General features: G+C 39.9%; 2 protein-coding genes across 2 annotated transcripts; both read left to right on the plus strand.

The window, feature by feature from the left end:
* Window positions 1-19,708: 19,708 nt before the first annotated feature.
* On the plus strand, window positions 19,709-20,359 carry LOC133636375 (uncharacterized). The gene has a single exon (XM_062030368.1). It carries the CDS (start codon window positions 19,709-19,711, stop codon window positions 20,357-20,359), a length of 651 nt encoding a protein of 216 aa, XP_061886352.1.
* A 26,120-nt stretch (window positions 20,360-46,479) lies between these two features.
* On the plus strand, window positions 46,480-76,778 carry LOC133635821 (G-protein coupled receptor family C group 6 member A-like). The gene is made up of 6 exons (XM_062029151.1): window positions 46,480-46,714; window positions 58,460-58,739; window positions 59,966-60,760; window positions 66,394-66,609; window positions 73,858-73,981; window positions 75,125-76,778. The coding sequence occupies exons 1-6, from the start codon at window positions 46,527-46,529 to the stop codon at window positions 76,243-76,245; spliced, it is 2,724 nt and encodes a 907-aa protein (XP_061885135.1). The 5' UTR covers window positions 46,480-46,526; the 3' UTR covers window positions 76,246-76,778.
* The last annotated feature ends 52,045 nt before the right edge of the window (window positions 76,779-128,823 follow it).

Below are 128,823 nucleotides of genomic sequence, written 5' to 3' on the forward strand. Positions count from 1 at the left end.
GACCAAAAGCATCGATAACTTGTTTATAGAAGTCTTCCTTATCTTTCTTCAGTTTTAAAAGTCTCTCTGTCTCGATGGAGATATTCCTTTGATTATTACCTCCTGCTTCGATTGAGAGTCCAGTTTACAAAACTGTTTTATTTTAGATATGTAATCCTCCATGTTAAAAGTGCAAGCGAGAGGAAAAAATAAACGATCGCTGCTCACTGTTGCTGCTTGTTGTCACTTCTTCCGCAGCCGAGTAGTCGCAAGAAGGATCACTTGCGCCCTCTACCCCCAGGAGGCGGGAGTCATTTAATGACTCATATTTGACACACGCAGGTACGGTATATTAATAAAACGTAGCTGCTTACTGTTCTTTTTAGCATATTCAATAGCTTGGACCTTAAATCCTACTGAATAGCTCTTTATCTTCTTCCCTTTATGCGATTTTAAATTATTGAAATCAGCCTCCTTCATTTTGAAAATTATGACAGGTGAAGTGTCACTCGTGACGTGACGAGTTTGACCCGGCGGAAATTCTAGGCATATGATAATTATTTTGCGAAACGAGTTTGACCCGGCGGAAATTCTAGACATGCGCTAATAAAAATAATATTTTGCGAAACGAATTTGACCCGGCGTTAATCCTGAGCCGGCAGTAATGCTAAGCATGCGCTAATTATTTTGCGAAACGAGTTTGACCCGGCTGTAATTCTAGGCATGCGCATACTATATACCCGGCGGCAATTCAAGGAAATACGGTAACTCTGGCATTCTTTCATTAGGGATCCCTCATCCAGAAGTCTGGTCTCAATGAAGGCGGTGATGTCAATTCCATAACGTCTGAGCTCAGCTGCAACAAGCGCAGTTCTTCTTTGCGGCCTGTCAGGGTTGATGTCCAGAAGGGTTCTGATGTTCCATGTAGCCAATTTCAGGGGAACCTGTTAATTTTTTGTTTTTCGACCGCAGTAGTGGTATGTCCCGGTAGGTGCAGTATCCTAACCAGGGTGTGAAGAGTGGGCAATGTTTAGGCCACCATTACAAACCCTGTAAATCCTAGGCTCTAACAGGTAAATAGGCCAAATAATTAGAGGGACGTCGGAGTCCAATGTCCGTGAGTATTAAAATTTAAAATAAAAACTGAATTGAGATAAAAACTGAAGAGGCCAAAATACTGAAGGGTGTCGGAGTCCCACAATATCCGTGATCCATAAACAAACATACTGGAGGGTGTCGGAGTCCCAAAATAAATATTGAAATATCCGTGAACCAATATCCTGAGGACGACGGCGTCCAACGCAGACCTAAAATGGTCTATTCAGAAAAAAAAACTGAATTTTTGTCCGTAAAAAACAATAACCTGGAGGGTGTCGGAGCGCTACATGAATGAAACATGAAATTTCCGAATATCATAACACTAAAAGGTTTGAACGTGAGAGTGTGTGGGAGTAATCGCCATTCGGCTATCACTCCATATTAAAGTTGTGAGAAGTAAATAGTGGTTTATTGTGGAAGCATGTAGGCAAGACACCTCCACTGGGGAACTATCTCCAGTAGAAGCGACGTGTACCACAATAATAAATTAAACCACTATCTTACAACAAAGAAAAAAGTAATCCTTATAAGTTCGGCTCTGTAGGGGACGACGGATTACTCCAAATTTATAAAATGGGAAAAGGGACAAGTAAACCAAAGGTTAGTCTAAAAGACGAGTTAAAATGTAAAGACTGGAAAGCAGTAGAACCATACAATGAAAGTGTATTGGAGCAACCAACAGTAAGGTCAAAAAGAGACCCAAAAAACGCAGACCTGATATGGTCTATTAGAATCTATTGTAACCAAAATAGGAGACATCCAAATCTCCAAAGACCACACGAAAAGACAAAGAAATTGATCAGAGGGATAATAAGGACATACTAAATTATGAGGACTTAAGTAAACAAACAGCGAGTAAATCAGAGATAATAATATAAATAAAGGGTAAAGAAATCAAATTTTTGTGTGACACTGTAGCATGTAAAGTTAAAGAAGTTAAAGTGCCAATGATTGTCACACACACACTAGGTGTGGCGAAATTATTCTCTGCATTTGACCCATCACCCATGATCACACCCTGGAAGGTGAGGGGAGCATGTAGAGTATAAACTGACTGTGCTAGGTTTAGTGATAGTATCAGATTATGAAGGAGGAATGAAAAGTAGAAAAATAGATGGTAAAATTGAGATTGAGTGTGGAGAGAAACAGAGAGAGAGAGAAAAATAAAATAGGAAAAAAATCTCAAAGTGCTAAAGTGAGAGAAAAGTAAAAATAAATGAAGAAATGGGGGAAAAAAAGTCAACAATAAGAAATAATGCTAAATGGAATAAACTAATGCTTACGACAGAGATAATGGGGGGTATTGAAATAAGAGATGAAGAAAATGTAGATTGAAGATATGCATGTATGTTTGGATGTATAAAGAGCGCTTTTATATATACAAATATATATGTGTACAATTAAATAATGGAACAAATAAAAACCTAGATTAATAACTAAAATAATAGTTGAGATATATAGTATGATAAAATGATAAAGTGGTTTACATGTTTATTAGCTGAGGAAAGAAGAGAGAAAAAAGAAGAGAAATCTCTTCAAGTGTTGCTGACCTTTGCCCTTAGGAGTGAACTCACGCACCCACACACCACCTTGTGTGGTGTGTGTGTGTGTGTGTGTGTGTGTGTGTGTGTGTGTGTGTGTGTGTGTGTGTGTGTGTGTGTGTGTGTGTGTGTGTGTGTGTGGCGCATAGGGGGAGGTGTGAAAATGAATTTATTACATATAAGGTTAAAGTAGGTTTAACTTTGAAGTGTAGTATAACATTCTTCGGTTGGATTATGTTTCAGACATTTGTAGTACACCATACATCTGAGTGTTGAGCTAAGCTAAGATAAAGACATAACATAGAATAAATAAGGAGGTACGCAATCAGGAAAACTATCAGCTAGCGATAGACAACTGTTTGCTTTGAGTATTGGTGAATAATAATTGCAAATAAAAAATGTAAACAATGGGAAAAATGTAAATTCAGAGTGTAAAAGTATAGATTAAGTGGCGTATAGACAGTTAAGTGAGTTTAAAACGTTACTTAAAAAATACATAAAGTAATACGTATAAAAGTTGAATTAGAAAAAGAGAAGTAAAGGATCTAGGACGTTCTCTAAACAGAGATGGACGCACTATTGTGGAAAATAGAAAAACAAAGTACGACAAGTACAAAAACCACAAACAAAGAAGCAATTTAGGTAATTTTTAGGATTAACGAATTATTGTAGAAGTTGAATACCAAATTATGATGAAATAGTAGCTCCTTTAAGTAAATTAATGAACAAATGTAATCATCTGTAGAGTGGAATTCAGAAGCTAAAGCAGCATTCTGTGAAAAAAAAATAGAACAGAATGTGCGATTGTAACAGTAACGAAAGTTTTGAAAGCTATCAAATGACCATCAAATTGCTGAATGCAAGCGGCAGAACTAGAAGCATTAATAGAAGCATGTAAAGTAATGAAAGATCAAAAGGTCACAATATATATAAATATAGCCAAAATATAGGAATTACAAAGTTTAATTTGTATAAAAAAGAGAGAGAAAAAGAAAGATTAGAAGCAGTACATCTACCAGCTAAAATAGCAGTATAATGCATCTTGGATGATAAACAGTTTGAAAAATGCATGTAAAAAGAAAAATAGACTTTATAAGGAGTTTATCAAATCAAGAACAGAGAATCCTGAAAACGTTATAAGAACTACAAAAACAATTTGACCAATATATTTAGACAAGCAAAAAGGGAATATTACAAACGAATGTTGCATAAAAATAAAAATAACATAAAGGCTACATGGAATATTTTGAATAAAGCAATAGGGAATAGGACAAGGCGAACAGAATTACCAAGATATTTAAAGATAATATGTTAATTGAAAACAAAGATGAAATTGTCAATGAATTAAATCAATTATTTGTAAATGTAGGACCTAACTTAGCAAACAAAATACCAAGAGCTAATGATCAATCAGGGGATGTCTGGAAAAGGGAAAATAGGGTTATGCAGTCAATGTTTCTTAGTGAGATGACTTGAAAATCTTAGCCGATAATATTGAAGAGGAAATGGTTAAACTAAAATTGTGGTTTGATGTAAATAAATTATCTTTAAACTTGGAAAAGACTAAATTTATAGTATTCAGTAATAAAAGAAAGATAGAAGTTAGTTTATCCATAAACAATGTGAAAGTATGGAATTCTCTAAAGAAAGACTTAAAAAGCTGCAAGAATATTTTTGAATTTAGGGAGAGTTGCACAGAGAGACAACTGTAATTATATCAAACTGATTTTTGATTTTGATTGGACGTGTCATTTTGAAAATGCTTAAACAAAAATTATAAGTATTTTGGAGTTAGGGTGTTGGTGGAGGTAACAGTGATAAAGTCAGCTAAAATAATTTGTGTTAAAAAAGGGTCAGATAAATATAAGAATAGTATTCTTCCATCTATTCCTTTCTGAACATGGAAATGTATAAAAAACAAAAAAACAATGAAAGTGTTAATTGTACATGGCTTGTTTATATGCATTTTCATGAAAGGAATAAAAATAAATGATGAGGATGATGATTGTTGCGTTTGACCAGATGTTCCTCCAAGTGGGATGTAAAACGCTGGTCAGTCCCAAGTTCCTTAATGACATATCAACTGAACTCAAAAGGTACCACCAAGCACAGAATAGGTATTTTGTAATTTTATTGTCAAATATTTGAGAATAGAGACCAGCCTCGAGCAACACATACAAATGCGCAGCCCATGTTGATCTGGCCTTCCACAGGCAAAAAGCAACTCTTTTCACACAAAGAAAGCCCCCATTCCCCCCCCCCCCCCCTCAACACTGATAAGAAGAGAGACTTGGGGGTTGTGTTCACATTCCTGATGGTTTACGACCCTGTCTAACCAGGCAATCTGAAGACAAAGAGAAACTGGTATACAGAGTAAAATTAAGGAAAAAAATATGAGCTGATTCAAACATGATTATGAATAAAGAAATAGCTCTTAAACATATGCATTATCCACAATCCCCCTTCAGATCTTATCCAAAAGATCTTTCCTACGAGAACAACACCTCTAAAGCACGCCCTACATTAAAGTAGGTGCTGTCTTGGTTTTCGAGCAAGCTATCGATAAACAATCAAACCATAGTTACATGGGAGAGAGAAGGAGGGAGTCAACGTCAATGTCGTCATTGTCAGGGAAGGAAACTAACGGTCCCTGAAAGTCACCACTATGCTTGACCCCCTTCAGTGACATAGCAAGCCCAGAACCAGGGTGGGGTTGACCTTTGACAGCTCTAACAATGATGCGGGTGCATAGAGACCTAGCACAAGGGGCAATAAAGCATCCGCATGAGGTTATGACGGCCAAGAAAACTCCAATGGAGACCAGGGCCGACTTAATTAGGTCAGACCACCTGCCAAAGGTGTTATGAAGCCAATCTTTAAAGGGGTCAGAGACACCGGAAACTTCAGTAAGTTCTTAGGCTCTGAGGCCTTCTAAGGCGCTCTGGACCGAGCCAACGGGGGCAGCATTGTTAGGAATGAAGGTACAGCATTGGTCACCAAACATTGCACACACACCTTCTTCCTTGGCTAGGATGCGGTCAAGGGCTATGCGGTTCTGGATGGCCATGAGGGAGGTCGGGGCAAGTTGTTCAGCAAGTCCCTCAACGGCGTCACGAGTCAGGTTGGTCAGTCTCAACAGATTATAAAAAACATAGTTAATGCGTTCTACATTTTTAGTAGCAGTCACAGGGAAAATAGCACCAATGATAGGAAGGTTCTCGAAACCTGCACAGGATTCACACCACAATTTGTGCTGTGAGGGGATCCCTCTTGGTTGTCCAATTGCATCAAAGTAAACACCATCAGGGTTTCTCATCAGATCAAAGGAGCCCTTTACACTCCTTCGAGATAAAACATGGCGGCGTCGGCGAGAAGTTAGAGAGGCCGCTGAGACAGGAGTTACAAGGGGAGTTAATTTGGTACCCACTAGGGTGAGTGGGGTCACCAGTCTAACCATAGCACAAAGCCCTACGGATAACGTTGGGATTCTAATGTACAATCTGTGCTCCCCACAATACCAGAATAAGTCAGCTCGTGCCCAAGGGCCTATCCTAGAGCCATCTATCAGTGTGGTGCATCAGGAAGGGTTAATGTCACCCAATTTGTTGGGGGACGAAGAGGGTCCTTTGAATTGAAAACACGTGTAATTCAGCTTTTGGGCCACAAATGGAAGAAGTCGGGTGGAATTGTCAACAGGAGGGTACACACTAGCCAACAAATCGCACCCCGGTGGCGTGGGTTCAGAGAACAAGGAAATAAGACAGTTTGAGCCATTTATGTCAGTCAACTTAAAAGGGGCGGGGTAAGTGTGGGGAAAGGACGTCCAGCGGAACAAGCAACACAGTCACCCAGGTTTTGGCATCCACCTGAGCCACAGGTTTACCTGTACCCGCTCCTAAGGTCAAAGTTACCAGGCCTTCAGGGGTGATGTCATTAGCACGCACAGATGTGAGAGCCTTTGAAACACCACCAAGGTGGGGTGGTACTTTAGGTGCTACAGAGGGTGTAGAGGTAGTTAACGCCCTCTCAAGGACATTAATTTTAATAATTCCTTTAGAGTCTGTATCAGTCAGGTCAACCCCCAAAACAACATAAAAGGGACGATGGGCACCACTTACCATAGTATGTTGTCTGCATCCGACACCGATGGTTCAGGGTTGAGTCGTCACAAATATAGAGGTTATTACCACGGTAATAGCTATTGTGTCCCCCGTAATTAATCACACTGCATAGGTCAAAAAATAAGTCTTGCTATCCTCTTTGACCCAGTCTATTTAAAGTCCGCTGTTTGTTCTTAGACACTTGTCAGTCACTGTCGTCAGGAAGGAAGAACTGAGACACAAAGACAGTAGAACACGCCCAAGCACCAGTCCGTCAGGGATCACTACCGGGTGTGACATCCTGCTTTTCGTCTATCAAAATCAGAGTAATTCAGGTAACGAAACGGGGATAAACATCAAACTTTTCACTTAATATAACGACACAGATAGTTATGCTGAAAACAAGCAAGAGAAATTGGATAACTTCGAGTATAAAGGCTGGTCTCAAATAAGGATATACAATATAGAAGTTAAAAAGAGTAATATAGGTAGAAAATCTCTCTCTCAGCGTCGTCTTCTGGGCTGTAGGATTATGTGTGTGTAATTAAAGCCTCGCTCTTCTATGACACTAAAAATGAGTCGTTTTCTGCTCCCGTTCTTCTTCAGCTGCCTCAGGCTCAAAAGGCGCTGCTGGGGGTCGAGTGGGGCAGATGTAGTGGCGATGTCAGCAATGACATCCGCTGGTAATCTGTCAGGTTCTTCAGCACGAGTGTAGAGGGAGAGGTGGTACCAGGTGTCCCCTTTTCCAGCTAGTCGAAGGGCGTGAGACGTCCGTTCCACGACCTTGAAGGGACCAGTCCACCTGGGCTCCGTCCACTTGCGTTTGATGACCTAGATCTTGACCCTCCTAGCGGCCGGAAGGGAATCTGGAGTGGCGGGCTGTCATCCTCGTATCTGTACAGAAGAACTGGCACACAAATTCTGCATTTTTTGTGTAAAATACCATTTTGGTTTTACGCTGAGTCCTCCTTCCATGGCGGCTGCTGGTCCTGTGAATGGCTGACCTGTATGCAGCTCATAGGATGAAAAACTCAAAGGGCGGTAAAACAGTTTTATTCACGGACCTTCGAATGATCATTAACGCTAATTGCAACATGTCAATCCAATTAAATTTGGTCTGTGCACAGATTTTAGCCAATTAGTTTTTAATATTCTGGTCCATCCTTTCAACCTTGCCTTGGGACTCAGGATGGTACCCCAAACCTGTGTTCTAGTCCGAAAGCCTTTTCGACCAAGGCTAAGTGAGGTTTTTTTTAATTTTTTTTTTATGGTTGCCGTTGTCTGACCTAATCTTTTTGGGGAAACCATGTCGGGGTACTAGGTCATTCACAAGTCATTTAATTACTGATGTTGCATCCTCTTTTGAGGCTGTTGTTGCTTCCGGCCAACCACTGTGATTGTCAACACAAGTCAGTACGTACCTTTTCCCTTGTACCGTATTGATCATATCAGTGAAATCAAAGACTATACATGATTCACCCTGACCTCCTCCATATTCTAAATTTGATTTACTAAAGTACTATCGATGTGTAAAATCGTTATTTTCAAATTAAAATTAGTTATAACTTCTTACCCACGGGAAAAACGTTAAAACTATGGAATGTGTCAGAGTCGGATTATTGTCGATTTTGTTCCAAGGAGTCTGTATCCACCCTCACTCACCCCCTTCTGTTTCTGAAAAAGGACTGTGTTAGTCATACTATCACTTTCAGAAACATCTAAGAAAAAGGTCAGCTAATAGTCAAGTAGCGGAGGACAAGTCATGTTTGAGGTCAATGATAGTCTCTTTAGCCTCTGTGGTCCACTTGGGGGTGGTGTTAGGGTAGGGGACCCCTTAGCAATATCACAAATAACTCAAACTCCACTAAATATGCTTATATTTTATATTGTCACAAATACTAGAAAAATACTACCCGTATGGCGGATGCTTTATCAATAGTATTTTGAAATTTTACCACACCTGGTGGCCCCAATAATTGATTAAGTCAAGCTCATGTTGTAGAAAGTCGAATGATGCGGACACGTTTGTTACTGAATACTTTCTATCAGACTTCTGCCATGGCAACTTTGTGTATGTAATGAGCAACTATAATTATTTGATATGCTTAACTGTGTAATGTGTCGTTTTAGCTCAGCTGTTGTGTAGCTGCTAGCTCCTCGTAGCCTACAGGTGTCTAAAGTGCAGCCCATAGTTATGTGTTTAACACAACTATGTGCTAAACCTAAACAATTGAAAATGTGGTATTTGGGTGTCGGTGTAATGTTTGGCAGCTACGCCGTGTCTTATCATTGCACCTAAGTTCTTTGGTTTTGTAGGCGAGACAGAGAGCAAGTGAACAATGTGGGACACAATTGTGTCCATCTTATACCATGCTAGTTGTTTCAAAGATAGGTCAACATGAGCAACCACACCTCGAGCTCCAACATATATAAATATACAAAGGAGTCAAAGGTCTCCTGGTTCGAGTGTCTAACTGGTGATCATAACATATGGCGAGTCGGGTGGCAGTACACACGGAAGCATCTCAGCCAGTCAGGGTTTTCACTGTTAGAGCAGTTGGATGTCAGCCATTCCTGTTGTTTCAGGCTGTGGTAGGAGCCTTGGTAGTGGTGTCGCAGCTTGGTGGTTGAGCCGTCAGGTAACACCAGGAATGTTCCTTCCGTGCGATTTGAATGTCAGGGTACAGTCTGTAAAGGAGGTCCAGCAATCTGAACCGGAAGTGGTTTGGTGACAGGTAACCTTGTGACCCCATCGAAGCCTTCGACCTTTAAAGAGGAAGCACACAGTTTCTTTGGTACCTCTGCATTCAGAATCGAATGGGTGGCGCCAGTGTCAATCACGAACTGATAACATTGTCGTTGACACTCATGTCCAGCAGGGGGCCAGTCTGTATCTCCTGCTGGGGCTCCTGCAGTGGGCGTCCTTTGCCACGCTTTTGTGTTCGTTTGTTGGCACTACGGAACCTTTCCTGTTCGAAAATGTTCGGACAGTCACGACTCCAGTGACCAGGCTGGTCACAGCCGAAACAGTTTCCACCCCGGACTGGCTTTGAAGCATCGTGTTGTCCACCACCCGAGTCCAACCGTCTGGTCGCACGTCTGTTGAGGATTCTTTCCTCCACCTGTTGGAACTCAGAAGCAAGGTCACCCAGTGCTGAATATCCCTAGCTGATTTTTTACTAATTAGTTCTTTTGACCTTTTATCTTCAGCGATCTGTAAATTAAGGAGTTGCTTCCTTGCTGCTCTGTCATTAGCCTTATCATCCTCATCTTGAGGAAAGAGACTGCGCATAGCAGTAGCTATGTTTGTAACGTATGGTGTTATCGGTGAGGTCGAAGATTCAGCCATTAATCCTGCTTGTTGTTCTGTATTTTTGCCATCTTGTGTGGAAACACAACGATACAAAATGCCTCTAAAGTGTCCTACTGAGAGAGTGTACCCTGCTGTTAGTTTGTCTAACGTGTTAAGCCAAAGACTCCCACCTTCAGACGCAGGTGGGAGTTTGTCAACAATGGCCTGCATGTCTGCATCGGCAAGAGACTTATATTAAAGTAGGCCCCTATAATTGTCATGTGTCAAAAATTTCTGGTGTGCACCGCCCTCTGCTGGAGGAAAATGGTCAGACTTGCAAAATAAGGGGTTAATACTTTCTCTTTTAACGTTGATGTTCCAGGTAATTTAATGTTCAGTGAATGTATAGGATAGGCCGATGTCGTTGTGGCTTGTACAGCCCTTTGAGACACTTGTGATTTAGGGCTATATAGATAAACATTGATTGATTGATTGATTGATGGTTGATTATATGACCAAAATGAACTTATTTCATTTATTCATTCATTTTTTATCGCACTCATAGTTTTCCATTCCATTTTGCATTTAATTATTCCTATGGATTTCTTCCCATTTCACTCAAACAACTAAACAAACAAATAAACAAACTTGCAGCTAACCACAATCAACAGCATACCATTTACGAATACCTTCATTTGTCACTTTCTCATCTTTCTTTCACTTTCGTTTTCTTTTACAAACAACATCCTGTATCCATCTCTTCCTTGCACTTCACACAATGTTTCTATTTTCTGTTCTCCTAGAAACCATTCACATAACATAAGGTTATAAACATCCTTTTCCCATATTTTCTCAAACCATCCTCTTCACCCTCAATCTTCCTTCACCTGCTCTCTTTTTCTCTCTCTCTCCTTCTCACTGGAGTAGGAGGCGGTGGCCTAGTCAAAGTCTGGGCGGGTCGTTTGAATTGTCTTGCGCATGCGCGGCAGGCAAAACACCAATCAGTCTAGTCTGTCCTATTTGTCTCATTAATCATCGGTTCTTTTGCTGCATTTCGTTTTTCCACGTAATCCCCGTTTACTTTTATCATACGCCAAACTCTTAAATTCTCGAGCACCAACCCTGTTCCATTTTCACCAGCGCGCGCACACACATGCACGTGTAAGCACTCACGCACACACAAGCAAGTGCCTACAGCCCTACGCACACACACCCACGCACACGTAAGCACTCTCTCTGCGTTTCACTTTACCATAAAACTTCCAGTTACTTTTTTATTTTATTTTTTATTTTACCAGACGTTTGAGTTCACAACTTTTCGAGTATTGTAAACTCCCTCTTAACCCTTTCAAGGAACGTTCTCTTTTCTTTTCTTTTTTTTTCTTTTTTTTTCTTTTTAAACTTTACCTGCTAATTCCATTGTCGACAACAGTGCATTCAATTGATTATTAAACAGTAATGATTCATCACATTTTCCCCAGCCGTCATCACATTCTTTTCTGTCACACTCCTTGGCCATTGTGTCTATTTTTCCTTAATTTTAGCGCACACTAAAGTGTCGCCGGGACCTCACAACCGGGGAATCTTTATTGTATTTATTACAAATGGCCTCCAGCCGTGGAATTTATCATATGGTACAGAAGGGCCTCCTCCCGTACGATTCTTAATTTTAACGCACACGTTAATGCCGTAGGGAACTCGCAACCAGGGAGTATTTATTGTATTTTACAAATGGCCTCCAACCCATCCTTAATTTGTGTGCACATAAAAATGTCAACAGGGATCTCACAACCGGGGAGTATTTACTGTACCATATGATGGGCATCCAACCCGTTACTCTTTTAGGCGGCGACCAACTACCCAGGGTGAGCCACACCCAACTATTAGTTCACTCGTCAATGAAACCGCCCGTCACGGTAATCGAGACACAATGACGTGAGTTGACCACCTATTTACAATTTTAATGCAATGGCAGGCTCGGCAAAAATGCAATCAATCTATCAAAATCACCATTCTGTGTCTGGGGTACAAAGCAGTGTTTAACTTACAGACTTCTGGGCAGACTCCTAATGCAGATTTTATCTAAAAAGAAAGGTTCTGCTTACCTTGAATTATGTTTTGGCCATGTGAGTCTGTCCAGAAGATTGCAAGAGAAGGTCCAATTGTCAGCGTGTCATCTCGGACGAAGCCCCCAAATTGTTGCGTTTGACCAGATGTTCCTCCAAGTGGGATGTAAAACGCTGGTCAGTCCCAAGTTCCTTAATGACATATCAACTGAACTCAAAAGGTACCACCAAGCACAGAATAGGTATTTTGTAATTTTATTGTCAAATATTTGAGAATAGAGACCAGCCTCGAACAACACATACAAATGCGCAGCCCATGTTGATCTGGCCTTCCACAGGCAAAAAGCAACTCTTTTCACACAAAGAAAGCCCCCATTTCCCCCCCCTCAACACTGATAAGAAGAGAGACTTGGGGGTTGTGTTCACATTCCTGATGGTTTACGACCCTGTCTAACCAGGCAATCTGAAGACAAAGAGAAACTGGTATACAGAGTAAAATTAAGGAAAAAAATATGAGCTGATTCAAACATGATTATGAATAAAGAAATAGCTCTTAAACATATGCATTATCCACATGATGAACAAAGAAGACATCTATGTATGTCCAGACAATAAACCAATCTTACAAAGAAAAATCGGTATAAGTGAGCAGCAATATTGAGCCAAGGTTGAACTCATGGCTCAACAGGAGGGATATGAATATCGTCATACAGAAGTACTATAGAAGTACTATACTTCCTATAGTTTAATTCGTATAAAAAAAATTTTTTTAAAAATAAATACGAAAATTAAATTTCGTATACAACATCTAGGCATGGATTTTAATTAAACTAAATAAGAGTGAAGGAGAACATTATTGTCTGGTCATAGTAGATGCATTTTCAAAGTGGGTAGTAATATTTCCTAAAGGAAAAGCAGATGCGCTAACAGTAGCAAAAGCATTATGCAAAGATATAATAGCAAGATATGATATAACTAAATCTATACAGTGACAATGGACCTTATTTTGTAAATCAATTGATCAAGAATATAGAATCATTATTCCACATTGACCTAAAATATTACTGTGCTTATCATCCACAAAGCGCAGTACTAGTGGAAAGGACAAACGGGAAAAATTAAAAACAGATTAAAGAAATGTATAGAAGAAACAAAACGTCCATGAACAATATATAGATTTAGTAAAAATGTACAGTACATGAACATTACAAGTACAACAAGACTCAGACCATTTGAAATAATATTTGAAAGACCTTATCAGCTACCAACATTTTGAAAAATCAATGAAAAGGAAACATGGGCATTCTCCAAGGGGGGAGAGATTGTAAATAACTTAAAAGATAGTGGAAAGACCAAGCTGAGTCCACTTAGCACATGGTAAAAAGGTCATATAATGGGAAAAAAGTATTTGGGATTCTATTTGTGTTATCAAAGGGACATGTTAACTAGCACACTACAAATTCCACTGTCATAGTGTAAACATACCATTTGATGGTGTGTCAAAGTTTGATAATAATTGGTTCCTGTTTTGGTAATTAATTTGTTCCTTATGGCGGAGCAAGTGGAAAAGGCTACAAAATTGAGTATTGAGTATTGAGCAAAAACAAAATTTACCTTATAGCTAAAGAGACAAAGCAGAAACCGATATTTGATAAATATGTGAAAAAAGCTAATTATACCTGCATTAACATGCAAGGCTCTGTACAACAGTTAGGAAACGTATCATCAGATAACTGCATACACATAGTAAATGTATCAATATTTGTACAAGATATGTTAACATGCCTGAACAGTTTGATATCTGAACATTGGAAAATAACTAGACATGATGTAAACTGGCAAAGTGTTGTAGATCCAACTTATGTTAATGGGTGTCCAAAGAAGTATCTCTGACGACTATAAATTGGTAAATCAAGTTGCAGCTGGATTTGAATCATACGTCTACTGGTGGTGTACGATTAACAAGAATGTTGACAGAATAAACTACGTCCACTACAACGTACAGAGATTGGACAATTACACAGGCCAAGACTTGAAACCGTCGCTAATCAACTCGCCACCGCCGCCCTCCTTATGGCTTTTCAAAACCGTATGACGCAAAAAAGGGGGCGTGTGCGCAATATTTGGTGAACAGTGTTGCATGTTCGTACCAAACTGCACTGATGCAGAAAGTAGCCTGACCAAAGCACTGGAAGGCCTGCACACCCTTAACGGTAAACTGAAAGAGCATTCAGGCATAGATACATCTATGTGGGAGGGGTGGTTGGACGTGTTTGGCAAATACAAGTCTTTGGTATCTGGTAACTATGGCCGTGTTCAGCAATACTGACGTGTGGATTTTGTTGTATTCCCTGTCTGTTCTCTGTTTAACCGTCTGATTACCACAGCGATTAGCCCAGCAGATGATAAAGCTGTTCAGATGTACTTCCTGGTGGACGACAAGGAAGATGAATCTGAAGACGAGGATACCTACCAGGATGGTGTTCCTGATTTATTTCCAGAAATGTCATAATTATGAGGGAAACATTGATGTTCAATTCTGAGTGTAAACATAACTTTGTCGTAGGAAAATTAAGCATTAACTGAAAATTGCAAGAAGAAGTTATTAGGGATAAGGAGATTATGGGAAAGTCTTTTGCGATAAACAGGAGGGAATTGTTGGAATAATTGTTTGTAGGTTATCACAAAAATACTTTGTACTCCTGATATGAAGATAAAAGGCTGTCTTTTAAAACCCACCAAGAGTAAGGCTCATAAAACTCCACTGTGTAAGGGAGAAGCAAGATGGTGTTCCTGTGTTTCTCTCATGTATGTTAATCGACAGAAGGAGGTTGTTCTGGCAGGAGGACTTCAAAGTGGACAGATGACAGGATCTGCTCAACTTCCAGAGGAACTCCTTTGAAGTGTTTTACGAACTCTCTCTGAACTATTTGGTAACCGAGGGCAACGCTATTTACGACCCGCTGCCCTTTTGAAGTAGCTGTGGTCAGGAGACGGGAGGTGTTATTCATTGTCCTCGGAAACCTGCACAGCTGGAGCCAGGACGAGCCAGGGCCGAGACATTCTCTTCTTTGTCTTAAATGTGACCAAAGACAGTGACTGTTTTACATACTTCCTATACCTGCTGTGACATTCGTTGGTGCGTGAACATTGAATATCTAAAATAAAAGAGGTGACGAAAAGCTTTTTCGTCAGAGCATGGGTGACACTGTACAGCAGGGGTCACCAACGCGGTGCCCGCGGGCACCAGGTCGCCCGTAAGGACCATATGAGTCGCCCGCGGGCCTGTTCTAAAAAAAAATAAAAATAAAAAAAATTAAAAATTTAAATTTTTTTTTTTTTTTTTTTTTTTTTTAAATTAAATCTACATAGAAAAAACACAATATACACTTTCAATCAGTATATCAACCCAAACAACCTCCCCCATGCACACTCATCCACACCCACTCACACAAAAGGGGTTATTTCTTTCTGCTACTAATATTCCGGTTCCCACAACATAGACAACACATCTGCAAGGGACACAGTCCCTGAAGCACACATGATTGTATAGGCTGCTGGTCCACTAACATTTTCATTAATTACTATTTTTTATGTAATTATTTTTATTTTTATTTTATTTATTTTTTTTATAATGTATGTTATAAAATGTATGTAATTATTTTTATATTGTTTTACTTTCTTTTTTATCCAAGAAAATGTTTTTTATTTATTTATCTTATTTTATTTTATTTTTTTAAAAAAGGGCCTTATCTTCAACAGACCAGGATGTCAATGAAATTAGATTTGTTTAAAGGGTTTTTTAAACAAGGCCCAGTCCAGATAATGTCCAAGTCGGACTCAGCAACACACACCTTCATTCATGTACACAGAAAAAAATTAGGGAACACAACAGATTGCATATAATTTATAAACAAAATTACATTTTCAAAATAAGCATTTATGTACAGTCCAGATTATGTCCAGGTCACTCAAATTAGGGAACACAACAACAGATATCATATAATCTATAAACATAATTATACTTTCAAAATAAGCCTTTGAGGACTTCTCATCTTTTTTTTAATGTTTTTTGGCATCATTATCGTTTTCAACCATGTAACTTTCTAAAGTTAGAAAATACTGAATAAATGTTTTAAAGAAAGTAATACTAAGTGAATATCTGTTTTTGGCCTTAAAAATAAACATTTTACCGAGTACTATAATTAAATTGACTAAATCATGATTGTCAATGAACTCTCCTAAAATAACAGAAACCACATTAAGCTTCATAAACAAACCAATCCTTAAACACATTTTTTCAACTTCCACCCAAAACAAAGACACAATATGACAATACCAAAACAAATGCAGGGTGGATTGAGGCTCCTGACAACAAAATCGGCAATCATCTGACTCTGTCATATTCCATAATTAAGGGGATCACTTGTAAAAAAGGATACAATTTCTTTTGATACAGTACATGTTTTTGTCCAACAGGACATTTGTGTACCACTCAATGTTTAAATACATCTTTGGAACAATTGATGCTTTTAAAGGCCTACTGAAACCCACTACTACCGACCACGCAGTCTGATAGTTTATATATCAATGATGAAATCTTAACATTATAACACATGCCAATACGGCCGGGTTAACTTATAAAGTGTCATTTTAAATTTGCCGCTAAACTTCCGGTTCGAAACGCCTCTGAGGATGACGTATGCGTGTGACGTAGCCCGACGAACACGGGTATGCCTTCCACATTGAAGCCGATACGAAAAAGCTCTGTTTTCATTTCATAATTCCACAGTATTCTGGACATCTGTGTTCGTGAATCTGTTTCAATCATGTTCATTGCATTATGGAGAAGGAAGCCGAGCAAGCAAAGAAGAAAGTTGTCGGTGCGAAATGGACGTATTTTTCGAACGTAGTCAGCCACAACAGTACACAGCCGGCGCTTCTTTGTTTACATTCCCGAAAGATGCAGTCAAGATGGAAGAACTCGGATAACAGAGACTCTAACCAGGAGGACTTTTGATTTGGATACACAGACGCCTGTAGAGAACTGGGACAACACAGACTCTTACCAGGATTACTTTGATTTGGATGACAAAGACGCAGACGTGCTACTGTGAGTATGCAGCTTTGGCTTTTTTTTGCGTATGTACGTAACTTTTTTTAAATATATAAGCTTTATGAACCTTGGGTTAGGTGAACGGTCTTTTGGGCTGAGTGATTGTGTGTGTTGATCATGTGTTTGAATTGTATTGGCGTGTTCTATGGAGCTAGGAGCTAGCAGAGGAGCTAGGAGCTAGCATAACACGTACCGTACCGTACGTGCGCGTCACGTACGTAACTTTTTTAAAATATATAAGCTTTATGAACCTTGGGTTAGGTGAACGGTCTTTTGGGCTGAGTGATTGTGTGTGTTGATCGGGTGTTTGAATTGTATTGGCGTGTTCTATGGAGCTAGGAGCTAGCAGAGGAGCTAGGAGCTAGCATAACAAACACGCAGGTGTTATTATGCAGGATTAATTTGTGGCATATTAAATATAAGCCTGGTTGTGTTGTGGCTAATAGAGTATATATATGTCTTGTGTTTATTTACTGTTGTAGTCATTCCCAGCTGAATATCAGGTACCGTGAGTATGCAGCCTTGGCTGCTAAACATTCGATAACTTGACCGTATGTGCGCGTCACGTACGTAACTTTTAAAAAATATATAAGCTTTATGAACCTTGGGTTAGGTAAACGGTCTTTTGGGCTGAGTGATTGTGTGTGTTGATCAGGTGTTTGAATTGTATTGGCGTGTTCTATGGAGCTAGGAGCTAGCAGAGGAGCTAGGAGCTAGCATAACAAACACGCAGGTGTTTTTATGCAGGATTAATTTGTGGCATATTAAATATAAGCCTGGTTGTGTTGTGGCTAATAGAGTATATATATGTCTTGTGTTTATTTACTGTTGTAGTCATTCCCAGCTGAATATCAGGTCACCCCCGGCTCTCACAGCATCTTCCCTATCTGAATAGCTTCAACTCCCCACTAGTCCTTCACTTGCACTTTACTCATCCACAAATCTTTCATCCTCGCTCAAATTAATGGGGAAATTGTCGCTTTCTCGGTCCGAATCTCTCTCACTTCATGCGGCCATCATTGTAAACAATAGGGAACTTTGCGTATATGTTCAACTGACTACGTCACGCTACTTCCGGTAGGTGCAAGCCTTTTTTTTATCAGATACCAAAAGTTGCAATCTTTATCGTCGTTGTTCTATACTAAATCCTTTCAGCAAAAATATGGCAATATCGCGAAATGATCAAGTATGACACATAGAATAGATCTGCTATCCCCGTTTAAATAAAAAAAATTCATTTCAGTAGGCCTTTAAAGACAGACACATAGCTTCAAGGTTGAGAAGTTTCAGGCCCCCATATTCATACTCTTTGTACAAAACCTTTCTTTTAATCTTTTCTGGTTTGCCGTTCCAGACAAAATCGAAGACCCTCCGCTCATAAATCTTAAAAAAGTTTTGTGATGGAGCTGGTAATGACAAAAACAAATAAATAAATTGAGGAATAATTAAGGAGTTGGCAATAGACCTTTTACCATACAAGGTTAGGGATTTCCCTTTCCATAATTGCATAATTTTGTCCAGCTTTCTTAGTCGATTATCATAATTTACTGAGCCTAGATCTTCCAGATTTTCTGGGACAACAACACCAAGTATGTTAACTGGTCCATCTGTCCACAAAACAGGCACTTTGCATTCCATTCGAAAGGACGTTCCCTTTATATTTCCGATCCTTAACATTTTACATTCATCATAATTAAGCTTAAGGCCAGATTGCTGTGAAAATATGTCCAAAAGATTAAGAAGGTTCCGCAAACAATGAGGAAAAATCTTATCTTTGTGAATCAGCCTTTTCTGACATGAACTTCATCAAGAACAAACACAGAACACGCCTCACTGATGCACATCTGCAAGACTCACTCAGAGTTGCAGTGTCAAGTTACACACCAGAGTACAACCCACTAGTTAACAGCATGCAATGCCAGGCTTCCCACTAACTGACAAAGAAACAGATAACAGATTTGGTGTCCAGTTCAAAGTGTGACATGATTTAAAAAATTGAGAGTTGACTTTTGTATTTTACATGAGTTATTATTTGTACAAACATGGTGCAAAGTAATTCATGATTTGTTAAAAAATGTTAGTGGCTAGCTAGTTAAAATGGGATATTGTGATTTCACAAGACTGTCTTAGAAGTGATCATTTGAAAATGTTCAATTTGAAAAATGTGCACTTAGAGAAAATGTAAAAATAAAGTGTTGCATATTGATATTTATCTGTTTCTATATATATTTATTGTGAGAAATCATTAAGATGATCAGTGTTTCCACAAAGATAAATATCATTAATTATTAATAATAACAGAGTTAAAGGTAAATTGAGCAAATTGGCTACTTCTGGCAATTTATTTAAGTGTGTATCTAACTGGTAGCCCTTCGCATTAATCAGTACCCAAGAAGTAGCCCTTGGTTTCAAAAAGGTTGGTGACCCCTGCTGTGGGAACTCCTGCTGATGCCAATGTCAAATTGAGAAAGAGCGATGGTGTCAGTAAGCAAGTGGACCAGCATACCTATCAGTCAATGGTGGGAAGTCTACTGTATGCTGCAATGGCCACACGACCAGACATAGCTCAAGCAGTGAGTGCTGTGTCAAAGTTCAACGCAAATCCAGATGCTGCACATCTGACCGCTGTGAAGAGGATACTTCGATACTTGAAAGGGACAGTGAACTTTGCTCTCAAGTATGAGCAGTCAGACTCTGGAGCTTTGATTGGATTCTCAGATGCTGACTGGGCTGGAGATCAGGATGACCGACGCTCAACAACAGGCAACGTTTTTCTACTGAGTGGAGGAGCAGTGAGCTGGCTCAGCAAGAAACAAGCAACAGTTGCACTTTCAACAGCAGAAGCGGAGTACATCGCACTCAGTCAAGCCGCTCAAGAAGGAATCTGGCTAAAAAGATTACTGAGTGATCTCGGAGTGAAAACTATGTCCACAGTGATCCTGGAAGACAACCAAGGAGCCATCGCAATCGCGAAGAATCCTGTGAACCACTCCAGGACCAAACACATAGACTTTCGCTATCACTACATCCGTGAATGTGTGCAGAATGGACAAATAGAACTGCAATATTGTCCAACAAATGACATGAAAGCGGATATATTTACCAAACCACTGCCTAGACAGAAGTTTGAATATCTCAGAGGTGAGATTGGACTTTTCCCTATTTAGATAAAGTGGTTAGTTGTGCTTGACAGGTGTACGCCGAACGCTGCCTGATCAAAGCAAGTTAAAAAAGAAAAAATGTGTGAAAGAGTTTCAGTGAAATTATTGTAAACAAACTAAAAGAGTTCCTGTGAAAACAATGTAAAAAACAAAAATATTTTTGTTGTTGTTGTTTGACATATTATTGTAAAGGAGAGCACGGCTCTATAATATTATTTAAAGGCACTTTGTCATTGAAAAAACTAAGTGGGAGTGTTGTAATGCAGTAGTTTTTACAATAGATGGCACTGTTGTACTATTTATCATTTTCATTCCACTTTGTATGCACTTGCTCTCTGTGTGTTTGCCAGTTAATAAAAACTCTGCCGAAGAACACATAGTTCAGTCACAGACAAATAAAGTGCTAAACAAATAGCTACCTCGTGGCCGCCTGCCACTTCGGAGGTTCTTGGGCAGCAAATATTTCAGTCTTGTGCATACTAAATGAGCGCACAATAATTAGACCAACGTACTTTACAAATATACAGAATAATTTGACACAATATGACAAAATACCTTGTTCAGCTAGCTAAATGTTCTTACTGCTGCTGATGGCTCGCTCAAAGTCTTTTGCATGTCTGGGCGAATGCAGGTCTCGCAACCTCTAATACTAAACCAAAACCTTGCGAGAATAGCGGTGTAACAAAAGGAAATAAATTGCCCTTTTATAGTAAACAATATGTGTCTTATTTACAAAAAATCTAACAAATTCACAACCATAATAATTTTCAACAAAAAATATGAACCCTTAAAACAAAAATATTAAGTGTAAGTTTCAACGACACTTACAAAGCTATTCAATAAATTTGTGAACATTTAACATAAATCATTTGTCTTACCATAATCTGTGAGTTGGGTGTATCTGCTATCTACACCCTAGTTGGTGCGAGCGAGCCCGCCTTTGTCATAGTTTATGTTGACACATTTATACCCCCTGCATTGTAAACAAGGTGTTAGCCGCAAGCTAACGGGTTAGCAATGCAGCCAGTTTTCCCGCCATTTGTTGATAAACAAAACATAATTCCCAACGACGGAAGACGTTCACAGACAACCGGCATGCACACCTACGAGGGAATATAACACGGTAAAGGATACAAATACACTGCAAGGAAAATCAGAGCACAACAGTCGATCAGTGACAGAATAAACACGGCAGCCTCCATCTTTGATGATTTGCATTCCACCAGCAAAATATTACTGCCACCTACCGTGTGGGGGAGGTTTTACATTTTTCTTCTTTTAGTTTTCTGGCGGGTTGCAGCCGTAACTTAGAAGCTGCATACTGCCATCTACAGTACCGGAGAATGTAGCATGGGCTCGTCCCCCACTTATTAATAATAATAAGAAATGCATAGGCGCCAATCCACATTTCTGCCAATGGGTGCTCGGTGTGTGTGTGTATTAAAAAAAAAAAAAAAAAAAAGACGTTCAGTTAATATCCCATATAATTTGTGGCTTTATTATTTTGTAAAACGGACCTAAATCGCCACAAAATTAACTACAACAAGATTGATTTTTCAAAAATAATTTTAAAGATTGAAAGTTGCCATCAATCCCACGTGGGTGCTCGGCATTGTCCGTGGGTGCTCGGACCGAAGCACCCACGGGATCGTTGCCTATGAATAGATGTATGTGTATCTCAGTGGTTCTTAACCTTGTTGGAGGTACTGAACCCCACCAGTTTCATATGCGCATTCACTGAACCCTTCTTTAGTGAAAAAAAAAAATTTTTAATTTAAAATTCAAGAAAAAGTTATATGTTTTTTTACTGGTGCACAAAATGAACCGTGCATGAACATCACCTTGTTCAAAGAACAAAACCAACACAGTGCATGAACTCACAACAAATTACACACCTTACACACATTACCATGAATTGATTAACGTGGACCAGTTAAACAAGTTGGAAAACTTATTCGGGTGTTACCATTTAGTGGTCAATTGTACGAAATATGTACTGTACTGTGTAAACTATACTGTTTCATATAATGTATTCTCTTCCTTTGCAATCTGCTAGTAAAAGTTTAAATCGATCAATCAAACAACCTGCAAATCAGATGGAAAATTAGAGGGAACATTGTTTGGGGGTATCCATAATATGCCGATAGGGAGAAGTTTTTATTTACACGATAAGTCGGATGTGTCTTTATCTCCGTGGCGGAGGTTCCGCCGAACCCCTGAGGCCGACTCACCGAATCCCTAGGGTTCGATCGAACCCAGGTTAAGAACCACTGATCTATCTGTTGTGTCCTGGGCATGACGTTAAAGTGCATCCGGCAGTGGAGGCTCCTCTATGGGGTCTTGGGGCACTAGGAGGTTAACCCCTTTACTACTGTTACCCCAGGTGGCCCTTGGCAAAGGCCTAGTACCATGACTGCCCCCTAGCCAGGGATACGGGGAAGACCTCAACAGCGGAGCAGGCGGAAGACGGTAGATTTAAGAACTACCACAAGGGCTGCAATGGCGGAAGAAGGCTGCAGCAGAAAAGGGTCCCCAGTCGTCTTGGACTCCATGCCACTGGACCTTGACCCGATTCTGTCAAGGATCGTGTGGTGACTGTCTGTGCACCAGTTTCCCCATGTAAAACAAAGTCACGCACAGGCATCCTCCATAAAGGGATACACCCCTACCAGGAGAATCGTCATACTCGTTCGAGTGACCGCCGATGATGATGATCTATCTGTATCTATCTAACTGTGCGTTTCCCACCTAGGCCTTCAGTGATCTCCGACCTAAATGATTACCTCTCAAAATACCATAATTGATGTCACCACATGATAATTGCTGGAGAAATACTATACAGGAACACATTTATACCCTACTGGGCATTGAACAACAGTATACAAAACGGGTTATTTTCTGGCGCATTAAAAATCAATTAAAACACATCAGCAATTAAAACATATACCCTAAATTTCTCTGCTTGGTTTATGCAACTTCCGGTCAATCAAAGTACACACTTCTCAAAGATATATCAATTAGTTTGATCTTTATTACCTCTTGTGTAATTTATTTGTATCCCATATTTGTTCCCACTACCGCACCTTAAATTGGAGTCCTTAATCTCGTTATATGCAAATATAATGACAATAAAGTCAAAAAATAAATAAATAAATAAATATATTAACTGCTCTGACCACATGATGGCGACAAACACACATGTAACAATGTTAATTAAATGACAAGCAAGACACACTTTAACAACAAAAGTTTACAACTTCCGGTTGTAACAGAACAGCTACTGTCAACAACTTGTGATCTGATTGGCTATCGCAACTGTCTCTCAACTCTGTGTGTTCTCAAATTAGAATAGAATAGAATAGAATAGAGTTTTATTGTCATTATTACAGTGAACAGGTTCAAAGAACAACGAAATTGGAGCAGATCCCCTAAAGTGCATACACAATAATTTGGTAATATAAAGAGTAAAAAAGGATAAAAAAGATTTAAAAAAAGAAGATATGTATCTATATATATGTATATATCCACACCATTGGCGTTGTTAGGCCTATTTTAGGGGGTCTCAAGTCCCCCTAAAATGTTCTTAAGCCCCCCCTAAATAATTTGGTGTTAAAAAGAAAAAAAAAAAATCTTTTTTTTTTTTTTTTTACAAATACATGCCGACATATTCATTATAAAGTGGCCCGAATATGAGTTTAAATAAATAATCATATAACCTGTCATTATTCACTCAGATTCCCCTCACTTCATAGCGTAAGGTAGAGAGCCCCTTTAGTGCGTCGGTATCCAATCCATTCCACTTGTTCATATAGAAAATGCCCACATCACTCAAAATCCAGTCCGCATTTTCTCTGCGACCTTGCTTGCGGTCCTGCAGGTGTACGAAGCACATTAGCACACAGCACTGCAGAACAAGAACCTTGTGTTTGCAATTGTAAATAATTTAGTTTTTAAGTTTTGTGTTTCTTGTAGAATCTATATAAAGTAATATACATTAGCCCAGGGGTCACCAACGCGGTGCCCGCGGGCACCAGGTAGCCCGTAAGGACCAGATGAGTAGCCCGCTGGCCTGTTCTAAAAATAGCTCAAATAGCAGCACTTACCAGTGAGCTGCCTCTATTTTTTTAAATTGTATTTATTTACTAGCAAGCTTGTCTCGCTTTGCTTGACATTTTTAATTCTAAGAGAGACAAAACTCAAATAGAATTTGAAAATCCAAGAAAATATTTTAAAGACTTGGTCTTCACTAACTGACAAAGAAACAGATAACAGATTTGGTGTCCAGTTCAAAGTGTGACATGATTTATTTAAAAATTTGAGAGTTGACTTTTGTATTTTACATGAGTTATTATTTGTACAAACATGGTGCAAAGTAATTGATGATTTGTTAAAAAATGTTAGTGGCTAGCTAGTGTAGTGGATTGTCCAAAGCTTAAGCAGGCAACAAAAGTAGTTTAGTACAACAAATTTATTTACCCATTATCAGAAGTGCAGGTTATTATGGCCGTGCAGACAGACCACATGTTACTCCGGAGTAAACAAGACACACACAAGCCAAAATCACTGTCGAGTTCCGGTCTTCTGCCATTTTTTATATGTCTCTTGTGCGTCATTGTTTGTTATCTAGTGCGTCAATGTCTTTTTGTTTTCCCTATCTGTTCCATAACAACTCGAATCCTTTAGACAGTCAACACATTCTGTAGACAGGTTGGCACGACTTAATATTCACTTTTGTCCCACTGGCACAGAATAGAAGAGAAATTAAATGAGCGTACATTCTTGACAGACATGCAATATAGGTCAAAGGTCAGAAATTCTACTACATACCCGCCTTCCAGGGTCTTAAGACCCTGGACCAAAACAATTTCTGATGTAGACCACTAAGTTAAATCTCTACCACAGATAGAGGCAAAAACCTCAATGTTTTTATACGAGGCAAAAATTCCGTCTATGACCCTCCTTCAGAGCGATCGCTGTTACCAGCCTGCAGTAAAACCATCTCACAGAACACAATTAGTGGCCTACCCTTTGATTTAGTAAAGGAATAACAAATACTTTGATCATGAACATCATTGAACATAAATAGATGAATGTATATAGACTTATGACTGTAAGACATTTGCAAAAATATTTTTCCCGACATTTGCAATGAATGTAGTTACCAATATTGTTAATTATCAATTGATTTTGAACACACAACTGAATTTCGTATGAGTCCATGTTCGATTAGTGCTCCTATAGATGGCTCGGTGGTGCCTCAGGCTGATGGCCTGCCGACACCTCGTTGGGCTTTTGGCTGCCTTGGTGAAGAAAGAGATCCACTCAAACAGTCTGTCTCTGTCTCTTCTTGGGGTGTGGTTCAGTCCATTGGGCAGACTGTTCAGTGGCCGGTGCGTGCTGGCCGAAATTGGGGAAAACTCAGGTAGAGTTGGAGCTGTGGGGGCTTTGGGGAAGGCGGGGGCAGAGTATGGGGCGTGGGGCTTTGGTCCAGGCCCTCGGCTTGCTTCAGACCTCCTCGCTGCTTCGGCACTCCCGACACTTCTTTCCACAGCTGCTGGAGTCCCGGTGGACACATTGGCTGGCAACCTTAGTTGTTCTCGTCATCGCTGGCAAGGTGTTGTCTCTCCTCTCGGTTCCTTCCAGTCAGGTATCGGGTGTTGGTCCTGGATTGGCTTTGACCGTGCCCCTCTTAGCGAGTGCAAGGGAATCTGGAGTGGCTGCTTTCATCCTCAAATCTGCACAGAGGAACTGGCACACAAATTCTACATTTTGCAAACTTACCATTTTGGTCTCATGGTCTTTCCACCTTCCTAGGAAGCTGTTGGTCCTGAGAAGTGCTGATCTTGTGACTGAAGACGATAACCTGTTTTCTTAAAATGGGTGCCGTTGTTTGACCTAATCTTTTTGGGGAAACCATGTCGGGATATTAGATCTTTCACAAAACATTTAATTACTGAATTGGCATTCTCCTTTGAGGTTGGGGTTGCTTCCGCCAACCACTGCAATTGTCAATCTAAATCATTACGTTCCTTTATCCTTGTACTGGATTGATCATATCGATTAAATAAAACCTCAAAACGCTCAAACTTGACCCAATCCAAACTCACCTCCCCCCTCTGTCCCTGAAACAGGGACAGTGTTAGTCGTAGTAATAGTAATAGTAATAGTAGTAGTAGTATTAGTAGTTTCAGAAACATCCAAGAAAAAGAAAAGGCAGCTGATAGTCAAGTGCAGCAAGAACAGAGGCGGAGGACAGGTCATGTTTGAGGTCACTGTTCGCTTTTGCAATAGTACTTTGATATTTTACAACACCTAGTGAATTATTGTGGCCTCAATAATTCACTAAATAGTTGTATTTAATTTAGTCTATCTATGATGGGACAATGCACAGAAACATTAAGTTCAGAAACAGATATGTTCTGTACCAGATGATATCTAAATAGCTACTTTCCATCTGTAGTCCCTGGCTACCTAAATTAAAGGGATCCAAAAATCAAGCAATAAAATTATGACACTAATTAATCATAATTTATATACATTCATAATAATCAATAATTAATCAAAAATAATCATACTGTAGCATGTAATCAATTTTAAGAAAAGTCACCAAATGCCCCTTCATGGACACATACTTAACATACAATACAACCACACCTTATTTACATCATCACACAAAGACAATACATGCTCTTGTTCACATCTGTCATCATTCATAACAACAACCAAGCTTTTAACAGCCATACCTCACAATTTACAACAAAAATGCTCTCATAGATAAATATAATACTCATTAAATTGATGTGTCTACATAATGCCCATCTTAGTGACCATGTGAGCAGCCTTGATTGCTCCAAAGCCACCTTTTAACTTCAAATTTTCTATTCCTTTTGTTACAACGTGGAGAAGGCTAACTGGTCTGTACATGTTCTGGTCTTCTTTATTTCCTGCTTTATGGATTTAATCATAGTAGCAGTTTCTCGACGTGGTAGGGAAAGTGTTTTCCGTTATTGATTTATTCATCAATCGTTGTTATACGAGCAATAATACAATCCTTATATGTTTTTAGGAAGATAGTGTCCAACCCATATATATTTCTCTAGATCGTGAGTCTGATAATGCAGTGAAGATTTTGTTTAACTTTGTTTCATTTGTTAATTCTAAAATTAGTCCATCCTGAATAAATGACAATTATTTGCACTGATTTTGAGGGACTTTTTATTCAGGGTTTGTACAGACTGGATGAAATGTTCATTAAAATGATTACTTATGTCCAGACTGTCTGCGACAGTAGCGCCGTTGATATTTAATGCTGTAGTGTTGTTTCTTGTTTGCTCTCTTCCCGTAAGTTTGTATCTGGTTTTCCATAACTCTCTATTGTTCCCTTTTGCAGCTTTGATTAATTCTAAGTGAAAGTCAGCCTTAGACTTCCGCATAAACATTGTAACTTTGTTCCTCCAAACTTTTAAATCATACGATCTGTATTTAGACCTGTTATAATTGCTCTTATGAGAGCTGAGTCCTCATGTCTTTATTAGAATCCAATGGTATTTTTATTTTAGCACTCTTCTTTCTGGTTTTGTATTTGTGTATTTACAGATGTTCTCTTTGATTTTTGTCATCCAATTGTAATTCTAGTAGGGCTGCTTATCATTTGTATCATGTAGAAGCCGTTTATAATATCCTTAAGTTTCTTTCTACGTGTTTTATTTAACCAGTCCAGCTTAACGTCCCCCATGACGTTACTTCTTTCATAATATGCTGTTTGAGGATGTCTGAAAATGAATCAAGAAAAATGTCTTTAGCTGTGGTCGGTCGGTATACTACAATAACCTTCAAATACATTTCTGAGGAAAATGTAATTTTAATTTCAACATACTCAAATTGATCTACTTTTAATGTTTTCCCTTTCATAAATCATAATTCCTCCCCCCTTTGTCACTCGATCTGTCTTTTCTGTAATCTTGTCCCCCGGGACATTAATTAGAACGTAAAGGTGTTGTGGGTTTTAACCATGTCTCTGATAGACAAGGTAATCCGGATTAGAGTCTGACAGTAACTGCTGTATTTGTTCAGTATGTTTCCTGTGGTAGAAAGTTTAATAATGCGGACACGTTTGTTACTGAATACTTTCTACAGACTTCTGTCTCTAAGCGACTTTGTGTATGTAATAAGCAACTACAATTTTTTGATATGCTTAAATTTGTTATTTTAGCTCAGCTGTTGTATAGCTGCTAGCTCCTTGTAGCCTACAGCAGGAATGTCCAAATTGCAACCAATAGCTATGTTTTTAACAGACAACCGAAATAATTAAAAATGTGGTATTAGCGTATCGGTTCAATCAGCGGCAGCTACACCCTGTTTTATCATTTGACCTAAATTTTTGGTTTCGTAGGCAGGACAGAGGGAACAATGTGGGTCATTAGTTGTCCATCTTACACCATTCTAATTGTTGTAAGGATAGTTCACATGAGCGGCCATACCTTGAGTCCCACCATATATAAGAGTCAAAAGGCTCCTATTATGAGTCGTCTAATTGGTGATCATACACTTTGGCGGTTTGGGTGGCAGGACACACGGACGCACCTCAGTCAGCCAGTGCTAGGACAGTTGGAGCAGTCCCCGTCCTCCACTCGTTCCTGGGAGGCGTCCCCAGTAGTTGTCAGCTGATGTCGTGCTGTCAGGCAACATCAGGAAGTTCCTTCTGTGCGGTATTGAATTGTCAGGGCACAGTTCGTAAGCAGGTCATTACAAGGTGTGTGCAGGTTGACCACAAAGGAATGCTTCAAAGATTGTGTTGAACATTGTCCGTTGACACTTATGTCCAGCAGGGGTCTGTTTGTATCCTGCTGTTCGTCCTGCTGTCACACCTGTATTTTTTGTGAGCATGTTCTGGCTACAACTTTGGAGCTTGTCTTGTTCAGAGAAGTTGGCAGTCCCCCTGTTGCATATCCTTTCCACCCTCGCTTGACCTAGCACAACCGTGGCTACCACCCAAGTCCGTCTGTATGGTTTTACGTTTTGTTGAGGTTTTTTACTCCAGAATTTGGAACTCAAAACATGTACACCCATCGTTTTCATATCCTCTCGGTTAGTTCAATTTTGCATATCACGTTTTTAAAATTACAGTCTTAACTATCCCATTAAATGCTAATCAATAACCTTAATTCAAAGATTATACGTACTACTTCATGTGTATTTAAGTACCCTTTTAATTCACTTAAAGATTATCTATAAGTTAATTTAAACTATCATTTGTCTATCAGTAGCTGCGATCAAGCTGTCATGCTTGCACTCTGACCTCCCGCTGTGCGTGATATTCTCCAAAACAAAAGAATGTTTTTATTCACGTTTCTCCTTATCTTTCAGCTAAATCTTTTAATCTTTTAACTTTTAACGTCCGCACTGTGTTTATTTTTATTGTCTCCATTTTAATTTTGCTTTTATTTTCTTTCATTTCACTTTGTTGCATGAAAAACGCCACACAAACAAAGCTGCCCCGCCTTGCCTTGCCTGTCTCCGACTGGTTATCCAACCTAGTCACAACAAACACACAAGGCCATGCTCTAAGCGCCAGGCCTAATCACACTTCTCCTTTTTAACACTTTACATATCGGCTCTTATTCTAATTATTAATGTAGGCTGTTATTTGTAATTATTATTCAACACTATTCACAGCAAACAGTTGTAAGTTATAGTTATTCGCATTATACTCTCAAAATCTATAGCTAACTGACAGCTGTTGAGATTTGGTTTGCCTCTTTCATCTCAGTGGCCTAGTGGTTAGAGTGTCCGCCCTGAGATCGGCAGGTCGCAAGTTCAAAACCCCGGCCGAGTCATACCAAAGACTATAAAACATTTGGGAGCCAAATCACCAAAAAATGATTCCCGGGCGCGGCACCGCTGCTGCCCACCGCTCCCCCCACCTCCCAGGGGCGATCACGGGGATGGGCCAAATGCAGAGGACAAATTCCACCACACCCAGTGTGTGTGTGACAATCACTGGCACCCCAACTTTAACTCTAACTTTATTCTGTCATGCCATTATCCTCTTCTAGCTCAACATCCAGAAGTATGGTGTACTGCAATGTCTAAATAAAAATATAAATTACTCCAAACTAAAAATGTCAGACTGCACTTTAAAGTTACTTTTATTAAATTAATTTCCAAACTAACCACCACCACAGCAGACATCTTCCTCAATCCTATCCCAAGACTCCCATAAATTAAAAGTGTTTCACAACAGTGGTTAAGTAGTTATTTTAAGTAATAGATCTCAATATGTAGAAATTAATAAGACTAAATCTTTACCAGAAAGAGTAACTTGACAGAGTATATGAACTAACTTCTTGAGAATAATAATTGATCATAAATATGTTGGAAGCCACATATTGAACATATTAAAGAAAAATATCCAAATCCATTGCTATTCGGTATAAAGTAAAACACATGCTGAATAAGCAATGTCTGCACATGTTATATTATTCATTTATTTTTCCATATGTAGTATTGTTTTGAAGTTTGGGGAAATGTTTATAGAAGAAATATAGACCCAATACTTAAACTTAACAGGCTCATTTCAATATTACACAAAGCATTATTATTATGATCATACCAATCCATTTTTATAAGTCATAATGTGTTAAATGTTCAGATAATTTAATTTTAAAACAATGGCAATTATGTTTCCGAGTAAAGAACAACAGCCTTCCAATTTGTATTCTTAGCTTATTTACATTATGAGGAGAAAACTATCATTTACGGGGGATATTGATTTTTAAAATAGGTCAAGTAAAATAAAAATAAAAACACAAATGTATTTCAGTTTTAGGAGTTAAATGATGTACCATCCTCAGTGATGAGCTGAACACATGTAGTTTTTTGTTATGGTTTTGGAGACCCTTGAAAGGTAAAGTTTTTTGAACATTATAAAATATAGTAACAATTACTTTCATCTTTTAACGTTGATGTTCCAGGTAATTTAATGTTCAGTAAATGTATATCATAGGCCAATATAAGCTTTGGCTTCCGCCTATTCTTTTTTCGGTCATTCTTTTTCTTTTCTTTTCTGTGTGTAAATGTGTATGATTGTTAATATGTCTAATTTACTATTAAACTGCTCACACAAATTGGTTGATGGTTGATTATATGACCAAAATAAACATATTTCATCTATTCATTCATTATCTATCGCACTCATAATTTTATTCCATTTTGCATGTAATTATTCCTATTGATTTCTTCCCATTTCACTCAAACAACTAAACAAACAAACAATCAAACAAACTTGCAGCTAACCACAATCAACAGCATACCATTTACGAATACCTTCATTTGTCACTTTCTCATCTTTTCTTCACTTTCGTTTTCCTTTACAAACAACATCCTGTATCCATCTCTTCCTTACACTTCACACAATGTTTCTATTTTCTGTTCTCCTAAAAAACATTCACATAACGTAAGGTTATAAACATCCTTTTCCCATATTTTCTCAAACCATCCTCTTCACCCTCAATCTGTTTTTTCACCTGCTCTCTCTTCCTCTCTCTCTCACTTTCTCTCCTTCTCTCACAATACAAACACAATAATCCAAAATAATCAGTCTTATAAAATAATTTTAGCTTTAGATATGATTTAGGGCAGTGGTTTTCAACCTTTTTTCCCAGTAAAATAAAAAAATAAAATACAGCATAATGTCATCATTTTCTGATTTATTAAATTGTATAACAGTGCACCATATTGCTCATTTGTTGTGGTCTTAATTGACTTATTTGGACAAAAAAATATAAGAATAACAAACGTTTTAAAAATTAAACAAGTGATTAAATTATAATAAAGATTTCTATACATATAATCAATCATCAACCTTCTTTGGATATTGTAATAGAGATCCATCTGGGCTCGTGAACTTAATTCTAAATATTTATTTTGTTGAAGAATTATTCTTCTATAATTATATTTATAAAGGATTTTGAATTGTCGCTATTTTAAAATATTTAAAATCTCAGGTACCCCTTGGCATACCTTCAAGTACCCCCCTTTTTTGTCCGGGCGGAAACACCATATCCTCCTTTGAGAACTACTGGTTTAGCCTATAAAAAATCCTTTGTCTCATACATCATTAGACTGTACAACTCCTCTTTGGGGGGGCTAGGATGACAGGGAATGCAAAACAATAACAGTGCAATACTTTTTTATATCATGGTCGTTAATGCCTAGTTTCTCTTATTTTACTGTTCTATTTTTATTCTCCTTGTAATATTTTTCTATTTTGTTTCCATTTATACCCCCATTAGTTACTGTTTACTTTTTACTTCTTCTTCCTGAGGGAACTCTCCTGAAGGAATCAATAACGTTTTATATGTCTATCTATCTATCTATTACTAACCCGAGCACAATTCATGACGTCATGCTCATCTTGCAGACAGTTATTTCCATTTTGTTTTATTCTCTATTTGTAATTCTACATGCACCAATGTCACATAGAAATTTGCTTTCTTTGTTATTTATTTACATTATTATTTCTGGTTTACTTGCTGTCTGTTTACTTAAGTTCTCATATTTTGGTCTGCCTTCCTTCTGATTAGAATTTGTTTAACGCTTCTCTACGTTTGGTTTTGACTATGGCGCTGAGTGTTGGCGCCTCTTTTCTGTACTTCTTCAGACTCTATGTTTCACAGTTTGCACAGATGCCCTTAGATGTTTTTAGAATATAAATGTAACTTTTATTTTATTGTGTGTTTATTCCTAAAAAAAAATTAAAATGTCAATGTATAATCAATTTATCTTTATAAAATTTAAATTCAATATTATTAATTTATTTTTTGTATAACTATTAATTCAAAGTTACAATGTGTCCTATTCTATGATGTGCGTGTGTGTGTGTGTTTGTCTCAACTTCCACACAGGAACTGGATGGATCAGATAAGCAACAAGGCTGTTCAATACAGTATATTACACACATAATTAATGACTAATGAATTTAACAATGCTTCAATGTCCCAGTCCAAATGTATGTGTTGATATTTAAATGTTTATTTATTCATATACAGTATATTTTATTTTTCCTATTATCAAAACCAACCTGTCAGCCTTCTCTTCAGATTTGAGTACAGCTGTCCACTATATATATATATATATATATATATATATATATATATATATATATATATATATATATATATATATATATATATATATATATATATTTTTTTTTTTTTTTAAACTAGCTCAATGCTAATCTAATCCAATGCTATGCTAACTCAATGCTAACCTAGCTCAATGCTATGCTAACAGTGTCACACCTCTTCGGCCCACGCCTCACGCAGCTGTCACTCACACAGCCTCGCCACTTCTGACACACTCTTATCTCAAAATGTCTCCCAGCTGAGACTCCTTTTTTTTTTTTATATATATGCGTCACACAGTCACTCGCACACAGAGAATTTACCAGCGAGCAAGAGCCTTTTTTCCCGTACTCAAAATCTCAGTGTGTAAAACAACTGTAATATCGCACAGTCACAATCACCAGTATAGTTAAAAACAAATTCAAATGACTGGAATTCACTCGCAGCGCCAAAGAGGGGGAGCTTCCCTGCTTAGGCTGCTGCCTCCGCGATCCAACCTCTTGATAAGCGGAAGAAAATAATTATATGGATGGATCATTCACTCATGTGTTTTCTGTACATAACTTTGTCTATTTTCTCACACGCACACACATTTTGGACAATTTCCCAACTTTTACAGATAGCGGGGCTGTGAGAAAAAGCGTGAAGGGAGGTTGGGAGGTGAGGAAAAGGAAGGGGGGGGGGGGGGAATTAAACCAGATAAGAAACCAGGTGCTACACAAAAGTTATTAAATTACGGAACGGGCATAAAAAAAAGTTAATAAAAATATAATTTTATCTTTAATTATTAGGCAGAGAAGGCCTTGCTGGCCCTGACGGCCCACCACTGGTATCTATATATATATATATATAAATGCAGGCACGTGCACACATAGGGCCCTATGGGTGCTTGAGCCCCTGCCCTTTTTTGCCTCGTCTTAAAAAGTGCCCTCTGCCTGTGTGTGTGTGTTTTTTTTCTTCTTTAAACAACATTAATAAATTCCTGTCAGGGATGTAAAAAAAAAAAAAAATTCCACTTTTTCTTGTAATACGAGGTTGTTTGAGCCTGCCGCTTCGGCCAGAGAGAGAGAGAGAGAGAGAGAGAGAGGGCGAGTGAGTGAGTAAGTGAGAGGAGAGAGAGAGCCAAGTTACTGCGCCCCTGAGACGTGACAGTGGAGCAACTTGAACCTGTGAGTTATGTTATGGTCTAGTCGCCGTCCACTTATTCAGCATCTAATATGGGTAATATTTCAGAAAAACGCTGTATTATTATATTATTCAATGTGTCAGCTTCTGTTTTTGCCGGACGTCGGAGCACGGTGCATCAATTGAGCACGGCACATCAATTCCGCACAGAGCAGAGCGGATCGTGCGGGACAGGAAGTAGTGTACAAAATAAAACACCGGGTTAATTTTCAAAATAAAATGCACTGTGTTTACGGCGGATCACATTTCTCTCACAGTAGAGGTTTAGATATAAAGTTTATTGTGACTTTGCTATTACTGTGTGGGTTAGCAAAATAATAATAATAATAATAATGATAATAACAACAATAATAATAATGATAATAATAATAATAATAATTATTATTATTAATAATAATAATAATAATAATAATTTCAGAATTCTGGGGATATAAGATTTAGGTTATCTGTTAGGAATATTACCATCTGTATTTAAACTTGATTCATGTTGATTATGCCTGCAGCACAATGCCAAAAAAAGAAAGGATACAGAAAAGGAAGGAGAAGGAGCGCCAGGAAGCAGCTAAGGGTAGCAGACCTCTTAATGCATGGCTAAAATTGATGATTTCACAGCATTTCATGGAAGCCCTGAATTTACATTGAGGAGCATATTTGGGTATGGGTGGCCTCCATCCTACAGCCCTCTACTGGCCCCTGGTCCATATTTTTGGCCCTGTATTGCGTTTCAGTTGTTTAGTCTGAGCATTAAGTGGGAAAGACCATAAGTTACAACTTGATGGTGTTTTCATCAAGTTAAGGGAAGAAGGACATATTTCACATTGAAGTTTTTTCCATTTGGGTATTTATTTTTGTATTTTTTTTCAAAGTTCATGTTGCACTGTTCAATGTTCAATATTAAAGTGCTTATCTTTAACAATACATAGCCTAATAATAAACCACTGTTTTGTTGCTTTTCATGTCTTCCAAGCCTATGATAATGTGAATTAACTCACTATGACAATAATTTGTTGACACAAAAGAAATGGCAATCACTTTTACCTACAAAGGACACACAGCTAAGTAGTTAGCTTCCTATTAGCAAATTTAATTTTACATTAATTTCCATATTGTGTAAAGGACCAAAAAAAAAATGTCTGCCCTTTTCTGACTTTGAGCCCCTGCCCCTCTATAATCATGTGCACGTCCCTGTATAAATACATACTATGGAGGTTAATTTGTGTCTTTATTACGAAAGCTAATTTTGACACTGAACTAATGTAACTGAATGTTTTGCGTACAAATTTGTGAACTGCTGACAATTTAATTGAAACAAAATCTCAGCAAAATGTGTGTGTTTAAAGATTCAGTGTATAAAAATTCAGTGTTTTAAAATTCAGTGTATAAAAATTCAGCGCTGACAAATTCCGCATAGAAAAATTGTATGACTGAAGCAATCGATTCTGTCCCAGAATCAGCCAATGAGATGTCATGTGTGAAGTCACATGACACGGGTCTTGTTGTTGTTGTTTGTTTATTTTTATGTACATGTTTGACTGTCTTCATGGGGTGTGGGTGTTATTTCTCATTTTGTTTTTAACTATGTAAAGCACTTTGAGCTGCATTTTAAATGTATGAAAAGTGCTTTATAAATAAAAATGTATTATTATTAGTAGTAGTAATAGTACCCTTACAATCACTCCAAACCACTTCAATAATGTAAATAACTGTGTCCCTCAACTTACCTCTTTTTCAGCCAACATTTTTTTATCCACTTCTTCCTCCGTAAATCTTGATACATATTGACGATGACCCGCCCTGCTATACTTCTGATTGGCTCAAATGAAAAATGCTCAAAGCCAATCAGAAAGAAGGGGCGGTCTAAGCATGCCCGCCCCCAAAGTGCCAAAACGAAACATGACAGCGCACAGACCGAGACGGCGCATGCGCAGAAAGGCACCGCGCGCGCGCAAAAGGGTGTCGCGCGCACGAAGTGGAGAATCAGCGCGCGATAACAGTTTTTATGCGCTTGGATTTTTGGCACTAATGTGACGCCATAGTATGTCTTGTGTTTTGAAGCAGCACATTTTTCTGCAGTAAATTTTTCAGCACTTCATTTTTTTACACTGAATTTTTAAACACTAAATGTTTATACACTGGATTTTAAAACACGGAATTGTTAGACACACGCATTTTAAATAAATAAATGATAAATGGGTTATACTTGTATAGCGCTTTTCTACCTTCAAGGTACTCAAAGCGCTTTGACAGTATTTCCACATTCACCCATTCACACACACATTCACACACTGATGGCAGGAGCTGCCATGCAAGGCGCTAACCAGCAGCCATCAGGAGCAAGGGTGAAGTGTCTTGCCCAAGGACACAACGGACGTGACTAGGATGGTAGAAGGTGGGGATTGAACCCCAGTAACCAGCAACCCTCCGATTGCTGACACGGCCACTCTACCAACTTTGCCACGCCGTGCCCTAACAATTTCTTTTTTCAATTACATTGTCATCAACATTCAATGCAAATTTCAGTGGGAAAAAAACTTTGATAATAAAGACAAATTAACCTCCACACATACACACATAAGATCAAAACATATCCATATATACCTATATGTTTAAATCACACACACAAACCTATACAAATATTTCTAAGACCACTGGCCATAATCTTTACATTCTGTCAAATAGTCCTGTATCTTTGAGGTATTTAATATTATATATTTACTGTAACCCATTTTGCCATAGTTCCTAATATAACTATTTTCCAATTATTTCCTCCCTTACTGATCTTTTCCTTTGACTTCCGTCTCTCTCCCGTATACTTCTTAAAAAATGTCAAACCTGTTCGCGGCCATCTGTCTATGGAGTTCACCTGCCGATAGCGGCCACAAAAATCTCCCCCGCAGGAAAAAGTAGTGTTGTATACCTTGTCTGTAGCGGCCATTTGTTTAACGCGGCCACTCATTTCGCATCCCAAAACAGTTTTTGGACTCCGTATAGAGGCCACCGATATCAAAATTTGCCGTACCAACGTCCGTGAAATTTCATTCCTTAAGCGGGATTTGCGGGCAGCCAGACCAGTGAAGCTCCCAATAAACTTTGCACAGCTAACTAATCCCCAAAAGTCTGGCAAGAATGGCTTCTTATTCACGTGAGCAACAACGAGCAGTCTCAAATTCAGTCGCACCGGTCAAGCTTAGAAAGCAAGCAAAATTGTATTTTGGAAATGCTTTACTACAATTCCGGATACATGCACACATACATAAGTACTTGTTTAAAGGTCAACATGTACGGAAATTGAAAATGGCAGCCAACCTGCGTATAGTGAATGTGAATTATATTTATATAGCACTTTTTCTCTAGTGACTCAAAGCGCTTTACATAGTGAAACCCAATATAAAAGTTACATTTAAGCCAATGTGGGTGGCACTGGGAGCAGGTGGGTAAAGTGTCTTGCCCAAGGACACAATGGCAGGGACTAGAATGGCAGAAGCTGGGATCGAACCTTGAACCCTCAAGTTGCTGGCACAGCCACTCTACCAACCGAGCCATACCGCCCCAGTGGACAGCTGTCTTTAGCAGTCACTTTCTTTGTTTCCGTTGAGTGGTCACTATAGACAGGTTTGACTGGACTATGTTCTACTTCTTCAACTGTTTTACATGTCGCACACTTTTCTGTTTGACATTTTATTATTATTTTATTTAGCAGTGAATGATTAAATGGTAATCTTCTCAAAGGCAACTTCTTCTCCTCCTCCACCTTCTGGTTCTTCTCCTCCTTCTTCTCTTCCTTCTTATTGTTCTCCTCCTCCTCTTTGTTCTTCTTCTCCTACTCCTTCTTATTCTCCTACTCTTCCTCCTCCTTCTTCTCCTCCGTCGTCTTTTTTTTCTCCTCCTCCCTTCTCTTCTTTTCCCCTCCTTCATCTTCTCCTCCTCCTCCTTCTTCTCCTCCTTCTTCTTATTCTCCTACTCCTCCTTCTTTTTGTCCTCCTTCTCCTCCGCCGTCTTCTTTTTCTCCTCCTCCTTCCTCTTCTTCTTCTCCTCCTTATTTTTCTTTTCCTACGTCTTTTTCTTCTTTCCCTCCTTCTTCTCCTCCTCCTCCTTTTTCTTCTCCTCCTCCTTCTTCTTCTCCTCCTCTTTCTCCCCCTCCTTATCCTCCTCTTTCTCCCCCTCCTTATCCTCCTCTTCCTTCTTCTTGTTCTCCTTCTCCTCCTCCTCCCCTCCTTCTTCTCCTCCTCCCTCTCCTCTTCCTTCTTCTTGTCCTTCTCCTCCTCCTCCTCTTTTTCCTTCTCCTCCTCCTTCCTCTCTTCTTCCTTCTTCTTGTTCTACTCCTTCTTGTCTTCCTCCTCCTCCTCCGTCCTCTTCTCCTCATTTTTCTTCTTCTCCTCCTCCTTATTCTCTCTTCTCTCCTCATCCTTCTTCTTTTCCTCCTCCTACTCCTTGTTCTTCGTCTTCTTCTTCTGCTCCTCACCCTCCTCCTTCTTCTTCTTCTCCTCCTTCTTCTTCTCTTCGTCATCCTCCTCCTCCTCTTCCTTCTTCTCCTCCTCCTTCCTCTTCCCTTCAACTTCCTCTTCCTTCGTCTTCTTCTTTGTTGTTTTAGGGTGGATGCATGCTGAACAAGTGAACCCCCCTGGATGCGAATGACCTTAACTACTGACTTACAGCAGTGATGTCATACAGGTTCAACACGGCCCGTGAGATGAGTTTGCAAAAAAACAAAATAGATAAATAAATAAATAATGCACCACTTCTACTGTATGTACCTCATGGCCTACAACTAGGGATAGGAATCAAAAAACAGTTCTTGTTCAGAACCGGTTCTCAGTGTATCCACTCCTAGGCATTGCTTGCCATTTTGTCAAACGGTTCTCTTATGGATTATTGCAGGTGGGGATGACATCATTACGCAATGTGCGTAGTGACGTCTGGTTGCAAAATGGCGGCTCCTGTTTGAAACAAGCACTAACATTTTACAAGAAAAGATGGTAACAAAGCTACTTGTAATACTTATAAGGCTGCTAGTTCATCAAGAACTAGAGATGCTGAAAGATATCAAGACGCAGCATGCAATAATTGTAAATGAAAGTCGCGTTTTTAACCGTTCCTATTTCACCCCAGCAGAGAGTAACGCGAGTACGTCATCTGAATACAACAGGTACTAACTAACACCGCCTAACAAGTTAGCGCTATATTTGTTAAGTTGAAATGAATGGCTTCTCATTTAGATGAGCATGACGAGAAACAGATTCTGACTGGCAGCGAGGCGGGCAGCACTCACTCCAGTTCACGTCTGCCGCTAGACGAATGTCACCGAGCAGCGACTAAGTTTGTGGTCAAAAGCTTGCATCCATTTGCTGCACTAGAAACTCTTAATTTTCGGTAAGTGAATGTTCAATTGTAGTCAGAGAAAAGTTGAATGTTTTCCTCCAACAACATTTTCACTCAGTCATTATAACACATACAATTAGAATATGGTGTAAAAGTCCATTCATGTCAGCAATTGATTTCAAATGTCAAACTAGTACGTGATATAAAGTACATGCAAAGTGACATATGGCAAGCCTTTATGTGTTATTATTTTCATCATCATAGCTTACAGTTTTTGAAACCTTACATTTTCTGAGATTTTCAATTCAAGGTTTTCATAAACTGTAAGCCATATTCATCTAAATTCCAACCAAAGAAGCAGGGCTGCAGTTTCAAGAGCCCAAGTTCTCAGGGGCCGTACATCAAAATGTGGATGTTTCTTTAGAAAGTACCTCTGTAGATTATATTCCTTTGAGACTGTTTACATATTTACAAAGTAAACACATCGGCTTTCACACTGCACTGTAAATAAATTCATTATTCTGCCCTCGCTACTGGTTTTCAGCGTGTGCAGGTAGACAGATAGTTAACAGCAGGAAGAAACAATAGCTAAGTTTTGTTGATGATTGATGTTCCTTCTTTGAATTATTTTTCTTCCTCCGTTTTATTTCTTTATACGTCTTCCTTTATTTATAAACATTACAAAAGTATGTGTATGTTTTATAAATAAAATAGGTTTAGTGTTAATACACACAGCAAACATTGCACACATACTTTAACACAATTAGACCTAAGGTGTAGCTTTATCGCCTTCTGATGGCCAAATTGAGTGCCACATGTATTTAAGCAGTTTTGAATGCTTGAGTTAAAAACACGACCACGAATACAAAAGACATCACAAAGTCATCAATTTCAATACATTCATACTTTGTTGTCCAGTCGCTGTCAAAAGTCAGATTTTTGCAATTTCTTTAGATTTTTTTCAGAGTCGATAGTGCCATCTTCTTCTACTCACCCACTGCTGCTTCATTCTGACACTTATGCCTAGCTGTTGCCCCCTGCAGAATGGTGGGAGTACTGGATGCATGAGCAACCCTATTTGGGTGATGTTCGGCGGGCCAAATTAAAAGCTTTGGTGGGCCGGATGTGGCCCGTGGGCCGCCGGTTGAATAGGTATTCACCACTCCTACTGTATTTACCTCAAGGGCGGCACCACTAGACACACCAAAAGAATTGGAATCGAACATATTTTCAACATTAACACACACACATTCACTATTCATTATTTGTAAACATTGTTAATTATTCTTTGTAATTAAGATTATTTGTGCCAATTTGACAAATTCAAGACCTGCACTGAGTGAGTCCTTTCAGTCCAATCGTTGCTTCCAGCTGTGCCTCAGTGGTAATACACAAAAAGGAACTTAATAATCGGCCTCCCTCTTTCAAATAGCAGGCCTGAAGAATGCTTAGTAAATATTTGAATCTGTTATCACTTCCTACAGTCGAGCAAAACAATGACAGGTGAAGGTCAAACTGCCACAACAACACAAGGTGGCAGGAAATATTTTAATAATGACTAAAACAAAATATGTTGTGGACCAAAAATCAGTTCATATTGTCTACTGCTCGCAAGTGTTACCATATCTGAGTTATTGTTCAGAAATATGGTAAATAACTACAAAAGTACTTTTAATCACTATAACCAAGAACGTACAACATTTCTTCTTCTGCGAGAAATAAAACATTAAGGAAAATGTCAACTTTGAACTTAAAGAGTTAATATTATAGATATTGTTCTACATTAAAAAAACTTCCTTGTGGTCTACATAACATGTAATAGTGGTACATAGGTCAAAATGTTGCATATATGATGTTTTACAGACCATCGTTGGCACACATTTATCATTCAAAGCGCATGTTAAAAAAAAAATCACATATCGTTAAATACAATCTGTCAAATTTCAATCATATAGGACCATTCCTCAATTCCAAGATGGCTAAAGTCTATATGCACGCCATGATATTTTCCACATATAAATTATTATTTCACAATTTGGACACACACAACAGAAACTGCACTAAAACCCATTGTGACGGACTCAAGCCGCCTCGTGGGCTCCATGGACCATCAAATAGCGACATCTCTGAGCAGTTTGACGTTTGTTTCATTTTTTCAAACAAAACCTCAGTCCCGGTCGCTTTTCAGCTCATCTCCTCCGCTCGCTCGCTCGTCGTCTCGGGCTCTCCTCCTCTCTCGCTCGCTCCGCGTCAGCTTTTCGTTGGCTCCTTCCAGCCTTCTTCTCATCTCCCTCTGCTGCTCCCCTTTTTTTCAGCGAGAGGAGATTGGATGATCGTGCCCAGGTGCGCGGATCGCACACCTGGGCACGATTGCGGTGTCGCTCCCGGCGCGCCCCGCCTCGCCACTCGCTCGCCGTCCACGCCTCCTTGCCGCCATCTTGGGCCGGGCCCCGGCATTCCCTGCCTTGCTGCTCGCTCACCGGCCCCGCCTCTCCACAGTCCTCCATCGCCAAACGCAAGCCGGGATTCCGACCGGCTGCGCGTACTCCCCCCCCCCCCCTTTTTTCCGAGGGAGCGGGAAGTGAGGACGGCCAGGTCCCCCTGTGGCCCCGATCTTCTCCTTTTCTGTGTCTTCTTCCTTTTCCGCCTGTTCTTTTTTCCCTCTTCATCTTCATCGTCTTTTCCTTGGTGTTTTTCTTTGTCTTCTTGGTCTTTTTCTTTGTCTTTTTGGTCTTTTTCTTTGTTTTTTTGGTATTTTTCTTTGTTTTCTTGGTCTTTTTCTTTGTCTTCTTGGTCTTTTTGGTCTTTTTCTTTGTCTTCTTGGTCTTTTTCTTACATTAATTACTGATATTAGAATTGTATATATGTATATAGTCACTGTTGTTTTCCAGATTACTTTCCTGTTGAATGGCCATTCAACTTATTGTGTGTATATATCTGCTGTCCCTCACAAATTGTTTAATAAACGGTCTCAACCAAGCTGCAATTTGAGCTTTGCCTTCTCTCTCCAAGTCGAAACCCTAGTCTTTTGGTTCTTAGCCCATAAAACCCCATATTCATTGCATTGATTTGTTGCACGTATAGGTTACACGTGTGTGTCAATTAAAACCACGCCCACCAACTGGCGTGCAGTGCACAACGTGCTCAACACGTCAGACTGTTGTTACTCATCAGGCAATGGACCGTGATGGCAGCGGCAGTTTCAACACAGGGGCTCGGTGGTCGCAAACGTAGAGACGACACATGGGTGTATTTTAAATATAACCCAGCAGATAATAAAACTGAGTGTATTGTGAAGGAAGACGGTGACAAATGTGGCCACAAAATATGCGGAAAAAATACGACCAACCTTAAGCGGCACCTTAAGGCTCGCCACAAGGATATTTTTTCGAAGGTAAGTTACAAATGCTGTTAACATAATCGATAAATGTCATAGTAAGCTAATACATTAGCACGTTTTCCACATACTCCTGGCGCAAATGGGCTGCTAACTTCAGGCTAAAGTTAGCTTTTGTTACGCTAACGTCAATTCATTATGTGTGTGTTACTTTAGCAGCATGTTTAGCCATGTTTACATTCAGTGACGGTGTGGTTATCTCTTTGTGAGTACGCTCTGTCAGCACGTAACTTGATATCTTAAACAGGTCAAGTTACTGTTATACGCAGAGTCTGCTAGCTTTAGCCTAAAAGCCACAAGTGACGTTGTGCAGCCCCATTAAGGAATCAGGAATTAATTGATTATTTTATTACATGGTTTGCACAAATTAAAGAGAGTGGGTTTGTATGATATCTGTTGTAATTGCACTGGCAGACATGGCCAAGTTGAGCATATGTGTTCCTCATCCATCTGTCAGGGTTGTCCCTGACAGTTTGATCAAGTTTTAGTTTTCCTCTGCGTTTGTCTTAGTTTCATGTCTTTATTTCCTGTCAGCACTCTTATTTTGATTCAGTTTCCTGTTTGTTCCCTGAGTGCTTTGTCCCCTCAGCTGTGGTTGATTGGCACCTGGCCACACCTGGTGTCAGTCAGCCAGCTGCCTATTTATACCTCTCCTGCCCTCCAGTCACTGCTGGATCATTGTCATTACAGTGTCTACCTGAATGTCATTAGAATAATTGTCACTTGTCACTTACCGGCTACCAATTTGTCGTTGTAGCTCCGTCTACTTTTGTCCTCTCCGCTTTAGTCACAGTTCCTTCGTGTCACAGTAAGTGTTTTTTGTTTCTTGTCCATAGTGTAGCCTTTGTGTTATTTTAGTTTATAGCCTAGTTTAGTACTCCTTTGCGTTGTGTTTTTCCCCAAAAGGTGACACCCAGTCTTTCTTCTGGCTCAAACAGGGTTTATTCTGGTAAAAACAGTCCTAAAGAGTCTTCAATCAGCCTTCTCTATACATTCTAAACCGTCACATGGAAGATAGCAGACTGACTAGCATGTTAATCACACGATAAAAAAACACACAATGCCTGGTAAAAACAGTCATAAAGAGTCTTCAATCAGCCTTCTCTATACATTCTAAACCTGCACAGAAATAAAACAAAACTTAACATAAATGTGTCTCCTTTAAGCCTTCAGCAACACAGCTAGCCTGCTAATAAGTTTGCTGAAAGCTAATTGACGGGGCGCCAGAGAGCACAACTTACCGTCACATGGAAGATAGCAGACTGACTACACATACGGGCCTCAGCCTGGAAGTCTGCTGGGACATGTGACGTTCAGTGACCATAAAAAAATAGGAAATTACAGTACTAAACTTAGAATAATAACATTTGCAAAATAAAGAGTCACATTACATAATGTGTAAATATAATAAATTAGATAAGATGACATTAAAATAAAATGACATTAAAATAAGAAGAGTAGTAAGACAGTAAGCAATTGAGATCATAAATTACCTCTGTTACACGCGCCTTTTGTTTGTTCCCTTTTGTTTGTGTTTTGCCATAGTATTTGAATTAAATCATGTTTTCTCACACAACGCCTGCCATCATCTCTGCACCTTGGGGTTCGTATCCAGCAAACTCTGACACCATCACTCATATTTTGGGCATGTTTATGTTCATTGTACTTCAACAAATTCTGAGAAATAAAGCCACAATTGCTGAAGTAGAATGTTTTTGTTTTTTGGAGTAATGAACTTTGATTCCACTGTTACCACTTTATCTGTGTGTAATACACAATCCTTGGATCATACATTTGCTGCTGGGTGGAAACCTTATGTCTAAAACCATTCCTTTATTATTTGTGAAAATAGCAGATCTGCAAGCTTACAATGGGTTGAACTTATAAATCTGCTGCTATTTTCACAACTTATGTGACACTGCCCAACAGCAATCTCCAATACTTATTGACCTGAATTAATTTGTTAAAAGACTATACTTATATTATACTTTGTATTCTTTTTTTTTGGACTAAAACCTTTTTGACTTTTCATCGACTAAAACTAGACTAAAACCCTTTTGAGTTTTCGTCGACTAAAACCATCACATATAAAAGTGACTAAAATGTGACTAAAACTAATAAGCATTTTAGTCCAAAAGACTAAGACTAAGACTAAATGTAAGATGGTTGTCAAAAACAACACTGCATAACAGGACCCTCTAAACATTTGTACCCACGTACATCACTTAAAACTTTTAGCATATCAGAATGTGGAATGGATTAATGAACTAAGTAGTAAAATGATCCACTTTAAAAATGTGCTCAACCTCAGTGTTCAAGTACAATAAAAATCCTGATAAGCATCTTGAACTTGATCAAAAGTCTGATAATTGTATTCATCTCAATGTGAATAAAAATCTATCCACGTGAACCTTATTGATTATTTAATTGGAATTATTGAGCAGAGGAAGTGAACAAACAAATGTGTTAGAAATGGAATAAGCTCTGCTTCTCCCTGCTCCTTTTCAGACATGTCGTAAAAAGAAACTGGTGTACCTTATTGTAACTGTAACCGTATGTTCCAAACCTATTAAAACCATAACCACCTTCTGGGTGGAAGTGCTGGCATTCGCAACCTTCTTTGACCCCAAGTGCTGGGTAAAACCAATGTCGGGAGACTGAGTCAGCATGGCGTTGGACTCTTTGTTCATGCACTTCTTACGTGGACTGAGACACAGAAAAAATAACCACACAAAGTTGACAAACAAGATGGCGAACGTTTGGAAAGTTTGTGTTGACAAAGTGAGGAACAAAACAATGAAGCACTGCGGGTTTTTGTTTGGACTCCTTGGCAGAGGTTTTGTCTGAAGTGAGCTGATGAGCATCGAACTGGAGTTTGTTGTGTTTTTGATGAGCAACGAGCGTGACAAATGTGACTTTGGAGGAGGTACCGCCTCTGTAGTGACTCGCCGCACCTGGAGAAAGCATGTTTATGCTCAACAAGAAATATGTTGATAAAACATGAGTCACGCTGCCAGGGGGAGGGGCCTGCTCGCAAAAGGAGACCGGAGGACGCCTTCTTCTCCTGGCTTCAGCAAAGATGCTCAGACAGTCTGCCTGAAGTAAAGAAGCACAGACTCACAGAAAGTTTCTTCAACCAGAAGACACCATGACCTCGAATTTATTCATCATCTTAGTCTCTATTCTTCTAAGCAAAGGGAACGCCTGGCAAAACGACATCAAAGCACCGGGAGCCACTGCCATGGGAGATGTAGTCATCGGAGGAATATTCCCCATCCATCGCAAAGTGAATAGAAGTGAAGATTCCTTTGCTCCTCAGGAATATTCATGTCGCAAGTAAGATTCATACTCTTCCTGTTTTGTAGACAGAACAATTTTTTTTAACGTTTGTTTATCTCTTTTTTTTTTCATTTTATTTTTATTGACATCCAGCATCAGACATTCCTATCCATTACATCATATTCACATACATCTTATATCTGTTGTCTGCCCTAAATGTCCAAATCAAACATATACTCGTCTTTGTGACACTTTTCACCTTCATATTAACAAAATGTCGCAACTGCAAATATCGATAGAAGTCTTGGTTTTCTAATATATGTCCTTTTAATAGTTTCAAAACTATACATTTTTTCATCTTTCATTACACTACATAAAGCTGTTATACCCTTAGATATCCAGTCCTTAAATCTTGAGTCTAATTTATTAGGTGTAAACTCTGTATCATAGGCACACCATTTAAGAACTGCAATATCACTCTCGAGTTTGTATTCCTTTATAATCATTTTCCACACTTTAAGGGTCTATTTCACCCATGGGTTATCAGTGTTATTTATGTGGGTCTGTAAATTGCTATCCGCCAGGATTGCTTGTATGGGGATGGAGGGCATTTCTTCTTCAATAATTTTCCATTGAGCAATGTATGACGGGTTGCACCAGCATATCGCTGCTCTCATCTGGGCTGCAAAATAATAATCTCGGAAGCAAGGTAAACCCCATCCTCCCTTTTGTTTGACCAATTGTAAAGTTTTGAGACGAACTCTCTGCCTTTTACTTTGCCATATATACCTTGATAGCATTTTGTCCCATTCATTGAATTGGTTTTGGTTAATCTCTATTGGCAGGGTTTGAAATAGGTACAGCAATCTTGGCAGTACATTCATTTTGATGGAATCAATTCTAGAGCTAAGGCTAAAAAAAGGAATTAAGTTCCATCTTGCTATGTCATCTTTTATTTTTTTTATGTATGGGTAGATAATTGTATTCTGATAATTTTGTTAGATCTTTTGGCAAATTAATGCCCAGGTATTTAAAAGACTCTGTTTGCCATATCAAAGGGTAACTACTTCTGATTTCCCCTGGTGGGTTATAATTATATGAGAGTAGATGGGTTTTACCTATATTGATTTTATATCCTGATAGTTGACCATACAGTTCAAATGATTGCATTAATTTAGGGAGCGAGTATGTTAGGTGTCCGATGTAGACCAAAATGTCATCCGCATAGCAGGCCAATTTATACTCTCTTCCTTTAATCATGATTCCCTTAATATCTTCATTTTGTCTAATAGACTGAGCTAATGGCTCCAGATATAATGCAAAGAGTAATGGTGACCATGCACATCCCTGTCTAGAGCCCCTTTCTAGGGTAAAACTGTTTGATAAATATCCATTGACTTTAATCCTAGCAGTAGGATTGTTATATAGTGCCTGTATAGTTTTAATGATTGTATCCTGAAAGCCGAATTTATGTAGAACTCTGTAAAGAAAATTCCAATTAACCGAATCAAAGGCCTTTTCAGCATCCACACTTATAACAATTGCTTCAATGTTTTTTCTTTGTATATGATCCATAATATGTAGTGTCTTTCTTATATTGTCTTGTGTTTGTCGTTGATGTATAAAACCTGTTTGATCATTATGTATCAATATAAGGTAAGACATTTTCTAATCGTTTGGCCATAATGGAAGTAAATAATTTATAATCTACATTGAGGACCGATATTGGCCTGTAAGATCCACATTCAATTATATCCTTGCCTTCTTTTGGTATAGCTGAGATAATTGCCTCTCTCCAACTAAGTGGCGTTTGTGCCTTTTTTAAGACCCAATTCAATGTGGGGAGTAAAACAGGTATTAATTCTTTTTTAAATTTCTTATACCACTCTGCCGTGTAACCGTCTGATCCTGGCAATTTACTTAGTTTAAGCCTATTAATTGCAACTTTTAATTCATTTTCAGTTATTTCTGCAGATATTGTTTGTTTTTGTTTTTAATCTAAAATAGGTAAATCCAGGGAGTTCAGGAAGCTGTCAATTTGGGTTATGCTCCTACTACAGACCTCAGAGTATAAAGTTTTATAAAAATGTTCGAAGGCTTCCTGAATTTCGTTTGGTTTAGTTTTTATCTCTTTTGTTCTTGGATCCCTGATTTTATGAATTGTGTTTTCCGCTATCTTTTTTTTTAGTTTCCAGGCCAATATTTTCATAGACTTAGAGCCACTTTCATAGTGTCTCTGTTTCAAGAACATTAGATTTTTTTTTTTTTTCTTGTGTGGCCAAACTGTTAATTTCATTCCTAGTATTTCTTATTTCCCTAAATGTATCCTGTGCCAAATCTAGTTTGTGTTTTCTTTCTAATTCTTTTAGTTTTTTTATTAAGTCATTTGATTTTGTATTCTCATTTTTTTTCTTAAAGGAAGATATTGCTATAATTTTCCCTCTTAAAACAGCCTTCAGGGTATCCCATAACATGGGAGGCGAAACCTCTCCTGTGTCATTGAACTCCAAGAAGAGATTAATTTCAGATTTAATTTGTGTTTTAAATGATAGGTCATTCAGCAGACTTGAGTTTGGTTGCCATGTATTCTTTTTTGCCCTCAGATTAAAGTCAATAGATAGGTATATAGGTGCATGGTCACTTAAATCTATCAATTTCACAGGTACTTATTTTATCTGTATCCTTTCCGAATGTTAGAAAATAATCTATTCTTGTATAAAGACAGTGTGGCGCAGAGAAATAAGTATAATCCCTTCTGTCTGGAAAAAAGTCTCGCCATATGTCAATTAAGCCTACTTCCTCAAAAAGTGTGTTTACTTTCTTATAAAGGGGTTTAACGTTATGTATTTTTGTACTAGATGAGTCCAATTTTGGCTGTAGATATATATTTAAATCCCCACCACAAATCAAAAAACCTTCGGTTTCCGTTACCATAATATTGGTGATTTTTTGGAAGAAATTAATATCACTCCCAGGGGGTGCATAGACATTCAGTAAGGTGATTGGGTTCCCATCTATCTTTCCCTTTACTAAAATAAATCTACCCTCTTTATCACCAATTTCCAGTACTTTTTCAAAATTTAGCTTTTTTGAGATGAGAATTGCAACTCCTCTCCTATGTCCTAATTTATATGACGAAAAAAACAAATGAGTGAAGCCCATTCTCTTTAGTTTTACATGCTCCTTGTCAGTTAAATGGGTCTCCTGTAAATATACTATGTGGGCTTGTTCTGTCCTCACCTTTGATAATATTTTATTGCGTTTAATTGGGTTCAGTAGCCCATTAACATTAAACGATACACATTTTACTTTGTCACTAACCATATGTATTTACTTGTAAGTATACCAATAAAATATTCAAAATAAAACCTAGCAAGTCTACTCCCATAACGAAAAAATTGAAATAGCAAATAAAACAAAGCAAAATAACTAATTTTTTTTTAAAAAGAACAGAAGAAAAAAGAAAAGTGTAGTTCCAAGGCAGGGGTCTCTAATAGATGACCCTGAGTTAAGCTAGATAAAACGTCTAGCTGTGGGGGAAATCCTCTCTCAACTATGGGCTGAGGGCCCCCATTATGGCACTTGGTAGAAAGAGAAAAAAAAATCTCTGTTCATTACATAGATACATGCCTCATTTGTATTTTTTCTCATCTCGCTGGGGTTATTATATAAACGCAAATGTCATAGAAGGAATTTAAAGTCACCTGTTTTGGTTCTGTTCATCTTACCAACACTTTAAGAAGTCAGTCAAAATTAACAGGTCCTCCGGAGAAGGCGATGATTATCTTCTGAAGGCTTGCAGTCTCTCCTTGATGCTTTTCTCTGGCTCCTCACCTGTCCCCTCCCAGCTCCTTCCTCCCATGATCTCCCAGGCGGAGCGGAACAGCTGATCCAGCAGGCTCTCCCTCGGCGTAATCACGCTGACTGGCAGTCCTCTGTCCTTCATGTCTTTTGTCGCCTCCTTTGCTGTCCGGTACAGCTGCGTGCCGTCCTCATAAAACACTCGTAATTTGGCCGGGAACGGAGTCTGGAAGCGGATATTTCTTTGCTTTACACTCGCTTGGCTTCAGCATATTCTTTCCTCTTTTGCAGGACTGCTGGGGGGTAATCCTGGTCAAAGTATATTTGTCTCCCGTTCAGAAAAATCGTCTTCTTTCCCCAGGCTTTACGCATGACATCTTCTTTCATCCTGTAGCGGAGGAATTTGACTATTATTGACCGCGACTTGTCTTCTCTGTCTCCGGCGGGTCTTGGCGCGAACGCGCGGTGCGCCCCTTCGATGTCGAGTTGCGTAGTTACGGGGATCTCCAACATGTCCCGCAGCAGTTTTTCCACAAACTCTGGAATGGACGGTTCCTCGGCTCCTTCGGGAACATTGTATATCCTCAAGTTCTCGCGTCGGGATCTCCCTTCATAGTCGATTAGTTTGTTTTCTTGCTGATTAATGACTTTTATCATGTTGTCCAACACATACTCCACGTTTTGAATCCGGTCCTCCACCTTCTCAATTCGCTCCTCTGTGTCTGTTATTTGTTGTTTAATGTTGGTGAGCTCGGATTTAATATCGCTCAGCTGTTCTTTTATGTCCTTTCGGAAGTCCCGAATCTCCTCCAGAACTTGGACTAACCCTTCGGCGTCCGCCTCCTTTGAGCGAGGGTTAGCATTAGCACCGCCATCTTGTAGCTTTACAGGTGAGCTGTTCGCGGACACAGAGCTTTCCTCATTTACAGGTTCTGCACCGATATTTGCTCGATTTCCTCTAGTTTTCCCCATTCTTGCCCCTTTTGTTTATTCAGAGATTATCTGAAACTTTGGCACTTTACGGTCTAACGGGGCGAAATAACTTTTCTCACGAGGGAGCTGTTACTCTAAGCTGCCATTCAGCTTGGTGACGTTACCGGAACTCTCACATCACGTTTGTTTATCTCAGTCGTGGTACATACAGCTGTTGGTAGAGGTTCCCAGCAGGCATAAAACACTGAAACAACGTTTAGAACTTGTTGAATTTGCAACTCAAACCTAACGTTGAAACATGCTTTGTAAGGACGTTTATTCAAAGTTGAGTTCTGACATTGATTTGATTATTGATTTGTGGTCATCTCCCAACTAATATTCTACAACTCAAACTTAACTTTGTAACAACATGCTTTTTGACAATGTTTATTCAATGTTGGGTTCTGACATTGATTTGACCATTGAAATTTGGTCATTTCCAAACTAATAGTCTACAACTCAAACCTAATGTTGAAACAACATGCTTTTTGACAACGTTTATTCAATGTTGGGACAAGCGGTAGAAAATGGATGGATGGATGGGTTCTGACATTGATTTGATCATTGAATTTTGGCCATTTCCCAACTAATATTCTACAACACAAATACAAAGTTGAAACAACATGCTTTTTGACAATGTTTATTCAATGTTGGGTTCTGACATTGATTTGACCATTGAAATTTGGTCATTTCCCAACTAATATTCTACACCTCAAACTTAACGTTGAAACAACATGCTTATTGACAACGTTTATTCAAAGTTGGGTTCTGACATAGAATTTTCGTCATTTCCCAACCAACAACATGGATCCAACGTTGGACATCAACATTGTATCAATTTACAAATACAACTATTTTGCAACGCTGTGTCTAAGTCACTTTTAAAGGGCATGTACGTATAATCAACGTTGTGTCAATGTCTTGTGCCTGCTGGCTTATCAATATTATGTTCATGTTGCGTGGAAAAGACAGAATTAGACAGAGTTCATTCAGTATGTTTGAAAAGTAATAACAAACTCCGGCCGTCAAAAATATGACAGCTAGTAATTACAGAAATGATAGGCGTTGTAGGCGTTGTGCACATATTGTTCTGGGGAAAGTTTGATGCACGTTATAATTATATAATGCAAAAGTGAAAATTAAAACAGAAGCATGGGAATTTGGCATCAAACAAATGTTTCCATTGCCAAACCTTAAAGTTACAGTCCTCCTGTACTTTATATAATTATTATGGCTGGCATATTCATTTGATGTTTTTACAGCTTCTGTGATTTTTATTATTAAGAGTTTGGATGAATCCTGGACAAAATTGTAAACATATACAGGACATACATCTTGTAATAACAATAATAATAATAATAATAATAATAATAATAGGTGCAGCTGAAGTTTCTAGAACAAGCTTTACATCAAAAGACACATCCACTAAAGAAAGAAATAATAATCATAAAATAAAATAAAAAAGTTTAGTTTTTTTACACAATGTGTAAACACATAAAATAAACTTTTTTCAAAAGAAAATCTTTCAATGAGTCTTTAATTATTCAAATGTATTTATGGTGATGTCGTCACAATATCACCACCACATTTAAATAAGTTCCTTATCCTCTTTTATTACGACACAAAGTCAATTATACACAATTACTAAACAAAATCAAAAACTACCATCGATTACTCATTTAAATCCTTATTTCTTTTTGTCCCCAAAGTCCTCCTGTGTCCAAGGAATTATTTCCTGAATTTGTAAAACAAAAACCACACCAGTATCCTCTCACTGGACTCCTACAGTACATGCAGAAGGTATTTTCCACATTGTTATATTACAGCCTTTTTCCAAAATGGAATCAATTCATTTTTGTACTCAACATTCTACACACAATACCCCATAATGACAACGTGAAAAAGTTTTTGCAAATGTATTAAAAATCACAAGTATGTAAGTATTCACAGCCTTTGCTCAATACTTAGTTGATGCACTTTTGGCAGCAATTCCAGTCTCAAGTCTTTTTGAACATGATGCCACAAGCTTGGCACACCTATCTTTAGGTACTTTCAACCATTCCGCTTTGCAGCACATCTTAAGCTCCATCAGGTTGGATGGGAAGTCTTGGTTTTCCTCCAGGATGTCTCTGTACATTGCTGCATTCATCTTTTCCTCTATTCTGACCAGTCTGCCAGTTCCTGCCACTAAAAAGCGTCCCCACAGCATGATGCTGCCACCACCATGCTTCACTGGGATGGTATTGGCCTGGTGATGAGCGATGCCTTGTTTTCTCCAAACATGATGCCCGGTCTTCAATCTTTGTCTCATCAGACCAGAGAACTCAGTTTCTCATGGTCTGAGAGTCTTTCAGGGGCATTTGGGCAAACGTTTCACTAAGAAATGGCCTCTGTCTGGCCACTCTACTATACAAGCCTGATTGTTGGAAGGTTCTCCTCTCTCCACAGAGGAATGCTGTAGCTCTGACAGAGGGACCATCGAGAGTCCTGGTGGTTCCAAACTTCTTCCATTATGGATGATGGAGGCCACTGTGCTCATTGGGGCCTTCAATGCAGCAGATATTTTTCTGTACCGTTCCCCAGATTTCTACCTGGAGACAATCCTGTCCTAGATTCCTACATACGATTCTTTGGACTTCATGCTTGGTTTGTGCTCTGCCGTGCACTGTCAAGCGTGGGACCTTATATATAGACTGGTGTGTGCCTTTCCAACCAACTGAATTTACCCCAGGTGGACTCAAGGAGGATCATTTGAAACAGGAAGCACCTGATCTCACTTTTGAGCTTCATGGTAAAGGCCGTCAATACTTATGTACATGTGTTTTCTTTGTTTTTAATTTTCAATGCATTTGCAAAAAAATTATAAAATAACTTTTTCACATTGTCGTTATGGGGTATTGTGTGTAGAAAATTGAGGACAACAATGAATGATTCCATTTTGGAATAAGGCTGTAACATAACACAATGTGGAAAAAGTAAAGCGCTGTGAGTACTTTTCATATGCCATCCATCCAGCCATCCATCTTTTTCCGCTTATCAGAGGTCGGGTCGCGGGGGCAGCAGCCTAAGCAGGGAGGCCCAGACTTCCCTCTCCCCAGCCACTTCGTCCAGCTCCTCCCCCCAATTTGGTCAGCACAAGATCTTCCATTTCTGAAACCAGCCTGGTTTTCCCTCAGTTGTGCATCGACCAATTTCCGCATCCTTTCTAGTAGTATGTGGTTAAGCACCTTCTCTGGCGTTGAGAGGAGCATAATTCCCCTGTAGTTTGTACACTCCCTGAGGTCTCCTTTCTTGGGAATCTTTATGATGTTGCCATCTCTCCAGTCTGATGGGACTTTTTCTTCCTCCCAGATAGCTTGCATAAAATGGAAAAGCATGCTGGAGGATGTTTCGATATCTGCTTTGAGAGCTTCTGCTGGTAGCTCATCTGGCCCTTCTGCCTTTCCTGCTCTCAAGGCTTTGATGGCCTTCCTGATTTCCAGTTTGGTGGGGGGGGGGGGGGGGAGGGGTTTCAGTTTATTTCAAGCATGATTGGAGCTGGTGGAATATCTGCAGTCAGTTGAGGGGGCTCTCTGTTGAGTAGGTCTTGAAAGTGATCAGTCCATCTCTGGAGTTGATCTTCCTTGGTTGTAAGGAGTGTACCATTTGTGTCTTTAATATACATTTGGGCTTGTTTAAATTTGCCGGTGAGTTTTTTTGTGGTTAGATAGAGTTCTTTCAGATCGTTCTTCCCTGCTGCTTCCTCTGCCTGCGGTGCTAGATCCTCGATGTACTTCTTCTTGTCCCTTCTGACACGCTTCTTCACATCCTTGTTTACTACTTCATATTCTCTTTGTGCTGCTGCCTTTCCTGCTCTAGTTCTGCATCTGTTAACTACCTCCTTTTTCTCCCTTCTCTCACTCACTTTCTTGTGGGTTTCTGTGGATAGCCAAGGTTTGTTTGTGGACTTTTTTCTCCCTACCACTTCTGCACAGGTCTCCCTCCATGTGGACTTCAAACCTTCCCAAATCCCTTCTACAGTTCCTGGTGCTTGTGTTGTCTGGTCCTGTAGTGCTTGAAACCGGTTGTGTAATGTGACTTGGTATAGTTCCAAAGTGCCTGTATCTTGGAATTGTTGTATGTTGAATTTGATCCTCCTTCCTCTTGGTTTCATGCATTTCAATTTCAACTGGAATCTTGCTGTGACTAGGTGGTGGTCAGATGCAGCGTCAGCTCCTCTTTTCGCTCTGACATCAAGCAGTGAGCGCCTGAATTTCCGGCTAATGCAGATGTGATCAATCTGGTTTTCAGCTGTATTATATAAATATATATATTATATATATAATGTATTATATATGAAAATCACCTCATCAGGGGATTTTATATATATATTTTATATTTGATGTATAAAATCCCCTGACAAGCATGGAAACCTGCGAAACAGGCTTGTAGGGACGATATAGCCTCTTGTGTATTCCCTTCGGGGTCGCGGGGGGCGCTGGAGCCTATCTCAGCTACAATCGGGCGGAAGGCGGGGTACACCCTGGACAAGTAGCCACCTCATCGCAGTATATATATACATATATATATATATATATATATATATATATATATATATATATATATATATATATATATATATATATATATATATGTCTTTATTGTTATAGTTGTTTTACTGTAAAATATGTCTTTATTGTTATAGTTGTTTTACTGTAAAGTCAACAGGAATAGACAATATGCAGCAACATACTGTATATAAAGCTTACAAATACATTTCATTCACTGATGAAGGAAGGGAATGAAACAAAACAATAATCAATGGATACCCTCGGCACAGAGCCCACACAAGGGACGTCGATGTGAATGACTGAGAAACCTTGGAGGGGACCGCATATGTGGGTAACCCCCCCTCTAAGTACAGTCCCTAGTGGATCCACATAACAGTGAGAGTCCAGTCCATAGTGGGGCCAGTAGGAGACCATCCCGAGCGGAGACAGGTCAGTAGCGCAGAGACGTCCCCAACCGATGCACAGGCGAGCGGTCCACCCCGGGTCCCAACTCTGGACAGTCAGCATCTCATCCATGGTCACCGGAACCGGAATAACCCGGCGAGGGGGCAAAGGAGAAAAGAAAACGGCAGATCAACTGGTCTAAAAAAGGGGGGTCTATTTAAAGGCTAGAGTATACAAATGAGTTTTAAGATGGGACTTAAATGCTTCTACTGAGGTAGCATCTCTAACTTTTACCGGGAGGGCATTCCATAGTACTGGAGCCCGAACAGAAAACGCTCTATAGCCCGCAGACTTTTTTTGGGCTCTGGGAATCACTAATAAGCCGGAGTTCTTTGAACGCAGATTTCTTGCCGGGACATATGGTACAATACAGTCAGCAAGATAGGATGGAGCTAGACCGTGTAGTATTTTATACGTAAGTAGTAAAACCTTAAAGTCACATCTTAAGTGCACAGGAAGCCAATGCAGGTGAGCCAGTACAGGCGTAATATGATCAAACTTTCTTGTTCTTGTCAAGAGGCTAGCAGCTGCATTTTGTACCAAATGTAATCTTTTAATGGTAGACATAGGGAGACCCGAAAATAATACGTTACAGTAATCGAGACGAGACGTAACGAACGCATGAATAATGATCTCAGCGTCGCTAGTGGACAAAATGGAACGAATTTTAGCGATATTACGGAGATGAAAGAAAGCCGTTTTAGTAACACTCTTAATGTGTGACTCAAACGAGAGAGTTGGGTCGAAAATAATACCCAGATTCTTTACCGAGTCGGCTTGTGTAATTGTTTGGTTGTCAAATGTTAAAGTGGTATTATTAAATAGATGTCGGTGTTGAGCAGGACCGATAATCAGCATTTCCGTTTTCTTAGCGTTGAGTTGCAAAAAGTTAGCGGACATCCATTGTTTAATTTCATTAAGACACGCCTCCAGCTGACTACAATCCGGCGTGTTGGTCAGCTTTAGGGGCATGTAGAGTTGGGTGTCATCAGCATAACAGTGAAAGCTAACACCGTATTTGCGTATGATGTCACCCAGCGGCAGCATGTAAATACTAAAGAGTGCAGGGCCAAGAACCGAACTCTGGGGGACTCCGCACGTTATCTTAACATAGTCCGAGGTCACATTGTTATGGGAGACGCACTGCATTCTGTCAGTAAGATAAGAGTTAAACCATGACAAGGCTAAGTCTGACATACCAATACGTGTTTTGATACGCTCTAATAAAATATTATGATCGACGGTATCGAAAGCGGCGCTAAGATCAAGAAGCAGCAACATAGATGACGCATCAGAATCCATCGTTAGCAATAGATCATTAGTCATTTTTGCGAGGGCTGTCTCCGTAGAGTGATTTGCCCTGAAACCGGATTGAAAAGGTTCACAGAGATTGTTAGACGCTAAGTGTTCATTTAGCTGCTGTGCAACAATTTTTTCGAGGATTTTCGAGATAAACGGAAGGTGGGACACCGGCCGGTAGTTTACCATGAGGTCAGGATCGAGGTTAGGTCTTTTGAGTAGAGGATGAATAACCGCTTTTTTGAATTAATACTTTTTTGAAGTAATACATTAAAATAAATATGTGATTACATAATACATGAGTAGAATATATTGTACGCGTTTGTTGTCATTTCTCTCATATTTTCCCTTGAAATGAATGAAATTGCAACAACTGACACATTTAGTTGGTGATAATGACCATTAGCGACAATTTGCGTAAAACTCATGTTCATCATTTGCGCGAAATGGTGCATTCCCAATTGGTATCTTTTTTGTCCAAAACCATTAAATAAAAGTATCTTTCATACATTTAATATATACAATCTTACTCAAAATGATTCAGCCTGTACTGTCATATATGTGTGTACATTTTGAAGATCATGTTTGCAGTGTACCCCAGGGATCAATACAGGGACCAAAGCGGTTTCTTTTACTAGTTTAATCATATATATTTCTGTCGAGTTAGCAAAGACTTCAAGTGATTACTATTTGACACACCTGCCTGTAAATAATCATTCCTATTTTGTTCACACAGATTGAAAGACGGCAGCGTAGGACTGGTTCTGTCTATGATCAACGCCATCGAGGTGGTGAATAAATCCCCTTTACTGAGGGATGTTAACGTCACACTGGGCTATCGGATCCATGACTCCTGCAGAGACGTCAGCACAGGTCTCAAGGCCACGGCTGACTTGGTCCAGCAGGCCGAGTGCGCCCCCACATGCCAGCAACCGGTCGTTGCCGTCATCGGCGCTTCTTTTTCCGAAATGTCCATCGCCGTTGCCAGGCTACTGAGCCTTGACATGATTCCTCAAGTAAGTTCTGACTTTGGACTCAGTATGACTTTGTTCAAATATTGCCCCTGTATTGTGTTTGCCATTCACTTATTCATTCCACAAATAGAACAAGTGTTTATTTTTCCCTCAATCACCGACACAGGACGATAATGACGACCTTTTTGTTCATACATCTAAACATACATCTAATCATAGGTCTAATCATACATCTAAACATACATCTAATAATATATATCTAATCATACATCAATTCACAGGTCTAATCATATATGTAATCATACATCTCAACATACATCTAATCATATATGTAAACATACATCTAATCATATATGTAAACATACATGTAATCATTGGTCTACTCATAAGTACATCTAAGACAGAGCAGCCTTTTTGACATGTGACAAATTAGTTTGTTCCTGCGATGAGGTGGCGACTTGTCCAGGGTGTACCTCGCCTTCTGCCTGATTGTAGCTGAGATAGGCTCCAGCGCCCCCCACGACCCCGAAGGGAATAAGCGGTAGAAAATGGATGGATGGATGGATAGAATGAAAAAATATATATATAGTTGAGTTTTGATTGACATTGTTAGAGTGCATTGATTGAACAATAGAGGACTTGATTATAATTACCAGTATTATTGTATACGAGGTAAGCGGAACGTTAGCTTTATAATTAAATACGTACTTAATGGGTCTAGATGGAAATTCAAACATTGGGTGGGAGACATGTAGTCTTTAAATGTAGAAAATATCATAAAATGACCCTTTAAATTACTGTAACAACAACAATAAACATATTTCAATTGATAATTTTATGACAGTGTCAAACAAAACTCAACAATAATATAATCATAAAAACATTGCATTTAAAAATATGTAGTTTAAGGCATTTTCCAAAAACTTTAATATTTATTATCGATATGATTTTCTACACACCCATATAGTTATAGTATAAATCGTACTTTGCAGCCCTTCTAACCCTTCCAGTAATAGTCAGCTGTGTGTTGTCGGCCATGTTGAATCAGCATGTGACCTACTTTATTATGTCTCTGCTGCCTGCTTGATCAGACCATGAACTCATAAAAGTTGTCTGGCACAGTTCGCAATATTGTTGTTGTCATTGCGCGCCTTGTCCATATTGTCACACTATCTGTTACAGTGATGGGATGTGGGTGATAAGGTTAAGGGTTTTGCTAATTTTCATGGCATGCCTAATCAACAAGGTATGTATTTTCTTTTCTGTAGATAAGCTATTCATCATCAGCGACGTCGTTGGGTAACAAGCACAGATTCCCAAGCTTCATGAGGACGATTCCTGGCGACGAGCACCAGATAGCTGCCATGGTCAGGCTTATCAGCGACAACGGTTGGAGCTGGGTGGGAATTATCATTGCGGATGGCGCTTACGGCCGCTCAGCGCTCGAGTCCTTTGCATCCAAAGCGTCGGACATTGGGATCTGTTTAGCATTCAAAGCCATCCTTCCCCATTCTGGTAAAGGTGGGGCTGAAGACTCTGCTATCGAACAAGTTGCCAGAACCATCTCCCAAAATCAAAAGGCAAAGGTGATTGTGTCCTTTGCCCAATCAAAACAAATGGAAAAGCTCTTCAAGGAGCTGAGGAAGCAGATGGAGAAGAGCGGTCCAGGCGTCAAGGATATGAGAAGAGTGTGGATTGCCAGCGATAGTTGGTCCTCCTTGCGGGATATTTCAGACCTTGAAGACATCGGAGACGTTGTGGGCTTCAACTTCAAAACTGGAGATACCTCATCTTTCGACGAGTACCTAAGCCTGCTGGAGACGAGCGGTTACAACAGCACACAGAATAACACCTACTTGGAAAAACTCTTCAAGGAGACGAATAAAGGAGGCGTCTCTGGAAACACAGACCAGGCGTCTGAAGTTGTGAAGAACATCAAAGAAAAAACTAACACAGGCTTAATCTTGAGTGTGGAGATGGCTGTGAGTGCCATTGCTAAAGCTGTGGCCTCCGTCTGCAGCAGCAAACACTGCAAGACTCCTGGAACCTTGCAACCCTGGGAGGTAATCCATATTTGTCTATACGTCTGGCTTTGCCATTACCTTATTCATTAATAGGGTTGTTAACGAAAAACCGATGCGAACCGATATACGGTTCGAGAGGTGGCCGGTTTGGTTATGTCGGTTACAGCCCCTCCAGTTGATAAGATTTAGCTGTGAATCTTTAGGTCAATTGAGTGTAGACACTAGAGATGCGCGGATAGGCAATTATTTCATCCGCAACCGCATCACAAAAGTCGTCATCCACCCGCCATCCACCCGAACTAACATTTTATCAAAACCACAACCGCCCGCCACCCGCCCGTTGTTATATATCTAATATAGACGATGCAAGGCATTAGTGAGATTAGAAAGGAGACTGATCCAATGCAGCAGAGACATTCAATGCGTGCCAAAAAATACATAGTTAAATGTTGTTACCCACATACGAAAAACGAGCAGCACTCTTTGAAAAAGTCGTCATCCACCCGCCATCCACCCGAACTAACATTTTATCAAAACCACAACCGCCCGCCACCCGCCCGTTGTTATATATCTAATATAGACGATGCAAGGCATTAGTGAGGTTAGAAAGGAGACTGATTCAATGCAGCAGAGACATTCAATGCGTGCCAAAAAATACATAGTTAAATGTTGTTACCCACATACGAAAAACGAGCAGCACTCTTTGAAACAGGCAATTATTCATCAGGCACTGCTGCAGCTGTCACGCCAAATTTCTTCCCCCTACAAAAACCTCCCCCCCCCCCCCCCCCCCCCCCCCATTTACTTCCGTGGTCATTGACAGCGATCGATAGCACTTTGGCTTTGACTGCCCGTCGCTGGAAGGATACTTCGTCTTTGACAGCTGCTGAAATCTGAAGAAATCGATTATTGTTTTTTTTTGTACAGGCGCGAAACAGGACAGTCGCGTGCGGGTTAAGGACCCCCGGCAACTTTGTGACTTTATTGGACGCAGCCCCGGAAGTAAATGGGGGGTAAAATGTCACGCCAAATTTCTTCCCCCTATAAACCCCCCCCATTTACTTCCGTGGTCATGTTTCCTCTTACGTCATTGACAGCGATCGATAGCACTTCGGCTTTGACTGCCCGTCGCTGGAAGAATACTTCGTCTTTGACAGCTGCTGGAATCTGAAGAAATCGATTATTGTTGTTTTTTTTGTACAGGCGCGAAATAGATAGATAGATAGATAGATAGTACTTTATTGATTCCTTCAGGAGAGTTCCCTCAGGAAAATTCCTTCAGGAGAGTTCCCTCAGGAAAATTAAAATAGGACAGTCGCGTGCCGGTTAAGGACCCCCGGCAACTTTGTGATTTTAATGGACGCAGCCACGGAAGTAAATGGGGGTGGGGGGGAGGTTTTTGTAAGTGGGAAGAAATTTGGCGTGACAGCTGCAGCAGTGCCTGATGAATAATTGCCTGTTTCAAAGAGTGCTGCTCGTTTTTCGTATGTGGGTAACAACATTTAACTATGTATTTTTTTTCTTCTGAATTGGTTCAACCGCCACCCGCCCGAATCTATTTAAAATCTATTTTTTTCGTCATGCATCCGCCCGACCCGTGGATTATCCGGGAGTCCGCGGTTGTGTCCGCAAACCGCGCATCTCTAGTAGACACATAATACGGTTATCGCGCCGAACTAGAAGTCAGTTGAGGATTTTTGTCATTAAAACGACATGAGAGCCAGGGTTGTCCGTGAAAAGAGTCCTGCACTTGTTACGTTACTTACGTAACTGGGGACGAGAATAGACATACATATATACATGGTCCGGGTGTCGTGCCCAACTAGCAATCAGTAGAAAGTTTATCTTTAAAACAACCAGAGAGTCACGGCTGCACGCCAAATAATTACTTACAAAATACGTAACGTCAACACTGCGGACCGTTCCCATGCTTTGCGGTCCGTCAATATTGTAACGTCCCAAGTAATGGCAGCTCAGACAGATTCCTAGTTTGTCTTTCTTTATTTCACAACACGCAACGTCCTCATACAACGGGCTCAATCTCCGTGTCTCGCTCTTTTTTCCGGCAACATTCCATTCAGCTTTCAACTCCACAACACACGTCTCTTCCCATTCTCGTCCATCACAAAGAGATCTACGTTCCTATTCGTTACATTGCTAAAAGTGTTGTACATAGACGCAAAGACACACACACACACACACAAACAATCTTTTAAACAAAATGAAAACAGGAGGCAAAAATGTTGGAAGACAACATATTGTCAGGAAGCACTATTGTTAATGAGGAAACATTTGTTTCTTGGTATGGTAACTTAAAATAAGTATGAGAGAAATCACAACTAAAATATAAAGTATGAATATTGATTTGAAGGACGAGGTTTGGGTGCATGAAGGGGTGCCCTGTGAACATCACCTCTCTTTGGACTCCGGCAGTCCTGGGCTCGTACCCGAATTTCTACTGAATGCGGCACGGTTGCGGACCGGCACACGCGAACGGACTCTTTATGTGTTTATTCAAATCATTGTGTCGATTTGCCGCCCATTCCAGCGCTAAATACATGCAGTTTCTGTTTTTGCCGGACAGCGCAACAAATCCGTTCGAATTATCTAAAATTTTCTAAAGTTGGACAGGAAGTCATGCACAAAAACAAAATAAAGTATTTGGTTTACTCCGTCTTCAAGGCGAACTGTATTTTACACTTTGAAATGTCCAAATGGGCGGCGACGGACATGAAGTCTACTTGTCAAAGGTTTTAAGACTTAATTTCATTTTGTTAAAACACATGGATGAGGAAATGCTGATTCTGGAGGTCCAAAATGAAAGAATCATGTACAGGCATATGCCGGGCAGCTAAATGGGGATTATGGGGGCCTATGTCAAATATCAGCTGATAGAGAGACCGGGGAAGCAGAGGACTGGTTGTGTGATACGCTCGCCAGGGATGATGTTACTGTCGGGTTGTTGCTTGCTGCAAAAAATAAAGTGGTTTATGGAGACAGGACCGAGTTTATTTGCTTCTGCTTCTCTGGTAGGACAGAATAAACGTTTTGTGGTTCGCTTTATTATTACTTCCCTTATCACGTGATAATGCGCGGATTCACGAGATCTCGTAAAAGTCTGCGCTAATCCACTGCACGACAACAGAACGATTGCCTGGCGGCAGATGGCGGCGCCCTCCTGCTGCCGTTTGGTATTCAGTGGAAATTTGGGGGTTTGAGGTGTCATCATCTGACAGCACCTGTGTGTGCGTGATAATTGGAAACATAATTACATAACACCTTAGTATCACTACCAAAATAAACATAATCCTCCCCACAGGGAAACTGCAAAGGCATTTATTTGTTTTTGTTGGCTGATATTTCCTGGTTACAGAAATAAAAACATTTCCGTCAGCCTGCCAAGCCTATTTATGTACAAAATGCTTAATAATAATAATAATAGATGTTTGGACAGATGTGTAGATTGCTCTGGAAGAGTGTGGTCAAGGGAGGTAAGTGAGGCAGAGATAGTCATGATGAAAAACGAATAGTAACATAAAAACAAAATTTATATTTGGCCATTCAACTGGGTTATAAATGTATTTTCTGTATGACCACCGGATAGTTTAACATTTTCTTCAGTAAAAACTACCAAATTTGCACAGATGCCGATCATACATAGAGCAGACACATGATACGAGCCTGTCGCTAGGCTTTTTGGTCTGCTGAGTGCGCAACCAAATTGACCACTGGGCAAATACACGGTAGAGACCAGGGGCCTTATGTATTGAGCTCACGGACACACACAAAAACCTGGCATACGCCCTTTTTCACGGGAGAGTTGAGATGTATCAAGACTGACATTAATGTGCACTGTAAAAAATGACCGTAAAAACTACGGCAAGCAATAGTTAAATAGCAACAGTTAAATAGCAACAGTAAAACAGCGTAAAATCAAAAGCAGTTTGTAAATGCAGTGGATTCCTGCAAAGCAAGAAACAGTATATGACCTAAATGACTACGGCTATAATACGTAGAAACTTTACTGTGAACATAACAAAAAAATGTACAATGCATTTGCAAGTACTGTAATGTCATAAGTATACAAATACTTTCAAATGTACGGTATTATTCTGTCCAAATACAAGATTTTGCAGATTGTACATTTAAATTTACAGCATATTTTAATTGTTTTAGGGGTTTCTGTTAAAGCATTAGCCTAGTTAACTATTGGCTAAAAACATGTCTTGTATTTTTGTGGCAAGTGGTTTCAGACATTGAGGGGTTAAGTCTATGTGCTTCATTGCAAACTGCATGGAAATGAACCAAGTGTGTTGGGACTGGTTTATTTAACTGATAGGGAGCATTTAAGGCTCATTTGAAGGAATATGTTGCGGAAACCCATGTTGTAAATTGTCCAGTGAAAGGTTGTACAAATACGTCCAAGTTAAAATCCTTATGTACCGCTCACATGTCTCGGAAACACAGGCATTTTGCAGATACTAATATTGGTGTAAGTGCAGCACTAAAACGCCATAGTTCCTCACAGTGAGAATGTTCTGGGTTCGATTCCCGGGCTTGGTGTCATTCTGTGTGAAGTTTGCATGTTCTCCCTGTGACTGCATGGGTTCTCTCTGAGTACTCTGGCTTCCTGCCACCTCTAAAGACATGCACTTGGGGATAGGCTGATTGGCAACACTAAAATTGGCCCCAATATGTTTTAGAGTGAATTCCTGTCAACCACAGCTGTTGGTGTTTTACCGTAAATTATATATATTTTTTGTAAACAGGTTAACAATATATCAGTTTTTTCATAGTAATTTAACGTAAGCAAAAACAGTTATCAACAGTAAAATTAACAGATACCGATAGATATTTTGATGAACGCAACAGAGGACCCTCCATCTGTTGACTCAATTGTTAGCTATTTACTTACGACTTAGAATGCATAAAAAAGTCAAGCATATGTGTTCATGTCTTACATAAGGATTGTGAATGATAAACAGCACATCTCTTTCACATTTTTGAGTATTTCCAGTAAGACTGATCTAATAATATGGTCAGAGTGCAGAAATGTTACTACAGTGATGTAGAATCTACAAAAAATTGCCGAAGATATTCGGAGCGGAATATTAAAAATGGCCGACTGAATTTGTGGCATGTTGTGATGTTTAGACGGTAATTTAACATACTTTGTAGACTGTAAATACAATTGTATATGGTTTAATGGATACAATGAAACACAAAAAAGTATATAAAGTCAACTTGTTTTTCCACTGCTACTTTAAGTCAAGCAGCAATTATGAAATGATATTGCTGAAAAGACAATATGTCTTATCTCGGACAAACATGTACAAAATATTCTCTGCCGATCGTCTATCACTGCAAACAGTTCAACAGCTAAATGATTACATGTTTATCTCCTCCTCACATTATTCTCTGCATTGTGACTGATTATCACATTCATGACAACAAAAGCGCTAAATGAAATGCGCTGCTAATTTCTCTTATTTAAGACATGCAGTCCTCAGCATACGAGCTTAGTAGACCATCATTGTGTGCGCTATCAAGTTTGCTCAAGGTTTTAGTAGACGCAAACCTTTAGTAGATGAGGCCCGTAGACATTTATGTTCATGATAAATGGTATATTTGAGCTTTATTCCTGTATGATTGCTATTTGTTTGTCTCTGCAGGTACTGGAAGCTCTTCGGGGACAGCCATTTGAACATCAGGGGAAGATGTATGCGTTTGACGAACGGGGGGACATCAGAGAGGGTTACGATATCTCCATGTCGCGCTCTCTCGGGGGCAAAGAGCACGCAAATGAAATTGTGGCTACATACATCCCACACGACAACAACTTCTTCCTAACCGACAGCAACAACACCAAACGTTTTGAGGATTTGAAGGTGGGCCAACATCTTGCTTTGATTCAGCACAGATTTGTGCCCACAAATCATTGATTATTATTATTATTATTATTATATGAAAGTTCCCCGAAAGGGACACGCAATAGAAAATGGATGGATGGATCAACAAAAAGCAATTGCAGAATAGAATGCAAAAAGTCACCGCTTGCTTTGTTGTTCTAATTACCTATTTCACAACAGCCATTTGACAGTAAGACATTAAATGGTATGACAAATGCAGTTAGCAAGGTTATGCAACAGAGAACATTTATTTCTACATTTAACGGGCGTGGTGCATAGTACAAACAACTCCACGTCTGCTCATTCTCCTCAATGAACCAGGAAGTAGCTTGGCAACTGACAAAAGGATGAATATGTCACTTTTGGGTTTTTTCATAAATAGTATGGTCCTCTACTACTTCCTACCACTTCTCCTACTATTACTTCACTTGTTCAGCATTACTACATGCTTTAAAGGCCTACTGAAACCCACTACTACCGACCACGCAGTCTGATAGTTTATATATCAATGATGAAATCTTAACATTGCAACACATGCCAATAGTGCAATTTTAAATTTTCCGGGAAATATCCGGCTGAAACGTCTCGGTATGATGACGTATGCGCGTGACGTAGTCAGTTAAACGGAAGTATTGGTACCCCGTAAAATCCTATACAAAATGCTCTGTTTTCATTTCATAATGCCACAGTATTCTGGACATCTGTGTTGGTGAATCTTTTGCAATTTGTTTAATGAACAATGAAGGCTGCAGAGAAGAAAGTTGTAGGTGGGATCGGTGTATTAGCAGCGGACTACAGCAACACAACCGGAGGACTTTCTTGGAGAGCAGACGCGCTAGCCGGTGACCTCACCTTGACTTCCTACGTCTCCGGGCCGCCAACCGCATCTGTGATCGGGTGAAGTCCTTCGTCGCACCGTCGATCGCTGGAACGCAGGTGAGCACGGGTGTTGAGCAGATGAAGGCTGGCTGGCGTAGGTGGAGAGCTAATGTTTTTAGCATAGCTCTGTGAGGTCCGGTTGCTAAGTTAGCTTCTTGGCGTCGTTAGCACAGCATTGTTAACCTTCGCCAGCCTGGAAAGCATTAACCGTGTATTTACATGTCCACGGTTTAATAGTATTGTTGATTTTCTATCTATCCTTCCAGTCAGGGGTTTATTTCTTTTGTTTCTATATGCAGTTAAAGCACGATGCTATCACGTTAGCTCGTAGCTAAAGTGTTTCACCGATGTATTGTCGTGGAGACAAAAGTCACTGTGAATGTCCATATCGCGTTCTCGACTCTCATTTTCAAGAGGATATAGTATCCGAGGTGGTTTGAAATACAAATCCGTGATCCACAATAGAAAAAGGAGAGAGTGTGGAATCCAATGAGCCAGCTTGTACCTAAGTTACGGTCAGAGCGAAAAAATATATGTCTTGAACTGCACTCTAACGTTTCTCATTCACGAATCTTTCATCCTCGCTCAAATTAATAGGGAAATTGTCGCTTTCTCGGTCCGAATCGCTCTCACTTCTGGCCGCCATCACTGTAAACAATAGGGAACTTTGCGGAAATGTTCAGCTGACTACGTCACGCTCCTTCCGGTAGGGGCAAGGCTTTTTTTTTGTCAGATACCAAAAGTTGCGATCTTTATCGTCGTTGTTTGATACTAAATCCTTTCAGCAAAAATATGGCAATATCGCGAAATTATCAGGTATGACACATAGAATAGATCTGCTATCCCTGTTTAAATAAAAAAAATTCATTTCAGTAGGCCTTTAAGTCAAGGGTCCACAAACTTTTTGACACAGGGGCCACATTGGGTTGTCCGGATACCAATATTTTGGTACAGGTACCAACATGTATTTCGATACAAAATAAAGGGGAACACAAAGAAACGTCATTATTAGCTTCATTTTAACAGATAATCTTACAGTACATTAAACATATGTTTCTTATTGCACTCTAACAACAATTTTAGAAGATTAAAATAAAGAGTAAAAGTAATCAAACATAGGGGGATTTCCTTTTTGCAATATATATATATATATATATATATATATATATATATATATATATATATATATATATATATATATATATATATATATATATATATATATATATATATATATATACATATTTAGGATAATATATATGAGTATGTATGCGTATGTGAATACATATACAAATCTGTATCATATGTAAATCTGTATATATGTATATACATATATGTAAATCTGTATATATATATATATATATATATATATATATATATATATATATATATATATATATATATATATATATATTTGACATCAAAAGATTAATATGGGACAAGAGATCAACATTTCAGCTTTCATTTCCAGGTATTTACATCTGGATCTGATACACAACTTAGAAGATAGCACCTTTTGTTCGAACCTACCCATTTTTCAGGAGAGCAAAAGTATTGGAACATGTGACTGACAGGTGTGTTTAGTTGCCCAGGTGTCTCCAAATTACATTGATTATTCAAACAATAAATAGCACTGAAGGTCTGAGCTCAGTTTCAGATTGGGTAGGATAGGTTTTGCCTGTGCAGACTGCATTTAGAGGTGGAACCAACATGAAAACCAGAGAGCTGTCTATGGGTAAAAAAGAAGCAATTGTGAATCTGAGAGAAGATGGACAATCAATCAGAGCCATTGCACAAACATTGGCCATAGCCAGTACAACCATTTGGAATGTCCTGAAGAAGAAAGAAACCACTGGTGTACTAAGCAACAGACGTGGAACAGGCAGACCAAGGAAACATCAGGAGTTAATGACAGAAACATTGTGAGAGCTATAAAGAACAACTGTTAGTGACATCAGCAACGACCTCCAGAGGGCAGGAGTGAAGGTATCACAATCTAATGTTGGCAGAAGACTTTATCATCAATCAATCAATCAATGTTTATTTATATAGCCCTAAATCACAAGTGTCTCAAAGGGCTGTACAAGCCACAACGACATCCTCGGTACAGAGCCCACATACGAGCAAGGAAAACTCACCCCAGTGGGACGTCAATGTGAATGACTATGAGAAACCTTGGAGAGGACCGCATATGTGGGTAACCCCCCCCTCTAGGGGAGACCGAAAGCAATGGATGTAGAGTGGGTCTGACATAACATTGTGAAAGTCCAACACATCAGCGAAAGTCCAGTCCATGGTGGGGCCAGCAGGAACCATCCCGAGTGGAGACGGTTCAGCAGCGTAGAGATGTCCCCATCTGATGGACAGGCTAGCGGTCCACCCCGGGTTGGGAGCAGAGTAGAAAAGAAAAGAAACGGCAGATCAACTGGTCTAAAAAAGGGAGTCTATTTAAAGGCTAGAGTATACAAATGAGTTTTAAGATGAGACTTAAATGCTTCTACTGAGGTAGCATCTCTAACTTTTACCGGGAGGGCATTCCATAGTATTGGAGCCCGAATAGAAAACGCTCTATAGCCCGCAGACTTTTTTTGGGCTCTGGGAATCACTAATAAGCCGGAGTTCTTTGAACGCAGATTTCTTGCCGGGACATATGGTACAATACAATCGTCAAGATAGGCAGGAGCTTGACCGTGTAGTATTTTATACGCAAGTAGTAAAACCTTCAAGTCGCATCTTAGGTGCACAGGAAGCCAGTGCAAGTGAGCCAGTACAGGCGTAATATGATCAAACTTTCTTGTTTTTGTCAAAAGTCTAGCAGCCGCATTTTGTACCATCTGTAATCTTTTAATGCTAGACATAGGGAGGCCCGAAAACAGAACGTTACAGTAATCGAGACGAAATGTAACGAACGCATGGATAATGATCTCAGCATCGCTTGTGGACAAAATGGAACGAATTTTAGGGATATTACGGAGATGAAAGAAGGCCGTTTTAGTAACACTCTTAATGTGTGACTCAAACGAGAGAGTTGGGTCGAAGATAATACCCAGATTCTTTACAGAGTCGCCTTGTTTAATTGTTTGGTTGTCAAATGTTAAGGTGGTATTATTAAATAGATGTCGGTGTTGAGCAGGACCGATAATCAGCATTTCCGTTTTCTTAGCGTTGAGTTGCAAAAAGTTAGCGGACATCCATTGTTTAATTTCATTAAGACACGCCTCCAGCTGACTACAATCCGGCGTGTTGGTCAGCTTTAGGGGCATGTAGAGTTGGGTGTCATCAGCATAACAGTGAAAGCTAACACCGTATTTGCGTATGATGTCACCTAGCGGCAGCATGTAAATACTAAAGAGTGCAGGGCCAAGAACCGAACCCTGGGGAACTCCGCACGTTACCTTAACATAGTCCGAGGTCACATTGTTATGGGAGACACACTGCATCCTGTCAGTAAGATAAGAGTTAAACCAAGACAAGGCTAAGTCTGTCATCCCAATACGCGTTTTGATACGCTCTAATAAAATATTATGATCAACAGTATCGAAAGCGGCGCTAAGATCAAGAAGCAGCAACATAGATGAAGCATCAGAATCCATCGTTAGCAATAGATCATTAGTCATTTTTGCGAGGGCTGTCTCCGTACATTGATTTGCCCTGAAACCGGACTGAAAAGGTTCACAGAGATTGTTAGACGCTAAGTGTTCATTTAGCTGCTGTGCTACAATTTTTTCGAGGATTTTCGAGATAAACGGAAGGTGGGACACCGGCCGGTAGTTTACCAGGAGATCAGGATCGAGGTTAGGTCTTTTGAGTAGAGGATGAATAACCGCTTTTTTGAATGCTAGGGGAACAGTACCAGAGGAAAGTGATAAGTTTATAATATTTAACACTGATGGACCTAATAATACAAAAAGCTCCTTGATAAGTTTCCCAGGAATTGGGTCTAGTAAACATGTTGTTTGTTTTGTCCCATTTACACATTTTGACAATTCCTCCAATGTTATTTCATCAAAGAGAGAGAAACTATTTTGGAGGGCAGTATCCGTCATATATACAGTCGTATTTGTGTTAATAGAACCCAGTTGTAGCTGAGATGCATTGTCTTTAATCTCTTTTCTAATGACTTCAATTTTCTTATTAAAAGGTAGTGGGCTGTTTTGAGGATTGTTTGTTGAAATTATCCGAAGTAGCAATATTAATAATGTTGCGTTTATTATAAATATAAATATATAAATAGTTTCGACCATATCTAGGAATTGATACGACGGGGATATTCAGATTGTTTGCTTGATGTTGCGATAAACTGAACGCATCATAGTTAGCTACCTCAGTACAATGTATGTCTGCCTCTGACACGGTCACAAAAGAAAAAACATTATGTGAGTTGTGTTTTATTCAAAGAGAATTGCTATGTGTGCAGGGATTATCCAGCCTGACGCCGGCTAGTTCTAGTTTAAATGGCTTCTTACCCGGAGACTCCACGCTTCTTTGGTTAGCTTTTCTCTTTGTTGTTAGCCCCGCTCGGCATCCCCGCTTCTGCTTCCGCTCGCACCGCTTACGTCGTCTGCATTGGCGGTCACCACTAGCACTTGACTCCGCTGCTACAAAGGCCGCTCTATGTAGCCCGCGAAGTATTCCCATGCTAGCGAGGAGGTCCACCGTACATGCATCTTTCAGTCTATAACGACCCGATCCATCCACATCCAGAATTGTCTGTCGGTCGTATGTGATCACAGAGTGTTCACGCTTTGAGCCAGCCATGAAATTGACAGAAATGACGGGTGTTTTTTGCCAAATTGCTCTACACTCCCAAGAGCATTAGCGAGCCGCAGCATAGCCATAGCCATGCGCTGCCATTATGAACAGAAGTACAGAGGCTACACCAGAAGATGCGAACCACTCATTAGCAAGAAGAACAGGAAGGCCAGGGTGACATTTGCCAAAAGATACTAAGTGCAGCCTAAAAAATTCTGGAAAAAGTTTTATGGGACTGATGAGACAATAATTAACTTAACTTATTTCAAAGTGATGGAAAGGTGAACGTTTGGAGAAAGAAAGGATCTGCTCATGATCCCAAACATACAAGCTCATCTGTGAAACATAATGTCATGGTTTGGGATTGCATGGCTTCTTCTGGGACGTCATCTTCATTGATGATGTAACACATGATGGCAGCAGCAAAATGAACTCAGAAGTCTACAGAAACATTTTGTCTGCTAATTTAAAGAAAGATGCAACCAAACTGATTGGGAGATCCTCCATCATGCAGCAAGATAACGACCAAAACAACAAAGGAGTTCATCGGGGCAAGAAGTGGACGGTTTTAGACAGGCCAAGTCAGTCTCCAGACTTAAACCCAATACAGCGTGCATTTTACCTGCTGAAGAGGAGACTGAAGGGACTAACCCCCCAAAACAAACAACAACTGCAAGAGGCTGCGGTGAAGGCCTGGAAAAGCATCACAAAAGAAGAATGCAAAAGTTTGATGATGTCAACGGCTCACAGGCTTAATGCAGTTATTGAAAGCAAAGGATTTGCAACGAAATATTAAGTCTTATTCACTTTAATCTATTTTAAGTTTATATGTTCCAATACTTTTGCTCACCTAAAAACGTTGTGTTCCATTACAAATAATGCTATCTTTTAAGTTGTGTATCAGATCCAGATGTAAATACCTGGAAATAAAAGCTGAAATGTTGATCTATTGTCTCATATTTATCTTTTCATGTCAAACCCAAATGTTTTCAGTCTACAACAAAAATAAAGGAACTGGCCTCACGGTTCCAATACTTTTGGAGGGCACTGTATGTTCCTGGAGAGAGACTCAGGTAAACATTTGATGGTTTAAAGACATATGTTAGTTTAGAAAAGTAGTATTGCAAATCCAAATGACAGCTGCGGTGTTAAAGGGTTTTAATAAAAAAATCTTTGAGAAAAATTGGTCCAGATTAAAAATTGTTCCCCAAATGTATGCACGCCTGTTCTTTGCAGTTTCTGGATAGGTTCATACTACTAGTTTGGAAAGACATCCATTCTATTTTTGTCATTTGGGTATCTTATTGTGAAAGAATCATTGCGCGTGGTTAGCGAAATTAGTTGCAAGGAACTAAGTGCAGACGTCCCACCAATTTTGCATTAAGGTGAATTTATTTTGGTGTGATAACACTGTAGTAATTGGAGCGATACATATAAACTGTAATATTTTTTAACCCTTTATTCATTTTACATTATTACATCAGGGATCAAAAACAATGGGGGGCCATTGCTGTATATGGTCAAATACAATGGTGGTCTAATAATTTTTGCATCGCATCTGAAATAAATACTCACTAACGTTTCTCCTTTCCACAGCTAATCGTCTCCAAATGTAGCAACAGCTGCGTCCCTGGGGAGTACAAAAAAACAGCCGAAGGTCAACACACGTGTTGTTATGAATGCGTGAACTGTACTGAGTATTACTACTCCAACGACACAGGCAAGCAACTGACCTTGACACAACACAATCACACATGCACATGCGCACAAACGCTGCATACATTACTGAGCAACTAACACGTTCTTCTGGCAACTCATGTCATCACACCTACACTGATGAAGGGATGACAAACAAACATTCTTTGGATGATTGTTTTCTACATTTGATGCGGTGCCAAGTCAAGGTGCGGATTAAGAAATTATGTTTTCATAATTTGTGGTTTGAGTTATTAGGACGTGAATAGGACAGTTCATTCTGGTACGGCGATAGCAGCAACCATCTACCAGGAACAAGGAACATCCTCCATCAACCATTAAGTAGCCTGTTCAACAAATGGATATCTTTAGCTGTTTATTTTAGCTGGTGACTTTTTAAGATTCTGTTTGTTTTTGTGTAATGTTTAAAATGGCGAGGTCAAAAAAAGGGAAGAGTTACTACTTTTAAAAAAAAGGATTACAGGAATTACAGGGGCAGCACAGTGGAACAGAGGTTAGTGCGTGTGCCTCATAATAAGAAGGTCCTGGGTTCAATCCCTGGGCTTGGGGTCTTTCTGTAAGGAGTTTGCATGTTCTCCCCGTGACTACATGGGTTCCCTCCGGGCCATACGGCTTCCTCCCATCTCCAAAGACATGCACCTGGGCATAGGTTGATTGGCAACACTAAATTGTCCCTGGTGTGTGAATGTGAGTGTGAATGTTGTCTGTCTATCTGTGTTGGCCCTGCGATGAGGTGGCGACTTGTCCAGGGTGTACCCCGCTTTCCGCCGGAGTGCAGCTGTGATAGGCTCCAGCAACCCCCGCGACCCTGGAAGGGTCAAGCGGTAGAAAATGGATAGATGGGAATTACAGGACGCTAACACTTAATTTTCTAGGTAATATATGTGTAGGGCCCATGCCTGAACAGCAAATTCAGGAGTACACAGTCCCGAGTGTAGATGTTTTGGCTCCCGAAGTTGTGCCTGCCTGCGTTTAGTACCATTCAGTATTGTCGGAGAAAAATAAGAACTTTTAGAGAGGCAGTCAATAGCATGGTTTGGGGTAGAGTGAGAGCTTATACAAATACAATGTATAATATAACAATACACCTTAAATCAATTACACAAAGTTATTCTGTGCTGATGATTTTCCCTTTTCCTTCTCCCAGATATGGACCAGTGTCTGAGCTGTGATAAAAAATTTGAGTGGTCTCCAAGGGGCAGTGACCGCTGCTTGCCCAAAAAGAAGGTGTACTTTTCGTGGCACGACCGCTTTGCCGCGGTTCTCCTGGCCTTCTGCGCCCTAGGCATCCTGCTGGTTCTGATGGTGTCAGTTCTATTTATACATCAGCGAGATACACCTGTGGTGAAGGCCGCCGGAGGACTGCTGAGCATAGTCATTCTCTTGTCTCTGAGTGTCAGTTTCATCAGTGCTGTGCTGTTTGTGGGCAAACCCAGCCACCTCCAGTGTAAAGTGCGACAAGTGCTCTTCGGCATCAGCTTTACGTTGTGCGTGTCTTGCATCCTGGTCAAATCCCTGAAGATTCTTCTGGCATTTCAGTTGAATATAAAAATTCAGGGCGCTCTGCAGAAGGTCTACCAGTCCTTCTTAATTATCGTCGGGTGCGTAGCTTTACAGGCAGTTATTTGCACATGCTGGCTGGTCCTCAAAAGCCCTGTCAGTCATGTGACCTTGCAACCCAAAACAATGTTGGAAGACTGTTATGAAGGGTCATATTTGGCTTTTGGGGTGATGCTGGGGTATATCGCTCTTTTGGCGTTTGTTTGCTTCATTTGCGCATTCATCGGCCGTAAATTACCACAGGGCTACAACGAGGCCAAATTCATCACCTTCAGCATGCTGCTGTACCTCATTTCATGGCTGCTCTTTGTTCCCATTTATGTCACAACATCTGGAATGTATCTTCCAGCTGTGGAAATGGTGGTTATCCTCATGTCCAACTATGGCATCTTGGGCTGTCATTTCCTCCCTAAGTGTTACATAATGCTCTTCAGGAAAGATCAAAATACCAGTAGCGCTTTCAGGGAAAAGCTGTACCAGTATAACATCAAAAGTACAGATTCCATTTCTGTGTCTGGAAGTTCAGTGTCAAAGAAAACCTCCAGCAGTCAGGAGAGTGTCAGTCCTTCCTCGTCCTTCTCATTGCCCAAGGAGGCTGACATTAAAACTGCTTTGGAGAGAAGTCATAGCAAGATGGACTTTAACCAAGTGTCCTACAGAGGTCCAATCAAAAGATTTGGTTCCAACAGAAGAAGCTTCAGCATGTAGACTGCCATTAACTAAAAACGATCTATCTTGGCTGTTATATTGGCACCTTTGCGGTCTCACAGTAGATCCTGTCGTCCATAGTGCCTCATGGACAGGTGCGCGAGACGGGTTTGACATGCTTTCGACAAACTGTATAGACGCAGGTCCACGCTTGGGTGAAGTTCCCGTTTATCGATCAAGACATTACAACACAAACATGATATATTGTGTGTATGTGACGCTGCTGGAAAACAACCCGATGTCAGAGACGTGCGCCTAGCAAAGGAGTGAGCGAGCGGTAAAAACCGACGCTACCTGATTTCCTAAGAAGAAAGGCTTTTCTGTCCCTCGTGGCGTCCTGATGTGAGACATGACAAACATATGCAGCTCCTCTATTGGAACATTTTTGTCCAAACACTGAAAACTCTTTTAAAAGGAATTGTGGGTGTGGGTACACTGTACATTCGGTCACATTACTTGTACTTACACAAATGCATAATAAACTATTTTCAAGTGTTTTTGGAAAGGTTCAAATTCAATTAAATAAAAACTAGCAAACAGTTCCTGTTTTTCTTTGTCATCCAAACATACCGTTCCAGTCGCCTGTATACTTGGCCTACATGTTTTTCCACTGTGGGAGGAAGAATTTACACGAGACATGGAGAATATGTAAACACCCAGATGAGACAGTCAGAAATTACAAAGAGGAACACAGCTAGGACTTGTAATCTCGCTAGAAAGATGTCTCGACATTGAGTACTTGTCTCGGGCCCCCTGCCTGCGAGATGCAATGATGAGAGGTATAGCAGATTAGTCTCGCTTAACAAGTGGCTGGCTAGTTTTTGCAGAGAACAGGGTTTAATGTTTATTGATAATTGGCCCTCTTTCTGGGGAAAACTGGGCTTGCTGAGAAGGGACGGCCTTCACCCTAACCGGGAAGACGCCATCACTCTTTCCAGAAATATAGACTACAATTTGAGTCACAGTTGACTGACTACACTAGAGCAAGCTCGGACACAGGCAATTACAGTTCCCGCCAGCCCGGGTGAGGAGTCAATTAAGCTCAAACTAACCAGCACCAGGCTGGAAAATTCCTGCACACATAGCATTTCTCATAGAATAATACAAACCCCTTTTCCATATGAGGGAAATTGTGTTAGATGTAAATATAAACGGAATACAATGACTTGCAAATCATTTTCAACCCATATTCAGTTGAATATGATACAAAGACAACATATTTGATGTTCAAACTGATAAACATTTTTGCAAATAATCATTAACTTTACAATTTGATGCCAGCAACACGTGACAAAGAAGTTGGGAAAGGTGGCAATAAATACTGATAAAGTTGAGGAATGCTCATCAAACACCTACTGTAATTTCCGGACTATAAGCCGCTACTTTTTCCCCTCGTTCTGGTCCCTGCGGCTTATACAAGGGTGCAGCTTATTTACTGCCTGTTCTTCTTCGACACCGACGAAGAGGATTTCGGTGGTTTTAGTATGCAGGAGGAAGACGATGACACAATGATTAAAGACTGACTTTTCATATACCGGTAGGCTGGTTATTTTGATAACGTACAGGCGAGCACTTTGTATTACTTTGCACCGTTGTATTATTTGTACTCTGCACGAATGCTGTTCGCCATGTCAAAGATGTGAAAGTTTGATTGAATGATTGAAAGATTTATTGTTAATAAATGGGACGCTTTGCGTTCCCAAACAGTCATCTCTGTCCCGACAATCCCCTCCGTGGTAGCAGGAACCCCTATATACTACAGTAATTACACATCAAAACCCTGCGGCTTATAGTCGGGTGCGGCTTATATATGGAGCAATCTGTATTTTCCCCTAAATTTAGCTGGTGCGGCTTATAGTCAGGTGCGGCTTATAGTCCGGAAATTACGGTATTTGGAACATTCCACAGGTGTGCAGGCTAATTGGGAACAGGTGGGTGCCATGATTGGGTATAAAAACAGCTTCCCAAAAAATGCTCAGTCTTTCACAAGAAAGGATGGGGCGAGGTACACCCCTTTGTCCACAACTGCGTGAGCAAATAGTCAAACAGTTTAAGAACAACATTTCTCAAAGTGCAATTGCAAGAAATTTAGGGATTTCAACATCTACGGTCCATAATATCATCAAAAGGTTCAGAGAATCTGGAGAAATCACTCCACGTAAGCGGCATGGCCGGAAACCAACATTGAATGACCGTGACCTTCGATCCCTCAGACGGCACTGTATCAAAAACCGACATCAATCTCTAAAGGAAATCACCACATGGGCTCAGGAACACTTCAGAAAACCACTGTCACTAAATACAGTTCATCGCTACATCTGTAAGTGCAAGTTAAAGCTCTACTATGCAAAGCGAAAGCCATTTATCAACAACATCCAGAAACGCCGCTGGCTTCTCTGGGCCTGAGATCATCTAAGATGGACTCATGCAAAGTGGAAAAGTGTTCTGTGGTCTGACGAGTCCACATTTGAAATTGTTTTTGGAAATATTCGACATCGTGTCATCCGGACCAAAGGGGAAGCGAACCATCCAGACTGTTATCGACGCAAAGTTCAAAAGCCAGCATTTGTGATGGTTTGGGGGTGCATTAGTGCCCAAGGCATGGGTAACATACACATCTGTGAAGGCACCATTAATGCTGAAAGGCATGGCGTAGTGGGTAGAGCGCCCGTGTCAGAAACCTGAGGGTTGCAGGTTCGCTCCCCGCCTCTTACCATGCCGTTGTGTCCTTGGGGAGGACACTTCACCCTTGCCCCCGGTGCCGCTCACACCGGTGAATGAATGTTGAATGAATGATAGGTGGTGGTCGGAGGGGCCGTAGGCGCAGATTGGCAGCCACGCTTCTGTCAGTCTACCCCAGGGCAGCTGTGGCTACGAAAGTAGCTTACCACCACCAGGTGTGAATGAATGATGGGTTTTTAACATGTAAAGCGACTTTGGGTACTTAGAAAAGCGCTATATAAATCCCAGTTATTGAAAGGTACATACAGGTTTTGGAACAACATATGCTGCCATCTAAGTGCCATCTTTTTCATGGACGCCCCTGCTTATTTCAGCAAGACAATGCCAAGCCCCATTCAGCACTTGTTACAACAGCGTGGCTTCGTAAAAAAAGAGTGCAGGTACTTTCCTGGCCCGCCAGCAGTCCAGACCTGTCTCCCATCGAAAATGTGTGGCGCATTATGAAGCGTGAATTACGACAGCGGACTGTTGAACGACTGAAGCTCTACATAAAACAAGAATGGGAAAGAATTACACTTTCAAAGCTTCAACAATTAGTTTCCTCGGTTCCCAATCGTTTATTGAGTGTCGTTAAAAGAAAAGGTGATGTAACACAGTGGTGAACATGCCCTTTTCCAACTACTTCGGCACGTGTTGCAGCCATGAAATTCTAAGTTAATTATTATTTGCAAAAAAAAAAAATTAAGTTTATGAGTTTGAACATCAAATATCTTGTCTTTGTAGTGCATTCAATTGAATATGGGTTGAAAAGGATTTGCAAATCATTGTATTCCGTTTATATTTACATCTAACACAATGTCCCAACTCATATGGAAACAGGGTTTGTACATGACTCACATAATGTTTTTTCTTTAGTGACTGTGCCAGAGGTGGACATGCATTCTACTGAGGTGGCAAATTATGAAGGAAATTGTGGGGACAATAGGGGGATAAGACAGAGAGACGACAACAACAACAGAACAACATCAGCAAAAACGATATGTACAAATATGATACAAAAAGTGACAGCAGAGAAGCAGTCAGTGTAGTAAATATTAATAACACAGAAATGACAATGAACATTATTGCACTACAATTGGAGCAATAAAAATACCAATAGAAATCGCACCATTGATAAGGAATAATAATAATAACTACCTCCAATATCAACAATAAAATTGTTTCAAATGCAATAATACATAGATGTAATGATAACTTTAAATACAAAATACAAACAGACTATCTTTGAATCTCAGTAAAACTAAAATAATGCTATTTGGTAATAGTAGAAAAGAGCATCGTACACGAATACAAATAGACATCGAAAGGGTAAAAGAAACCAGATTTTTGGGAGTATTAATAGATGATCAAATGAACTGGAAATCTCATATACAAAACATACAACATAAGGTGGCAAAAAACATTTCAATAATGAATAAAACAAAACACGTCCTGGGCCAAAAATCACTTCATATTCTCTACTGCTCGCTAGTGTTACCATATCTGAGTTATTGTGCAGAAATATGGGGAAATAACTACAAATGTGCGCTACATTCGCTAACCGTGTTACAAAAAAGATCGGCTAGAATAATACATAATGTTGGATATAGAGAACATACAAATAATATTATTAAGTTTGGTGATTTGGTAAAATTGCAAACAGCTAAAATGATGTACAAAGCAATATATAACCTGCTACCAAAGAATGTACAACAATTCTTCTCAACTAAAGAGGAGAAATATAACCTTAGAGGAAAAAATAATTTAAAACATTTATATGCACGTACAACACTTAAAACTTTTAGCATATCAGTATGTGGAATCAAATTATGGAACGGATTAAGTAAAGAAGTTAAAAATTGTACTGATATGATCCAGTTTAAGAGGTTGTTCAAAATAATAGTGCTTACAAAGTACAAAGAAGAAGAATTATGAGAAATACTTCTAACCTTATTAAAAATAAGATCTTTTTCATCTCAGTATGTTAATAATGACTGAATTAATTAATTACATATTATAAAACGGTTGTGTATACTAATTCATAGATGTTATTTTATTATATAAAAAGGTCAGTAAATGATTCTATATCATTGTAAACGCTTTGAAGTGGGAAAGGGGTAGGATTAAATAGGCTTTGCTTCTTCCTACTCCTTTTCGGGCATGATGTAAAATGAAATGATGAAATTGTGTGACGTATTAAGATGTAAGTGTGTTCATGTCACGTGGGGGTCGCATATTTGTGCGGGATCGTTCCTCCAGTGCAACACGAACACTCCAGACAAAAACGTGAAGGTAAGAGATGGTTTAATTAATATAAATCATAGCCAAACAGAAAAACAAGCAAAAGAAAAGCGTGCCGAACGCACGGGAAGCTAAGGCTAACACTTAGCACAAGAGTCGGGAACATGAATACAGAAAACGTGACTGATGCTTACCGCAAACAAGGAGAACAGGACGAGTGAACAAAAAGGCAGGTTTAAATAGTGTCAGTGATGGCAAACAGGTGCGCGTCGGGAACACAAGTGGCAGGTGAAAATAATAAGTAACCATGGTGACGAAACAAACTCACAGGTGCACAAGCAATAAGAAAAGGAGTCCAAAACTAACAGAAAACACAAAAACATGATCCGGCCCACGGATCATGACAGTTCATGTTCGAAATAAACTAAAGAAAGAAAGGAAAAGAAAGAAAATAAATCAGATAGATGGAGGGGAAGAACGAGAAGCGAACACTATTAACCTTGTAGATTTTTTTAGTAACAATAGCTTAAGCTTTGTCAGTGTGCCGTGTTTTACCCAGTTTCCCCTAGGTTAACAGTGTTAATATATGTTTGATGAAACGTGATTATATGCACGAATGTATGTATGCATATGTGCTTGTATATGTACAGTATGTGTATATGTATGTTTGTACAGTGAATGTGCGTGTGGATGTATGTACTGTTTTTGTTTTGTTTGTGGGAGCGTAGGAACCTGTGTATGTGGGTAAGTACATACTGTATGTGTGCGCGTATGAAACTATCAATGAATGTACTTATGTATGTATATACAGTATGTATGAATAACTGTGTGTATGTGAGTAAATATGTGTATTTGTATGTACAATACATTTGCCACCCAGAGAGCCCAACCCAAAACAGCAGGTGCGGTGCCCAGGGAACAAGGGACCAATGGCCCCATGCAGTCAGGCCAGCCAGAGACAGGACCCGCCAGAGCCCACCATGACGCCCCGCAGGCCAGCAGCAGGCCGTAGACAGACGCGCCCAGCAGAGGACAAGGCATGGGAGAAATAGGGGACAGCCATCCCTCAAGCTAGCAAGAGACCACACCCCATGCGGGCAGAAAGACTGGGCAGTGCGCCCAGAGACTACCCACAGGAAGACCGCCCCACCCACCCCACCAGCAACCGGGCCCGCACGAGCCCAACATCTCCCCAGGAGAGCACGGCGGGGCCCGCCCCACCCAAGTCGGCCGCCGCAGGACCGCCCAGCACAACTGCTTGATAAGTCTGATGAATACAAAATGTTAAGGAGGTCGTCACAGAAGTGAACAAAGTAGTATAAAACTTTCACATACTCTTAATATCCAATTATATTTATTATATATCCATTACATTAATATGTACTTGCTTACTTGCTTATGGTAGTCCATCAAATCCGATGATGACTTCTACTTCTTCTATTGGTGAGTTTTGAAGTGACTGAAAAGTCCAATACGAGAGCCATATGGTCTATTGCAATGGGGGCATGTGAAGTTAGTGTTCATCGTGGTCTTGGCTGCAGGGCCCATCTTCCTCCTCTGGCGTTTCCCTTCCCTTGCTTCTCCTCTTCAAAACGGTGAAGGCCTGCATGGCAGAGTTTCCTCCAGAGAGAGCGTTCTGAGGCAGAGCTTTCCAGCTGTGTGTGCTGTATTTCACACTTCTTAAGTGTTATCTTCAGTTGTTCCTTGTATCTCCGCTTTTGGCCTCTGCACAGCTCTGGCCATGATGTAGTTGACCATACAGCAGTTGTCGCGGAAGTCTGTCATCTGGCATTTTGATGGTGTGTCCGGCCCATCGCAGTTGGTACTGGAGAAAGTTGGCCTCCATGCTCTTGGTACCAGTTCTAATCAAGAATTCCATGTGTGGCACACGATCACGCCATGTTAGCCCAAGGATCCTTTGGAGACACTTAATAAATACAAAAAAGTTCTCCAGCTGTTGGATGTGGCGGCGATACAGGGTCCAAGCTTCACAGCTGTATAGTAGTGTGGAGACACAGATGGGTAGGTAGACTGCCGCAGTGGTATGTATGCTGAGGTCTTTGTTCACATACACCCTCTTGCGCAGTCTACCAAAGGAGGCTGAGGCAGACCTTATTCGGTTTTGAACATCATTGTCCATGCTGCAGTTTTTGGAGAGGATGCTCCCAAGATATTTGAAGTCTGGGACTACTGCTAGGGGCTTGTCATCGACGTTAAAGACAGGTGATGGTGGTCGAGTTGGCGGAGGGGAATTCCACTGGCAGAGTACTTCTGTCTTCACAGTGTTCACACTGAGACCCAGTCTATTACAGGCCTTCACAGCATCTGTTAGCGACACCTGCAGAGCCTCTGATGTATGTGCCACGAAGGCACAATCATCAGCATGCTGTAATTCCTAAATGTTCACAGTTTTGACTTTGGTAGCCGCCTGCAACCTTCTGATGTTAAATAAGCTTCCATCCAACCTGTAATCCACAAACACACCACTGCTTCCCTCAACTTCTTTGTGCAGTAGCCAAGTGACACTCATGAGGAAGATGTTGAATAGCACAGCTGCAAGTACACAGCCCTACCTGTGCATACCTTGAAATGCTTAGACTCCTGTCCTCCTGTTGTTACCTGAGCCATCATCTCCTCGTGGAAACTTTGCAGGATGTTTACAAACTTCTGCGGGCAATCAACCCTGAGAAGGACCGCCCAGAGCAAGTCTCTGTGGACCCTATCAAAGGCTTTTGATAGGGTCCACAAACGCCATGTATAGATCTTGATGTTGCTCCCTACACTTCTCTTGTAGCTGGCGTGTTGTGAAAATCATGTCCACAGTGCTGCGGTTCTTCCTGAAGCTACATTGAGACTCAGGCAATAGGTGTTCTGTTATGCTCTGTATGAATCTTGACAGCATCACTTTGGCAAGAACCTTGCCGGCAGCAGACAGGAGGGATATTCCTCTACTATTGCCACAGACAGACTTCTCACCCTTCCCTTTATATATGGTTACAACATTTGCATCCCGCCATTGTTGGGGGACTGCTCCGCGCTTACATATATCAGCAATGTAGTGTAAAATTGCTCCGATACAGAGATAGCCTTCCTGTTTAAGGATCTCTGCAGTTGTTCTTCAGTGACCCAACTGCAGCCCAGACTTCAGAGAAGGTTGGCGGCAGATCCAGTTCTACAATAGTTGGATAGCTGGGCAGGTCGTCCAGCACTGCCAGATCAGCGGTGGCAGGTTGGTTTAAAAGTGTTTGGAAGTGTTCTGCCCATCTGTCCACAACTTGTTGCTGGTCCTTTATGAGGGTTGAGCCAACAGCTGACTTCACAGGTGCGAGAGAGGAGTTCCTGGGGCCATGAATAGTTTTCACAGCATTATAGAAGTTGTGCATGCCGTTCTTCACTGCAAAATGTTCGATTTCTTGAACCTTGTCAGTCCACCAGTCATTTTTCAGTTTTCGTAGGACAGACTGTACCTCCTTCCTTGATGTTCTCCAGTGCTGCTTCAGCCTTACAGATGTAGGGTTGTTCAGGGCTGCGTTATGAGCCTTGTGCATGGTGTCCAGTATGGTTGTAATGGATTCTGAATTTTCGTCGAACCAGTCCTGATGCCTCCTACGGCGGTAGCCAATAGACTCGGCTGTGGCCTCATAGAGCTTTGAGCTAAGGCAGGTCTAGTTGTCATCAATGCTGCCTTCAGGGCTCAGGAAGGGGTCGATTTCCTGCAGCTTCTCTGCAATGAAGGATCGAAGGCTGTTCCAGGCACAGTCCAACCACTTTTTGCCAGTTTTTCGGAGACGAACAGGGGAGCGTACTGTCACTCGCAACTTGGAGATAATCATGGGGTGGTCAGTCCAGCAGTCAGCACCTCGCATTGCACGGGTGATGTGCATGTCCTTGGTGTCCTTGTGTCTCACGATAACCTAATCCAGCAGATGCCATTGCTTGGATCGTGGATGCATCCAGGAAGCCTTGTGTTTATTTTTCTGTTGGAAAATTGTGTTGGTGATTGTCAGGTCATGTTCAGCACAGAGACTGAGTAGCCTCATGCCATTGCTGTTAACCTTCTCAATACCATGATTCCCAATCACTCCTTTCCTTATGAGGTGGTTTTTCCCCACCCTGGCATTAAAATCACCAAGCAGGAGGATTTTGTCACTGCGAAGGATGCGCTGTAGGGCTCCATATAGTTCCTGGTAGAAGCGGTCCTTTGCCTCATTCTGGGATGGTAGAGTTGGCGCATATGCACTGAGAATCAATCAATCAATCAATCAATCAATGTTATTTATATAGCCCTAAATCACAAGTGTCTCAAAGGGCTGTACAAGCCACAACGACATCCTCGGTACAGAGCCCACATACGGGCAAAGAAAAACTCACCCCAGTGGGACGTCGATGTGAATGACTATGAGAAACCTTGGAGAGGACCGCATATGTGGGTAACCCCCCCCCCCCTCTAGGGGAGACCGAAAGCAATGGATGTCGAGTGGGTCTGACATAATATTGTGAAAGTCCAGTCCACAGTGGATCCAACACATCAGCGAGAGTCCAGCCCATAGTGGGGCCAGCAGGAAACCATCCCGAGCGGAGATGGGTCAGCAGCGCAGATGTCCCTGTGTTTTGCCAGGGGGATACGGACAGACATGAGTCTTTCACTTATGCCGGTAGGTGTTTCAGTAAAACTGGGTAGCAGGCTGTTTTTTATTGCCAAACCAACACTATGGTGATGCAGACCTTCTGTAGGGTAACCCTTCCAGAAAAAGGTATAACCCTGGCCTTCTTTCATTAGGGATCCCTCATCCAGAAGTCTGGTCTCAATCAAAGCGGCGATGTCAATTCCATAACGTCTGAGCTCAGCTGCAACAAGCGCAGTTCTTCTTTGCGGCCTGTCAGGGTTGATGTCCAGAAGGGTTCTGATGTTCCATGTAGCCAATTTCAGGGGAACTTGTTAATTTTTTGTTTTTCGACCGCAGTAGTGGTATGTCCCGGTAGGTGCGGTATCCTAACCAGAGTGTGAAGAGTGGGCAATGTTTAGGCCACCTTTTCTAGGCCTTCCCCCAACTTAGGGGTGAGCAGTGTGGCTCCAAAATAAGCCTGCTCAGTCATACAGAGGTCTGCCGAAATCAGCTGCCACTTAAATCCCAGCTGATAGCGACCATTATAGCCCTGTATCGCTCACGTGCAGGGATCTAACTATAGGCTCCGAGTTCATTCTAATCTGCCCCTGTTATCAGACATCCTGACGCTGCCAGACTTTGTACTTTAGAATCCATTGCTGTTCTGGATCCACCAAGGTCAGAAGCAGAGACCTGTGTGTTGATACATTTTAAGTGCCTCTGGGGGTGCACAGTTCCCAGCCGCACTCTTTGCCACAAAGAGATGGAGCCTAGTGGCAAGGGGGAAACCCAGGACAACCAGCACCTCTTCATAGCTGCAGGAGGCCGCCGGAACACTCAGTCTGTCGTGGCCTGTCACGGTGCTTTTCTCTCAGGGTGTGCTCCCCTAGCCCTTGTCTTCCTGGACTTACCCGCAAGGCAGCGGGTCGATCCCCTACCTTTTAGTCTGAAATCGCGAGATTCCAGTTACCATGTGCTGCCACGAGGAGGCAAGGTGAAGGGTCTTGGTGAAGGAGAGGCTATGTACTGACCTCGGAAGGCTTTCGCACTTGGCTTCCTTTACCCAGGCTAATAGAGTGTCATTTGTACTCTTACTGTTGCGGAAAAAAACAGAGGTACATACGAAACCATGAATATGCTGAAATGTTACTAGGATTGTCCCAATCAGCATTTTGGCCTCCAATCCAATCCAATTATTTTGCCCAGTTTCGAGTCCTGATTCGATACTTTTACAATCTTATTATATTAAACATTAAACATTCAGATAAAGCAATCTTGCCTTCTTTCATTCTCCTACTAACAAGCTTTTTTAAATTTGTCCAATTTGTGACTTTTTTCCAATTGGCGACGTCAACGGGTTATCCATATATGGTAGAAATTTACCCCAAGTGCTTTGCACGAGTCTCCAATTGTAGTCCGACGCTCAATAAGTTCCTTCTTTTTCTCTATCCTCTTGTTGTGGGGCAGACTGGCTCATACATGCACATGCATCCTACACTGTTGCCATTTGTAATACAAAGTAGCATACAGTTCTAAATTTTATCTGTCAGTAGACTTGCTTTGGAAGCACTAAAAACTACAACATGGCTAACAGGGAGAAGACACAGTCGAAGGGGAGGCATGTAAATAAGACCGCCTGGTGAGATAGCGACTTGAAGAGGGTGTGGCTCGTGCAGCCCTTTGAGACATTTGTGATTAATGGCTATATAAGTCAACTTTGATTGATGGTCTGTAAATCATAATCTATGCAACATTTTTACTTTAGAACCACCCTTACATGTTACGTAAACCACAATGAAGTCTTTAAAAAGTAGAAAATATTTATATGACTTCTTCAAATCGTAGTTTGAGGGATCAACCCAGTGTGCAGTGAGGCGCAGTAGCCACATGATATAAAATATCCAAATATCGCTTGTAAAACTTCTCGCCATCATGTTTTCTTTTAGATCACGTTGTATATTTTCTTGTACAACTGCAGTAAGGCGGTGTCAGCAAATTAGTGTCGTGATGGCAAACATAGCATGGAGCCATACATCGTAAAAGTCTGCAAAACCCCACATTCTCTGCAACAGAGATGGTCTGCTTGTTTGAAGCATGGATCTATACTATGCACCTACCCTATGGATCAATCCTAGAATTTATCCTATGGATCTACCCTAAGGATCTATCTCAGGGGTCACCAACGCGGTGCCCGCGGGCAAAGGTCGCCCGTAAGGACCAGATGAGTCGCCCGCGGGCCTGTTCTAAAAAAATAAAAAAAATTAAAAAAATTTAAAATAAAAATTAAAAAAATGATTTTTTTTTTTTTTTTTTTAATTAAATCTACATAGAAAAAACACAAGATACACTTTCAATCAGTGCATCAACCCAAACAACCTCCCCCATGCACACTCATCCACACCCACTCACACAAAAGGGGTTATTTCTTTCTGCTACCAATATTCTGGTTCCCACAACATAGACAACACATCTGCAAGGGACACAGTCCCTGAAGCACACATGATTGTATAGGCTGCTGGTCCACTAACATTTTCATTAATTACTATTTTTTATGTAATTATTTTTATATTGTTTTACTTTCTTTTTTATCCAAGAAAATGTTTTTTATTTATTTATCTTATTTTATTTTATTTTTAAAAAAGGGCCTTATCTTCAACAGACCAGGTTGTCAATGAAATTAGATTTGTTTAAAGGGTTTTTTAAACCAGGCCCAGTCCAGATAATGTCCAAGTCGGACTCAGCAACACACACCTTCATTCATGTACACAGAAAAAAATTAGGGAACACAACAGATTGCATATAATTTATAAACAAAATTACATTTTCAAAATAAGCATTCATGTACAGTCCAGATTATGTCCAGGTCACTCAAATTAGGGAACACAACAACAGATATCATATAATCTATAAACATAATTATACTTTCAAAATAAGCCTTTGAGGACTTCTCATCTTTTTTTTAATGTTTTTTGGCATCATTATCGTTTTCAACAACACCAAGTATGTTAACTGGTCCATCTGTCCACAAAACAGGCACTTTGCATTCCATTCGAAAGGACGTTCCCTTTAGATTTCCGATCCTTAACATTTTACATTTATCATAATTAAGCTTAAGGCCAGATTGCTGTGAAAATATGTCCAAAAGATTAAGAAGGTTCCGCAAACAATGAGGAAAAATCTTATCTTTGTGAATCAGCCTTTTCTGAAATGAACTTCATGAAGAACAAACACAGAACACGCCTCACTGATGCACATCTGCAAGACTCACTCAGAGTTGCAGTGTCAAGTTACACACCAGAGTACAACACACTAGTTAACAGCATGCAATGCCAGGCTTCCCACTAACTGACAAAGAAACAGATAACAGATTTGGTGTCCAGTTCAAAGTGTGACATGATTTAAAAATTTGAGAGTTTACTTTTGTATTTTACATGAGTTATTATTTGTACAAACATGGTGCAAAGTAATTCATGATTTGTTAAAAAAATGTTAGTGGCTAGCTAGTTAAAATGGGATATTGTGATTTCACAAGACTGTCTTAGAAGTGATCATTTGAAAATGTTCAATTTCAAAAATGTGCACTTACAGAGAAAATATAAAAATAAAGTGTTGCATATAGATATTTATCTGTTTCTATATATATTTATTATGAGAAATCATTAAGATGATCAGTGTTTCCACAAAGATAAATATAATTAATTATTAATAATAACAGAGTTAAAGGTAAATTGAGCAAATTGGCTACTTCTGGCAATTTATTTAAGTGTGTATCTAACTGGTAGCCCTTCGCAGTAATCAGTACCCAAGAAGTGGCCCTTGGTTTCAAAAAGGTTGGTGACCCCTGATCTATCTTATGAATCTATTCTAAGCATGTACCCTATGGATCTATCCTAGGATTTATCCAATGGATCTACCCCATGGATCTATCCGAGGACATATCCTATGGATCTACCCTATGGATCTATCCGAGGATCTATTCTATGGATCTATCCTATCCACATTCTCGGCAACAGAGATGGTCTGCGTTTTCGAAGCAATAAACTTGACTACCTTTTGTTTTGCTTTGCCTTTTCCCTCTTTGGGATATTTTTCTTTCCTCCATAGTCCAGGGTTTTGTTGCTTTGAGATCAGCGCAGGCTTGTTGAGCGCTTTGCACCCGTCTTTTTGATTGGAACTCAGATAAAACATTACATTTGTGGTGTCCTTTTGCAGAAATTGCGAGTGGTTGTAGGACTATTTTCATTTAAAAGACTAAAGTACTTCCACATGGACAACATGGCTGTGCTTACTTTCCGGTATGCTTCAAAAGCAAAGCACTTTACGCCAGCTGGCGTAAAATCCGGTTGCTCAGCCTTGGATCACCGATCAATTAAAACAGCTAAAATCAGCGATCGTGTTTAGTTACAACCCTAAGCGTGCACCAGTGTAAAAATATCTCAATAATGGTTTGATTTGATAAAGTAAGATAATGAAATAAGATTTTCGAAGGATTAAGAATCAAATGCCTCCAGCAAGGGTGTTGACATTAAAAAGCATTTAATTAGTAAACCAAGTTGCCCTTCATCCAGACACATAATTACCAGCTGAATCATTTTCACAGCAGATAGACAAACTGAAAGGAGGAAGAAGTGTTTCTGGTAAACTTCACGCGTGAAAGCCAAATTTTCCGCATTGTATCGGGTGAGGCCTGTTTACTCCCTCCAGTTCTTACACAACATGACATCTACAGGTCACGCCCTTTGCATGCCAGTCAAAGAGGGTGAGGTAGCAGTACAGCAACACTTTGCCAATCGGCCCAAAACATGAGTTTATTATATATTTCCACATTTCAAAATCCCAATACTTCCAGTTTTCTACAATTCTACATTTTCTGTTAAGCATTTGTGTTTAACATTAACTAGCACACTGAACAGATAATTTTAACTTCCATATCTCTTACATTTCTCAACCAATTCAAATTGACATGAAAACATTCAGCTTTCCAAAACACTCAGGTTACTTATTTTTTAAGAGTCCCGGTTTGCCAGAGTTCCTCATTTTCGGACAAATAAATTCCCATTGAAAAGAATGGAATTCGTCCACACTTCTCAACGGATTAAAATAATTCCAGTATCAAAGCATCCTGGCTGAAAATTTTTCACCTTCCATAAATTCCCAATTTTCCCATAATACTCAGTTTTCTGTGAAGCATGTAAGTCCAGTTTAATCTTTCAGTTTCACGCACAATTTCTACACAACTTGGCTCATAGCACCACATTTGTTCTACTCCGTCCTGCTTTTTGACGCTAGACTTCGTCTTTATTTCCTAACTGTTTTGAACATCCACATGTACAGCTCACTCGTGCGAGTGATCTATCCACACATTCCAACATTCTCCATAATTCCACATTTTCCCAAGCAAAATTCCTGTTGAAAATGGGAACAATTAGAAAACTTGGAACAACAAAAACTTGGAAAAATGTCCCTTGTGGATCAATAAAGTTAGTCTAAGTCTGAGTCTAAGTCTAAAACATTTAAATGCAGATTCAAAGCATCGACATGAAAGATTTCTGCTTTTTCAGGACATTTGGATCAACAATTTTCCATACACCCAAAATCACACCTTTCCACAAAAGGCCACATGTTTCATAACACAAATTCCCTTTGATCTTATGAATTCCTTTTTTCCAAACAATTCCATCACAAAAGCATTTAGCTCACTCAAAACAATATTTTTTAGAGATTACACAAATTCTCATTGAGTGCCACATTTCTTAAACTATACAAACCACTCTGTCATAAAAAAATGTATGACAGAGGAATATTTCCTTGGCAGAAGAAACATTAAATACTGTTCCTACTTCTCAAAAAAAATACTATTGTTATTGAGTGTTTAAATATGTTTTTCTTCAGCTGTTTCAATTTGTAAAGGTTTTACAGCGTTTTATATTGATAAAGGCAAAACAATGGTTGGTCTATGTGATAACACACAGGTTCACTTTCTGTTACAGACACGTCCGTGCATGGATCTATCCAAGGATCTCCCCTATTCATTTATCCTATGAATCTATCCTATCGATGTATCCTTTGGATCTTACCTGTGGATCTTCAACAGAGATGGTCTGCTTGTTCGAAATATGGATCTATACTATGCACCTACCCTATGTAGAATGTATCCTAAGGATCTATCCTATGGATCTACACTAAGATGTATCCTATGGATCTAACCTTAGGATATATCCTATGCATCTACCTTATGGATCTATCCTAGGATCTACCCTATGGATTTATGCTATGGATCTATCCTATGAATCTATCGCTCAGAGAGCACAGTCGTGCACAATATAACTGTTGCAGTAATGTGTTTATACAGTACTAGATTCCAGTGAGGTGCGGTGAGGTTCATGGCTGGTGATGCACTGACTTCATCACAGTCAGATTTACAAACATATGAACCCTAAAGAGTATCTTATTCACCATTTGATTGGCAGCAGTTAACGGGTTGTGTTTAAAAGCTCATACCAGCATTCTTCCCTGCTTGGCACTCAGCATCAAGGGTTGGAATTGGGGGTTAAATCACCAAAAATGATTCCCCGGCGCGGCGCCGCTGCTGCCCACTGCTCCCCTCACCTCCCAGGGGGTGAACAAGGGGATGGGTCAAATGCAGAGGACACATTTCACCACACCTAGTGTGTGTGACAATCATTGGTACTTTAACTCAGTGGTTCTCAAATGGGGGTACGCGTACCCCTGGGGGTACTTGAAGGTATGCCAAGGGGTACGTGAGATTTTTTTAAAATGTCTGTCAAAAAGAACTGTGAAGAGAAATGCAACAATGCAATATTCAGTGTTGACAGCTAGATTTTTTGTGGACATGTTCCATAAATATTGATGTTAAAGATTTCTTTTTTTGTGAATAAATGTTTTGAATTAAGTTCATGAATCCAGATGGATCTCTATTACAATCCCCAAAGAGGGCACTTTAAGTTGATGATTACTTCTATTTGTAGAAATCTTTATTTATAATTGAATCACTTGTTTATTTTTTTTTTTAGTTATTTTTAGATCTTTTTTTCCAAATAGTTCAAGAAAGACCACAACAAATGAGCAATATTTTGCACTGTTATACAATTTAATAAATCAGAAACTGATGACATAGTGCTGTATTTTACTTCTTTATCTCTTTTTTTCAACCAAAAATGCTTTGCTCTGATTAGGGGGTACTTCAATTAAAAAAATGTTCACAGGGGGTACATCACTGAAAAAAGTTTGAGAACCACTGCTTTAACTTAACTTTAACTTTACACATACAAACTGTAGCACACAAAAAAGCACATTTAATAAAAAAAAAACGATATTATGGTCTTACCTTTACTTATAAATGAAGTCCATGCGCAGGTGTTGTGCTGGATAATGCACCCCCGCCGTAGAATGCACCCCCTGACGGGAGTGTTATATCAACTAAAGCCCACACTTAAAGTTTCCACGTGCAAGATTGAATCTATTTAAAAAAGTTATTTAATAAGAAGCCAAAAAGTGCAAAAACAATAATGTTCGTGTTGGAGGAGTTGTGAATGACTGAAATATGAAATCCGTGCTGCAGTCTGCAGGTGTACCTAATGTTGTGGCCCAGCAGTCATTCACAACTCCTCCAACACGAACATTATTGTTTTTACACTTTTTAAATAGATTCAATCTTGCACGTGGAAAGTTTAAGTGTGGGCTTTAGTTGATATAACACTCTCGTCAGGGGGTGCATTCTCCACCAGGAGGCGGGATTACTGCGAGCCTCACACAGTGCGTCTTCGCAGCCGTTTTATGATTGCTCAGCACAAGAAATACGTTACACACATACAGTTGTTGACAAAATACACTGTACATTATATACCTCAGCTAACTATCAATCAATCAATCAATCAATGTTTATTTATATAGCCCTAAATCACTAGTGTCTCAAAGGGCTGTACAAGCCACAACGACATCCTCGGTGTCGAGTGGGTCTGATATAATATTGTGAAAGTCCAACACATCAGCGAAAGTCCAGTCCATGGTGGGGCCAGCGGGAACCATCCCGAGTGGAGACGGGTCAGCAGCGTAGAGATGTCCCCATCTGATGGACAGGCTAGCGGTCCACCCCGGAGCAGAGTAGAAAAGAAAAGAAAAGAAACGGCAGATCAACTGGTCTAAAAAGGGAGTCTATTTAAAGGCTAGAGTATACAAATGAGTTTTAAGATGAGACTTAAATGCTTCTACTGAGGTAGCATCTCTAACTTTTACCGGGAGGGCATTCCATAGTATTGGAGCCCGAATAGAAAACGCTCTATAGCCCGCAGACTTTTTTTGGGCTCTGGGAGTCACTAGTAAGCCGGAGTTCTTTGAACGCAGATTTCTTGCCGGGACATATGGTACAATACAATCGTCAAGATAGGCAGGAGCTTGACCGTGTAGTATTTTATACGTAAGTAGTAAAACCTTAAAGTCGCATCTTAGGTGCACAGGAAGCCAGTGCAAGTGAGCCAGTATAGGCGTAATATGATCAAACTTTCTTGTTTTTGTCAAAAGTCTAGCAGCTGCATTTTGTACCATCTGTAATCTTTTAATGCTAGACATAGGGAGGCCCGAAAATAATACGTTACAGTAATCGAGACGAGATGTAACGAACGCATGGATAATGATCTCAGCATCGCTTGTGGACAAAATGGAACGAATTTTAGCGATATTACGGAGATGAAAGAAGGCCGTTTTAGTAACACTCTTAATGTGTGACTCAAACGAGAGAGTTGGGTCGAAGATAATACCCAGATTCTTTACCGAGTCGCCTTGTTTAATTGTTTGGTTGTCAAATGTTAAGGTAGTATTATTAAATAGATGTTGGTGTTGAGCAGGACCGATAATCAGCATTTCCGTTTTCTTAGCGTTGAGTTGCAAAAAGTTAGCGGACATCCATTGTTTAATTTCATTAAGACACGCCTCCAGCTGACTACAATCCGGCGTGTTGGTCAGCTTTAGGGGCATGTAGAGTTGGGTGTCATCAGCATAACAGTGAAAGCTAACACCGTATTTGCGTATAATGTCACCTAGCGGCAGCATGTAAATACTAAAGAGTGCAGGGCCAAGAACTGAACCCTGGGGAACTCCGCACGTTACCTTAACATAGTCCGAGGTCACATTGTTATGGGAGACACACTGCATCCTGTCAGTAAGATAAGAGTTAAACCAAGACAAGGCTAAGTCTGACATCCCAATACGCGTTTTGATACGCTCTAATAAAATATTATGATCAACAGTATCGAAAGCGGCGCTAAGATCAAGAAGCAGCAACATAGATAAAGCATCAGAATCCATCGTTAGCAATAGATCATTAGTCATTTTTGCGAGGGCTGTCTCCGTAGAGTGATTTGCCCTGAAACCGGATTGAAAAGGTTCACAGAGATTGTTAGTCACTAAGTGTTCATTTAGCTGCTGTGCGACAATTTTTTCGAGAATTTTCGAGATAAACGGTAGGTGGGACACCGGCCGGTAGTTCACCATGAGGTCAGGATCGAGGTTAGGTCTTTTGAGTAGAGGATGAATAACCGCTTTTTTGAATGCTAGAGGAACAGTACCAGAGGAAAGTGATAGGTTTATAATATTTAACACTGATGGACCTAATAAAACAAAAAGCTCCTTGATAAGTTTCCCAGGAATTGGGTCAAGTAAACATGTTGTTTGTTTTGTCCCATTTACACATTTTAACAATTCCTCCAATGTTATTTCATCAAAGAGAGAGAAACTATTTTGGAGGGCAATGTCCGTCGTATATACAGTCATATTTGTGTTAATAGAACCCAGTTGTGGCTGGGATGCATTGTCTTTAATCTCTTTTCTGATGAGTTCAATTTTCTTATTAAAGAAATTCATAAAGTCATCTGCTGAGTGGGTGGAGCTACTGGGAGGAGTCCCTTGTTGGGTTAGCGATGCTACTGTACTAAACAAAAATTTAGGATCATTTTTGTTGAGGTGGATGAGATTTGAGTAATATTTAGCTTTAGCTGAGGTAAGCATGCGTTTATAAGTTATTAAACTATCACTCCATGCTTGATGGAAAACCTCAAGTTTAGTCGCACGCCATTTGCGTTCCAGCTTTCTACATGATAATTTCTGGGCTTTAGTTTCTTCTGTAAACCATGGGGTACGCCTTTTAGGGGCCCTTTTTAGCTTTAGCGGTGCTACAATATCAATGGTGTCGCGCAGGGCGTCGTTAAAGTTGTTAGTGAGGTTATCAATAGAGCCCACATAATTTGGGAAAGGTGCCATTACTGAAGGCAGTAGGTCAGTAAGAGTCGTCGTTGTGGCAGTATTAAAGGCCTACTGAAACCCACTACTACCGACCACGCAGTCTGATAGTTTATATATCAATGATGAAATCTTAACATTATAACACATGCCAATACGGCCGGGTTAACTTATAAAGTGACATTTTAAATTTGCCGCTAAACTTCCGGTTCGAAACGCCTCTGAGGATGACGTATGCGCGTGACGTTGCCCGGCGAACACGGGTATGCCTTCCACATTGAAGCCGATACGAAAAAGCTCTGTTTTCATTTCATAATTCCACAGTATTCTGGACATCTGTGTTCGTGAATCTGTTTCAATCATGTTCATTGCATTATGGAGAAGGAAGCCGAGCAAGCAAAGAAGAAAGTTGTCGGTGCGAAATGGACGTATTTTTCGAACGTAGTCAGCCACAACAGTACACAGCCGGCGCTTCTTTGTTTACATTCCCGAAAGATGCAGTCAAGATGGAAGAACTCGGATAACAGAGACTCTAACCAGGAGGACTTTTGATTTGGATACACAGACGCCTGTAGAGAACTGGGACAACACAGACTCTTACCAGGATTACTTTGATTTGGATGACAAAGACGCAGACGTGCTACTGTGAGTATGCAGCTTTGGCTTTTTTTTGCGTATGTACGTAACTTTTTTAAAATATATAAGCTTTATGAACCTTGGGTTAGGTGAACGGTCTTTTGGGCTGAGTGGTTGTGTGTGTTGATCATGTGTTTGAATTGTATTGGCGTGTTCTATGGAGCTAGGAGCTAGCAGAGGAGCTAGGAGCTAGCATAACACATACCGTACCGTACGTGCGCGTCACGTATGTAACTTTTTAAAAATATATAAGCTTTATGAACCTTGGGTTAGGTGAACGGTCTTTTGGGCTGAGTGATTGTGTGTGTTGATCAAATGTTTGAATTGTATTGGCGTGTTCTATGGAGCTAGGAGCTAGCAGAGGAGCTAGGAGCTAGCATAACAAACACGCAGGTGTTATTATGCAGGATTAATTTGTGGCATATTAAATATAAGCCTGGTTGTGTTGTGGCTAGTAGAGTATATATATGTCTTGTGTTTATTTACTGTTGTAGTCATTCCCAGCTGAATATCAGGTACCGTGAGTATGCAGCCTTGGCTGCTAAACATTCGATAACTTGACCGTATGTGCGCGTCACGTACGTAACTTTTTAAAAATATATAAGCTTTATGAACCTTGGGTTAGGTAAACGGTCTTTTGGGCTGAGTGATTGTGTGTGTTGATCAGGTGTTTGAATTGTATTGGCGTGTTCTATGGAGCTAGGAGCTAGCAGAGGAGCTAGGAGCTAGCATAACAAACACGCAGGTGTTTTTATGCAGGATTAATTTGTGGCATATTAAATATAAGCCTGGTTGTGTTGTGGCTAATAGAGTATATATATGTCTTGTGTTTATTTACTGTTGTAGTCATTCCCAGCTGAATATCAGGTCACCCCCGGCTCTCACAGCATCTTCCCTATCTGAATAGCTTCAACTCCCCACTAGTCCTTCACTTGCACTTTACTCATCCACAAATCTTTCATCCTCGCTCAAATTAATGGGGAAATTGTCGCTTTCTCGGTCCGAATCTCTCTCACTTCATGCGGCCATCATTGTAAACAATAGGGAACCTTGCGTATATGTTCAACTGACTACGTCACGCTACTTCCGGTAGGGGCAAGCCTTTTTTTTATCAGATACCAAAAGTTGCAATCTTTATCGTCGTTGTTCTATACTAAATCCTTTCAGCAAAAATATGGCAATATCGCGAAATGATCAAGTATGACACATAGAATAGATCTGCTATCCCCGTTTAAATAAAAAAAATTCATTTCAGTAGGCCTTTAATGTTGCGGCTGCTATAGTAGTTATTATTATTATTATTAGTTTGTTGACAATGAGTCCGAACTTCGAATTTTATAAGGTAATGATCGGACATTACTTTAGTGTACGGGAGTATCGTAACTTTAGAGGTGGTGACACCCCTGACAAGCACTAGATCTATCGTATTACCGTTGCGATGCGTGGGTTCATTTATTATTTGTGTAAGACCACAGCTATCAATTATAGTCTGGAGCGCCACGCATGGAGGGTCCGATGGGGTATTCATATGGATGTTAAAGTCTCCCATTATGATTATATTGTCGGCGTGCGTCACTAGATCAGCAACGAACTCTGAAAATTCATTGATAAAGTCCGAATAGGGCCCAGGGGGGCGGTAGATGACAGCCAGGTGGAGAGGCAGCGGTGTGACAAACCTCATAGTGAGCACCTCAAACGAGTTATATTTATTATTTAGGTCCGAGGTAAGGCTAAAGTTTTTGTTGTATATTAGTGCAACACCCCCACCCCTTTTAATGGGGCGGGCAATATGCGTTCCCGCATAGCCAGGAGGAGACGCCTCACCCAGCGCAAAAAATTCGTCTGGTTTGAGCCAGGTCTCGGCTAAACCAACGACATCAAGATTGTTGTCTCTGATGACTTCATTAACTAATAACGTTTTGGAAGACAATGACCTTATGTTTAAAAAGCCCATATTATAGGTAGTGGGCTGTTTTGAGGAGTTTTTGTTGAAAGTATCCGTAGTAGCAATATTAATAATGTTACGTTTATTATGCATAGTGCACTTTAAATAATTTCGACCATATCTAGGAATTGATATGACAGGAATTTTTAGATTGTTTGCCACCTCAGTAAAATGCATGTCCACCTCTGACGCAGAAAAAACATTATGTGAGTTGTATATTATTCTAGAAGAATTGCTATGTGTGCAGGGATTATCCAGCCTGGCGCTGGCTAGTTCTAGCTTAACAGACTCCTTATTAGCGCTTCTTTGTGGATTAGCATTTAGCTTTTTCGTTAGCCCCGCTAACAACAAAGCATTTAGCTTTGTTGTTAGCCCCGCCCGACACCCCCGCTTCTGCTTCCGAGCGCACCGCTTACGTCTCTTTCGCTGACCGTCTCCGCTGGTAGTCGACGCCGCTGCTTCAAAGGCCACTGCTGGATGTAGCTCGCGAAGAATTCCCAAGCTAGCGAGCAGGTCCATCGTACACGCATCTATCAGCCCAAAATGGCCCGATCTCTCCACATCCAGAATTGTAAGTCGGTCGTAAGTGATCACCAACTAAACTATGGAAATGTATAATATAATTCATATAGCAATACGGTCTCACTGCACAGCAGGCCAGCAGTTAGCCGAGTCATCGCGCAATCCATGGTGAGGCTCAAATCAGTGACGTGCCTCAACTGGCTGGTGACTCACCGCAGTCTCTTCTCAGTATTTGAACGGCAAATGTGAAATTTCAGCGATTTTGAATAAAAATAATCTAAAACTGGTGAAGTTAAATGGAAAATAACTTTATAGTATAATCACTGGATACATACAACAATTTAATGAATTTTTTTTCTTTTTACATTTTTTTTCTTTCCATGATGGCACATGAGGCCCCGCCTCACCTGCCTCCCCTGACTGCACGTCACTGCTAGTTTCGATTCAAAGATTATTTGTATAGTCCTTAATCACAAGTGGCTCAAAGGGCTTCACAAACCACAACGGCATCCCATGGTCAAAACCCACATCTGGGCAGTGAAAAACTCCAAAATCCCCAAAAGGGAGAAAGAAGAAACCATGGGAAGAGGCCGCAGATGAGGAGACTCCTGTGTGACCAACTGCAATGGATGGTACAGTTGTTGATTTATTACAGTCATGATAATGTAAGAGTCCAGTTCATTGAGATGCTAGCAGCGAGTCGTGGGAGGTCTTTTTAAATGTAAAAGTCAACAATGATTTGGGTATGTCCTTTCTTAATGGGGAACGACATTAATTCCTCGTGTTTTCATGTTAGCAATTAAGTTTGCTAGTGATTAGCCAAATAGCTAAGTTAATGGAAGTGCCGTTATCCATCACAGTTTACAAACACTTTCATTTAAAATCATAATACTTACCATCTGGAGTTTAGAGGCAACATTTATTTCTGTTCACAGTTACATTACATCTGCATGAACTGTCCTTCCACTTTTTACCATATCATCTTACAGTTCTGAACTCTGTTTTCAATCTCCTTCATTTGAAGCTTCTGGAACCTGAACATATTTTCTATGACCTCAGGACGTGTCTTTTGACTTGGTTGTTTTGTTTGAGACCGAAGCTGCAACAGTTGGGGTTAAACAATTAGTTGCATGATTATGAAAATTAGTTCAATTAATGTAGCAGTAAAGTGGACAAACAAGTTGCCTCTATTTTGAAGCTATTATCAAATATACAGTATCTAATATATGACAGAAAAGACTTCCAAAGTTTGCAAGTAAATAGATATGATCAAAATAGTATCAATCTCACAGAGATTCCCAAGCCATTTTGGGAGATAATGAGGAAGCCAGTCACATGATTGTGTGACGTAGAGGAGGAACCATGGATCCCTTCCCCATCAACAACAACGCTAATCAAGCAGACTTTGTGAAAGCCAACAACGATTACTTTGGGACAAATTATGATCCACAAGCTTATATTTTTCCCTATGTCTAGCATTAAAAGATTACAGATGGTACAAACTGCGGCTGCTAGACTTTTGACAAAAACAAGAAAGTTTGATCATATTACGCCTATACTGGCTCACCTGCACTGGCTTCCTGTGCACCTAAGATGCGACTTTAAGGTTTTACTACTTACGTATAAAATACTACACGGTCAAGCTCCTGCCTATCTTGCCGATTGTATTGTACCATATGTCCCGGCAAGAAATCTGCGTTCAAAGAACTCCGGCTTATTAGTGATTCCCAGAGCCCAAAAAAAGTCTGCGGGCTATAGAGCGTTTTCTATTCGGGCTCCAATACTATGGAATGCCCTCCCGGTAAAAGTTACAGATGCTACCTCAGTAGAAGCATTTAAGTCTCATCTTAAAACTCATTTGTATACTCTAGCCTTTAAATAGACTCCCTTTGTAGACCAGTTGATCTGCCGTTTCTTTTCTTTTCTTTTCTACTCTGCTCCCAACCCGGGGTGGACAGCTAGCCTGTCCATCGGATGGGGACATCTCTACGCTGCTGACCCGTCTCCACTCGGGATGGTTCCTGATGGCCCCACTATGGACTGGACTTTCGCTGATATGTTGGACTTTCACAATATTATGTCAGACCCACTCGACATCCATTGCTTTCGGTCTCCCCTAGAGGGGGGGGTTACCCACATATGCGGTCCTCTCCAAGGTTTCTCATAGTCATTCACATTGACGTCCCACTGGGGTGAGTTTTCCTTGCCCGTATGTGGGCTCTGTACCGAGGATGTCGTTGTGGCTTGTACAGCCCTTTGAGACACTTGTGATTTAGGGCTATATAAATAAACATTGATTGATTGATTGATATTTTTGAGCCTGAACACAAAGAGGATGAGCAATAAGTTTTGGAAGCCGAGTGCTAAACAGATGTAGTTTTATTTAGCTGCCTTGCTAGGTGCTAAACATACAAACTAACAATAATAAACCATAATAAAACAAACACTTACTGTAATATTTCCACTCTCGCTGGAATGCCGACCGCCTACCTGGATGACGTCATCATCCAGATGTCATCTGTCATCACCAAGAAAAAAAACAAAGCAGCATTCCTGAAGCAAACATGAAGAACAGAAGCAAGCACGCAAATGAAGGGAGCAGGGGAACATCGGAACAAAAACGATGAGGAATAAATTGCTGATATCAGTCAGTGTTTAGATGCGGTACTCAGTTGCCATAGACTTTTCCACCACTGGTGGCAGTAATGACAATATCAAACAGAAGAAGTCTGGAGTTAAAGTCATAGAGAAGTTTATTTAGCGCAAAAACCATGACTAAAGTGGTGAAACTGTATTTTCATTTACACTCCAAAAATGCTATCTTATTCTTTTTACAACATTTCAAAATGAGCTTATTATTTATTAGTTGTTATTTCTGGTTTTATTATTATCATATTATCATTTGCAAGTATGACATTAGGTTGCAATTATAGTTGCAAGTCAATAGTTAGATGGCAGTAGTGTATAGTTTATGGTGTTTTCATTACGCCCTACAAAGTGTTAATGCTGTAAGTATTGTACTTATTACGCACCAGCTGTTTAATTGTAACGTGCACTTAATTGTGCGCTATAAACGCCAAGTAAAATCGCTAATGCTAGTCAGTAGCATGTCAATAGCAACACCAATGTATATTGGCATTGAGCTGGCACATTTTCGGAAAAGTTGAGCCTTACTTTGTTTATGTTGGAGCGTTTTCTGAGTCATTCGCGATTTAGTACCCATCCCTACTTGTAAATGTGTTGGAACATAAATGAATGTTAAAGATGCCCAAAAGACTATTCATGCATAAAACATACACAGAGAATGTCTGCAACTTGTGGACGGCCCAGCAGAAGGTATAGAGAAGTTTCTTAAGCGCAAAAATTATGACTAGAGTGGTAAAGCTGTATTTTTATTTACACTTTAATTTTATTGACAGTTTATTCAAGAAACATAGTTAATTTAAACACAGCATAATTGTATGTAAATATATTTTTCATCAGGTATTAATGAGTACCTCCTTATGCAGTATATTTGATCAGTGCTTATTTTTCCAATCAGCCTGACCTATATTTATGTGTTCAATAAATATTCATCATAATTTTTTTACGTAATTTTTTATGTACATGTTACAGGTTATATATATTTTATTATTGAATGTACCAAATGTGATGAATATATAATGGACCACAATGGAAACAAGCCTTTTGGCTTTTTGTGCCATCCATTTGCCTTTTTAAAGCATTACATGGATTAAATTCTTTAAGATGTCAATAAACTTCTCAATCAATCAATCTTTGTGATTAACACATTCTTTCATATCTTTGAACAACATTGTAAACTGTAAGAAGGTTAGATATAATTATTGAATATGATTAAAATCAAGATTAAGATGACTAAATCAGTGGTACTATACGAGGTGCATCCGGGCCCGCCTGTAGTGGAAAAGTTGCAATATATAGGTCAAAAAGGTAAAGAACGCCTCAGTCAGCCTTTTTATACATAGTTTCTGTCAGGTTTTTACTCCAGTATTTAATATGTGTTCACGTATCTCTCCTATAATGGCTAGCAAGACAGCGGCTAACATCGGAACTTCAGAGCTGTTGAGGAGGACGTGGAGGGGAGCCAACAAAAATGGGTGTTACTGGAAATGATGGCCATGTTGAATGTAATGCGGAAGAAATTCACCAAGGGATTAACAACATGAGGAAGGAGAAGTCTAAAAGTGGCAAGAAGCTAAACAACAAGATGACGACCGGAAAAACGTGTTCAAGGGGACCTGTGGCGATTTTAACTCTTTTCTGACGTGTAAAAGTTGTTACAGAGTTGGATACTCGATAGTGTTAAACAATACCCAAGTATCAAATCATAAAGATGGGAATTTTGGCTGTTTGTGGAGAGCCGGCTCTTATGGCTGGGCTCACTAAAAAGAGGCCGCTCTTTCGGCTCCCAAGTGGCTCCTCAGATTTTTTGTTACTTAATTTAATTTATTACCAAATAATGTGTAAAATTAAAAACTAATAAAAAAAAAGGTTAAAATATAGCATATGTAGAGTATTTATATGGCTTCATTTATAATCTTAACAGAACATACATGAGGTGAAAAAACAAAAAATCCACTCAACAAAATATAACTTAAAATGTGCAACCATCCATCTATCCATCCATTTTCTACCGCTTGTCCCGTTCGGGGTCGCAGGGGGTGCTGGAACCTATCTCAGCTGCTTCAGGCGGAAGGCGGGGTACACCCTGGACAAGTCGCCACCTCATCACAGGGCCAACACAGATAGACAGGTAACATTCACACTCACATTCACACACTAGGGACCATTTAGTGTTGCCAATCAACCTATGCCCAGGTGCATGTTTTTGGAGCCATGTACAGTGAAAAACAAAACACAAAATCAAGTAAACATCACTCAACAAAACAAAACTTAAAATGTGCAAAACAAAAGAGAAAGCATCATCCAGGTGAGGTTTGAAAAAAACAATGGCCTCAGCTTTGAGGGACTGATCCTGTTAGTCCTTCCTGTTATAATGTATCAGATTACATAGGTCTTTATTGTCATCGCACAAGTACAAACCCCGTTTCCATATGAGTTGGGAAATTGTGTTAGATGTAAATATAAACGGAATACATATTCAGTTTATATTCAGTATCCTATCTTACCCTATTTACGATTAAGAATGCATAAAAAAAAGAAAAACATATCTTTTCTTGTCTTGTATAAGGAATGTGAATGATGGACACAATTCCAAAAAAGTGCATTTCCCCTGAAGGGAAACTTCCCCGAGGAATGGATTTGGGCATTGTAGCTACAACATTTAGCCTCACTAAAGAGCAATATTAAGCTACATTAATACATCTCTCATAGCGAAGACATACTCTATGTTGATATCGCATGAGATTTAGCTTGTATATTTGCCTCAAAACCTTTTATAATAGTGACAACATTTACACTGCAGGCCAAAGTGGCCAGAATTCGATTTTTCCATAAACTGATATTTTTCCAGCAGACTGGTTAGATTACAATTAAAATGTGATCCTTATCAGACTCCAGTATAAACGCGCACAGGCCCCAATGTGGCCTCGACATCACTTGCATGCACAGTTCAATAAAGTACAAACAAAAGAAGTTGACCAGATTCCATAAATGAACAAGGAAGTCGCTACTACTACAAAATAAAAGTTTAAAAATGAGTGTTTTTTTATGTGAAAATAAGTTCAATTAATATAATGTATGAATGGATATATACAGTGCAGTATATTTGGGAGGGTTCTAATCTTTTTTATGACTGTTAAATACAGCTTTAGCTTTATTTTTCAACTTACTGAAGTAAGCAACTTACGCAATGTAAGGAAATACGGGATAGAATAGACGTCAATTCTGATCCTTCAACAATTGCTTTTCTTCGTAATCAAAATATATCTTCATATATTACATCCAAAGACATGCACCTGGGGATAGGTTGATTGGCAACACTAAATTGGCCCTAGTGTGTGAATGTGAGTGTGAATGTTGTTTGTCTATCTGTGTTGGCCCTGCGATGAGGTGGCGACTTGTCCAGGGTGTACCCCGCCTACCACCCGAATGCAGCTGAGATAGGCTCCAGCAACCCCCCGCGACCCCAAGGGGGACAAGCGGTAGAAAATGGATGGATGGATGGATATTACATATAGCCTAGTATTTGCACACTATTGACTGAAAATTTGCCTGGCGAAAAACTACTTTGCTTACCGAAACCGGATGTTGTGATCACATATCTATTTCTGATGGCGGGCTGCCTCTTTCCCCGCGCACACAAATGACGTAGCTCGTCCAAACATGACGCAAACGTTGTCTTCAGGATGCATTTCCGTTCAGACTGAGGTCACATTTAAAAAGATACGATTCCATTAGCATTCGGACTACCTCCTGATGTGGCCTGAATCTGATGTAAAATGATCAGATTTCAAGCACTTTGGAGCGTTTAGACTCGCAAAAAATATCCAATCTGTGTCACTTGAGGGCAAATAAATCTGATTTGGTGTGCAGTGTAAACGGGGTCAATGATAACCTGTGCAGACGTCAGTAAATAAACAGTAGACATTTGAATGTTGCCTCAAATGTGAAATCTTTACGTGGTCCTTATGGGTAAAACCCAACAATAACATGTTTATGCATGCTGTTGGGATATATTATGTTGGGATATAATAAAGATAATGAAATATGAAGTGATTAAGAAAGTTTAGTACCGTATTTTTCGGAGTATAAGTCGCTCAGGGAGTATAAGTCGCACCGGCCGCAAATGCATAAAAAAGAAGGAAAAATACATATATAAGTCGCACTGGAGTATAAGTCGCATGTTTTGGGGAAATTTATTTGATAAAACCCAACACCAAGAATAGACATTTGAAAGGCAATTTAAAATAAATAAAGAATAGTGAACAACAGGCTGAATAAGTGTACGTTATATGACGCATAAATAACCAACTGAGAACGTGCCTGGTATGTTAACGTAACATATTATGGTAAGAGTCATTCAAATAACTATAACATATAGAACATGCTATACGTTTACCAAACAATCTGTCACTCCTAATCGCTAAATCCCATGAAATCTTATACGTCTAGTCTCTTACGTGAATGAGCTAAATAATATTATTTGATATTTTACGGTAATGTGTTAATAATTTCACACATAAGTCGCTCCTGAGTATAAGTCGCACCCCCGGCCAAACTATGAAAAAAACTGCGACTTATAGTCCGAAAAATACGGTATATATATGCTTAGAATAGGTCGTACAACTAATCATATCCTCTAAGTTCCAGTTGGAACTGGGTCCAAGTTCAAGCACACGCACATTCACTCTTATCGTCCACATTCTTGCTACTGTTGACGTGGCTTCTTTGCCGAGGTCTGAAGGACAACACCAGATATGAAGAAGGCAGAGGAAGATTCCACACCTGGAAGCAGACACCTCATTGCATATTCATACTCCATTGTGATATATATTGTAAGAGCGCAAAGGGAAGGGCGCGTCCGGACAGCCCTGTGTAAGTCGCCGTGTTGAATGTTACTAGGGACAGGTAGCGCTCAGACAAATTATATTAGAATTGTATCCAATAGGGAATAGATACTTCTGATTTCAAGTGTATACATCGTATCCTCTTCAAACATCTTCTGGCTCCAGATTAAACAAATACGACAACAATGCAAAGCAAACACCGTATATTAGAATCCTAGGGGATGGTAAGAAAGGTAACAAGTTTGCCTGTAAATGTCCCAGGCTGCAACAGGGAGGTTGAGGAGGAAGATGAACCAGTGCGTGGAAATAAACATCAACAGCGTGGAGAGACACTGGCCCACCATCTCTGGAATAACCCACTGATCACAACACATGATACACACAGTGAAATAAAATATACGATTTTCAAGTTAACACCCGAAATAACAAGCGTTGAAAGGTGTTACTGGGAGTGAGGTAATTGTGCGTGCACTTAGTAACAATCCACACTTACCTTATTGAGTTTGGAGCAGCAGGCCCTGGCATTAATGTAGTCACATCCTAAATCAGACAAGGTGATTATCTACTCTTTATGTCAAGGTGGGACAGCTGGGACACAAACCATGTCAACACATGCATTATTTCACATACTTATCATGTGTGTGTACTTCCGGTGTCCACATTTCCCCAGTTCTGCATGAAAGCGCAATAACAAGCTTGTGGCTCCGAAATGACAACACAAGCACGGCTTCTTAAAGACGGGCTCTTTACTTGGGTTTATGCCGTGAAAACTACAGGACAAGACATGAAATACAATGCTTTAGACATAGTTCAGTCACAGGCAAATAAAGTGCTAAACAAATAGCTACCTCGTGGCCGCCTGCCACTTCGGAGGTTCTTGGGCAGCAAATATTGCAGTCTTGTGCATACTAAATGAGCGTACAATAATTAGACCAACGTACTTTACAAATATACAGAATAACTCGACACAATATGACAAAATACCTTGTTCAGCTAGCTAAATGTTCTTGCTGCTGCTGATGGCTCGCTCAAAGTCTTTTGCATGTCTGGGCGAATGCAGGTCTTGCAACCTCTAATACTAAACCAAAACCTCGTGAGAATAGCGGTGTAACAAAAGGAAATAAATTGCCCTTTCATAGTAAACAAAATGTGTCTTATTTACAAAAAATTTAACAAATTCACAACCATAATAATTTTCAACAAAAAATATGAACCCTTAAAACAAAAATATTAAGTGTAAGTTTAAACGACACTTACACTCCCACCAAAAACACTCATTGTCTCTCAATGTGATTTTCTAAGAAGTGTCCTGGTTAGAGTCTGTTTTACTGTGTAAGTCAGTCTCAAGTAGGGTCACGAATTTGTGAATAGGTCTTTCTAGGTATATCAGTCTTGTCAGTGGTTTCCCTTTGTCAAAAGTGGTTTCACTGGTCTTCAACTTCACCTTTCGAACTTTGCCGTCTGGGCTTTCCAAAGTCTCTATCACTCGAGCTAGTTTCCATTTACATCTTTGAGCGTTGTCATCCTGTATGATCACAATATCATTTACTTGCAGGTTTCTTGAAACGTTCTGCCATTTCTGTCGCTGTTGGAGATTCAACAAATATTCTCGCCTCCATCTTTGCCAAAATTCATTTGCTAGAAATTGCACCTTTTTCCATCTTTTGTTCAAGTACAAATCATCCTTGCAAAACTGTCCCGGAGGGGGAAGAATAACTGAAGATTTCATCGTTAATATGTGATTGGGAGTTATTGGTTCTAGACCCGTGGGATCATTTAGATATTCAACACTTGAGGGTCTACTGTTGATGATTGTCATTGTCTCGTAAAGTAGTGTTCTTAGACTAGTTGTATCGAGTCTGTTTGAGGACTTGTCAAGCATTGCTGTTAGTATGCTTCGCACTGTTCGTATTTGGCGTTCCCAGATACCTCCCATGTGGCTTGCTGATGGAACGTTCATCACAAATTTGCAACCAATGACTCTTTGTGGTTCTTGATCCATGTCTTTCATTAACTCCAAAAACTCTCTCCTAGCACCCATAAAGTTTGTCCCTTGGTCGCACCTTAATTGTCGGACAGGACCTCTTATGGCGATCAGAGTTCGAAGGGCATTCATGAAAGCATCTGTCAATAAGTCGTCGAGTGTTTCAATGTGCACAGCTCGCGAACATAAGCATGTGAACAATAATCCATATCTTTTGACTTATTTTCTTCCATCCTTTACTATGAATGGGCCGAAACAGTCGATGCCACAGTAGGTAAAAGGTGGCGCTGTTTCTCTTCTCAATTCTGGCAAATCTGCCATCTGTTGGACATTTGCAGCTTTTCTGTATTTTCTGCACTTAACACAGCGGTAGATGTGCGATGAAACAACATTTCCACATCTTAAGATCCATATTCCATTTGCACGCAATTCATTTGTAGTCATGCCTCTTCCTTGGTGATGTACACGTTCATGGTAGTGTTTGACGAGTAGGGCTGACACGTGAGATTCTTTGGGAAGAATTGCGGGGTGTTTCACATCATGATGTAAGGCTGATTGGGATAATCTTCCTCCCACCCTGAGAACATCTGACTTGTCCAGGAAAGCGTTCAACTGTATTAGTCTGTTGTGCTTGTGTAGAAAATGTTCGTTTTGAGATCTGATTTTCTTTATTTCCTCAGGGAAAGCTTCTCTTTGCACTAGCTTGATGATGAACACTTCTGCATCCTTTCTCTCTTCAAGATCTGTGACTTTGTTCGTTCTTTGTTGGATACCTTTGAATTCTTTGATGAATCTCTTGAGTCTGGCGATGGCCTTTATTGCTCTTGACCAATAGGAAAATGTCTGTAAATATTCTAGCAGTGGGTTTGCTTCCTTTGACTGTGTTGTGTGCGTGTGAACTTTACGGAGTTCGGGATCCGTTTCTTCGATCTCTCCCACCATTTCCTCATTGACTGAAAGATCTTGTTTCCAAAGCAAATCTGGGCCTTTTAACCAGTTTGATTATTTCAACTGAGTTGTGCTTAAACCTCTTGAGGCATGATCAGCAGGGTTGTTTTCTGAGCTGACATGCTGCCATTTTTCAGGACTTGTGCTTTGTCTTATTCGTTGGATTCGATTGGCAATGAATGTGTGAAATCTTTTTGCATCGTTGGATATGTATGCCAATATGACTTGTGAATCTGACCAATAATATTCCTTGAGATTTTCAATTTCCAGTTCTCGCTTGATTACATCTGCGTTGCGGACTGAAGTCACGGCTGATGCTAGTTTGAGTCTTGGGATGGTCATTTGTTTAGTCGGTGTAACTCTCGCTTTACCCATGACTCGTGAACAACTGATGTTTCCTTCTTTACTTCTTGCTCTGAGGTATGAACATGCGCCATAACCTTCGAGGCTTGCGTCTGAGAAGTTATGTAACTCGTACTGTACAACATTGATGTCTTGTGAGTAGCTTCGTGGGATCTTCAGAGATGCCAGTTTGGGCAGGTCTCTCAACCATGCTTCCCATCGTGGTAGAATGTGGTCTGGGAGATCGTCGTCCAATTTACTTTGTCTTTGCACAACGTTTGGAGTATTTGCTTTCCAATCAGTATGAATGGGGCGACAAACCCAAGGGGGTCATAGACTGATGCAACTGTCGAGAGCACCCCTCTCCTTGTCAACGGGTTGTATTTGACTTGGACTCTGAATTGGAATTCATCTGCCTCGATACACTATTGTACTCCGAGTGCGCGTTCAATGTGTGGTTCTCCAAGAGCCAGGTCTTGGTCTTTGGCTTGAGCTTGTTCTTCTTGGGGAATTACTTCGAGCACTTCTTTATTGTTTGACACAAACTTATGCAAATGGAGTTTGCCTGTCTTGCAAAGTGCTCTTGACTCTTCGACCAGCTTCATGGCTTCGGCTGTGGACGTTACACTACTAAGTCCATCATCAACGTAAAAACCTCTTTGGATGAACTTGACAGTCTCTTTGCTGAACTTGTCTTTACCTTGAGATGCGAGATGTTTGAGTTCAACTGCTGGTTGTGACGCAGGAGTTACTTCACGCACAATGATTCTGTGACTTGTGCCGATGGCATCATAGTGATTGTGGACTTGAGACGAGCAACCAACTATGCTCCAGCCGAGATCGGTTAGCTGTGCGTAGGGTTGGTTTTCTTTGCCTGCAAGAACTTCTCTTGGTAGAAGGGTTTGTTGACAGTTATAGCCGATAAGCAGACCAACTTCACATTCGAGCATTGGTGGTAACTTATCTGCTAGCTTTTCCAGATGAGGCCACTTCAAAACGGTTTCAGACGTCGGGATATGTGACCTGTTAACTGGGATAAACTCTCTAGTAAAGACTGGTGGTAATATGATTTTCATTCTCCACTTATATCCTGTGACTTGAAGGTTTACCAGCTTCTCACATGGTATAACTGTTGACTTGGCGGACATAGTAGATAGCCGCAGACTCGCTTTGCTTTTATCTGTGTTGAGATCTCGAGCTACTTCATCCAAGATGAAAGATGTATCACTCTGTGAGTCGAGAAGCGCATACACTAGAACTTCTTTCTCTGGGTGGTTTGTGGATGAGACCCAGACAGGTAGTATAGAGGATGTCAATGTGCTTGAGGTGTCTTGAGTTACCCTGTTAGAGATTGTGGTAGATTTGTCTTCATCCTTTGTGACTTTAGTGTCTACTTTGTCTTGAGAGTTATCCTCACTCTTTGCAGGTGTTGCCTTTTTACGTTCCATGAACTTGTCGTCACTTTGACGTTTCTCACATGTGCTCCTTTTATCGCACTTCTTTGAATGATGTCCAGTCTTTAAACATTCCGAAACACAGCTTTTCTGTCTGTGCAAACTTGAGACGATCTTGAACCATTTTTTCCGTGAACTTGAAACATTTATCAAGCGTGTGGCCATTCCTTTTGCAGAAGAGACAGGTTACAGTATTTGTGTGACCTGAGCTTGTTGAGTGACTTGAGTTTGTAGTAAGCGTTTTTGCATGAATGACTTGACTGCGTGAATGTTTGGGTTTACTTGTGTCCAAACCTTTGAGTGCTTGCATTGAGGCTATGGGATTGCACGCTAAGTCAGCTTCCATGGACACAAACTCCACAAACGTGCGGAAGGATGGATACTCTCCATTATTTGTTCTTCTTATTTTCATGGCTGTGCGGTTCCATCTTGTAGTCAACCAATCTGAAAGTTTCAACAAGAGTCTCTGAATTTCCATACAATAATTGAGAACTTCTTATATCTTTATGTGTGGTATCGCAGCTTCACAACTTCCAAGAAAGTCAGCAAATTCCCTTAACTCACTTCCATCTTTGTAGCTTATTTTCGGCCAACCATGAAGCTTGTCTCTGAAGCATTTTCCTATGGTGAACAAATCTCCAAAACACTTTTCCAGCACTTTCCAAGCTGAGTCGTACGCTTCATCTGTTCCTACTAGGAGGAATCCTTCTACTGCTCTTTTTGCAGATCCACCGAGATACTTCCTGAGATAGTAAAGTTTCTCATTCTCGGGAATGTTCTTTCCTTCAATTAATGTTTCGAATGACAACTGCCAGTCTTTGAACTTTAGTGGGTCTCCAGTAGGGCTGAACGATTTATCGTTTTCAGATCGAAATTGCGATTTCAGAAGTCTCAATCTTGAGATCGTGAAGGCTTCGGTTTTAGACGAACGTTATTTAGCTCTCCTGGCTGACATGTCTGTTGTGTATATGCAGCCTGCTCGTGCTACTCTCATGCCTTGTCAAACTCACCAATCAGAAGTGGTAAACTACTTGTGAGCAGGGCATGCCGTCACGCTAACCAATCAGAGGCGGCCAATGACGAGGCTACCGCGTACACGCCCACTAACAACTTTGGTGAAGAAACAAACGTCCTGGAGGAAATGGCTGCTGCCGCCGGGTCAGAAGTGGAGGAGGATTTAGTTTTAATACAGAAGAAGAGCAGCACGTCTGTCATTTGGGACTACTTCGGTTTCGAAACTTCAGATGTGCATCAGAAACAGGTACTTTGTAAAACTTGTCGGGCCAAAGTCGCCACATCCCAAGGCAACACGACTAATTTATTCCGGCACTTGAAAAATCACCACCGGCAGTTACACGACGAATGTATGACCAAAAAGTCCGGTGAAAAGTCAACCCCGAGCGATTCAGCCCATTGTAGCAAACATACCACAATTACAGCGTCGTTTGCCAGTATAACTCCTTACATCAGAAAGATTGTTTAGTGCTAGTGGCAATGTTGTCACATGTCAGCGCTCATGTCTTAAACCATCAAAGGTTGACATGCTAGTTTTCTTGACCAAAAATCTGTGAAGAGTGATGTAGAGATGTCAGGGAAGCAAGTATTATTGTTAAAGTACTTTTTAGATTGTGTTTGTTCTGCACTTTACCCTGACTTGTGGTGTCAGTTTTTGTAAAAAAAAAAAAAAGATAAATGCTAGTTTTCAGGAATATTATGTTCTATTGTTAACAGAATAGATGTGCAATATTTGGGTGCTGCTAAGCGGTAAATGAATGACCCACCTATTTTAATGTCTGACATATTTTTCAGAAGGGCAGAGGTTGGGTCATTTTGTTTTTGTAATAGTATTTTCTTTATTACCATTACTTTTCAATTTCACTTTAAAATATTGTTCAGGTTTCTTCCAGGGTTGAATAAAGTACTTGAATTGCTGCTATAGATGTTGATAGGCTAGCTCTCTTGAGCCATAAAAGACTGACCTACCTACTTGAGTATAAGACTGTTTACATAAGGTCAGGATCCTTTTTTTCCTTTATTGAAGTTGTTGAATTTTGTTTTTCTTATTATATATTAAGCATTGCTTTTTGTGTTGGAATTGTTTTGTATTTTATTTAACTTAAACTTTTTTATTTATCTTAACATAATTAAGGTTTTTGTACTGGTTTTAGTTCTTTAGTTTTAATAACTGCTGTTGGTCAAGAACTTTGGAGAATGTACATGCATGTTTCTTAATAAATACATGTTTGAAGCAATTCTTACCTTTTAGTATTCATCCTTGCATTACATAGCATTTAATGTTTTCATGGTATATCATTTTTTGTCATGTTTTAAATCTGTTACTGTTACTGAAGCTTGATTTGAAAAGAAATCGTGAGTCAAAATCGAAATCGCAATTTCTGTCAGAAAAATCGTGATCAGATTTTTTCCTGAAATCGTTCAGCCCTAGTCTCCAGTGAACAATGCAGGTTCTGGAGTTGGAAGTCGATTTGCATTTATTGCTTCTGCTAGTATGCCAACTAGATCAGAATTTGCCTGTGGTTGCGTTACAACCGTTTGAACTTGTGTGTCTTGAGGGATGAATGGTGGACTTGATGCTTTGAGTGTTTGACTTGTGGCCTTTGCTTGTATGATAGGAGTTTGTTGAATGTGTGGAGCAAACGCATGACTTGTAGCTTGAAAGACTTGGGTTGTGTTTATAGCTTGAAAGGGAGTGCTTGGTGTGATAGGGATTGCTTGGGTTTCACTCGCTGCTTTAATACTGTGTAACAAACTTCGACTTTGAACAGTACTTTCAACTTCATCGTAAACCTTTACGCGAGCTTTGGCAGCATTCATTTTCTTAACTTCTTCCAAGCAGTCGAATTTTATACGCTGCTCTTCCATTGCTTGTTGCCTTGCAAAAATCTCAAGTTCCAATTTTTGTAGTTCAGCTGTTTCCTTTTCCTGCTCCTCCATTACTGCTAGTATTTCTTGAGATGCAGCTGCTTCAGCTTCAGCTTCCATTCTTTTTATTATTTGTGAGCGGAATTGTCCTGAACCACTTTTGGACCTTCGTGATTTTGACCTTGATTTAGAACTTTCAGATCCTAAGCATGATCCGACATCTGGCCACGATTCTTCGTCATCCTCAATGTCTCCTGCAAGCCATTTCTCAGCTCTGTTGACTATAAATCCGGAGAGTGATGTGCATGCATCAACTTTACGCCTAATTTCTGCTTCAGTAGATTGTAATTGGGGTATCTGGTTATAAATGACTTGCAAGTGATGCTTACGTTATTGATTAACTCCTTTAATTCCCTTTCTGAAGCTTCCTTTCTCAGAATTACTCTGCTCAATCTTGCTTCATATCTCCATTTTTCAAAAACAAGTGCATATTTGTGTTGGAGTCTCTTTAGTTTCTCCTCTTGAAGCTCTTTACCCTTTTCGGTTAATGTTCTTAGTCTTTCACTTTTACGAACAGTTTGTTGTTCTGTAGCTTGCACTTCGTCATGTTCTGCAACTTCGTTAAGTGGTAACTCTTCTTTATCTTTGTCAGTCATCTTTAGCGTTTGGTTAACACCAGTGACGTGCAGTCACTAGAGGCGGGGCCTCACCTGCCATCATGGAAAGAAAAAAAATTTAAGAAAAAAAAAGAAAATTAATGAAATTGTTATATGTATCCAGTGATTACACTATAAAGTTATTTTACATTTAACTTCCCCAGTTTTAGATTATTTTTATTCAAAATCGCTGAATTTTCACATTTGCCGTTCAAATACTGAAAAGAGACTTGCTGTGATCAGCAGCCAGTTGAGGCACGTCACTGCGTTGTGCCTCAACATGGATTGCGGACTCGGCTAACTGCTGGCCTGCTGTGCAGTGAGACCGTATTGCTATATGAATTATATTATACATTTCCATAGTTTAGTTAGCTGAGGTATATAATGTACAGTGTATTTTGTCAACAACTGTATGTGTGTAAAGTATTTCTTGTGCTGAGCAATCATAAAACTGCTGTGAAGACGCACTGTGTGAGGCTCGCAGTAATCCCGCCTCCTGGTGGTAGAGAATGCCCCCCGTCGTAGAATGCACCCCCTGATGGGACTGTTATATCAACTAAAGCCCACACTTAAACTTTCCACGTGCAAGATTGAATCTATTTAAAAAAGTTATTTAATAAGAAGCCAAAAAGTGCAAAGACAATAATGTTCGTGTTGGAGGAGTTGTGAATGACAGGGCCACAACATTAGGTACACCTGCAGACTGCAGCACGGATTTCATATTTCATTCATTCACAACTCCTCCAACACGAACATTATTGTTTTTGTACTTTGTACTCACCGCACGTCACTGGTTAACACACTGTTTAAATTCCAAAAATACTTCTTCAAATTCGCTTAGTTGGACTTTAACTTACAAATATCTTTTTAGAACCTTAAAATGCTGTTTTGACCTTAATCACAATGCACAAAACTCTTAATTCAACAACAATGCATCACTTTGAGGTATAGTAAAAATTAAGTAACTTTTGACAAATATGCTGTAGAAACTTATAGTGGATCTTTAAACTTGACTTAAACCACTCGTTTTTCCTTTAGCACTGTCCTTTCTTAATTTCTACTTTACTCATTCTTATAAACTTAGACTGTAGATGCATTGCTTAGTTGCTTGTGTGTGATGAGCTTTCGTAATGGCGCCCTCTGGTGTCGCACCACGGTACCGTCACTTACTGCACCTGCTGTCGTCTTTACGTGCTTCTCACCGGCGCTGGGCTGGGCGAGTTTTCACTGTGGCTCCGAAATGACAACACAGGCACGGCTTCTTAAAGACGGGCTCTTTACTTGGGTTTATGCCGTGAAAACTACAGGACAAGACATGAAATACAATGCTTTAGGCATAGTGTTGTAATGCAGTAGTTTTTACAATAGATGGCACTGTTGTACTGTTTATCATTTTCATTCCACTTTGTATGCACTTGCTCTCTGTGTGCTTGCCAGTTAATAAAAACTCTGCCAAAGAACAGGTTATGGGCCCAGATCGTCGCTAAAAAGTTGTTGTGCACGGACTTTGTGTGAAGATAAACGGTATTGTGGGAAATCACAATGGAGGATAAGATGTTTATTGACAGACTGAGCGGACCAGAGAATTGGGCAACATGGAAGTTTCAGATGGAACACTTGCTAAAGGCTAAAGGACTATGGGGCATGCTAATGGAGACGGAGACGCTAGCCGCAGATGCTAACGCAGCAGCACAGGTGGAATTCACAAGACGGAGAGAGAAAGCGTTCTCTATGTTAGTGCTAAATGTAAGTACACCCCAGTTGTACCTGATAACTGTCAAACTCCCAAAGAGGCGTGGATCACGCTGAAAGCCCATTTTGAGAGGGATACTTTGGTTAATAAACTGTTTCTGAAGAAAAGATATTTCAGATGTGAAATGAAGGAAGGAGAGGCTTTAACTGATCATTTAAAACAAATGAAGGAGCTAACTGATCAGCTATCGGCAATTGGATCTGTAATTGAGGAGGAAGACCAAATTGTAACACTGTTGGGTAGCTTGCCACCAAGTTATGCTACAATTGTCACTGCACTAGAAACAAAGATTGACAGCCTGACACTGAAGTTTGTTCAGCAAGCATTAATAAATGAAGAGCAAAAGCGAGTGAATGCTAATGATTCCAGTGGTGCTACGTCAGGTGGTGCATCCGCCATGTCATCACAATTTCGGGGAAATGTGCAGGATAGCTCCAAGACAGTGGGAGCAGCAGACAAAAGCAAATGGAGATGTTACAAATGTGGTAGAGAAGGCCATATCAAGCGCGAATGTCCAACCTTGAAAAACAAACCAAAAAACAAAATTCACAAGGCCAAGCACTCTGAAAGTGTCTTTGTGATCAGGGAAGCAAACAGTGACAGACCACAACAGGCTGAGTGGTTAATTGATTCTGGAGCATCAAAACACATGACGTGTGATAAAGACTAGAGATGTCCGATAATATCGGCAGGCCGATATTATCGGCCGATAAATGCGTTAAAATGTAATATCGGAAATTATCGGTATCGTTTTTTTTATTATCTGTATCGTTTTTTGTTTTTTGGGTTTTTTTTTATTAAATCAACATAAAAAACACAAGATACACTTACAATTAGTGCATCAACCCAAAAAACCTTTCTCCCCCATTTACACTCATTCACACAAAAGGGTTGTTTCTTTCTGTTATTAATATTCTGGTTCCTACATTATATATCAATATATATAAATACAGTCTGCAAGGGATACAGTCCGTAAGCACACATGATTGTGCGTGCTGCTGGTCCACTAATAGTACTAACCTTTAACAGTTAATTTGACTCATTTTCATTAATTACTAGTTTCTATGTAACTCTTTTTATATTGTTTTACTTTCTTTTTTATTCAAGAAAATGTTTTGAATTTATTTATCTTATTTTATTATTATTTATTTATTATATTATCTTCACCATACCTGGTTGTCCAAATTAAGCATAATAATGTGTTAATTTCACGACTGCATATATCGGTTGATATCGGTATCGGTTGATATCGGTATCTGTAATTAAAGAGTTGGACAATATCGGAATATCGGATATCGGCAAAAAGCCATTATCGGACATCCTTAATAAAGACATTATTAAAGAATACCAGCAGTTCGCGAAATCACAGTCTGTGAAACTGGGTGACGGCAGGGTGGTTGACGCCCTAGGAATTGGAAATGTCAACCTGAAAATGACTTTTAAATTAAGTGATGTAAAAAATGTCACAATGTATGATGTACTGTATGTTCCAAAGCTGTCTGGGAATTTATTCTCTGTGGGAGCTGCTACCAAGAAAGGGAATACAGTGCAGTTCAGAAAGTCTCGTTGTTACATACGTGGAAAAAGTGGAACACTTCAAGGAATGGGAACACAAAGAGCTGATGGATTATATCAGCTGGATATTAAAGGAAGTGAAACTGTATGTCACAGTGCTTCTGTAGCGGCCAGCCTGTGGCACCAGCGCCTTGGTCACACTACCAAGCTTAAAGAACTCAAAGATCTGGTGAACGGAGTGAACTTTTCTGCAGATAAAGAGATTCCCTTCTGTGAAGGATGTGTGGATGGCAAGTTGGCGAAAAAGCCATTTAAGTCGATTGGAGGAATTCGTTCCAAACGCAAGATGCAGCTGATTCACAGTGATGTCTGTGGTCCCATGCAGACTGAATCTATAGGTGGAGCAAAATATTTTGTGACTTTCATTGATGATTACACAAGATGCTGCAAGGTATACTTATTGAAACAGAAAAATGAGGTGCTAAGCAAATTCAAGGAATTTGAGAGAACATTCTCAAATGAGTCTGGTCTAAGCGTCACAAGGCTGAGGACAGATAATGGTGGTGAGTACACATCAAAGGAGTTTCAAGAATATTTGAAGTCTCAAGGCATCCACCATGAAATGATTGTACCTCACTCACCACAACAAAATGGTGTTGCAGAAAGAAAAAACAGGACATTAGTTGAAGCAGCTAGAAGCATGCTGTCACATGCAAAGTTGTCAAAGATGTTCTGGGCAGAGGCTGTAGCCACCGCAGCTTACATACAGAACAGGCTGCCCACAGCTGTTCTGAAGGAAGAGACACCCTATGAGAAATGGTGTGGAAAGAAACCTGACATGAGTCACATGAAGGTGTTTGGCTGTATTGCTTATGCACATATCCCAGATGAAGAAAGAAGGAAACTGGACAAAAAGGCTGTAAAGCTTCGTTTTGTGGGATATGCAAACAATGGCAAGGGATATCGCCTGTATGATGAAGAGAAGAGAAGGATTCTAATCCATCGGGATGTCATCTTCGATGAATCAAACTTCAGCTGGAAGCAGGCAATGAAAGTATTCTGTTCAGAGAATGAGATAACCATACAAACAGATGAGAATGAAACACAACATGATGAAGTCACAGTTGACAGCACTGTCAGAACAAGTGGAAGAATCAGAAATGCTCCAAGGATGTAGGAGGGCGTGGGATGTAGGAGGGCGTGGCTAAGATGCGCAAGCAGTAGTTTGCCTCTGCGGTAAACTCCGGTGAAAACTTTAAGATTTAACTCAAATTCTGCTTCTTTTTTTTTTAAATTAAAACTTACAACGCTTGGCCAACTATATGCATGCCTATCACTCTGGGTGAGTTATACTCTATCAAGACAACATAACAATAATTATGCCCAAGACACGAAGAGGGAAGCAATCAGAGTCACCTGTGGCCGTAAACGAGCTTGAGGCTGGCGCTGAGATGGCGTCATCAACTTTGGAGAAGTTGCTGGATAAAATACTCGAGTCTATCAACAAACGTTTTGACATGCTTGAGGAAAAGCTTGAGGCTCTTACAAGTAAGCAAGCGGCATTGACCAACAGAGTGGATGACATGCAGCAGCAAGGTTCCGAACATGAGCGCCGCATCGAAGCGCTCAAACAAAAACTGACTGAAACGCAGAAGAGCAATGAGAAATTGGCAGCTAAAATTGACGAATTGGAAGGGCGCTCAAGACGTAATAACTTAAAAATAGTCGGGATACCAGAGCAAGAAGAAAAGGGAAGACTTACGGATTTCGTTGCGGACCTGATACCAAAGTTGTTTGGAGCGAGTAACTTCTCCAAGCCAGTGGTGGTGGACCGCGCGCACCGTGTCCCGCTCACTCGCTATGGTGACGGCAAGCGCCCCAGGAGCATCATCGCAAGGATACACTTCTACCAGGACAAGGAGCTACTTCTTCGACTGAGCCGCGGCCAGGAGCTGATCTACAACGGCCTGCGCGTCTTCCTGTTTCCAGACTACACTGCCGAGGTGACAGCGCAAAGACGGGCCTTTCGAGAGGTAATGAACACGCTGCGGGAGAAGGAAATCAAGTTTATGCTGCGTTTTCCAGCTGCCTGCATGTGGAGTACAACGACCAGGTAAAGGTGTTTACCTCTCCTACAGACACTAAGACTTTCATTATAAAACATCTTAGTGGCTAATCATCAATAACGGCTCCACCACACAAGGCTTATGATAAGCATAAAGCAGAAATACACTTTTTTCACTGAGGTTTATTTCACCGGAGGACGCAGGAAAAAAAGAAAACACTTCGCTGCTGAGCTAGTGCTTGGAGCAGTGAACGCAACTATTAGCATGCGCCCTGCGCCTGAAGATGGGGGTGGGAATGGGGGACTTTTGGACTGGGGAATCAACCAACACGACGTCGTATGGATAACATCACAATGGAGATTTCACTCCAAAACATCGAACTACACACGATGGGGACAGAGGGAGGGGGGAACAATGGGGTGCGAGTGTTGTGTACGTGTGAATCTGAGCATGAATGTGGAGGAGCGAGGTGCACAATCATATTTCAACTTGCCAATTACTAAGGTTTTTTTTCACGTAAAGATAAAATACCCTAAAAAACTTTAATGTCAACTTATAAGAAAAAAATTACACTAGTTTCATGGAACGTCAGGGGTTTAGCTAAAAATATTAAAGCAGGGAAGGTTTTTTCACACTTAAATTCATTAAAAGCAGATGTTTTATTCTTACAAGAAACACATCTCTGTAAAGACAACCAACACAAACTTAAAACTAGCTGGATATCTCAGGTTTATCATGCACCCTTTACTTCACAAGCTAGAGGTGTAGCCATTTTATTTCATAAAAATGTGCCTTTCATACTTACATCAAAAATAATTGACCCTAACGGAAGATTTATTTTATTAAATGGTCATATTACATCCTACCCAGTAACTTTTTTGAATATCTATGGACCAAACACAGATGACTCAAACTTTTATCATAGAGTCTTTGGTCTACTCCCTGATGATAACTCCTCTCATATCTACATTGGTGGTGATTTTAACTGCCTTTTGGATCCCACTTTAGATAGATTGTCAACTAAATCTCATGTAATTGCTAACTCAACTAAAACCATTAATAATCTTATGAGATCAAGAAATATCATAGACATATGGAGAACAAAACATCCTAATAAAAGGGAGTATTCATTTTACTCCGCTGTACACAATTCTTACACAAGAATCGATTACTTCTTAGTAGAAGCCTCTGCTCACTCCAATGTCAGTAATCCTGAGTACCACAGTAGAGTCATCTCAGATCACAGCCCTATGAGTATGCAGATCCAAATTGATCTCCATAAAACCAAACAAAAATGGAGATTTAATCCACAATTATTATTATTATATGAAGATTTTAAAGAGTATATGAACAAGATTATCCAAGTGTTTATTGAGGTGAATGATAACGGAGAGGTCTCAGACTCTATATTGTGGGAAGCCCTTAAAGCTACTGTGAGAGGATATATCATTTCATTTGAGAGCTCAAAACAAAGAGAAGTAAGAAAAAGGCATAAAGAACTGGAAAAAGAAATGAAAGAAATGGAAGAAATTCATATAAATTCTCTTTTGCAGTCTGACTATTATAAGATGCTGAAACTGAAAAATGAATACAATTCTCTTCTTCACGGTGAAGTATCTAAACTCTTACTGAAAAATAAACAAAAACATTTTGAAATATCTGATAAACCACAAACACTTCTGTCTAGACAGCTCAAAGGAGATCAAGCTAAAGCTGCTATCCACAAAATATGCTCAAAAACAGGTGAAACATGTACAGATTTACAGGATATCAACAATGTCTTTAAAGACTTTTATTCAGAATTATATAAATCTAGTTCAGCTATATCGGTTAATGATTTAAATGATTTTTTTACTCCATTAAATCTACCTCAACTGAGTCCAAACCATCAGAATTCTTTAAACAATACTATTTCAATTGAAGAACTGCTAAAAGTACTGAAATCTTTCTCCGTGAATAAAAGCCCTGGTCCAGATGGATTTGGTGCAGAGTTTTATCAAGCTTTTAGTGAAATACTGTCCCCTATAATATTAAGAATGTTAAATGACTCTTTCGTAAACAATAAACTTCCAAGCTCCTTGTATGAAGCTCATATATGTATAATTCCAAAAAAGGGAAAAAATCCACTCGATCCAGCCAATTATAGACCTATCTCCCTGCTCAATCTAGACCATAAGATTCTAACTAAGGTACTCGCAACAAGGTTAAGCAACCACATAACAGACATTATCCATCCGGATCAGGTTGGTTTTATCCCGGACAGACCTTCTTTTGGCAATGTACGGAGATTATTGAACTTGTTGTACTCGGACTGCATAGGAAACAAAAAGGCAGCCGTCCTGACTCTGGATGCTCATAAAGGTTTTGATTCAATTGAGTGGGCTTATATATTTCATGTTCTCAAATTATTTGGGTTGGGAGAAAGTTTTATAAAATGGGTTAAAATAATTTATTTTGCACCAAAAGCATATGTCATAACTAATAATGTAATATCGGATAGTTTTGAATTACATCGTGGCGTGAGACAGGGCGATTGCCTTTCGCCCTTACTTTTCAATTTGGCCCTAGAACCACTGGCTATTGGTTTAAGAATGAACTCTAATATTAAGGGATTTTCAGTGGGCACATCAGAGAGTCTCATCTCACTTTATGCAGATGATGTACTTGTTACACTTACTGAGCCAGAAATTGCATTACCACTTCTTTTAGAATATGTAGACTCTTTTGGTAAAATATCTGGTTACAAAATAAACTGGTCCAAAAGCGAGCTTATGTTCCTAGGAGATAATGTTAAGATCAGTCAAAACCCAGTTAAAGTTGCAGAAAACTATATATCCTATCTCGGCTTAAAAATATCTAAAAATTATGAATCATTACTAAAATTGAACTTTACTGAAGCTTTTGAGAAATTGAAAGTGGGTATAGAGTATTGGAAGACCCTACCCCTCTCTATGTTAGGTAGAGTGAATGCTGTCAAAATGATTACCCTGCCAAAATTTACCTATCTTTTTCAAAATTTACCAATTCTAATTCCTGCAGATTTTTTCAAAAAACTTGAATCTTTAGTTCTAGATTTTGTGTGGGGATATAAAAAACGCAGAATATCTAAAAAGCACTTATTCAGATCTACAGGTGAAGGGGGGCTGGGTCTCCCAATGTTCAAAAATTATTATTGGGCATCAAATCTGAACGCATTGACCTATTGGAAGATGGGGTTCCCAAAGAATGAATCACTTAATTCTGCTCCCTTGTGGCTGAAATTGGAACTGCAGTCATTAGTTAAACCTTACACATCATTGCTATCTTTACTTTTTACTAAACCAGTCTCTTCTATTAAATCAACAAGCCATAGTGTAGTAGTAAGAAATTCTATCAAAATTATTTCTCAAATTAAAAAACAATTGAATATTTCCAATGTAACTATGTATTCACCAATGTCTCACAATCATGCATTTATTCCATCGATAACAGACAGAAGTTTTTTTAACTGGTACTTGAATGGAATTAAATGCATAAAAGACATGTTTGTCGAGGACAGTCTTGCATCATTTGAGCAATTGCGAATCAAATTCAAATTGTCCCAATTCAGTTGGTTTTGCTATTTGCAGGCAAAAAAATTTATCAAAGAAAACATTTCAAAGTCTCAGATGGTAAATGAAAAACACCCTCTCTTAGAATTACTAAATTTATCACCTACAAGTAAAAAGCTTATCGCCAAATTTGCCAGCTGCTTCATTATGCCCATGACATCAGCAGACGGTGTTAAAAGAGCCTGGGAACAGGAACTAAGAACAACAATACCCAAACAGCAATGGGAACGGACACTCTCTCAAATTCACAATTGCTCAATTAACAGCAGACTTAGGCTCATACAGTTTAAAGTGATTCATCGTTTTTACTACTCCAAAGTCTTATTACACAAATGTTATCCTGATACATCTCCACTTTGTGATAAATGTCAATCTGCTGAAGGATCACTGTCTCATTCGTTTTGGGAATGTTCAATTATTCAATCATTTTGGTCCAGCATTTTCTTTTTTTACTCGGGGGTATATCAGAGAAAACTTGTCCCTGACAGGGATATAATCTTGTTTGGGTGGTCTTCAGAAACACAAAAACTTCCAAAATATATTACAGCCGTGTTGCTGCTCGGGACGGTCTTGGCCAAAAGACTCATTCTCAAAGACTGGAAAAGCCCATCTGCACCCAACTTCAGGAACTGGCTAAATGAACTTGTGAATGTAATGACTCTTGAAAGAATACGATTTATAAACTCTGCAAGTATGAATAAATGGGAACAAACCTGGAAACCTTTACTGACATATATTGAATCATAATTTAGACATTTAAGAAAAAGAAAAAAAAAGAAAAAAACTGCCATCTTTTTTGTAGTTGTATTCCTTTTTTGTTATCTTTATTATGTTCTGTATTGATCCTACACTATTATTGTTTTTTTTTTGTTACTTCTGATATGGCCTTCCCATGGTTTACTTGCTTATTTATTTATTTTTTGTGACTTTTTATTTTGTATTGTTTTACATCTGAACAACTTCTGTGACTTTCCTTTTCTTTTTTAAGTGTGAATGGTGGAGAGGCCCTCGAGAGGTGATCTTGGGATCACTTCCTGAGGATCCTTGATGCCGAGGAATGTTCATCCATCTTGCTATGGTCTGGATAGCCTGCTGATCCTGAGCCAGAGCGGGATGGATGGATAAATATATACAATATCTAATAATGTTTATACTGTAAACCTTGAATTGTTCAAGTTTAAGTGCACCTCTCTCCTCAAGTGTGCATGTGAGTGGGTATGAGTGGATGTGTGATTGTATGAAGGTTTTGCGTGACCAAAGTATGACTGTTAAATGTGATTTTAACTGTAAAATTCAATAAAAATATTTGCAAAAAAAAAAGAAATGCTCCAAGGAGATTTGGATATGATGAGTTTGTTGATATAGTGACTGTTGATCATCATGCCAATATGTGTCGTGTGACAGAGCCAATCACACTAAAGGAAGCATTGGTGAGTCCTAATGCAAAAGAATGGCAGGAGGCGGCTGACTTGGAATATGAGTCATTGCTTGAAAATGAGACGTGGGACTTGGTGAATTTACCAAGAGAAAGAAAGGCAGTAGGATCGAGATGGGTGTTTAGAGTCAAGCATCATTGTGATGGAAGAGTGGAGAGATACAAGTGCAGGCTCGTTGCCAAGGGCTACTCACAGTTGTATGGTGCTGACTATGATGAAACATTTTTTACCTGTGGTACGTTTCAGCTCTATTCGTACATTATTGTCCTTTGCCATTCAAAACAATTTACATGTACACCAGATGGATGTTGTAACTGCATTCCTTAATGGGCACCTGGAAGAAGAAATCTACATGGAGCAGCCAGAGGGCTACATCAAACCAGGGCAGGAACACCTGGTATGCAAACTAAAAAAATCAATCTATGGACTGAAGCAGTCTCCTCGCTGCTGGAGCAAGGCTTTCACAGAGTTTATGATGGAAATTGGATTCAAGCAAAGCACATCAGACCCCTGTGTGTTCGTGAGATCAAGAAAAGAGCTTGAGATACTCGCAGTTTACGTCGATGATTTGATTGTGATAACAAAGTCAACTGAGAGCATGAACGAGCTCAAAGTGGCTCTCAAGGAGCGCCACAAGATGAAAGACATGGGAGAACTGTCCTATATCCTGGGCATCTCTGTGATCTAAGATAAAGAGAAGAATCGTGTAATTCTTCATCAGAAGCATTACATTGAAGCCATACTTTAGAAATATGGAATGGATAATGCAAATCCTATCCTGTGGGAACTCCTGCTGATGCCAATGTCAAATTGAGAAAGAGCGATGGTGTCAGTAAGCAAGTGGACCAGCATACCTATCAGTCAATGGTGGGAAGTCTACTGTATGCTGCAATGGCCACACGACCAGACATAGCTCAAGCAGTGAGTGCTGTGTCAAAGTTCAACGCAAATCCAGATGCTGCACATCTGACCGCTGTGAAGAGGATACTTCGATACTTGAAAGGGACAGTGAACTTTGCTCTCAAGTATGAGCAGTCAGACTCTGGAGCTTTGATTGGATTCTCAGATGCTGACTGGGCTGGAGATCAGGATGACCGACGCTCAACAACAGGCAACGTTTTTCTACTGAGTGGAGGAGCAGTGAGCTGGCTCAGCAAGAAACAAGCAACAGTTGCACTTTCAACAGCAGAAGCGGAGTACATCGCACTCAGTCAAGCCGCTCAAGAAGGAATCTGGCTAAAAAGATTACTGAGTGATCTCGGAGTGAAAACTATGTCCACAGTGATCCTCGAAGACAACCAAGGAGCCATCGCAATCGCGAAGAATCCTGTGAACCACTCCAGGACCAAACACATAGACATTCGCTATCACTACATCCGTGAATGTGTGCAGAATGGACAAATAGAACTGCAATATTGTCCAACAAATGACATGAAAGCGGATATATTTACCAAACCACTGCCTAGACAGAAGTTTGAATATCTCAGAGGTGAGATTGGACTTTTCCCTATTTAGATAAAGTGGTTAGTTGTGCTTGACAGGTGTACGCCGAACGCTGCCTGATCAAAGCAAGTTAAAAAAGAAAAAATGTGTGAAAGAGTTTCAGTGAAATTATTGTAAACAAACTAAAAGAGTTCCTGTGAAAACAATGTAAAAAACAAAAATATTTTTGTTGTTGTTGTTTGACATATTATTGTAAAGGAGAGCACGGCTCTATAATATTATTTAAAGGCACTTTGTCATTGAAAAAACTAAGTGGGAGTGTTGTAATGCAGTAGTTTTTACAATAGATGGCACTGTTGTACTATTTATCATTTTCATTCCACTTTGTATGCACTTGTTCTCTGTGTGTTTGCCAGTTAATAAAAACTCTGCCGAAGAACACATAGTTCAGTCACAGGCAAATAAAGTGCTAAACAAATAGCTACCTCGTGGCCGCCTGCCACTTCGGAGGTTCTTGGGCAGCAAATATTTCAGTCTTGTGCATACTAAATGAGCGTACAATAATTAGACCAACGTACTTTACAAATATACAGAATAATTTGACACAATATGACAAAATACCTTGTTCAGCTAGCTAAATGTTCTTGCTGCTGCTGATGGCTCGCTCAAAGTCTTTTGCATGTCTGGGTGAATGCAGGTCTTGCAACCTCTAATACTAAACCAAAACCTTGCGAGAATAGCGGTGTAACAAAAGGAAATAAATTGCCCTTTTATAGTAAACAAAATGTGTCTTATTTACAAAAAATTTAACAAATTCACAACCATAATAATTTTCAACAAAAAATATGAACCCTTAAAACAAAAATATTAAGTGTAAGTTTCAACGACAATTACAAAGCTATTCAATAAATTCGTGAACATTTAACTTAAATCATTTGTCTTACCATAATCTGGGAGTTGGGTGTATCTGCTATCTACACCCTACTTTGTCATAGTTTATGTTGACACATTTATACCCTCTGCATTGTAAACAAGGTGTTAGCCGCAAGCTAACGGGTTAGCAATGCAGACAGTTTTCCCGCCATTTGTTGATAAACAAAACACAATTCCCAACGACGGAAGACGTTCACAGACAACCGGCATGCACACTTACGCGGGAATATAACACGGTAAAGGATACAAAATACACTGCAAGGAAAATCAGAGCACAACAGTCGATCAGTGACAGAATAAACACGGCAACCTCCATCTTTGATGATTTGCATTCCACCAGCAAAATCTTACTGCCACCTACCGTGTGGGGGAGGTTTTACATTTTTCTTCTTTTAGTTTTCTGGCGGGTTGCAGCCGTAACTTAGAAGCTGCATACTGCCACCTACAGTACCGGAGAATGTACCATGGGCTCGTCCCCCACTTATTAATAATAATAATAGATGCATAGGCGCCAATCTACATTTCTGCCAATGGGTGCTCGGTGTGTGTGTGTATTAAAAAATTTTTTTTTTTTAAAAGACGTTCAGTTAATATCCCATATCATTTGTGGCTTTATTATTTTGTAAAACGGACTAAACTCGCCACAAAATTAACTACAACAAGATTGATTTTTCAAAAATAATTTTAAAGATTGAAAGTTGCCATCAATCCCACGTGGGTGCTCGGCATTGTCCGTGGGTGCTCGGACCGAAGCACCCACGGGATCGTTGCCTATGAATAGATGTATGTGTATCTCAGTGGTTCTTAACCTTGTTGGAGGTACCGAACCCCACCAGTTTCATATGCGCATTCACTGAACCCTTCTTTAGTGAATTTTTTTTTTTTTTTAATTTCAAAATCAAGAAAAAGTTATATGTTTTTTTACTGGTGCACAAAACAAAATGAACCGTGCATGAACATCACCTTGTTCAAAGAACAAAACCAACACAGTGCATGAACTCACAACAAATTACACACCTTACACACATTACCATGAATTGATTAACGTGGACCCCGACTTAAACAAGTTGGAAAACTTATTCGGGTGTTACCATTTAGTGGTCAATTGTACGGAATATGTACTGTACTGTGTAAACTATACTGTTTCATATAATGTATT

The sequence above is a fragment of the Entelurus aequoreus genome, linkage group LG20 (genome assembly GCF_033978785.1).
Source record: "Entelurus aequoreus isolate RoL-2023_Sb linkage group LG20, RoL_Eaeq_v1.1, whole genome shotgun sequence".
Taxonomy (NCBI): domain Eukaryota; kingdom Metazoa; phylum Chordata; class Actinopteri; order Syngnathiformes; family Syngnathidae; genus Entelurus; species Entelurus aequoreus.

What these genes read in the sequence shown, in the direction of transcription:
- LOC133636375 (XM_062030368.1), top strand. Translation starts at nt 19,709, where the DNA reads ATGGTGGGAAGTCTACTGTATGCTGCAATGGCCACACGACCAGACATA.
- LOC133635821 (XM_062029151.1), top strand. Translation starts at nt 46,527, where the DNA reads ATGACCTCGAATTTATTCATCATCTTAGTCTCTATTCTTCTAAGCAAA. An exon ending in AACGTTTTGAGGATTTGAAG is followed by an intron (nt 66,610 to 73,857) that starts GTGGGCCAACAT and finishes TCCTTTCCACAG; the next exon opens with CTAATCGTCTCCAAATGTAG. An exon ending in TTACTACTCCAACGACACAG is followed by an intron (nt 73,982 to 75,124) that starts GCAAGCAACTGA and finishes TCCTTCTCCCAG; the next exon opens with ATATGGACCAGTGTCTGAGC.